At 46.4% G+C, this 144,179-nt stretch overlaps 1 non-coding gene across 1 annotated transcript; it reads right to left on the reverse strand.

The window, feature by feature from the left end:
- Positions 1-90,926: 90,926 nt before the first annotated feature.
- Trnak-uuu (transfer RNA lysine (anticodon UUU)) lies at positions 90,927-90,998 on the reverse strand. The gene has a single exon. It is a non-coding gene; the product is annotated as a tRNA-Lys (tRNA).
- Positions 90,999-144,179: the final 53,181 nt, after the last annotated feature.

Below are 144,179 nucleotides of genomic sequence, written 5' to 3' on the forward strand. Positions count from 1 at the left end.
TGCAAGAAAATGGCGTGCCACAGGGTGGCGTGTTGAGCTGCACTCTCTTCATAGTAAAAATGAACTCTCTTGGAAAGGCACTGCCACCCACAATCTCTTATTCCATGTATGTAGATGACGTCCAGATATCCTATAAATCATGTAATATGTCAATCTGCGAACGTCAAGTCCAGCTTGGTGTCAAGAAACTTGCCGGCTGGGCAGACAACAATGGGTTTAAATTGAATCCTGCAAAAAGCTCCTGCGTTGTGTTCACCAGGAGGCATGGGGTCCATCCGGACCCAGACATTACTCTTAATGGCGTGTCGCTTCCTGTGAACAAGGAGCACAAGTTCTTTGGTGTGGTGTTTGATCACAAACTCACATTCATTCCCCACATCAAGGAACTTAAACATTAATGTCTCAAAACAATGAATATACTTAAGGTTCTCTCCCACCAATCCTATGGTTCCGACAAAGAACTCTTGCTTCGCTTGTATACTGCTTTGGTTGGGTCTCGTTTGGACTATGGCAGTGTGGTATATGGGTCGGCGACTAAGACAGCCTTGCGAATTCTTGACCCAGTGCTACACTTGGGCCTTCGTCTTTCGTCGGGTGCTTTTCGCACTAGCCCTGCTGAGAGTCTTTATGTCGAGTGTAATAAGTGGAGCCTTGAGAACCAACGAACATACATGGACTTGCTTTATGCTTTTAAAATTTCATCGCTGAATAATCATCCTTTTTATCCTGTCTTTAATGATAAATCAACATCTCTGCTCTTTGTAAATCGCCCATCCGTTCCTCTGCCCTTTTCACTTAGGGTGAGAGAGCGAGCCTCGGATCTCAGTGCTTCGTTTTTAGACGTGTACAGGTCATCCTTTTGTAACAGTTTACCGCCTTGGCAAGTTCGCCCTGTGTCGTGCGACCTTTCTTTTATGAGACTTGATAAAAATTGTGTACCACGAGCTGCAATACTGCAGCACTTTCTGTCTTTGCAGTTTAAATACACATGTGCGGAATTTTATAGCGACGCTTCTAAAACCTCCACTATGGTGTCGTGCGCTGCTCATGGTCCAAATTTTAATGCAGCCAGAACCATGAGCGTGCACACAACAGTTTTTTCAGCAGAAGCGTATGGAATTTTACTGATTGTACGACACATTCTTGAAAATCAAATTCCCAATTCCATCATCTATACAGATTCTTTGAGTGTTGTTCGCGCACTGTCATCGCATACACCCCCCAAAAACCACATAGTTAATCTTGTATTTAACACTATCATGTCCGTGTATGCACAAATGCATAAGCTGATCCTCTGCTGGGTCCCAGGACACGCAGGGATCGCTGGGAATGAGTTGGCAGACGAGAGGTCCGCTGCTGCTGCACTCAGGAACACTGTAGACATTACAGCGATACCCTACACAGACCTCAAGCCACACATAAGACAACACCCTCTCAGAACATGGCAAACACACTGGGACGAACAGACAGACAACAAACTACATGTAATAAAGCCACACTTGGGACGGTACACATCTGACTCACACAACAGACACACGGAAGTCGCCTTGGGTAGGCTGCGGATAGGGCACACCCATGCGACGCACTCGTATCTGCTGACGGGATCTCCTAGACCCCAGTGCAGCAGGTTCGGAGAGGCCCTATCCGTAGTGCACATACTAATCACATGCAAGGCACTTCACACAACACGACACAAACACTTCAGAGAACTCTACAGACAACATATTCCCCTACATCCATCGGTTTTTCTAGGTGACGATGCCATTGTTTCTGTGAAACGTGTGTTTGAGTATTTGTTAGACGTCAAATTTTTAAACCTCATTTCCTATCACGCATCATGAAAACTGGCCCTATACACCAGCCATGCTCATTGTCGTTTTGTAATTTCACTTTTGTTTTTGCTGACTTTACTTAGTTTTTAAGGTTTCACCCCTCATATATGACTATTGTTTTGGCGCTCTTTGCCCCAGTTGGCCTTGCGCCATAAACATCCAACCATCATCATCACTACGCATAACCACAACGTACCTGCCCCTTCGTCTGCCTCGCCGCCATCCTGCTGAAACTCCTCTTCGTCTACGTGCCGCGGACAGCAACGACACTATACCAGCTTTCTACGCGTCATCTCGGCTAAAACCCCGACACAACCAGAACGAAACCGTGCAGGTACATACTCAGCTTCGGCTGTGCTCCGCTGTCTCTGCCATTTCGCAGTCCTTCACTGTAGAAACACGCTGTTGTCGGAGCACCAGGAAAGCACGTCCGACAGGTCGACTGCGCACTGCGCACTGCGATATCATAGTGAATCATAGTGCCAAGTCTCGGTGCATCACAGAATTATTTAAAATTTATTGGTATGTCGCTAGTGTGTCCCCCCGCACCCAATTGAATATCTCAGTTCGGGAATTCACGTGGGACAAAAAATGCTTCCTGGTTTTAATCGTGACACAGTCATGGTGAGTCATATATATGGTTAACATTGAAAGTGATGTACCGTAGTGCGTGTGGGGTGTCAAATTGAAGGTCTCAATGAGACAAATCACGTGTGACACAATTTCTTCCTCTTGATAATCATGACATAGTCGTGGTATCAATTGGGTATCGAATTGAAAATCTTGATGAGGGGAATCACTTAGAACAAATAAGGAATGTTTCTTCATTATCCTCTTGCGGTAGTCATGGCACGTAATAAATTAAGTTAAAATCAAAGAACTTTCAGCAGAGTGTGAGGGGAGCAAAGTAAAGGTTTCCATGAATAAAATCATTTGAGGCAGATAAAAACGGGATCCCACTGATCAATACTAGTTGGGAGTAAACTGCGCTAATTCATCACAGATGCTGGGTCAGTAGCACAAAAGGAACTGCGGTGTCAAAGGGAAGGGATTGAGGGAGAAAATATAAACCGGGAAATGACCCCATCGTAAGACCACTATGTGCACTCACTTCATAAGTAAAAAGTTGGAGTTGCTTCATAAGCTAATCAGGGCTGCACATTTGTTGGTTTACGTGTCGGGAAACACGTGTTGCTAAAGTGAACACATGCTACTTAGTCAAGGCAAATTCTGTTTCGAAGGACGGAAATATTGAAAGCACGAAGCTACGAAGGGTAGAAACCCATTCATTTCACATCCACATTATCCCAATCATCAAACAATTTGACAAACACTTCGTCTTCTTCTGGACTGACGATCGGCATCGTTGGTTCAAGAGCGGTCTTCGGAGATGGCAGTGTCGTAGAGTAAGCGTCCTACTTTACCAAATACCCAAGGCCCTTGATAAAAAAAAACCCTCATCTGATGCTTCAGAGGGATCAATCGTGCTTCCGGCATTTGACCAGGCCATCTTTAAAACTTGGCTTGGTCAACACAATGCGGCTCACAATGTCTGAAAAAAGCCCGCGTAGGCAACTAAAAATGCTGGTGAACAGCCAGAGGGGCAACATGGAAATGAAACTCGGGGAACCTATTCTTATGGCTGGATGAGTCAACATCTGCATCCAAACACTGCTCACTGCGCCACGCTTCGACAATATGTATACACTACAGTTTTGCTGGGTCGGCCATTTCCTAACGACCTAGGCACCACCCGGCCCAACTTTCTTAGGGACTGCGGGGCGAGCAAACGACGTCACAGTCCCACACTATGGCTCTGTGGTGCGCGTGAATATCAGACGGCCAAACGGCATCGAAAATCGGTAAGTGTCATTTATTCGGTACGTCAGCAGCGACAAGTTCAACAGGGCAATAAAGAGAACGCGCAAAGGATCAGACAGCTGTAAGATTTGCCCACACATTCTGTCCCCTGCCCGTTAGGCGGCGGGATACCCCACAAGAGCTTTGTCCTGACGGGGGTTACCTGCCAGGCTACGTTTACCCGTGCAAGCAGGACGCCCAACTTGTAATCCCCTATTGATGCTTATGCTCTTATTTGAGAGCAGGTTGCCGTCATTGACTTTACTTGGCAATGTGCAGGAGCTACTCGTCTGGGCATGACTACGTCATTGTTGGCTGAACCAAAAATCAGCGTTAGGGCAAAGGGCTCGTGCAACAAACGTGTAAAGTTCTCACCACGGCAACAGAAGTGTCTGCCTGTGCGGAATCTGTTCGCTGCACAAATTTCCTGCTTCTCTTCAGTCCCGACGCGAATTGGTCACCGTGCTGAATCGGAAAGACTTGAACCAAGCAAATTTGCCAGAATACGTACGGTCGAACGCTGCTTCCGCAAGCACTGTTTATTCACCCTCATGTTCAATCTCTATCGCACGTTTTTGTTCGCTGGAGGTGTCTTCCTTTCATCTCTTCGATGGGAAGCTGACAAAAATCACCATCCGGACACCTAAGCTTCAGCTCGGGTAGGCAAAAACGTTGAGCCGAAGGAGAAATAAAAGCTTCGCAGTGGCGGAGAACGCCCGGTCGTGTCAGGAAATAGCTGTTCGTGGTTCCCACCTATTGCTGAACCGCTAAAATTCTTCAAAGCAAGCAAACGGCAATGAAATCTTGATTTATCAAATAGGTTGCTCATGTCTAGCAGCAGAAAATAGTGTTATGAGGCGCAAAATATTTTACTTTGATGAGCATATGCGTCTACGACCTCAGACATAAAGGAGTATTTCATAGTCTTGTTTAACAACCAACTCAATATGAGGTATGGAAGCGCGTAATAAATGTCAACACGCTCGCGCACCGACCTCAGCAAGCCATGGTTGGAATTTTCACAATCGCGCGAGCGATTGAAGGCATTCGGTGATTGCGCCACGCCAGTTACTTCTTACCGTATACGTTGGAGGCATATCAGCCCAAAAGTTCCTGAGCTCTTTCATGGGAACGCAGGCTTGTTGACGAATGTTAAGTGCGGCAATGTGTCGAACCAACCACGCTTTCAAGATGGCTTGCCAACAATTACGAGTACAAATATATCTAACAGGGAATGAATAAGAATTTTTTACTTAACTGGTAATTATTCATTATTCAGTGCCATGTATTCCAATGAATGCATCCGATCCACCTTCATTCATCGAGACAATATTTTGATAGAGTTTCATTTTTTATAATGTGATGATTTTAACCGAATTATTGAGTAGCCATAACTATATCATGATTATGAGGAGGACGCATTTCTTTATATATTCCACGCGATTCCCCTCATCGAGACCTTTAACTTGATACCCAACAATCCCTATTGCCTCACTCTCAATGTTCACTTAATCTAAGACTCACCACGACTATCTCATAAATATAACCACTAGGCATTTTTATATTTGTGCCACTTGATTCTCCTCAACGTACCATTTTATTTGATACCCCAAAAATTCTAGCAGGAGTATCTAAAATTTTATTCAATCCTAAATAATCATGACCCTCGTGACTGTAAGAATGACGCGATATTTACATGCCCTAAGTGATTATTCTAACGGAAACCTTCAGTTTGAAAACCCATTTGCTTTACGAGCCTCACCTTGAATTTCAACGCAGTTTATGACGAACTATGACTATATCTTGATTAGAACCACGAAGCCTTGTTTTATTAGTCCCACGTGATTAATAAAACAAGCAAGACAATGCACCACAGAACACAAGTTAGTAATCTTACGCGACAGTAACGCGCAGGATACGGCATGGGGATATTCTCGCAAAAACCGCAAATGCAGTCAACTGTATGAAGCCATCCAACAAAATCATCTCCATCTCTGCAACGTTTGACACACCCCTACCCGCGTCAGAAATAGCGTATCACGTGATACCTCGCCCGACCTAACACTGACGAACAACATCAAGAACGCCATTTGGACGTGCCTGGAAGAAGCGCTGGGGAGTGATCACTACATAATTAAGGTACAAATTCCATTGAATAAAAGTACTCATCAACGCATTTGAACCGCCCGCCTCATCCAATGGAAGCAGTTCAGAGACACTCTCCCCAAGGCTCCAATCCACAATCTGGAAAATTGGACCGCCACACTACTACAGAAATGAGACAGCAAACCACGGAATTCGCATTCACACTGGAAAACCGTGTCGTGGACAACCACCTTCGCCACCTGTGGGATTCCCGTGAGGAGCTGCTCAAACACTGAAAAAAACGGAAAACTGATCGAAAACTCCGACCCGCATAGCACAGATAACGCTAGATGCAGAAACATACGCTCAGCAACTGAGCCGCCCAAACTGGACGCAGTTTTGCGACAGACTTCAAAGAACGCTCGAAACCCGCCGCACCTGGCATTTACTTCGGTCTCTTATCGGTACGAATGAATTGAGAGCGTCTGCAGAGCACCAACTACGACGGCTCATCCAGAACCACCCAGAATTGAACAAGACCTGCTAAGAGAACTAAAACAGCCCCTTCAAGCACCACCGTCACAGCCTCCTATGATACACACAGCATATACCGGCCACTCCAATGCGGAACTCGATGCACCCTTCACCATAACTGAAATGGAAGCTGCAATGCACAATCTCACGAGGATCACTACACCCGGCAAAGACAAAATTCCTAATTAACTCCTCTATAATGTAGATACCGTAGCCCTTGACAGTTTAATAAACTACATTACCGAACACTGGAATGCGGGCACCTTGTCTTAACAATGGAAGCACGCAGACATAACACTAATCCCCAAACCTGGAAAGCCCCTTACCCCAAGTACCTCCGACCTATTTCTTTCGCATCTTGCGTAAGAAAACTCATTGAACATATGGTCCACAATCGCCTCTCATCCCACATCGAAGACAATTACTTTTCTCACACAATGTTCGGTTTTCGGCCGCACATCTCCACTCAGAATATTTTACTCGAGCTGAAAGAAGATCAACTGAGCAAGTTGTCAGACCTGCACAAATATTCCAACCCTGCATTAGACATCAAAGGTGCTTTTGAAAACGTAACACATCAGGCAATCCTGCGAGGACTCAGCTCGATCACTTGTGGACAACGTCTTTACAACTATGTCAATGCATTCTTCACCAACCTTACCGTCAATGTGGGCATTGGGCACTTCCGCTCGGACACCTTCAAAACCATAGCGCAGGCGACCACACAAGGCTCTGTTATTTTACCACTACTCTTCAATATCGCGATTAGGTACCTACCAACGCTTCTAGAAACGATCCCCAACCTCCGACATGGTATGTAGGCCGATGATGTGACACTATGGACCCCTACAGGATCCAGCGGTGCCCAAGAAGAGGCCCTCCAAACTGCAATACGTGTGTGACAGAACAATACCTCCAAGCCCACGGTCTTGAATGGGCTCCAAAGAAATCGGCCCTTTTAACAGTCAGAAAAAGCACAACCAGGAAAAACGCGCAAGATATACCCGACTCAGAAATGAAGGTAAACAACCAGCCAGTCCCTACCTGCGTATATTAGGACGAACCATTGAAAAGGATGGCTCAGGTTCCCAAACAATCCTCCCCCTTCAGCGGGCCCTCGCACAGCTCATGCACCTCGTACATCGCAACTTCCGCCGTCGCTTCGGCATCAAAGAAACCGACACGCTTCACCTTATACAAGCTGTCCTAATCAGCTGGATAGCATAAGGGGGCTCAATATCTAACCCTCAAACCAGCCGACCGAGATCCTTAAACTTAACTCAGCGATCCACCAAGCATACAATACAGCCGTGGGTCTCCCTCCCAAGAACGCAACTATGAAACTCCTGCAGCGAGGCGTCCACAATACATGGGAAGAAATTTAGGAGGCACACCACACCTTTCAAATTCAGCGGCGCAAACACATTCCAAGGGGTAGGGCAACGCTCTTGAAACTTCAGTACTTTATACCACCAAACCACGACCAAAATATTTCGATCCCCTGGCAATACGATAAAACATTCGCGTAGTTCCGATACCACGAAATATGGACCCCACCTACAACAAAGCACGCCGAGCAGGTAGATCCTGCAACATTCATAACCAATAGAACCACCTTCCATGCACCCGATAAAGAATGCGTCGCCATGCCTCCAAAAATCTGCCGAAGCCGACAGCGTGGTTAATGCCCGAAAATTGCGCCCACCTCCCCGCGAGGGGAACCCTGTGTAGATGCGACGCTTCGTGTGGTTCATTTGGTGTTTTTGTTGGATTGATTCTGAAATCGCGTGAAACGTGTCGGGAACGCGTATGATTATTATGTTTTATGATTAATATTATGTTAGTTTGCAAATCTTGGTCAATATCTCCAAGAGGTATGCTTTGGGCTTCACTGTCGCAACGATCTTTGCTCCGTCATTGTTGCTGTAAGTTGGAGCTTCCTTTCTTTTATTGCAAGTGTTAATTATTGCCCCATCATGCGTTGTATCAGTATTATATTGACGTAGTTTGAATGAGTCAAGGATATAAGACGCGTTCGTAGCATTTGATTCTGTCTCGGTTTTGTGGCGCAGTGGGAAGAGTAGCATGTACCTCGCGTTCCGCCCACAGCGTCGTGGGATCGAAATAGGGCGCCGCTAACTATTATTTTTTTATAGTGTAGGGGGAGGGGTGTGGACGAACAACAACGCCGTATGGAGGGACAAGACAAGTGAATGAGATGCAGTCGCATCTAAAAGCTGAGCTCGCTGAGGTGACGTTTTCACCAATTCCACAGAAACAGCTGAAGAGGATGTCATTGCCCCTGCCGCCACAACAGGCGAAGCCTCTTTACCCATTCTTACTGACTGCCAAGCCGCTTGCAAGAACTACCTAAGAGGACGCATATCACAATCCACTTTAAAAATTCTACAACAAGCGAAACCACTCGCTGAAATGCAAATAATTTGGACTCCAGGTCACAGATCCCTCGGGGGTAATGATGCGGCACACGCCACTGCCCGCTCACATTCACACCGGGCCGTTTCCCACGAGGGCCACGAACCCCCATCGGAAGCAACAGTTAAACCCACCCCGCTGCAAACAAACGCCGAAATACTCGCCCACTACAGCAACGAGCGTCGCAATTACCCATTCTCCCACCTGAACCTCTCTAGTGATGAAGCTACTACCTTCCAGCGACTACAGACTAACTCCTACCCACATACCACCCTGCTACATGCCAAGTATCTCACTCTACACCCGCCACATGCAAATCCTGCTCCCAACCAGGCACCCTGCACCACATTGTATGGGAGTGCTCGCAATACCCTTCCCTTACACCTAACCCCAACCATACCTATGAGCAGTGGATGCAGCTCCTGACCAGCCCGACCTTCCACACCAGTGATTGGTGGAGAGGGCACAGATGGCCCTAGCCCAAGCCATCCCGGAATAAGGAAGCCTCCCACCGGGCTGTTGCCCTAAGATGGGCACCTGTTTTCCAATAAAGTTTATTCACCATCATCCCACGTGATTCCCCTCATCCATATTGCAAATTTGATACACTACACGCCCGAGCGCGGTAACATCGAATTTTAACCCAATATAGCACTCGTCATAACCATATCATGACTATAACCTCGAAGCATTTTCCTATTTGTCCTACTAAATTTCTTTCCCCAAGACCATTAATTTGATACCCAACACATCCTAGCGGCATCAATTTTAATGTTAACCCCACAGTGACTAACCATGACTATCTCATAAAATACCATACCTAATTTTTGTCTCATGTGATTTCCCCCATCGCATCCTTAAACTTGACGCCCCGGGTACGCTGGTGTCATCATTTTGAATTTGAACCCAATTTATTACCTAACGTGACTACGTCATATGATAATAATCACGGAGCTTTTCTCCATTTGTGCGACGTGATTCCCCTCATCGAGACCTTTTTTTCATATGCTGCACGCCCTAGCGCTATGAATTTAAATTGTCTTCCAATCTATTATTAGCGATGACTTGGTCATAATATAATCATCACGCATTTTGACCCACATGATCCTCGTCATCTAGACCTTGAATATGATTCCCCACACCCCCTCCTGGCAATATATTGCATTTAGGCCCACTCTATTACCAATTATGACTCTCAGATGACTATGTAAAGGGAGCATTTTTAATTTACCGCACGTGATTCCGTAATCGGCACCATTACCTCAATACCTCACACGCCTTACGATATCTTTTTGAAATTTTACATAATCTATTTCATAATGCGGCCATTATTGTATCAAAACGGGCGTCGTGCAGTCCTTTCAGTTGGAAACTCATTTCGAACTGCGGAGGAGACAGACGGCGCCGCTGCCGTACAGTGCTCACAAATCTTTTTTGACCCTAGCAAATAAAACCGTTAAAAAACGCAGGCGAACAACCAACAAGAAAGTGCCGCCGTGTGCTTTCCCACCACCGTCTCCCACCTTCTTAGAGGATCCATCAAGAGGAAAAGGTGCCCCCCGCACGGGGCACCTTGAATAATCTTGGTTACAGTGTTGGCGACAACGCGGATACCGAGCACCCAAACATAACCTGAATCCAACCATGGCGATGAGTTTTAAAATGAAGAGTAGAAACCCTTCGGTTGAAACATACGGTGGGTGTCGGAGCCCAGGTCAAGCTACGGTGGATAGACTCTCTGTCTGTTTACCAGGCCATGAGCTCCTAGACCTCTTAAGCTATCGGGGTAAGGATGACAAGAAAGTAGCCCCGTCTCCCTGCTTTTATACTATGCCGTATGGTATTTTCACACCTCCCCCAAACGTGATCGTTGCCTGAAAAGAGGCCGCACCGAAGTATTATTTCTGTCCTGACCAACAATCTCAATCCCAACGCCAGAAAACTATCTCCGCTTCCTGATAATTGAATCGGATGAAAAATAAAAGCATGTTGCCTCTCTGCTTGTCTTCTTGGTCACAAAGATCAAAGAACGTATAATAGGGAAATTATATAAAGAAAAGAAACAGAAAACCAGAGAACTGTTGGTCGAAGTCAATACCCAGCAGCAGGCAACAAATCTCCTGAGCCAGGCACGCATCGCAGATCTTGGCATCACGGTCACGCCCCACCGAACCCTTAACAGCTCACAGGGCGGGATCTCAGATACTGACCTCATGAATGAAACCGAAACCGATCTGCAGGAGGCCTTGAAAGGTCATGGCGTAACAGCAGTGAGACACAGAACAATACGCGGATAAGACAAAAAAATCCCAACCAAACACGTGATTTTAATCCTTGATCGGTGAACACTTCCAGAATTCATTAACACAGGATGCATTCGATGCTCAGTTCGGCCATACATCCCTAACGCCCGGCGCCGTTTTAAGTGCCAGTAGTTTGAGCACGGATCGAACGCCTGCCGTGGCCGTCTGACCTGCGCAAAGTCCTTCCAAGCATGATCATTCATCTGACAATTGTACATCATCAAACCTCCCCTGCGCTAACTGCCAGGGACCACATGCCGCCTACTCTCTAAAATGTGAGAAGTTCAAAGAGGAGAAGGGGATTATCAAGGTTAAGCCATAGAGAACCTTACGTTCCCAGAGGCCCGAAACAGGTTCGCCTATTACCCCCGGGTGGGTGGGGGGCTGGCTGGGGCTGCGCGGACGCACCTCGCCGGGGGGCGGTGCCGCGTCTAGTTTCATGGGAACCAGTTCAGCGTGTGTGACCTGGTTGCAACCGAACCCGTCACCACGCCGCTTGCTGAGGCAGCAGCGGTTACGGCGGAACCACGTTGATTGAGGATGCCGCTGCATCCACTGCTTTTACTCTGCCGGCCTAAAGCACACGCAAAGGCACAGAGGAGATGGGGGTGGAGGCACCCGCGGCAGTTCCCACTCCCGCTGCACCACCTGTGCCGCCCGGGGCGCTCGTCACGCCCTCGGCAGTCGCGGCTCAAACAAGGGCACCGGAAAGGGTGCCACATCCGGGGGGTCTTGTCAACTGGGCTCCCGTTGCCATCATATGACGACATGGACATCGACCCCTACCGGCTTTCATTGCAGCGAAAAGAACGGGCTGCGACGTCTTGTTCCGTAGAGAAGGCGAAGAAACCCTTCACAAGTGTTCAAGCCCCGAAAGACCTTACATAAATGTAATTATTCGAGGCTGTTCACTCGAAAGCCATCAATTTATTCTGTTCCTCAACCTTCTCGTCTTCCCCTGCCCCCTACTCCTTCCTTCGTCGTCTTCGGCTCTCAACACTCTCCAGGGGCCCGTTTTTGTGCTCCCTTTCTGTGTAGGGAACCAGGTTGGTGATGGCCGCGACTTCACCAGTACCGTTATCCGTCATGTACCACACGGGTTTCAGAACGCCAATGGTCTTTAGACTTCAAAGGGACCGATAGGTCTGCTTATTAAGTAGGGATATCCTTTTCGCACCAAGACCAAATCACCTGGAGAAACAGTAGGAAAAGTCGTGTTGCGACGCCTGCTGAAGAAGCGTTTCATCGTCTCCCTATACTGCATTTAACCCTGAACTGTCCTTTTCGTTTCTTTAAGTTTAAGCCTCCTCGACAGACCATAGATGTCGTCAGCTGACAGGTATGATGGATTACCAAAGGCTGCATACTGAGATTCTGCACCCCAGCGCACTTGTGTGCAACCAGTTTTGATGCGTGACCGCCGCCTACAGACAGAACCTAAAACCCCCGGGAACGCTATGCTAGAAGTAGATGTACTGTTTAATATCTCTTATAGCCCGTCCTGAAACAGCATTAGTTGCCGGGTGATATGGGGCTGCAAACTTTAGGGTGATGGCTCTGCTTTCCTCCCAGCGTGCCATTTCTCGGTTCCAGAAAGCAAGTTTTTTGTCAGACACAACGTATTTTACACCATTAAACATCGCGCTGTTCAAAAGCGCTATTACAGAATTTGCGTCCTCCTTTCCTGCTTTTCCAGCCACTATCCTGTAGCGTTCATCGATACACAATACGAAAGACTGCACCCTTCTTACCCCTAATACAATGTAATGATCCGAGGCTGTTCATTTGGGAACCATCATGTTCTTCTCTTCCTCAAACTTTTCTTCTTCCCCTGAACCCTGGTCCTGCCTTTGTCGTCTTCGGGTCTCCACATAAATAGTCACACTCCAGTAGTTTAGAACACTTAATAATGGGAAGAGAAAATATTGTTCAATGGAACTTCCGAGGTCTTCTGAATTATCTTGAAGACACCTACGAGATTCTGCATGCTAACCAGCCAGGTGTAATTTGTGTACAAAAACACATTTAAATTCCAATCATACAACTTTCTGAAAGAGCTATATGGTATTCATAAAGGTCAGGGCTGGCTGCACACACTCTTAGGGCGGTGTAGCCACAATCGCCTGGAAATTCTTAGCATGCCCCCGTATAACATGGAACACCGGCCTTGAGGCTGGAGCAATAGGCACAATAATATAATTAGGTTGGTAGCAGTATGCTCCATTTAAATTCGTCCTGATGTGGCACTTTCGAGCTCTCAATTTGCGGTGCTGGTCGACCAGCTGCCGGAATCATACATCCTAACCGGCTACCTTAATGAGGACAATTTTCTCTGAAGCTCTTCTCGTACGAATGCACGAGGTCGCCAGATAGAGAAATTTCTTACATATGCAGGATCACGCCGATTGAACAGAAATGAGCCCACCTACTTTAACATAGGACACAACACACACTCACATCTTGACTTGGCTATTGGTTCTGCAGGTCTCTTTTCATGTCTTCACTGGGGTGTGGGTACAAACCCTTACGGAAGTGTCAATTTGCCTAACTCACTAACATATATAGGTAAAGGGACCAGCAGTCCATCTTCTCATGACAGGTTCAGTGAAGCAAGAGCTAACTGAAATACATTTAAAGAACACCCAAACTACACCATACATCCATGGTACACCTACAAGTTTAGGAAACTACCCAAATCCTCACTGCGCACATCCTCGACGCAACCGTAAAGTCCCTTCCCCACACCTCTGGTGCCCCGCGCAACGAGAGGATGCCGTGGTGCAATGAGGACTGCAGGCGGGCGCGAGAGGTCCAGAACAAGGCGCACGGTATCCTCCGTAGGTACTCCTCGTCGGGTAATCTCATTCTGTTAAACGGATCAAGGCGTTGGGAAAACGTGTGCCCTGAGGCAAAACGAGAGAGTTGGCACAACGCCTTCATGTCCAATAATATATACGCGGACACACGCAAAGTCTGGACACATATACGTAAGCTCAGAGGACAACAGACACACAGCCTGCCCCTGGTCAGCACAATAGAGGACACACTTGAAGACCACGCCAACACACTTCACACCACTTCGAACATGTGTACAGTTCAGTATACTACACAAACACTTTCGTGAAACACAAAACATCTCTAGAAAAAAAAGCCCCAAGAAGACAAAGGCAAATCAAAAACTTCCTACAACTCTGCATTCACTCTTTATGAGTTGAGAGCTCCCCTGAACACGTGCAAACCTTCAGCTGCCGGCGCAGATAAGATTACACACACCATATTACAATTACATTCAGACACTCTTGAAACAATCTTACACCTATGCAATAAAATGTGGCTTTCGAGGTGAATTCCACGCCCTTGGAGGGAGGCCATAGTTGTGGCATTCCTAAAGGAAAGGAAGGACCCTTCCTCTTCCGCAAGTTATCGTCCCATTTCCCTGACAAGCTGCCTGTGTAAGCTCTTCGAGAAGATGATAAACAGGAGACCCGTGTAATTCATAGTGTACAATGGCCTTCTCGAGAGCGGCCAGACAGGCTTCAGGGCGAGGTGATCTTCCAATGATCAACTCGTTGCATTAGAGACGTATTTAAAAAATGCTGTCCTCCCCCAGCAGTATTGTATGACAGTATTCTTCGATCTCGAAAAGGCGCATGATACTGCTTTGAGTTATTGCATCCTCAGCGATTAGAAGTCCTTTGGCATGTCGGGTAACATGATGAACACGCTTGCAAGTTACCTGTCTGAATGAACGTTTCGCTTGATAGTTGGAACTGCACTCCGTTGGGTTCATGTGCAGGAAAATGGAGCGCCGGATGGGTGAGTTTGAAGTTGCACCGTTTTATTGTGAAAATGAATTTCCTTAGGAAGGCGTTGCCACCGTCGATTTCCTATGCCATCTATGTAGACGACGTGAAACTCTATTATAAATCCTGTAACTTGTCTGTCTGTGTGCGCCAAGTCCAGCTTGGTGTTTACAAGCTAGACGGCTCGGCAAATAAAAAGGGTTTTAAACTAAGTGCAAGAAAGTTCGAGTGTGTTTTGTTTTCCAAAAGGCGTGGCATGCGGCTGGATCTCAAAGTTCATTTCAATGGTGTCTCAATAACCTGTGAAAAAGGAATACAGGTATTTAGTATAATCTTTGACAAAAAGTTCACATTCACCCGACACATAAAACAACTAGAGCATAAATGATTAAAAACAATGGGTAATATGAAGGTTCTCAGGCTTATTTTTTTGGTTCTAACAAACAACTCCTTTTGCGTGTTTTTACAAGCCTAATAGGTTCACGATTCAACTATGCAAGCGCTGTCTGTACGTCAGCCAATAAAAACATCCCTCAGAATGCGGCGACCCTGTGCTTCACCTAGTGCTCCGCTTGCCTCGTTATGCTTTCCGGACTGGTTCACTTGAAAGTCAGTATGTCGAGTTCAACAAATGGAGCCAAGAACGTTAGCGAGCATACGCACATCTTCTTTTTGCTTTTAGAATTTCATCCGTGCCTCAACATGCTTTTAAATAAGTTTTTATGATACATTCATGACTGAAATTCTCCTAATTCGACAGTCGTTCTCCGCCCCCGTCTCTTCCTGAGTAGAGAGGAAGCGTCAGAGCTTGCTGGCGCCTTTTTAAACACCATCCAAACTTCTCTAACAGAGTTTATAGCACCATGGCATCTCTGCCCTGTATCATGCGATACATCTTTCACACATGTAGATAAAAACCGAGCCACCACATGTGCAATTGTGCAGCCCTTCGTGTATTCAGCAAGATTATCAGTATTTTTTAATTTTGTACGGGCGCCTCTAAAACTGCGACCTCTGTGTCCTGCGGGGCGCATGAGCGCGGCCTTAGTTTCACTAGAACTCTGAACAGTACTACAAGTATCTATACGGCAGAGGCTTATACTGTACTTCTTGTTGTTATGCATATACTTCAAAGCCACATCCCACAATCCATTATCTATACAGATTCCCTCCGTGTTGTACGGGCATTGCCGTCAACAAAGTCTTCGAAAAATCACGTTGGAAATCTGATCGTCAAGGGTATTATATCTCCGTATGTCCACAAATTTGAAATGAACCTTCGCTGGGTATCTGGCCACTGTGGTATAGCCGGGAACGAAGCAGCGGATCGAATGGCTGCTGCAGCTACACTCTCGAATGCAGGAGACATAACCTCATTACCCTACACCGACGTGAAGCCACACATCGGAGAATAACTTCTCAAAACATTGCAAAAACACTAGAGTGGACAAACCGACAACACGTTGCACGTAATAAAACCAAACTTGGGACCATACACCACCGGAATACGCTATAGATACACAGAAGGCCCCTTGGCTATATTACGGATAGGGTACACACATGCAACGCACTCGCACCTGCTCGCTGGATCTGCAAGACCTCTGTGCAGCAGGTGCGGAGAGGCCATATCCATGATACACATCCTCACAGAATGGAACACTCTAGAAACACGAAACCGACACTTCTCACAACTATACAGACAACAGAATCTACTACACCCATCGTATTTTTTAAAGGGGCGACCCGATAATCACCCACATGAGTACTTTCCAGTTTCTTAGCAATGTTACGTTTTTACACCTCATTACTTGCCATACATATTTACAACCTGCCCTCTACACCAGTCGTCAAAATAGTGTTTTATATCCTTTCACGAATAGTTTCAGTTTAATGTGTTACGCTTACCTAAATCTCGTCATCATAAAATAACTTTTCCTTGGCGCTCTTTGCCCATAGTCGGCCTGGCGCCACAAAAACCCAACTATCATCATTATCAAGAGGAAAAGCTGTGGCAACCCTTTTTTATCACCTCACCATTCCATTATTACTCGCAAGCACAGCCACGAAATCAGACCCCTTCGACCTCCCACCCACAGACCATGCGCATCGCGAATGCTGCCGTGCCCGCAGCTAACCTGAAATGCGAGCTAAACTTAACCGCCAGCCATATCTCATTTTAGGCTACCCATATATACTCATCACTCAGAATATACCCAAAACTAAAAATGTACTCAAACTTAAAATCTACTCGAACTCAAATCGAAATGAGCAGTCAAAATGTACTCTAACTGAAATGTAGTCACAACTCAGAATGTGCTCAAATTCAAAATGTACTCAGTAATCAAAATGTACTCAAAATCAACATGTACTCAAAACTCAAAATGTACTCAGAACTCACTCTGTCTCAGGCGTACTCAGTCCGTCGGGGTCAAACAGTCAAGCTCAAACTCGCCACGCTGCACTAGCCTCGCCCTCACTAAAACTCAAACTCACGCCTGAGTTTGAGTCCAAACGAGTCTGATTGAGTGGACACATGAGTGAGTCAGCTGACCTCTGGAGTACACACGTGGAATAATAGCGGTGGGGTTACATATGAGCAAAGAGATGAAAAATTGTGCTTACCTTGTGTAAAGGGCATACCCAAGACAAGCGCCGGTGCCACGCGGCGTCCAAGCGTAGCATACATTTGAACGGCGACCAACCTTTGAAGAGTTCGAAAAGTTGTGACACAGCGAGACAGGCCAAATAAACACAGCAAGGGCAGACAAGTAGTGTAGTGGGGTGCGCAGCGCCGCCACTTTTGGCGGCACATGCACTGGGCACTGAGGTGGAGTAGTGAGCCGCAGTGAGCAGCGGGAAGCTGCTCGCGCTGGCAAGCATCAGCAGTGATCCATAAGGTCATTATTTTGAGTAAAAAGGCAATTTTCCACCATTCTTTGGAGATATTGTCATGACAACTCTGGCGATTTGTACGTTTCTTCATACACATATGATTTATTACGTTTGTTTTAAAGAATAAACTCAAACACCGTCGTTCACATTTTTCAACGCTGAGTATGGTAATGTGATTAGTACTGTCTTTGTATACAAGCCGTAGATTAAGTAAGCGTCAGTCTCAGTCTTTCCGATTATCTGTAGCAAAATTCACTACAAAACTTTCTTAGTGCGTTTAATCATCTGCAATGCATTTTACCTGGCACGTAAGGTCGTGACTAACGTGTATTCAGTTCATGAATCAGCAGCTTTAGTGTATTCCAAATGTATTTTGTCAAACATCTGTAATGCTTTCAACATTTATTTTCAATAATTTTTTGTTGCATTTATGTCGTATTTCTGCAGTGTTCTTTTAACAAACACTGCAGTTATAATATATTTCAAAAATATTTTGATTGTACTTATATACTTCAGCATAATCCTATACTATCTCACAGCGCTGACCTAAATGTATTTTGGTAAGTGTATTTGTTTTATATTTTCACCGCAATTACACCCTGATCAAATTGTAGGAACAAAATGCTTTTCCATGATATTCTTAATGCATTCATAATACATTAATGGAGTTCTGTCCACTTGGAATGTTTTTGGAGAATATTTATAGGTGCTGCTTTTGTCCACATATTAAAACATTTAAAATGTATTTTGTAAACTTCGTAAAAACGGTAAACACATTTTTGCTTCATTGTTTGATATCTGCAAAATAGAAATTATATTGAAGTGAAATTGAAATAAACTCGCACGTATTTGAAAATGTAATACTTTTTGCTAAGGGTACTATGCTTGATCATACAGCGCAACAAAGCCACCTTTCGAGTAATCTCTTAACTTACCTCTCATGTCAATCAAACTATGGGCCTTATTCGTAGTATAAAAGCCCGAAAAAAGGAATGACCGAGTTTGAGCGCCTTCGAATAATTCCCGCCTTTCTGATGAGTGCCATCACATACTACATTCTAACACCATACTTTAACCTAAACAAACTGTAAACGATAAACTGCCCCAAACTGAAGTAACACCGAAAGTTGGGCGAGTTGGTAAATCATCTTGAATCAAACACACACAGCGCGCAAAAGAACGGTACGAAAGACGGAGGGATGTACAACACAAGCGCTGACTCTCAACTAGTTTTAATAAAAACCCAAAGAATATCTGTTTCTCTTATTAGAAACCCAAAGCACTGTGTGTGCTTCTTTAAGACTGCCTCATTCAGAATTCCTCAAGCGAATCTTATAAATAACCTCCACTGTCTAGCTTCAATGACTAGTGTCATGCGAAGAAGTCGCAACGACATAAAAAGCGCAATTAAAAGATGACGAAAGAGACGGAAAGAAAGAAGTGAAAAAGAACCGTTCCCGCTACGGCTTCAGCGCACGGAGATTGAGGAAACGGAAAGGCCTGCATAGAGAAATGATAAAAAAATCTATGAAAAAGTACCAGCTTTCTCTCCACTACACTCTAGTGCAGGCAAGCTTTTGCCCCTAGTTTGAGAGGCACTAAATGCCAATGAACCCTGAAAGCCTTATCTACCAGCGAAATATCCGACGGTTCATCAATAAGACCACATCAGCAAAAACATACTTTGAAACTAAGGCACCAACAAGAAACTTGGTTGTTTGCAGTTCCCTCCAACGTAAGTGGGATGATGAAGGTAATACGGATACGCCAGGATTCCGCCTCCTGGGCAATGCTCTGTAATAGAAAAAGAGTTCTGAGTTCTATTACACACGGGGAGGCCTTAGACCTCCGAATTGCTTCACAGAGCGAAAAGGTGTTTACTGAGACAAGGGACCCAAAAGGTAGCTAACCTAAAAAATGTCCTGGTCATCCCAAAGGTCGATCCGCAAAAACTACGGGTAAAGGATCAGTGTAGCATTAGCCCGCATAGCCACTGGCGTACTGGGTGACACTAATCCGTACTCGGCTAGACGTTTGTACATAAGATCCAGAGAGTTAAAACAGCCACTGTATGAAACAGAAATTTATGGCCAATTGCCTGTTTGGACGACTCTGGATTGTCTATTACACTCGAGATTGCGTACATAGTAGCCAAAAAGTGGGTGCCTTGATTTCTTGTGCACTGTGGGCAGCTTTTTGTGTAGTAGTGTTTTTGCCCTGGCACGTTTTAAGTGAAAATAGGAGGAGTAAATTTTGTGTGACTATGTGTCTCAAGAGCTGTGTTCTTTGTGGGGTAGACTAGTAAGATATTTTTTCGTGTAAAAATGCGGAAGCGGGGGTACATATGATGCGAAGAAATAGCAAGGACAAAAACAGGTACTGATAAAAATAAGACGACGACGATAACCCCGACATCGCGGAAGGGTGAGTTCCAAACACCCTGATTGCACCATCATCATCATTGTCTTGCGGGGTCACTCACCCCGCGCTCACTAGCCGGCCAATTAATCAGAAGCAGCCAGCGACAGGGGCCGGCTTCTCAGAAGCGGTACCGGGGGGAACACCGAGGGACACGTATGGTGAAGCGTGACGGTAATGCACGGTGATTGGGCGACCGAACTCGTGCTGTGTTCTGAGAGGTCATCTACCTCTGCAACCTCCCGGAGGTCTGCTCCGCAAACAATTCGGGTCGTCGGACATTGGAAGAGGACCACGACCCCCAAGAGAGATGTGCCTGCTACTACGCGACAGGAGCTCGGAGTCGGACTGCCAGTTTCCAGTATTCTACTGAGAATCAAGAAAAAATTCCGCACGGGGACTATACAACCCGTTGGCGATCTGTTGGAGTCCAAGTATTTGTACTTTAATAACTCTCAGCGGCGTTCGTTGGTTTTGCACACTTTTAACTGGAACCGATGCAGCGGAGGGTATTACACATGTCCCGGTGCTGAGGGTAGCTTTGAATTAGGTACCTGACGTATGCCACTTTTGGCACCTAAAAATTTGTCACCATTGTTGCCAAAATAAATCGAAAGCATTTATAGCACGTCAAGTTTTACGTCTTCAAAACAGCCCTTATACAAATACGTACAATGGTTCAAGATATTTGTTCACACACCTAAATATTTTGCCACGTTTGTTTTCCTATTTGATCTTTCAAAACGTGGAACAGAGTTGGTAGAACATTTGTTAGCAAACCTTACTCACCAGGGCTAATTATTCCGGCTTCGCCACCCATATCTCAAGCAAACGTTATGACCACGTCTTCGGATGTCTTCAAATCCAACAGCGGGAGGGGCGTGCCCAAGTGTGCGCACCTGGTTACAGGTTACCCACTACGTCCGGAGCTGCTGTGACTGCCAGGGACAAAACATGCCACCAAGGAGACCAGCCGGATTTCAGCAGCCGATCGCCGCACCCTCCAGGCCCATTCAACAAATTGGAATGGACCGTGAGGCCTGTTTTCCACGTCACGAGCTGAGAAGTGCAAATGCAATTCGACGGTTCGAGGAGCGTTCGAGCCTAAAGATAATGGCCCGCAGAGCCGACGCTGCGGTATTTGGTTCGTCCATACTCGCCTGTGTACGTCACTTTGTGAACTGCTTCGCCGCATGAGCATTTTCCAGTTGTTACAGGAGCACAAGGTAGCTCCAATTATTTTGCTCTTAAAGACATCCGCGTCATCTCTGGCTTCATGACAATATGTACACAATAATCATATTCACTTATATTTACCCTTACACCGAGTCAGAACATTAAAATATTTCAAAAAACTTTATTCGAAGCCAGAAAAGATTTCCGCCTCTCTCTTGACCGTGATGAAGGAAATTCAATAAAATAAAAATGAAAGCCGGTCGTTCGAGCCAAGTTATATTGCGGAAACCATAAAAAGGAAACTTGAGTAGAAACTGGAGATCCCGGTGATTTACAGTAATTGTGTTTTTTTATTCTTTACTATGTTTTTTGTTTTTGATGTATCACAATTTGCACCTCTTAAGCGAAGATCTGACACTGACTAACACCTTGTACTTTACTTACACAGTATCCTATTTAGCAGACGAATCCCCTTTTTCCTGAGCTGTAAAAAACTTGTTACGAGTTTGTGCCCGTGTACAATTTTTATTACCACCCGGCAATACCAAAACTTTTCTTTCCTTTCTTCAATTTAAAATTCCATAATAGGGGTGCTAAATGTGCTGAAGCCCTCCAAAAAGAGCTGAGAAATTTTTATGTGTACCCAAAGTGTGTTTTTTGATTTCGTTCGCAGTACTTACTGTGCGATTGTGCTGAAAATGAATAGCAAAAAGTTTTTGGTGGCTGAAGAAGTAACATGTCTCATTGTGGAAAGCCAAAATTCCGGTAACTTTACGGTGCCGTAGAATAAAAGTTAAATATCAAAAATACATTGACTAATACTACACTTTCTACTGTGAAATGTGCGTGCACCCCGAATTACAGTTTCCTCGGCCACTGAATTTGTCTGTGGTGTCTCAGAAAGTCATTCCGTGATCAGCGAACGCGCAGCGGGGCGCGCTACTCATCTTTTCTCTCACGCCGCGGGTCAACCACAGGGAAGCTTGTTATTAAAAATTGTGTTTGAACCGCGATCGCTAATGTGACGCGGTTCCAATGAGGCAAGCAAGGTAGAGCAGCGCGCATGGTGTTGGAAACGGCGTTTATGTCTCCTGCGCAAATGTTAAATGTTATGATCTTTGGATGGGCAGTGAGGGGAGCAGCGTCTGGGGAAAGTGCGAGAGGAAGGACGCTCTTTGGCGGCAGCGAAAGATGAAAGTGTGAAGGGACGGCAGCTAGAGAGACGACGCCATCGCCTCGCATGCCGCCCTCCCCAATAAAATTTCGCCAGAAGATCCTGTTCGTTTTATTTCCGACGTCGCTGCTGCGTTCATTCAGTCGGTTAGGCCGATGTCGATGAACCCCGCCGTCGCCTACGGGAAACCTAGGTACCCGGTGCCAAAGAGCTGCTCCTAAAATGTGTCGCATCATACCGCAATGCGGCTACAGTGTAAACACAAATAAAAGAGCCCACAGTTCTACAGCCATGACCCGCGTCTCCATGGTGACGTTAACGTGTTCGCTAGGAAAAATAGTCAAAGAATGACGTTTGTCACGAGTCGATAATTATGCATGTGTTACATGCATTTGCATTGAATCCATAACTTCTCTGACAAATTGTAAGCATTGAAAAGTAAGTGCACTTCCATTGCTTTGAAAAAATGTATAAATGAGCCTAACCTTACAGAACTACCCAAGAAATCCAACAGGCGCTACTAATGTTATGCAATAGGAGCGCCGGTCACAGGAAAAAATCACGTCTTGAATGTTATACAGAGCATCCCGCGAATATCATTTGAGGGGTTCTGATGTCGAGGGAAGATATGTGCTGGTAGCCTTTTTGTGTAGTACATTGTCAAAATTTCCTGCCATTTTCCAACCGGACTGCCTTGGTTGCCAGATCAGGAATGCCCTCCTCACTAAAATATTGGCGGCAGGTTACTGCCAGTTTATGTAACATTCGCCTAGTGAACACGAGCCTATTTTCCTTTTTTTCTCTGTTCGTTCGCTTCCCCTTGACTCAATATCTCCCTCTCCCTTTCTTTGTGTCCGTTCGCCGACGTTTTCTGGCCACCCGACTTGCCGCGAAGAATACGCGGGCATTTAAAGCCTGCGTGCATGCGGCATTCGCTGTATTTATTGCGTGTTTTTTTTCACCATATTAAGAATACGAAAGAGGCATGCGCTCCGGCTCCAGCAGAAGCTGTGTTGATTTCTTCGCATTATACATTTGTGGGTACTACAAACGTGTTCGGGCCCGTAAAGGCAGGGATCTGTTTGTACAGTCTAGTTACAGACACCTCTGCGCTCGCGCCGGGGCTCGGGCTCGGACGCGGGTTGGTTAATTTTTTTTTCCGCTTCCTCCCCAGGGAAGTTGGCGCGCATGTTGAAGATAAGGTCGCATGCAATTCATACCTATTGATTACAGATTGTCGTGTTCTCAATTATTCGTTCCGTTTAATCGTATGAGCACAAACTATAGCATAGAAAGCGCTTTCAGGGTGTTTTACTGCCTATAAACGCATATTTAGCGTTTGTGCCTAAATGACTATGAATGGCCACAAATGCTTATTTGTAATACCTAATGCAATATCGGCGCCTATGTGAACACTATTTCGTATCAAGTTTCTTTTTCTGGGGCCGTTTGAGATTTTTATGCTACATTTCTTATGCTACCTTTACGATTCAGAGCTTCACTGACTAATTTATTAACCAATAACTAACTATATTAACTTATTTGAACTTTATTAGGTCAAGTAACTAATCACTAAGTTCATTTCATTGTAATCATTCTTTATATTATTATTTTACCAATAATACTGTCAGCTCACAACGAAATGTTGTTTGCGGACAGTATTACTGCCAAGAGCATATCGGAAGGGCTTTGCGCACAGCGAGCGCTAGTCAGTCATTCAGCATTTTGGTAGCCCTAAAAAGGGATGTTTCTATTCTTTGTGAACGGGCGTTTTACTACTGAGGGAAATGCCGGGCGTTGGCCTGAACGAGATTCAGGAATGGGTCTATGTAGTGGTAGCGGTGGCAGCCACAATAGGAGGGTGGAATTTCGGTTCCCGCCTTCGAACAGGAAGCCCTTTTTCTGGCGCCACTGCAGCTGAATCAGTAGAGTGTTCGCGCCAGTTACCAGGTCGACGAGGTTCACCTCATTGTTCGCAGAATTGTGGATCAGCATCATGGATAATTAGTGGCAATACTATATCGAGTTGCTTACTCACTAATGAGCTCATATTTCTTGCGAACTTTATCACATGACGAAGAAGAGAAAGCCGGAACACATGATAGACTTCAACTTCGTTTATGAAAAAGGAAACAAAAAAACACGCCGATGTGTATACAGCCTCTAAACTTTTTAATATAGGAGCGGGAGCGACGACTGATCGGCATGTCAGCGCCTTATCACTGTGTTCTACATCGAAATAGGGGAGATTACACGCACGGGCATAGCGCTATCTATTGTACGATTGTCGTCTGCTACGCTATTTCCTGCCACTGCATCTAAATGACTTTTTTCACGAGAGGCCGTGGTTATTTGAAGCGCATGCACATGTCAAATGCACGTTTGATTTTATTTCAGGTCACTTGGGCCGCACTGCGTGAGTAATACCACTGAAGATATAAATAAAAGTCGAAAAGCACCGGTTTTATGGCCAGAATGGCATCAGGCCAGAGCGTGAAATAATGCGATAAATAACGCATTAAGAAAAATAAATCCTTGTACCCCAAGATGCTTCGCTACCTTTGGCGGTAGCGAAACGGCCTTTTAAGATACAAAACACATGGGGTGTGTTGCGCTGAGGAGATCAGCGGAGCAGAGGACGCTCCACACAACAGATAGTTCTATGCGCGTGCCCGTACACTCGCCTATTTTTCCACTGAACGGCATGATAAGGCGCTGACATGCCGATCGGTCGCTGCTCCCTGTATATATTAAACATTTGGGAGGCTGTACATAATTACAAAAACAAACAAACAACCCCATTAGTCCGTGGAAATGAGATACCGCAATCTTACCACTGGTTCTTATCACTGCATTCAAGCACAAACAACGCCTGGTGAGATTGCAGGACATGAGCTTTACCGTCACATGTGTACACCTTTACACGATTACGCATGGTCAAGGGACACCCCTTCTCTCACCAAAAAGTGGGTTTCTGAGGTAGAAAGTGCCAAAATTGGCGCACTGACGAAGATCTCACCCTCCCTGCCATTCGAGGCTTTTGCTACTACCAGGGTTAGCGAGTTCTGCGTTAGTGCAGCATCTGCGGCACTTTCTACCTCAGAAATCCCATTTTTGGTGAGCCACGTAGTGTCCCTTGACCATGCGTAATCGGCGACCGCTGTGCACACGTGTCGCTCCATGTCTTGCCCTATAATCTGACCAGGACCTGTTTGTGCTTGAATATTGTGATCAGAAGCAGTCCAAACATTGCGGGCGGCGTTTTATTTCCACAGAATAATGGGTTTGTTGGTTTTTCGAATCTTGTACGTATATGCGTGCTTTCTTGTCCCATTTTGCATAAACCAAGCTGAAGTCTGGCGTGTGTTTCGGCTTTGTCTTCTTCTACCAGTGTTAAAGTTCGCTAAAAGTATGGGTCCATCAGCTTCATGAGCCCAGTGCCGTCGCTTAGCAGTGCACGCTCAGGTAGCCGGCCCACCGCTCCGCCCACACTGTGGTTTGTGGGTGCACGTTCTGTTCGCTGAGCCTGGCCAGGGACTCACTGTCCCTCTTCTTGACATCAACAGGTGGAATGCCGCGGTGCCCATCCAGACGAGGCCGACCACCCAAAATTACCGCGGTCTCCCAATCGGTCGATGGTGTCACCGGTCAGCTGGCGATCCTTGTTCGCACGCCTGCACCCCCGGTACATGGTTTCACCCACCTGTACAACATCACCGGGGCAACTCATTTCATGTCGAAGCTTGAGCCACCTCACGGCTGCCACCTCACGGATGAGGCTTCGCCAATGCACCATCGCCTCCAATCAGGGCTCGTATTACTCGTGCGTCGTTCGTACCATCACCCCGCAGGGAAAGCATTGGATCATGCAGTCCATCGCACAAACTATTTGCCCACGTGGCAGATTCACGTTAAGGTGGTCGCACTTGTACGGACAAGCGTAGGCGCTGGGCGTGGCATTCGGGCTGCAGTCACTGCTGCTTCGTTTTAATGGGGAAGTCCATTCCATAGAAACCGCTGTGAAAGGTTGACCGAGGACTCTTTAGCTGCATCAGCATCCGGACGACCACGCGCTCAGTGAACACAGGCTTCGCCATGTTAAACCCAGGACGCCGTTGATGCCCCCCCCCCACCAGTGAGAGACGTTTTGACCGCAATCGCCAGGCGTCCGGAGGGGAAGAAGTGCTGACTCTGGTTGTAGAAGGCCATGGTTACGGCAAAACTTGTCTCTGAACTTGCCTTCCTGGAACGATATCAAGTCGGGTCCCTTCCTAGACGCTGCTGTCACCTCACAGTAACACTGACGGAGTCGCTGCACGCAGCCAACCTTTTCACGTCAAGTCTCCTTCCTGCCTATTAAGCTCTTAATCCTTCTCATCTAATCGTGCAACACATTTCCTCTTTTCAGTGCCTTTAAATACATTGCTACGAAGAGAGGCAAGGAAGCAAGCAAGATGAGCACCTGTCTACCAGCCCACCGAAGGGGTTTCACGACCAGTCATGTTAGTGTTTCATGCATGCCCGTGCGTCCCACCGCTCTCGCCAGGGATTTGTACGCGAAAAGAAACAGTCAAGCAAAACAGCGTAATGCTGCCAACAGCGGGTATTGCACATTTTTGCCGCCAACAAATTACCTAACAAGACTATACATTTATGGGGTCATATCGGGGCTCGGCTATAGAGAAACTCTGGTCACCTTCAAAGCTAGGCGCCAGGTGCTGTTTTCTGTTCTCAATAAATATGTGCAGTGGCCCATGCAGGGGTGCGGGGGGTTGCTTCACCGCATAGCCAGTAATCATGGAATCCAAGGCAATCATTTGTAACCCCCACAAAAAGCCTGCATTATGGAGCGACGGTAATTCTCCCAACAAACCTCAACTGACTGAGCTGATAGAGTCAGATTTATTGCAGTACTTATGGCTTGCATTCTATAAGGCGTCGATGGAGACGAGCCCAGAAGTCATCCTACAGCTTCTCAAACGAAAATTATTATTGTTTTCGCACTTCTTAAAAACCAATTCATATAAATTTTGACGCCACCTGAACTATTAAACCAAACTGAAGACTTCAGTGAACTCACATGGTCGAAAAAGGTGTTATTATTAACTTGAAAATGGCCAATGAATTTACCCAGGACAATTTGTCATGGAAATTGCTATTATTATTATTCCCTTTTGGTTAGCTACAGCCCGCGGTGGGACGGGAAATGAAACCGAAGTAGCAACTCAGTAAGTCGCGCACGGACCGGGTTTGTTATATACAGCAGATGGAGTGGAGAGGAGGAGATGAGAGGAGACGCGCATGCGCGTTTATCGCACAGCTGGTGGGTTGATGGGGAGAGGTGCCACCGACGCAGGACATAGCCCCGAGCAAAAGATGCTATGCATCTAAAATTACACTATCTCCTCGTGGGGAACCATGAGGAGGATGCAAAGCGTCATAGGGGTTCCGTGTAGGTTCCATTGTGTTGCCGTTACGTTGTTTCACTTATCGGAGCACGAATGCGAGCGTAGTGTGAACCCCATGTATTGACAAAGAAATGTAGAGACAGTGAACAGACCGACACCGGCGTTACCTGATCGAACACCTCCTGGTTCTCGTATTTTTTTTTACGTGCTCACGCTTCTACCCCGCTGCCCACACTCTTGGTCCTCTTCTCTGGTTGTGCTGCGAGGCGCGTGGCGCTTCCGCCCCAGCTTTCCCAAGGGAAATTGCACATCCTCCTCTAAAGTTTTCAGTTGGTCGTTTCCGTTGACGTTCAGATTCGCGTGCCATCGTTGTATCAGTAGCTTCTTAACGTAGTTTGAATGAGCCATGGACATAAGGCGCGTTCGTAGCAGTCTCCTGTTCCGGTTTTGTAGCGCACTGGGAAGAGCGCCGCGTACATCCCGTTGCGGCCAGGGAGTCGTGGGATCGAAACCGTGCGCCGCTATTTATTTTTTATTGTGTAGCGGGAGAGGTGCGGACAACCGACGGACGCCAAACATAGCCCCAAGCAAGAGATGCTTTGCATCTAACAAAGCAAGACATGCAGGGAAATAATTAAAGAGAAGGAAGTTTCCATGAAGAATTCTGTAGCAGGTCTAGCCTAAGGACGAAGAAAAGTGTGTGGCAAGCTGCTGCGATCGATATCTCTTGCTTATGAGATTGTGTAAAGGATTTCAAAACGATCAACCTTAATTGCACTCCATATCATTATAGCTGTTGCCCCTTTGCAATATATATTATGTGTTAATCTTGGGCGTGAAGTAAAAGGCAGCCGTCACCCAGAGCAGACGTCGCAGTCAGTCGAAATGGGGCGTTTATTCCGAGAGGCACCCGAGAATAAGTGCCCGAGGAAGGATGATGTGGAGCGGTATGAGAAACTGATGATGGACGACATGATGATGATAATGGTTGTGAGAAGCAGATGGAGTAAAAGATGAACTGGACACAAAAGTACCAGGCACTTGTGTCCTTGTAGCGAGCACTATCCCAGCCCGCCCACAAATGCTCACACTTTTTCCCCCATCCGTGGAAGCGACCGCCTAGGAGCAGTCTTTCACGAAATGTGAGGCATCAACGGTATCAGGATAGACATGTGAACGATCTTTGTGCCCCTGTATCGACGCTAGGTAGGAAGAGAACGCGGCGCGAAGTGATAATTAAACGTGCGAAGTTTCTACCAGGGTGATGAAGGGGCAAGAAATCGATGCAGGGCTTTTTCACAGAGTCCGGGCTTGCGAATGGGCGTCCAAAGGAGGACCTTACGAGCAAGGGTGGAACTGTACGGCATAATGCGTGTCCTCATAGTGAAGTTTCCAGTCAAGCTGGCAGGCGACCGTGTTCAAAGGAACAAGGCGACGGCAGTGATCGAGAGGAGATATAAACTGTGCGGATAACGGATTTGATGTAGGTACGGGAGCAGGAAAGAAGGCGGTGTGAAGAAGAAAAGAAGGTTGGCGGCGAAAAAGGAGGAAAAGGGGCGAATATCCAGTGATCGTTTTTACAGCGCTGTTGTAAGCGAATGCAACATATAGAATAATTGCTTCCCAGTTTGTGTGGTCGGACCGAATATACATGGAAATCATAACAGATGGGGTACGGTGAAAGCGTTCCGTTAGTCGATTTGTTTGCGGATGGTATGCGGACGTGGTTCTTCTGTGCACTGTGTTGGAGGAGCGAAGAACCTCTTTAAAAATGTTAGACAGGAATGTCCTTCCGCGATCACTCAAGATGACTCTAGGGGCGCTATAGCGCAAGGTGAAGTCGGCTACCTAAGCAGCACAACCGGACCCAACGGAAGCTGTCTCCGCGTACTTTGTCAGGTGGCCAACGACGGTCACCACCCAGCGATATCCCACAGTCATCGTTAGTCAAAGGCCGTAAAGGTCTATTCTCACAGTTTCGTTCGGTGCCGACAGGCAAGGCAGCCGCTGTAGAAGTCCGGGAAGAACGGACGTCGGGTACTTGTGCACGCGTAGGAAAAAAGGACTGAAAGTTCGTCCTTTGGGGGAATAACGGCCCTTGCCACATTCATTACTACATTTCGGTAATAAATCTGAGGATACGAACGGTTATTCCACCTACCGGTTGGTCCTTTCCGATAGTCCCCAAAGACCAACTGCCGAAAGTCGCAGAAAAAAAATAGACGTCCACCTGCTCGGATCGAACCGCCGACGCCCGCAATTACTCGGAAGCAGCCCGACGCGCCACAACTACACCACGCCGCTGGACGGATGGTCGGGTAGATACTTCTAGTATACGGCGTGTAGTGCTGTGCCAGGTGATGGATTCATTACAACTGGTGCCGGAATTTCTATCCGTGCAAGGGGCCGCCACCGCGATTTCCGCTTTCCGCTTAGCGCTTTCCTAACTTGAGGGACCATTGCTGATTTCGATTCTAAGTACAGCCTCACATTCAGTTTTTTCTGGTAAAGAGCAATCAACTCGTCGCGTGTTGAGTTAGATGGCTGGGTGATCATTTGACTCATTTATTTCCACACAAATTATGGTAAACTAAGTGCTTTTTTAGTGTTCGATACATGCGTTAAGTGCTATAGGTATCGTGTGTGAAAGCGGTCGTCTGTGTGAGTGTGAGAATAGAGAAAGAGACCATTATTTTCTGCATCTGTCAAATGAAATTTGGTGTTGCTTAGCCTGGAACAGTCAAGTTCGCGGCGCTAGACGATCGGGACTGGGATGTGCAACTCGGTTTACAGCACTTGCAGCATTTTCCTCGCTTTGGTGCACAAGGCAATTATGTACTGAGTGTAAAAGATAACTTCAAGACACTTACCTGTAGCGATCATTTTTATTTTGTAGTTGTCATCAGCAACAAATACGTTTTTTCTCGTCTGTGAAACATACATATTCATTACTGTTGTGATAGACGTTTGCTATTGTCACTACAATTTTTGTTATTGTTGACGGGCTTGAAATCTTTTATTGGCAGTTATTACTTCGCCCGTATTGTATGTAGCACCGCCAAACAACATAACCTTGCTGAGAAGCGTCTGTCGATCACGCATCGCCACTCCTTGCCACTACCCACCACTCGATTGACACTAGGTGCTTTTCTTAAACGTACATCGATATTTTTTCCAGTGGCACCAAGTAAAGAACCCACTGACTGCAACGACTTGTGTTTTGGAAATCTGAAACTGCCCACACACATATGCGCAGAATGGTAACGACGATGCCATTAGGGGATTAACGACTCAGCACATTCCTAGCTTTCTCGCTCAAATTTTCGACCTCTCAGGAAGCTAGCAAAACCACTGCAGGAAAGTAATATTTGGCAGTAAGCAAGAAGTCGACGTGAAGATGGAAACACTGGAAGAGCTTTCCAACAGTTTGAAAATTTTGTGTTTAAATGGCTGTCAAATCTTACTCCCCATGCCTTTCTGTGGGATAGTTTCCATTAGTGAGGAACCTAGTCGCCCAATGTGCGAGACTTAAAACTTTGAACAAAGCAAGTTTTCACCCCCCATATTAGCTGCGCAAACGAATTTTACTACTCGCTAAATAACGACAGAGTAATCACTGTTGGAAGGACTGCCTTGAGCAGGAAAGCTGCACATGAGGAGAATAAATGCATGCGTTTCATTTTCCCGTTACTCCTTATAGATCGGCGGGGACGAATAGTTAGTAGTCCGCATTTGTGCACATGGCACACACTCTGCTACAGATATTCCCATTGAAGATAAACTGTTGCCTGCGAAGACTAATAGCTGTGTTTTAGTCCCTGCTTTAGTCCTTTTTACCTAAGAGAGTTCTACTGGCTCGAGACGCACGAAGCAATGTAGCTGGCGACGCAAGTGGCAAGACCAGGCCAAATAAATAGTCTGCGAACACGATCGCATGTTCTATGGAAACCTTATGGCCTGCTGTTGCATCATAGTGCAAGGCTTTAAGTATCTTTGGGCGGTGGGAGCGCGGCTCAACAGAAACCCATCGGTAACCTGAGGCGTGCTAAATGGCATGGTAAAGCACTCCGCCCAAAAGCCGAAATTGTTGGAGTTGACGGTGATAGCGGCTGTTAACGGGTATTTTGGAGCCGATGAGATGCTATATTCTTCCACGGCAGTGACAATATAATTTTCGAATGGTCGCCAAATCTGACATCTCGTCTGTTGGGATATCACGGGCAGAAGCGATGTTACGTGGTGCGCTACGTTTGGTAGTCGAAGAAAGAACTTCAGGAAAATCTACTGGACATCGGGAAAAGGCACCTGCCTCAAGGTGCTTCTTACCGGATTTTTAAACTAACGTAAAGTCGTATTCTTGAAGTTTCTTATTCATGTGTGAGGTGGCCGCTGAGATTTTTCTGCGACTGACCAGCAGAGAGAATGGTGGTCTGTTATCACTGTAAAGTGATGGCTGTAGAAGTATTCGCGAAATTTGTCAACCGCCCAAACAACAGCAAGACACTCCTGCGCAGTAATGGGGTTGTGTTTCTCGGCGTGACTGACAGAGTGCCTGACGTAGGAAACAACGCTTTCTCTGTTTTGGTCATCAGTGTCCAAGAGACCAGCACCTAAGACATGTCCACTGGTGTCCGTATGAAAAAGGACCTGTCGGGGCTGGTCAACTAGCACAGTACTGGACGGGAAGTATTGGTTTTTTTTACATTTAAAATTAGTGTTCACATTCTTCAGACCACGGAAAGACTGTTCCTAAGTGGATGAGCTTGTTTAGGCGGGAAGCCAGCGTAGCGAAATGTCCGACCAAGCGTCGGAAGAATTAGGCCAGACCTATTGAGCTACGCCGAATCGTTTCTTTTAATGGCCGTGAAAAGTCGAACACTGCGGCAATCTTTTCAGGGTCTCGGTGGGTTTCGTCATTGCTCATGACGTGCCCCAAACCTTGTGTGCTTTGACTGGCAAGGCGGCACATCTTAGAATTAGGTTGAAGGCCCACTTTAGCAAGAAAGGAACGATATGGTCGAGATAACAATAGCACAATTTCCATTTGAGAACGCGAAGAACTGTAGTGATCATCTGCTTGAATGTTGCAGGGGTGTTGAACACCCCCAATGCCAATACATTAAACTTATACAGCCCGTCGGGGTTAGCGAACACGCCCTTCTCTTTATCGGCCTGATGCATGGGATTTTGCCAATACCGCGAGCGCAGACGGAGACTTAAAAAGTATTTGGCTTCTTGTAAACAAAACGGGCACCTTGAGTCCGTGGCATCGGATAGATATCATTTCCTGTAATCATGTTTAGTGCGCGATAATCAACAATAAATCGCACTGATCCGTCTTTTTTCTGCAGGAGAACAACCGGACATGACCACGGACTGGTTCATGGCTAAATCATGTTCTGCTGAAGCGTATCGGTGACGCTGTTGCTGATAACTTTCCTGTTTGAGGAAGACACGCGGTAAGGACGGCGGTGAATAATGTGAGACCCTTCGGTTACGATGCGATCCTTTGCCAGCGACGCCTCACCGAGTGTGGTTCAGTTCGCATAACCAAGCTAAATTTTACCTAGGGTAGTTTAAGACATTATTCGGGACAACAACACAAAATATTCCACTCTATCAAAAGCGTTTGCTACGTGCAGGGTCACTAGAGTCACAAACTGGTTAGTGCGACGGGCTAGTTTTATCTGGCTTTCGACGTTGATATGAACATTTTAAATCAAACAACCATGGTGGAAACCTCTTGGGCTATAGATTCTCGAAGTAAAGAGTCTCGGGCTAAATATTCTTGAACTCGACACCAATTTTATAATGCACTACTGCAAGATTAGTTTGAAATATTTACCCTTTTCGATGTCGTTGGGATAGGCCTTACATTTTCAATCACGAGGCCTTGAAAAGCCTTCTGAAGTACACGAAGTGTTTTGTCGAGGCGCCCTGCATCCGGGATCCATGCATTCCAAAAAGATTAACAACATATTAGGCAAATGATTGGGTGCCTCATAAGATAGTAGTTTCAGTATTTTAGTTGTGATGCCTTCTGGGCCAGGTGCTGCAGCATGCAATTTTGTGATGACTTCCGCGTGCTCTGAGAGTGTTACTTCTACGAATTCCTCTACCACTTATGGCGCAGCAATAGGCATCTCCAAATCAGAATAAAACGATCTTGAAACCCATCAGCAAACGACCGAAATAACGTGGAGAGTTCACCTGGAGATTGCACCACAGAGAGTGTTTTGTCTGCTCAAGGTACTGCTTTCCACGATCGAAGAAATCTAAAAAGCACAAGCTCATTGTTTGGCTTGGAGAGACACAAACATCAATCAGTGTTATAAGTCTGTTTAGCACTGGAAACAGCGCTCTTGAAAACCACTGAAAAACATTCGTAGTGGCACCAGTCAAGTCGGGGTAGGTTCTGGCAAAGTTCCTTCCAGCACGAATTTGTACGTCTAAAGCAGCGCGAACATTCTTCGTCATACCAGGGTCTAGGTGATACGGACTTCTTCGACATGACTTCAAATAATCAGGACTGAGATGAAGCGGGAATTTCGGAGCAAAGACATGTTTCACATTAGGCTTCATTTTAGGTGACCATTGAGGATTGGGACGCCTTAAGAAAAATTTCAAATCTGCTAGAGTTAACAAAAGATCGCCTCTGGCGATTGAGTAAACAGATGAGACAGAAAATGTCAAAAAAGTTTGTGATATCACTAGTACACCCGCCATCAACCGTCGACGACGAAGACACTAAAACACCGCGAGAAGATACAGTAAATGTAAAACAGATCGCGTTTTCTTTAAGGGAGACTGGAGAACCCGAAGTTATGTAGGCTCAGTGGCAATCTGTTCTCCAATCCAACAAGCGATTACCGCGAGAATACGTCCGGAAGCACCCAGTAACGTGGCGGGAATTAGCCTGCCGCACAGATAATGGGAGGTACAGCCAAACCAATAGCCAAATCAAACGGTTCGCAGTCAACCACACAACTTGGAAAATAACCGTTGGCCAATGAGAAGGGGAGGCAACCAGGTAGCTTTACCTCCAGCATTAATATATCACGGTCTGGGCACCTACGTTGGAAGGACACTTCTTTGTTGTGTGCAAATTTGTTGAAATCAACCTAACAGACCGCCACCTCGGGTAGGTCTGTCTAGTTTAGGTTGGGGTAATTAAAATACCGAATTCTCGGTTGCAATGACACCAGCGTTCCTGCAGCATAATTACGTCTGAGGGAAATCAGAGCACACAAAGGAAATCCAGAAAGCCAGCTCAAACACAGCGGCGATTCCACTGAAAAAATTTTCGAACCCCTATTATTCGGAGATAGCCGCTGCAGCATGTGCAGCCTGTAGTGTCGGATCCTTGGGCTTTGAAACAGATTTACGATTATAGATTTTGCTTTTGGCTACACTTTCAGGGCTCCAGCCCTAGGTGATTCTGAACGTTTACTGGGCTGAGGAACAGACTCCATGTCCGAATCTGAATAGGGCGAAAGGTACCGTAGGACCAGGAACAGACGAGGTACTAGCCTCGGCGTAAGTAAGGCGTTCCGATCCACCGCAGAAGTAGTGAGATTAGGCGAGACTACCAGAACCCGAGGCAATATTTGCTGCTCAGAGGAGCGGCCTGTCAGCGACGGTAAAAACTTGTGGAATCACTTGGGGTGAATACGTACACAGAAGCGGAGCGGGCTGCAAGTATGGCGCCAGCTGAGTCCCCCCTGTACGAGACACACACTTGAATATGCCAGGCGTTAACTGAGTGCTTACTGTTGGACACATTTTTCAAAAGCCGCTGCAACAGTGCAAGGAAAAGCTGGGTCAGGAGGGAAAACTGTTGGTGCTTGGCTACCGCTTTTTCAACCACCGCAACAATGGTAGTCACTAGGGCTACATCCGCGATTGGCGAGCGTTTGGCCGCATCTCCAGCATAACCATGTGTCCTTTGTTGGACAATGGCAACAGAACGCCCGCGAGAGCAGCGACTCTTACACTTGTTCTTAACAACTTAGACTTCTTCAGCTCAGGCAGAGCAATTTTAATATTGGGCTGGGTAGCACGCTTTATATAAAGTGCATTGGGAAATTTGGCCAAACATAGGTCGCAGAATGACTCTCAACGAATGCGCGACACCGGGGAGACGATTACCATCTCTTGGATGTGTGGCCGAAACGCCAACAGCTGTGGCTCTGACGGGGCCAGGGACAGAGAGGTTCCACGCGTAAATGAGTGGCCATACTTTAATGAGAGGTGGACATGTGATCCCAACAAATGAGGTGGCAGATTCTGTTGGCATTGTTTTTTCTCTGCAACACGGTTGCAATGGTAAACTGAGGTGACTCCTGCTACTGAAAACTGCGTAAGTGCCTCCAGATGTGTGAACTGGACATCAACACCTTGAACGATGCCTTCGATGAAACCAAGGTAAGGGGGATACATGCATTCACCTGAAGAGTGGCAACGATCCCGCATTTGAAGAGGTCAGAGACACAGGTCTCGTATGTAGACCGGCTCAAGACTCCACCTTTGACAAACTGGGGAACATCCGTGATGTCCTCGTACCTCTCAGTACCCGCCCGAAGTGCCACCAGTACAGCCTGCGTGCTCTTCAGCCGGATAAATTCTCCACTTATTGGCACCAGAAATACGAGGATTCGTATAATCATAATCACACCATTGTCAAAGACACTTAATTTCCAGGTGCCGTGACAAAAAACCAATAAATAAGACACGTTTTTTAACGGGCACCAGTGTGATCGCTATAATCTTACGGAAAGCAGAAAATGAATACTGGAACATTGCTCTTGGGTAACCATGCTGACGGCAAGGAAGCACTGTGTGGTACTGCGTTAGCTAGAGCCATCTTTGCAGCTTGTACATAGTTCTTCTATGTATATACATCGTCGTTCTATCCTCCAATATTTGTTTTATCTTTATTTTATCGCCGCCTACTATTTTGGGGATCGTCTCAAAGCTCTCGGATCGCGTCGGCCACCCCAGCCCTGATGAACCACGTACGCGCCCATTCGCCGCCCCATATCCCCAGTGACCCGCCGACACAAGACGAGATCTGATCAGCCGTGAACGCATAAATGATGACACCGTTCCCGTGCCCCGTTTCCTGGCGTGTCGCCAAGGGCTCCAGACGTTTCTTCGTTGCGTTCCGGGCACAGCTACTCCGGGAGCAATGTTCCTCGAGCTCACCGTCATCCGTGGCGGCAAGGACTTCACTGTATATTCTCATCTTACCTCATCATTGTTAAACCTATCAAAACTCTGTGACCTCGACTGGGACCGTCGCTTGTGATGATGGGGAAATGTTACGGGAAGCAGAAAAGGCACACTGGCACATATCTCCAGGTTATTCACACTGACGACGATGGAGTGGTGTGTGGCCCAAGCTCAGCTTGAAAATCATTGTCGCATCTACATACTTTATCCATGCAAATACATCGACACTTTATACTCGAATATTATTCTCATCTTTGCCTTTTTCGCAATGTTACGATATGATAATAATCTGTCATTTTCCCTGTTCTTTGTTCTCTCACAAAAATATAGGAATTGCAGTACGTAACTTTGCTTCGGGTATATGTCATATTCTGAAGTGGCGTACCCGTCGTTTTAGGACATGCCACATCACAACCACATTTTAGAAGCGTGGGGCAAAGCTCTTATTAAACAGCTCAACTTGCCACCACTGTGTTTGCGGCTTCATTCTTGTATGAATCACCTGTGTTTTTTACCTATTTGTGCCTCAAGAAGAGATAAAAAATCCCTATAGCCAACTTCCTGTATTTTTGTTCCTATCTCTCGACAGTTCCATTGCTGATATTTTCGAGATGTGCAGAAGTATATCCTTTTTCTGAGAGCACCTGACGTAAGGCTAAGGAACCAGCTCGTTCTTCTGTCACTACAGGGGCCAGCGCTCGGTTTTCCAACCAATCAATGCCCCTTTTAGTCTGCCTTTTGGGCCCATCGACGTGTAAAGAATACATACGGCCTACGTCGTGCACCGTATTCCTTGGATAGCAATAGAGCTCCTTTTACAACAATGAAGGTCCTCCTAATATTGAGAGGTGTAACTATACTTTTGGGGATCAGTTGTAAGGTAAATAAACAAAACGCGTTCTCGGGGTGCCAAAATGGCCAGTTCTTCATTCTTTCACAGATCCGTGCCGTTCTTCCTCTCGTATATTTTCGTCATAAGAGACAAGCCATTCTAACAAGTAACTTTTATTTTGTATTAGTGACTTTCTAGTTTAGCTGCTAATACAATAAACCTAACGCTGTTCTTTAGACCTGTCGCAAATTGTAAAATAGATTTCGTTCTCGTGCCCCGTTGTGCGGCGGGCTTGATTATTCTCGTAATGGCTCGTGCTACTCCTCGCTCTTGCTTTTTAACTACGAATAATCGTGGCCTCAGAGGTAACTTTGTAATTTGATTTATCACTTTCTGCGTTCGCTTTGCGCAATTTTTGAAAATAGGCGCAACCGTTTTCTCATAGGATTGTAGAGTAAGCCTTTTAATGTTGGAGGGTTACCCGTGCAATGTTACCCGTGCTTTCTTTTTCCTGGTTCCTCTGCATTAAGTCGCTTTTTCCTGCCTGTGAAGGAAACATAACTTGGTTTACTTTATTTGTTATCTCTGTCTGATCACCAATTTAGATATTTTAATATGTTTGAAAGCCTAATATGTTTGAACCACTTTGTCGTACCACCACCATGGCCACTCTTTCATTCTTCTACTTATTTGTGCCGCAATTTATTTCTCTTTCTGTTTCTTCACACGGGATAACAACATTCTCTCAGGTTTTCTCTCTACTGTATTTCTCATCGTTCTCTGCATTCGCAATGCGCACAATCTTATCTGTGTGCGAGCCCAACCACTTGCAAAAAAACCTTGGGAAAGGCATTTAGGCAAACATTTTTAGTGCGAATGCACTTCTTAAGCGAGCCTGAAGCGTCCGCCGCCGTCCGCATTCCGCCGCCGTCCGCATAGCAACAGCTGCGGGTGCGCGCGCTCCTCGTCTTCCTTGGCAACGGGGGGAGATGGGCGCGCGCTGCCTGGCCGCTGACATGGCACATACCCACGTGGGGGATTGGCCAGGAATCTCCTCGTCTTCCTTGGCAACGGGGGGAGATGGGCGCGCGCTGCCTGGCCGCTTACATGGTATATAACCACGTGGGGCATTGGCCAGGAATCGGGCGTGAGAAGGGCTAATGCACCCGCTTAAAGGAGTGCTGACACGAAATTTCAAAGCTGAGATCCGTTCTAGCAATCAAGTACAACGACAACACAAATAGGTGTCTGTGCATGGCACATACCCACGTGGGGGATTGGCCAGGAATCGGGCGTGATAAGGGCTAATGCACCCGCTTATTAAAGGAGTACTGACACGAAATTTCAAAGCTGAGATCCGCTCTAGCAATCAAGTACAACGACAACACAAATAGGTGTCTGTGAATAAATGCATCTTTCTTTCTTTGTAGTTGTGTGTGTGTGTGTGATCTCTCTTTCGCGAACATTACAGTTGTGTGCGTGTGTGTAATATCTCGACTACTTATTAAGATCACGATATCCACCGTAATCGCGCAACCAACAACCGTGCATTCGCACTTACACACTCTCCCCCTCGGGGAAGTGCGAGGGAATTTTTTTTTACACCTCCACCTAGTTTCTGCTTCATACTTCACCAATTGTGCCCCTTTTTGTCGCTGTGCCTTTCGCCTCACGAGAATATAAAATTCACTCAAGCAATTTGTTTTACTGTAGTTTTTGTTTTTGTGGTGTCCTTCCTTGAAGCCTATGTGTGTGGTCTTAAAAATATTTCTATATGAACGTGTGTTAAGGCCACCACGTAAAACACATTCCAATGCTGCAAGAGTGGCCAGTGCTTTGTTCGTCCAATTTTCACAGTCCTAGTTTCCCGATATTCCTGCGCTCATGAAAGCTAAACGATTCCTCTTGGTAGCATCGTTTACTGTATTTTTGCTTTAACTGTACTCGTGTGGCCAACATTTTTAAGATGTGTGGAAGCGAAGCACTGTTCTTATGAATGTTGTAGTGAAAGGCAATAAATAAAGCGTTGTCTTGGCCCCACGGTAGACGGTGTTTGTTATATCGCCCACAACTACCGCTCTTTCGTTGCTCTTCTTGCAGCGTTAGAATATTATAAAATTTCCAAGAAAAGCTTGTTTAATATAATTTTTTATGTGCTCAGTGTCAGCGTTGCAAATATTGCCGAGACCCTTCGAAGCTCAACCCGGTTCCTAAGCAAAGTGAATAAAGCCTCCCACCAAAACACGCAATGGTGCGCCACCGTGGCCAAAAAATTGTTATTCCACTGATCACTGCTGGTTTTTCGCGATCTTCCTTCCTTCTTAAAAGAAAGTGGAATTCGCAAGGGTTAAGGCTTGGGCGAGTTGGTGCATGATTATGAAAGGGGAAACAGCGCAAACTCAGACAAGACACAAGAAGAAGGAGGTGACAAAACACGAGCGCTGACTTACAACTGAGCTCAGTTGTAAGTCAGCGCTCGTGTTTTGTCACTTTCTTCTTCTTGTGTCTTGTCTGAGTTGGCGCTGTTTCTCCTTTTATAAAGTGGAATTCCCTTAGCGAACTTTTTTACCGTTGTTATCAATATCTCGTATTGCGTTGCGAACATTCTTAAGACTCAAATATATTCTCACATGAGTTGCTGCTAAGGCTACTGAATATTGTCATGAGAGGCACAGATGGTTGCCAAACAGAAGACTAGTTTTAATTACAGTTGCGCCCACACAAGGTAGCGAGCAAACAGGCAAATCGTCTTTTTCCTCTAGCCAGGTCACTGGCTCCACATAGTGGTCATGGCGGTTTCCGAGCAGTAAGCGCATACCCTTGCGGGGATATTTCCCATTCGATGTGTTTTGGGCACTGTCCCTCCCCTTCAAAAAGCATCGACCCGGTTCGAACGAAAAGTGGAAACATTACAAAAGAAGGCTGTAAACACAACACAATTGTTACTATAGTTCTGACAGTCTTCACAGTCTTGGAGGCGTCTTTGGCACTCCTTCAGGAATGAGATTGTAAATTCAGCAGCCGGAAATCCATCAAGTTCATTGAACGGGCGTCAGCACTGCCGTGAGTGGTACAGCTTCATCCTGGCCACATGAAAAACTTCTGGAAAAGCCCTCCGTCGAGATCGAACAGTTCTTAAGGGAAATACCTGGTACGTAACCTCACTGAGTTGACGCACCACTTTGTAGGGGCGCAAATAGCGGCGCAACAGATTTTCAGATCCCCCTCGAAGGCAGACAGGTCTCCACACCAAAACCTGGTCTCCAGACTGGTAAACCACCTCTCTGTGGCTGTTGTTATATCGACGGGTGTCGATTTCTAGATGGTTCCGTATGGTAAATGGCACGAAGTTGCGAACTGCTTCTGCATGCCTAGTGAATTCTTCAGCGCCTGAAGTGCGTGCTTCATTTCCACTCGGAAGAAGCATCAAATCAAGCATTTTGGTGACCTCCTGACCATGAATGAGACGAAAAGGAGTGAAGCCGGTTGTTTCCTGTGGAGCGGTGTTGTATGCGAATACAACGTAGGGTAGTACCTCATCCAAGTTCTTGTGGTCGTCGTTAACATACAAATCATATCAGCGATGGTCTTATCGAGCAGCTCGGTCAGACCGTTGCTTTGCGGATGGTATGCAGTTGTGCGGCGATGGTCGGTTTCATTATATTCCTCAGTAAGCGCTGATGTAAACACAGTTACTCGGTTGGTAATGACGACTGCTCGGGCACCATGGCGGAGCAGGATACTGTGGTGAAAAAATATTGCTATTTACGCTGATGTTCCTGGTGGTATTGCCTTTGCTTCGCAGTACCGCGTAAGATAGTCGGTAGCGACCATAATTCACTTGTTCCCAACTTAAGACAAAGAAAATGGGCCTACAAATCTATGCCAATTTGTTTAAATGGTGGGTTCGGGGGATAGGTATACTGCAAGAAGCCGGCTGACCGAGTATATGGAGATTTACGGCGCTGGCAATCCCGACACTTTGTGACGTAGCGTTTGATTATCGCGGATAACTTTGGCCAGTAGTACTTCTGGTGGATGCTCGACATTGTGCGAGCGAAGCCTAAGTGTCCCGACGAGGGCTCGTCCTGGAAAGTGTGTAGAACGTCGCCATGCAGGCATGTCGGTACAACCAGAAGGTATGCGGATCCTGTAGGCTGAAACGTTTTTTTAAAGAGCACGCCATCCCGCAGAACGAACGATGAAAGTGAGCGCCTAAAAAGTCATGCGGCAAGCGCGCTACGTCACTTGGGGAACTCAATGAGTGGCTGGAGCCTAGTCGTCTCTATGTTCCTCGGCAATGTCTGTAGCTTCCAAGGCTCCGAGTAACGCATTGCCCTCTTCCGAGTCACCAGGATTACGCTCAAGGGCAGCTCGCGACAAGCAGTCGGCGTGGGTGTGCCGCTTTACGGATTTATACAAGATGGTGACATCGAGCTCCTGAAGCTTCAGGCTCCGCCGCGCAAGGCGTCCCGACGGGTCCTTGAGACTTGCCAGCCAGCAGAAGCCGTGATTTTCACTAACGACGCCAAATGGCCGGCCGTACAAGTAGGGCTTCAACTTTGTAATCGCCCATATGCCAGAGTAGCCTAGCACTCTTTTTCTGTCGTCGAGTAGTTTCTCTCCGCCCGTGGCAGAGTGCGATTTGCGTAGGCAATCACTTGATCAACTCCCTCTTGTCACTTTACTAAAACGGCACCGAGACAAATGTTGCTTGCATCTGTGTACAGATCAGTCTTGGCGTCTTCGTCAAAATGACCAAGTATAGGGGTCGTTTTCAAGCGCCTCCTGAGCTCCTCGAAAGCTATGGAGTGCTGTTCTCTCCAAACAAAAGGTACGTCGTCCCTTGTAATGCGAGTCAGGGGCCCCACCGTTTATGATAGGTCGGCCACAACTCGTCTATAAAAGCACAAATACCCAGGAATCGGCGAATTGCACGTCTGTCAGTTGGCGTTGGGGACGAGCTCATCGCAGACGTCCTCTCGGGGTGTGGGCTCACTCGCTCGGAGATCGCCACATGTGGAAGAAACCTAAGTGTTTCGAAGGCGAAATGGCAATTTTTTATCATGAGGGAGAGACCGGCCGCAGGGATCGCATTAAAATAGTGGGCGGAGGCGTTCGAGATTTTCATCAAACGTGGCCGAAAAGATCAATACAACATCCAAGAAACCAAGAAAAGAGTGCCATTTGAGATCCCAGAGAACGCTGTCCATCATTCTCTAGAATGTTGCACGTGCAGAGCAAAGTCCAAATGGCAGCACTTTAAACTCGAACAATCCGTAAGAGGTAATTAAGGCAGTCTCTTCATGGTCTCGTTCATCCACTTCAATCTGCCAGTATCCGGTACAAGGTCTACGGAAGAAAAATATCTGGCATGGCGGAGTCGATCGAGGGAGCCATCGATACGTGGCCAGGGATAAACATCCTTATTGGTAATTTTGTTAAGTGTTCGGTAGTCGACGCAGAAGTGGAGGGTACCATCTTTCTTAGCAAAGAGAACGACAGGTGATGCCAACAGACGTTTCTACGGCTGTATCACGTCATCCCGCAGTATCTCCTTGAACTGGCATTGAATGGCCTCTCGTTCTTTTGACAAAACCCTGTACGGTTGTTGCCGAACAGGTCTCTCCCCGTCTCCGGTTATAATGCGGTGTTTAACTAGGCCAGTGAGCTTTAGCTTGGTCGAGGAAGCCAAGCAATCACTGAACGAGCTGATGAGAGCCTGGAGTAGGTGCGTTTGCGATTGGCTCGCACTGGGGCTTATTCAACAAGACTGTTAGGCTCACCAGTCGCTGTGACTGCAGAAATGTTCACGGTTTCTTGTGGATCTTGAGCCAATGTACTCTGTACGGCAGCTATTTCGTCGATGCCCGCTATTTCTGCGAGATAGGCCACACTCTTGGCCTGGTTAAGATGCTTGGGTGCGGAACTGAGATTCGTTCGGAGAATGTCCGTGCGATAGTTCCAGATTTCAACCAATCCCCGAACAACGCTAATCTGTCGTTCCAACAGAAGGGCACGCTAGCATCGGCTATTCTGCACGTAAAGCCATTGTCGCAATTGATAGAAGCAAACACACTTGCTCGGGCATACCCCGGCAAAGCTGGCGCGGGTCACTCAAACACACTCACAATTTTTTTTTCGAATCACCACTCTTTCAAACTCAGGCTCAATGCTGAGCAGCTAATCTGAGCCCATTTAAACTCAAACTCACATTGAGCGCAAAACCCAGAACTCACTCGGACTGGAAACTCAAAATGTACTCAGAACTCAAAATGTACTGAAACTCAAAAAGTACTCAAAAGTCAAAATGTACTCAGAACTCAAAATGTACTCAAACTCAAAAAGTACTCATAACTCAAAATGTACTCAAACTCAAAATGGACTTAAAATTCAAAATGTACCCAAAACTGGCAATGTACTTAGAACTCAAAATGTACTCAGAACTAAAAATATACTCAAACTGAAAATGGGCTCGAAACTCATATTATCAAACTCAAAATGTACTCGAACTCACAATGGACTCAAAACCCGAAATGTATTTAAAACTCAAAATAAACTCAGAACTCAAAATTAGCTTACAACTCAAAAAGATTTCAGAAATCAAAAAGCCTTACAACTCTCTCTTCATAGGAATTTACTCGGGCCCATAAGGACTCTGACTATATTAGCTTTCAGCGTTTTCAAATTCACGCGTGGTAAAAATATTATCGATGCAACTTATTGAGCTCAAACTCTTGCATTCGGCACGACATGACACCATAGCTTCGGTTAGGAAAGTAACAATTTTCATTGCAGAATAATTATAGCTACACCTGCTGCCCCTGATGACTTGCGCTGGTTGCAAGCGATTGTACTTATATACTGGATACCAAACTCTTGAAGTAGGCTCCGTGTTCGTGTTCATGACAGAGGCGGTCCACACTCGATTGTGTGCTGGGTCCCTGGGTCGAAAAAAGCAAGATTGGGCGAGGCGTCGTGCGCTCACTACTCCTTTTATTTACGTCGAAGGTGTTTAGGGTTACGCGTTTCATGCATTCTTGCTCTGCGTCCGGAAAAAACGCCTGTGCCAAACCGAACTGTCCCCGCGAATCTCTCAAGCACGAGGCGTTCATAGATATGCATTTGCTTTTTTAATGCGTAGCATTCTTTGCCGAGTACCCAACTCACCTTGCGCCCACCAGGATTGTCTAATGCCCTGCAGTTACAAAAAATGCAGATATCACGGAAGTTCAACCGGTAATCATTTTAAAAACATCAGTGAAGTGAAGTGCTCAAAAAAATTGTTAAAAAATAGAAAAAAATATTTAGAAAAAATATCAAAAATGGCTAACCGTCTAACACGGGAGTTATGGATAGTCTCAGATTGGGGTAAAATTCAGAAAGGTGTTGCGCTAAAGAATTTGGGGTATCAAATTGAGGGTCTCGAGGAGGGAAATCACGTAGGACAAACAAAAAAGTGCCTCGTTGTTTGCTGAGGCACTTGTATTAGTTTTTATTAGCATTTGCTATGTGGGATGAGCCATCGTAGCTCGGAAAAGCACCACGCTATCGTTGTAAGCAATTACCGCCATCGTACTCAGCTGTTAACTTCCAGCAAGCCCGCGTTCGCGCGCGCTTGTGTGTGTGTGTGTGTGTGTGTTGCTTCAGTCATCAGTTCTTTCATTGTGTTTGTCATGTAGTTGTTGGTGAATTGCAGAACCCGAGTTAATTCTTTTCCTTTAAATTGTTATCATTTGCTAGTTTTGATATCTTGCGCTGATTTCTTATTGTAATACAATCAGTTTGAGCGCACACACAAAGTGCGCTTTCTCATTTTTCAGAAGTGTTTTCCTTCTGTCGCAATATCTGTTTATGTCTTGGTGGCTCTGTGGTCTCTATCTCCTACACTCTAGCAAGAAGTTAATGTCTCACATGTAATTGGCCAATTCTTGATTAAAGTGCGCGTTGGTACATTGTGGGAAGGAATTTACGGACACAAAACGCGGCCGCAAGGCTCATTCATAAACAAATGTGAAATTCGCCATTCTGATAAGATCTGATGCCCCCTGTTACCTATGGTCGTCCACAATTTTCACCACACCATATGTATCGAAGGATTTGCATGTTTGTTTGTACACGGGTAAATGAAGGAAGTAACGTTTGAATGGTAGTTATTGTCATAGAGTTTTTGAGTCTAGTGATTTAGGTTCGAGAGCTTGGCATGGCTTTAGTTTTTATCCCATGCCATCCTGCCTCGATGAATCAGCAATTATACGCCAATATTTTCATTTCTATATACCGCATTGATCAACATCTCTGGACAAACCTTTGTATGTATATAGCGCAACTGCCTTACGGGTTGGCAAGAAATTTTGGTTAAACCCAACCCAGCAATTAAAGGAAGATACATGTTGCTATATCCTCATAACTATACCCAGACAACAGTTTTATATTTGTCCACGTGATCGCCCTCCGCGAAACCTTTAATTTGATACCCACACACAGTAGCAGAATCATAAAGAATCCATACCAGTTGGACTAACCATGACTCTCATGACTGTAACCAGGACGCATTATTTAAATATCTGACGTGATTCCCCTTACTGAAACCTTCAATTTGGCACCCCACATGCTTCAGCGACCTCACCTAGAATTTAACCCAAACTGACTATCTTATAATTGGAACCATGAGGCCTTTTTTATTTGTACCACGTGATTGCCGTCGTCAAAAACGTAAATTTTATACCCTACACGCCCTAGCTGGGTCATTGAATTTTAACCCAATATAAGACTCGTCATGACGATAACAAGACTATATCCACGAAGCATTTTTGTATTTTTCCTACAGGATTCATTTCATTGATGCCATTAATTTGATACCCGTCACACCCTAGCGAAATCGATTTCAATGTTAAACCAATAAATGTATAACCATTACTATCTTACGATATAGCCGCACCACATTTTTGTCCTGTGTCATTTCCCTCATCAGAACCTTCAATCTGATGCCCAGCACACCCAGTTGCCTCATTGTGAATTTTAACCTAACTTATGTCCCACCTTGACTATGTCCTGATTATAATCAGGAAGCACGTAATTACCCTCATAGAGAACTTTAATTTTATACGCCACACGCCCTATCGTCATGATCTTGAATTTTAACAGAATATATGACTAACCATGACTCCGTGATGATGAAACCATAACGCAATTTTGTACCAAATAATTCCCCGCATCGAGACTTTAAATTTGATTCCCCACATGCCCTCGCAGAGTCATTTGGAATTTTAAACAATCAATGACTCATTATGACTGCCTGATGACTACAATCAGGAAGCAATTTTTATTTACACCGCGTGATTACGGTAATCGGGAGCTTTCATTTGACACCTTGCACGCCTTAGCGTCATCAGTTTGACTTTTCACCCAATCTAATACGGTCAATATTCTCTCTAAAGGGGCGTTGCCCAGTCAATTGAGGTAATTCATTTGAAACAGCCGAAGGGACAGCCGCCCCCCGTTTTTCCCGGCTCTCACCTCATCCTTTGTCACCCCTAGTATATCAAGCCGTTAACAGTAGCTGGCGAACAACCAGCTAACAGGAGCCGCCGTGTGCTTTACCACCACCCTTTCCCACCTTGTTAGTGGACCCATCAGGAGGAAAAGTTAAGACACCCCTTTTTTTATGACCTCAACAGTCAATTATCACTCACGCGTCCAGACGCGAAAACTTGGTATACAGCAAGTGCTTAGGGTCAAGAAAATTTAACAAGAAACAAAAAACATCAGACAACCCCTTACCTCCTAACCGATCCGCGGATCGCGAATGCTGCCGTATCCGCAGGTAATGCAAATTCTGAGCCCACAGCGTCGTATGAAACCTAATAGCCACCCGTTGCTGCCTGCTAGGCTACTCGTTTGTGCTCAAACTTAAAATGTACTCAAAACTCATATCTACTCAAACTCAAAATGTACTCAAATTCAAAATGCACTCAAACTCAAAATGTACTCCAATTCAAATTTACTCAGAACTCAAAATGGACTCAAATTCAAAATGAACTAAGAACACAAAATAGATTTAAACTCCATATGTACTCAGTACCTAAAATGTACTCAGAACTCAAAATGGACTCAGAATTCACAAGGTCTCAAGCGTACTCAAACTCAACCAGACCCAAACTCAGTCGGGCGCACTCGGCTCAAACTCACTCAAGCCCAACCTCACCATGCCACGCTAGTCTCGCGCTCACTTAAACTCAAACTCACGCGTGAGTTTGAGTTCAAATGAGTCTGATTGAGTTTACTCATGAGTAAATTCGACTACCTCTGCTCGGGGGGTAGCGTCACTTGACCATCGTAAAGGCGTAATGCCATGCAACGAGGCTCGGCTTCGTTTTGTCAGCTCGGTTGGTACAGATCGTGACCAGTAGCTCCCGCACGTCAATGATGGCCCCATACTTGTAAAGAAAGTCTAGTCTACGGATGAGCGGATTTGAAAACTCTCACAGGACAAGGAACAGACCGGGAAATACGCGTCTCGTATCTTAATTCTGGCGGTTCAAACTCCAAGGGGTGTAAGGAGGTATCCACCGGCCGAGCGAATCGCGGGGTCGCTCTATGGTGTTAACACCTGTATTAGCCGGCCAGCAAGCTTTCTGCTTATTACAGAAACGTCCGCTCTAATGACAGCAGTCGGGCCACAATGGCTTATGAAAATCTTTTTCCCGTTCTGCAGATCCTGCTGTCGATTTTGAGATATTGCACGTGATGTTCAAGCCTCTTAGAGGATGACGTCGTTGCCTTCAACGTGACGCTACAGTTCGCCCCGCCCCCAGATCAGCTGCTGCGTGACGCTTTTAAACGAACGCATTTGGTGACGGACAACTCTCGCCTGAAGATGCAAACCCCATCGGCATCGACTACATCTACGGAGACAGCTATAAATGGACAGCACCTTATTGAATTCACCAGTGGGCCCGGTGGCAGCAATCGGGCCACAATGGCTGATGAACATCGTTTTCTCCTTCTGCAGGTTGGTAACTGAATTTCCCTGTACGCTAAGAGAAATGATAACCGATGTATTTTGCTGGTGCCGTGCCAACAAGTGTTCTTGGTCTGCTTTCGGATTGCTTAGACAGTGCTCTTTTGTTGCTCATGTCAGGCGATGTTGAGTCCAATCCTGGTCCCTCCAAACCAACGCAGTCACAAACTAATTCTAGTGCCGCAAATAAAACACCCAGTCTTACTTCTGAAGGCGCTCAAGCTGATCCGCAACAGAAGAAGATCCTCACCATCCTAAAGGATTTGCAGTCCCAATCAGCAACAATATCTGCGAGCCATAAAGAACAAAGTGAACTATTGCGGAGATTCGGAATAGCCAGCTCAAGGTAGAATCGGCGCTGGAAATTTTTGACAGCAGACTTACCGTGGTAGAACAAAAATGGCCAAATTAGAAGATATTTATTAAAAAGTGGGGTCTGCTACTGGCGAATGCGATCACAACCAAAACCAGAATAATCTTTTGCAATCTCGTCTTCACGAACTCGAAGACAGAGCAAGGCGTGAGAACTTGTTGTTTCATGGCATTGTTGATGCTAAAGAATTCTGGGATGAATAAAAAAAATCTTGAGCCTCTTCGAACTCTATTTTGATGGCGAACTGACAGGTAAAAATATTGCGCGCGCTCATCGCCTGGGCCAGTTCTAACCGCCGCGGTGCCGGCCAATATTTGTAAGGTTTGCCAACTTCAAAACCCGAGAAACTATTTTTTCAGGAAGACGTGAGCTAAGCGAGAATGATATCAGAGTGTCAGAAGATTTATCTCTCGGTACGCGTCAAGCTCATAAAACCTTGATTCAATTTGCCAAATCCCAACCTAACCATACTTCCTTTACACTTCAAAAAAAATCTTTCTAAACGGCAAATACTACTCCTGCGTCCCTGTTTCAGGCAAAGTAACTGAGTCGGGACATTTCCCTGGGGCTGAAGCCTCTAACCACGCCCCTCGGAATGATAACTCACACCATTCTTCGGTCTCTCCAGCAGCTTCTAAACTTGTCTCAGTACCAAGCACTTCGTCCTAGAAGGCCGCATCTTCTGACTAACAAATACTTAGGGGCAGTGGCAACCAGTTCAATTTGACACGTGCATCGATTCTTTTCACAAACATCAGAAGCGTAATCAAAAAGCGCACCAAAATTTAAGCGGCAATTCACTCCTGCGCAGCTGACATTATCATTCTAACCAAAACATGGCTCCATAGAAACATCCGTGATAGTAAAATCTTTGACTGTCCCCAAGCATATATTATTTTCTGTGGCGATAGGGAGGCAAGGCAAGGTGGTGGCGTTTGAGTTGCCGTTCAAACCCAGCTTGAATCATTCGCTCGTAACATATTTTAATCGTTCGAACGATATGGGTTTCGGTAAAACTGTCTCATCGTAGAATTATATTAAAGCCTGCTATCGCCCCGCCCTAACGCCCCAGCCACATTTGTCACTAAGCTTCATGACGCCATCAATACTGTATTCACCCGCTATCCTTCATTTCCTGTTTTGCTGTTGGGAGACTTTAATTATCCAGGAATAAATTGGTTGCCACCAATGCCTTCCCAAGCCAAGCCTTATCAATTAACCAACTATTTCTCGACTTATCTGTCCACTTCAATCTAACTCACATGGTTTTAAATCCCGCTAGAATAACAGCTACAACTGCTACAAGATAAGATTTAGTTCTTACAACTTGCCCTGACATCTGTTCTGAGATTACACATATCTCAAAATTAAGCGACCGTGGCTTAATATATTTTACGATAAATTTACCAGTGCAGAAGGATACTAGACGAACCAAAGTACTAAGTAATTACAGCAGCACCGATTACTCGAGAATAAACCAGCAACTAGACGCATTTTTAAGTAATTTTTAAACGGCTTTGATGAGCGTACTGTTGAGTCTAATAAGGCCCTATTCAAAAATCAAATTAAACACCTCAGCTACAACTGCATACCCGTTCGAGAGATTTCTTATAACCCTAAGGCCCCTTGGTATGACCACAATATCACGCGTTTGGCGAACAGAAAAAAAAAAACGCTTTACCACATAGCCAAGAAGTCTGAAAATCAATACAGTTTGTCACAATACCATACACAGCTAAAGAATATGTGTCAGCAATTAAAAACGCGAAAACGAACACCCTTACTAACACATTACCAGACATGCTTCGTAATAACCCTAGAAAATATTGGAGCGTAATAAACCAACATGAGAAAACAACAATAGCCCTGACTGATTGAAACAGTGACCTGATACTGGAACGTGAGTGTTCAACTGTAATAAAGAATGCCTTTTCCAGTTATTTTTCACGCACATTAACCTGTGATACGCCATCCGCTCCTATGATTATATCACGATGTACCCTGTGCTCACAGATCCAAATAATTTGTAAAATCATTACAGCATCAAAACATCATCCGCATTTAGTATTGACTGTATTATTCCAAACTTCCTCAAAACTACTAAACAGGGTTGTTATATTATGTTATCTAAAATTTTTCAACAATCATTAGACGTCGGGGAAGTGCCGTCGGACTGGAAAATAGGGAAGGTGGTTGCAGCATTTAAATCAGAATGCAGACATTCCCTTTCAACTATCTACTCATTTCAATCATCAGCGTTTCGTGTAAGATCCCTGAGCACATCCTTTTTTCTAACATATCCAACTTTTTAGAATCTAATTCATTTTTTTCATCCAGCACAACATGGTTTTCGGAAGACATTTTCACGCGAGACTCTGCTACTACTATTCACTAACAATGTGCGTAGTATTCTTGACCGTGGTTGTTTTGCCGATTGCATCTTTTTGGATTCCGCGAAAGCATTTGATAAAGTTTCACACCGATTACTTATAGTACAATTAAGAAATTCCGGTCTTAATACTAGTACACTAAAATAAATTGAAAGTTTCCTCACTAACCGCCTAAAATTTGTATTTGCTAACGAGACAATCTCTTCATTTCAGCCGGTGCCATCGGGTGTCCCCCAAGGCACTGTATTAGGGCCATTACTTTTTTCTAATCTATAAGAATGATTTGCGTAACTGTAATAGTTGGCCAGTCCATTTATTCGCAGACGACTGTCGTTTTCCGTGAAATAACCACAATTAATGATGGGCATGCGCTACCGGGTGACATTAACACTAACTCTTCCTGGTGTCATAAGTGGCAGATGACCTTAAACATTAGCAAGTGTTAATTCATGCGAATCTGCCGTGCCGCTGCTTACATGTTTTGGTACCACTTAAACGGCACCCCTCTGGAATCTGTTTCAACTTACAAATATTAATCCCCACAAATTACATCTGACCTATCATGGAAAATTCACATCGAATTCAGCACTAATAAAGCTAAGCGCATTCTTGATTATTTAAAACGCAACTTTCATTCTGCCCCGTCGTACATTAAACTTCATTTTTACAAAAGCATCATACGCTCACAACTTGAATATGCATCATCAATGTGGGATGCTTCACGAAAACTCTTACTCATTTACTAGAAATGGTCCAGAACAAATCGGCACGTTTTATTAACTCAAACTACACCGGGCAGCGAGCGTAACTACAAGGAAAATAACTTGGGACTTTCATTACTAAGTTCACGTCACAAAATTGCACGTCTCGGCAATTCCATAATTTTTTTTTTCCCACAGCACTTTACAAGATTGTTTAATTACTTCGCCAACATATATATCATCACGTCTGGAACACACGGGTAAAGGCGGCGTCATTAGTTGCACTACAAAGGCTTTCTTTATTTAATTCATCCCTCGTACATCCAATGACTGGAACCACCTTCCACGAGGCATTGTTGAAATTAACGATGTCAATTTGTTTCGCTCTGCATTCTCTAGTGTTCCGTGATTAGGTCTTGTTTTCTACACACACAATTTTTTAACCGTGATATCTATTTTGATTAGCGTATTAGTCCCGAAATGTATACGTGTACAAATTTGTGTCTGTAGAAATGTGTGAAGTATTTTCTTCTACATTGTTCGAGCCAGCTTGGTAACTTTTTAAAATATCTGCTTCTTTGCATACTTTTTCCATTTAAACCCACTCCCCTCTGTAATGCATTACCCTGAGGGTACCAATAAATAAAATAAATAGCCTTCAAAGCGTAGTCGTCGGCTGAAATCGGAATTTCAGCAGATACTATGCCAACGCTTCTATGGCGCGTTTCTGGTCTAGGCGTCAAGTCGGCTGTTCGAGTCACTGCAAAAGCGTGATCGGGGTCCGCTCGTCGCGATGGTGAGGCCGGGGCGTCGGGTTCTGCTTCGCGTCGTCGAGCCAGTGGAGGATGTTGCGAAGTGTCAGCGGCGCAAGCACTACCCGTGGAGGACGCCACGGGTAGTGCTTGCGCTACGGGGCTACGGGACCTTCCACCAGCCTCGGCGGTCGTCGTTGTCGAGATTCGTCGTCAAGGGTACATGAAGCGTTGCGGCGAAGGCACTCTGGACGGGCGTTGCTGCTGCGGCGGAGGGATCAGATGGGTACTCCTGAATTTCAGGAGGTCGTTCGCCGTAGCGGGGTTCAGCGGCATCAGGCGAACTCCATCGCATGCCCATCCTACGGTAGGGGCAGTAGCGCGGATGGGGCCCGCTTCCCCGCAATGATAACAGAGAGGTCTGTTGTCCGGCGTGCGCAATAGCACCGCTTTTCTAGCAGGCTTGCCTGGATCAAGCCCCGAAGCGCTGCTGGTGAACCGCTGCTGCCTGGGCGCAGTTAAAGGCTGATGATGTGAGGTTCAAAGGGAGAAGGTCGGCGCAGAGCATCTGCGTACGCCGTGACATGGGGTGCAGGCAAGTCGTACGTTGTAGCACAGGTACTCTCCGGGGGTGGTGTGGGCTGCAATGCCTGCCGTATCTCCTCGCAGACTACGTCGGAAAGGGAGGCCACGCATGGCTGATGACCAAAAAGGTTTGCTTTCTGGAGCTCAAATTCCTCGCGAACAATGGCACTTATAAGCTGTAGCAGAGAAACGTCATCCGTGTTCCCCGGCGCAAGAGCATGACAGCTTGTTTTCTGGGGATGAGATTGACGGCCTTCTGCATCCCACGTTGATACCGAAAGCGTTCCATTGATGCTGGTTCTTTAAGGAAGTCAGCAACGCTACCCGGTGAATTCCGAACAAGTCCTGTTAACAGCTGCTCCTTTACTCCCATCATTATTGCGGCACCTTTTTCTCCTCGGGCATGTCGGGATCAGCCCGTCTAACCAGTCGGCACATGTCTTCTACAAACATGGCCACAGCCTCGTTTGGACCCTGGACATGTGCTGAAGGGCGATCTAAGCCCGCTCTTTTTGTTCGCCGCTGCGGTATGTGGCCAAGAGCTCTCGCCGTAATTCTTGCCAAGTGTTCATGGTGGGTTGATGGTTTTTGAACCAAGTCTGAGCGGAATTCTCCAGAGTGGAATAAATCATCCTGAGTTTTCGACAGTCATACCATTCATTGAATGAGGCCACCCGTTCAAAGCTATCAAGCCAATCTTCGACGTCCTCAAAGCTATCCCCGTGAAATGCTTTCAGGGCGCCAGACGTATGCAGGAGAAGCGGTTTTGCCATTCCTGCAATCTGGCTAGTTTAGCTTATAGTACAAGTCATGGCTGAATTCATGGCTGACCTGACAGGTGTGCGGAGACGCCCAAACTCCGGTTCCAAGCCTCGCAGGCGTCGGCTCGCCTTGTGAACTGGTGTTGTGTCCACTGCACTGGGGCTTGAAGTAGGCGCGTCTTCGGCGGTGAAGTATATGGGTTGGATGCCCAGAACCTTACCAAACTGTCACAAGAGGGACCGATGGTTGCCAAGCCGAAGAGAAGTTGTAATTAGAATAGAGCCCACGAAAGGTAGCGAGCAAGCAGGCAAAGCGTCTTCTTCCTCTAGCCAGGTCACTGGCTCCGCGTAGTGGTGATGGCGGTTTCCGAGTAGCCTGCGCATACCCTTGCTGGGATAATTACCGTTCATAGTGTAGGTGGCAATATGAAGTGTTGTTAATACGCCAAAGTTACTTTGTTCGTTTTTTTCTAAGCCAGCCCCTTTCCCCCGCTCACCAGTCCCTGCTCACACTTTAAGCACGGCGCGGGTTTGGTATGGATATTCGGACTGTACATCTCAGGGAGCCTGCATCGACCGACTCGGGAAGTGTTGAGCCGTCAAATGTCAAGATTATGTGTTTGTTCGTTATTGGTCATTTGACCGTATGGCGATCCGCCTCGAGGCCATCACACCCTGGTGATGAAGGCCCTCGAACAGATCTGTTTATGTCTGAATTATTATATTATAGTTCAGATATTACACCCTCGCAACTATTAGGAGTGAGATGGGGCGTAATCTTGATGCCATCATCGACCATGCGGGCCTGCGCGAGAAATTTCGGGACTGTATTTGTTGTGTACATTACTCTGGACTTCTGCCGTTTTCAGTTTCGTAGCCTTGTACGACTTCCCGACAAGGCTTTCAAGATAAATAAAATTAGAAACACGGACTGAAAAGCGATAGGCTTTGTTTTATCAAGAGATTGTATGATCGAAAAGAGCGAGCAGGTATGGGTCTTTGGAGCAAAATTAATAGAAAGAGGAAAAGATACTTTGGTACGCCCCCTTTTCGGAAACCGAACACGTTTGAGGACGGTGTAAAAATACCATAATGTATAGTGTAACGCAGGGGACACGGGTACTTTGTTCGTTAGGATTCCCACCCTGAAACTGAGAGAGGTCTTGGAGCTCCCTGCCTGGTAGACACTCACGGAGCCCATCCACCGGAGCTTGACCTGAGCTCTGACGGACAGTGTTTGAGGTTTCTACCCCATCCCTTGACAAAACATAGTCACGGTTGATTCTAACCCCCGTATTCTGAGTCCCTCCTCCACTCGAGCCTGCGCTCGAGACGACCCTTGATTCGAGTTCCGGTTTCATAAACTAACCTCCACTCGAGTGTTTCCGCCAACGGAGGAGCCGCTCGGTGATTTGGAGGAGTCGCTCACGATTTGGACGAGCCACTCCAAGGTGTCGTCTGTGCTACCTTGAAGCAGCCCTCCAGTACTATTTTTAAGATGGCCACCTACTCTCCTCGCGGTTCGAGCCGGCTGTACTCGCTCACCTTTTTCGCGGGGCAGGTTTAGCGGATTTTCGCACCGTGAATTTGCCATGTCAGCGCATAAGGTACTGGCTCAATACGCTTGAGCACTTCAGCAATTGCGAATTCGTGTCGCGGTGTGACTTAACAAAATCGGTCACTGCTGGAGCTGCCGAGGTGGCTAACCTTGAAGCCAAACGCCAGCAACCGCAGCTACTCACTGCTCCCTGCGTTCCGGGTGCTGGTTACGTTGCAATGTTATGGCGCCAGGACATTTCAACTTGCGATTGGTGCCTTCGTCAACGTTTCGCCGCCCACAAGCCGCGTCGTCAGGCGTTAGTTGGAGCTCCGAGATATCTGTGCAGACTTGTCTTTATGCTTGTAATGACAAGGTTTTTGTTGTCATGTACCTAAAGTCATCGCTCTCTATTGAAGGTGTCACACTAACCTATGACACGGCTACCGTAAGCTGCTTACAGTGTGTATGAAGCAGACGATCACCGTAGGGAAGCGAGCGAGCGTGTCGTCTGCTCCAAAGCCCAGTTTTCTTTTTTTGTTTTTTCTTCGAGCCGCCTGCGCTGGGAGGCTCCGCCCCTCTCCAAGTGCGCGTCGCCTTGTGCTCGCCTGCTACCTCGCGCTTGCGTGGTGTCGAAGGGGGACATTTCTACCTGGTTCACCGTGGTGCCTGTAAAATTAGGCACGCGCTAATTTGTAATTTGAATATTATGTCGGCTTTGAGCTGCCCATAGTGGCGTGAACAGAAAAAACAAATAATTAGGCGCTCACTGTGTCGGCCATTCCGGCCGATGATATGCGTTCGTCACGCATGGAAGGAAACCGCCATACACCTCCAGCCGTTCCGCTGACATATCGTTATCCTGGCTGTCATCCAGAGGGGCCCCCCTGAAACATATAGTAATCGATAGGATCAGAAAGACCAGGTGACACAACGGGATACGTGGAGACATGGAGCAGCATGCACAAAAACAAAACAGATTGATCGTCTTCTACCGAAGTGTGTGTGCAGTGTGTCCAGACCAGAAAAAAGTTATTTCTAGTTGTGTCCACCTGCTTCATGTTATTTTCGTGCTCCTCTCAACCATGCGAACTAATATTTCTTAAAATAGCTGCATAATTGCTTTATAAAAAAATAAAAGCATTAAAAAGGTAAATTTCTAAGGCGTACTTTTATGTCTTGAATAAAAAATTGGCAATAACCTCACCCCCAGATGCCTTTCGGTGCTCCGCCGAAAGTGCGATCTCTAAGGGTCACTCCAAACAAAGAATTTCTTCAGAAGGTCGGCGTCACCATGTTTATGAAATGCCTGGAGACCTCGAGTGGAGATGTTGCCCTATCCTCCACTCAACGGAGTGGAGGAAGCACTTTGAGTGGAGGAGGGATTCCGAATACGGGGGTAGGTTATGTTTGGGAAATCCGGGTCTGCGGTGTCGCCAATACCCTCAGCATGATTATTAGTTGGCCCTTGCGCTGGGGTGATTGTATTCCCAGGGCTAAGTCTGTTTCTGATCAAGATCTGCATTCGCTTTGGAGATACTCTAAAACTGTGCAGAAGCCATATAACCTTTTAGAAGTTGGGACAACGATAACTAAATAAAACACATTGTCAATGAGACACAGCCATGAGGGTTGTGTTCTTCCTCCGACCACTGCGGATTTTGTCTCTTGTTTCCTATAAGAGAAAACAATTTTCGCAGCAAACTTCGTTTGCTGTATTTTCTATATTTTTCTGTGTTTGATTTACGCATAGGCATAATACGTGGGAAAGTGAAAGCACACGCTTTATTGTTGATTTTTATGGCACTTTGTAAAACGAGTGAATGCATCTCTGCAGTGATAAATGCTTTGTTTTGAAGTGATCGCCGGTGGTTCTCTTGCTGTTTCTTCCCCTACGAGAGCTAAGCATTTCCTCACGTGACGTGTTTTACGGCGTTTAACTTTTTGTGAATTCACAAGGTGCATATTTTTAGTACGAGTGAAAGGGCAACCTTCATTAAAGAGGATTTCCCCGAAGAGGGGGGAAGGGGGGCCGAGGTCTGTGTTGCAACGAGGGATACTTCATTGTTTGGCCGTCCATCGCCAACACATTTTTGTAAATCTCCCGCCATGACACGTTACTTAACAATTACCTGTAGCTTTCTTTGTCTTCTCGTTATATCTTGCTTCATTCGCCTTGTGCTTTTCGTAAGTGGAGTGAAAACGTAACCACCTTAGAGAAGAGTTGTCTGAAAGGCTTATAAAGAGACCATCGTGTGAGGCCACGACAATAGCCATATTTTTTTTTCTGATGGTGTTAGATTCCGCCTTTTTGTCATTACTTTTTCCTTACAAAGATAATCTGTAAGAGAGAAAGCTTTTTTTGCGATATGTGTTGCTTGTATGGGTTAGCGTTGCGGTTGTGTTCAGATTAAGCTGAAGACTACCATGAGAAATACACTTTGCAGTCTAACACTTCTTTCCGGTGCTAGAAATGTTCAACAAACTGGACGAGCAGCTAGCGATGTTGTCCCGGTGGGGAGTAGCATTTTCCTTTTGCGTTTTATGCTCACTGGGAAAAAGAGTCGGCACACAAAGAACAATGGCAGACTATTGCTTTCAATGCGTTACGTGGCTGCATTGCGGAGACAATCATTCCAGTTAAAAGCGGTTGTTTTTTTTAGATGGGGCTATTGATGAATAGTTCGTAAACGTTTTCACATTCGGTGACGTACATTTCAAGATAACAGTGAAGTGAAAGGTGTGCTACGGATCAAAGATTACCGAAACTGGAAAGAGTGGTAGATGGTTTATTTCCTTCTCCAAAAAAGAGTGATTTACAGAAAAGACGAAATGTTTTCGTAGGGGGAAATTTTTACCAAACTTGGTTTCAAATTTATTGCTGGCGCACGTTCAGAGAACATGCGTGTTGTTTGTAAACGTAGATACCGTAAACCATTGTTTTATATCGCAGTGCATTTGGCTTAAAACAGTTTCATAGCGTGAAAGAATCAAATGTGAGCATCGCGATATCAAGTAAACTGCATAGTGCATTTCTCAGAAAAACTATACACCAACTCTACTACTAGCATTAGAGTTGAAATAACTACACCAAAACCACAGTTATGTCAGCAAATTCTTATGTTCGTGCACCACTCCCCACAAAAAAGTGTTAAAATGTCTTACAGCTTCTGCAGTCTGAAAAAACATCACCAAACCAAGTTGTTGGTTTTTGCAATCTTTGCATAAGAAGAAACTAGGTCTTGCTAGACAGAAAAGGTCTTAGTGCAATGACTAAATTTTATTGCAGTTGCCGAAATCGTTTTGTTACACACACTCATATATTAGAGGTTGAAAATAATAAAAAAAAAGATTTGATCAATTAGAAGCTGAATTTTTACATACTAACAAGATAATCTGATCAGAAAGAGGTATACTACAAGTAATACTGTCACCAAATTTTGGGCTGCAAAGTGTTTCCCAATGGAACTCTGTGCTGTACATTTTTACACACGTAATACTGGCCTTAGTGCTAGAGATAAATTAGAAGTTTCGGATATAGCAAGCCATAAATGCGATTTTAATGCACAAGAGATTTCAGATGGTTGTCTACACGTTTGTAATTGCACAAGAGCTGTGTCAATATATTGCAATGAAAAACATGCTGATATATTACGAGAAGCTGGGTAACGATGATCTTTTTGCAAAATGAGATAAGAAAGAAGGGAGGGAGGCTAATTTTTGGAAAAACGAACAGACAAAAACGTAATGATTGTTTTAAAAACCAGCCTGAAGATAAAAGCAAACGTTATCTAAGGCACATTATGCCAGGCGCATAGTTGGCGTGGCGGGAAGTACTTTTTAAAAAGCGTTGTGTGACAATGACTATTCAAATGTTTGTTCAACGACACAAACATTGTGAGCCTTGATGCATACTTTTTATGGAGTTCTGGCTTGCCAAATTTATATATACATATATAATATAAACTATCTTTGTTTGTTTTGCCATCGTTTCACCATCAGTCTACCATTGTTGTGAGGTTCCAGAGAATGCAAGACTTGGCGGGTCAGTGGGCGAATTGTCAGAACCTAAGTTTAACCTTGCGGATTTCCGCTGAATATTTTGGGGTAACAAATTGCTGTGTGCGCGTGGATTTTAATACCGTGGCTGAATATTCCAAAACTGCTCTCACATACTTTTAGGGCGACCAGAAATACTGATTTCTTTGCTATAAATGGACTTGTAAGATAACGACGTTTTTTCCCGCTGTTCTGCACGCACAATTTGTATTATGTCCACGTTCAATTGGAACGGAGATGTTGCAAGTTGCCTTTATCTGCCTGTAGGCAGCAGTATATTCACGTGCAGACCGGAATGCACGGTAAACAGATACTGCTTATTATGGTGTCGTGAACCAAGCATATAACAGAGCCTGCGACATACACGAAGACCGCGAGAGGTGAGTGATATGAAGCAGAAGCTTCTGCCACATATATGAAGACGATTCTGATGATCACACTGTTTAAGGCTGACGTGACGGTATAGAAATGCAATAAAATGAGCCTACTAGTTTCTATGGAAAAGGACCGGCCATCCTTATCGCAGTTGACAGGGATACACAAAGCTGGACAATCACCTTTACACGCACAACCTGCAGGTTCAACGCCACGGCACAAGTGGTTGGTTACACCACTTGTCATATTAAGAAAGCAGACTACTAGAGCGCTTCACTGAAGAAGGTTAGTAGACGGGGCACAAAGTGCTCACACATTATGTAGCAGTTTGAGGCATCGAACAAATCACTTCTTGTTCAAAAGGTACTTATCGCTAGTCTTGCTCTAGCAAAACTTCCGATCGTCTCCACGCCTCGGCGTCCAACTGGGCTACGTTTTAAGACTGAACAATCTGATAGTGAACTCGGTCTGACAAGAAATAAGTGTGTATGACTGTGAAAAAACTTTCCCTGGAGAGGAATTTGTACCCAGAGCGAAAAATTGATTGCGGCCATAAAACAAAACCTGTATATGCGGTGATATTTCAAAGGACGTATTTATAGACGCCTGTTACGATGGTGAGCATGTTAACCCTGTTTCTGTGACTGGGTATATTGTATAATCAACGCATTTCTACAAGACATTTGTTTGTGCTTGATATTGCAACGTGATTTATTGGGTGGTACCAGGCACCAGCAAGAAGAAAAAAAAGGTATCAACAACTGCTCAGAGAAATGTACGTCCGGGGTGGCTAAAAGCAAGGTGTGGTGGTACTTCCGTATAATGGCATAGCGCAGAAAATATCTGGGAATTAGGCAGAACCGCCTAGATTCAGAAGAGCGCTTCTTATAAAAAGAGTCGAATGATAAAACCAGTTCCAGTCCCCGAGAACCACTCTAAGACGAAGAAAGGTCCGTTTACGTCGGGGCCAAACAATTTGAATGGAGGGTAATGGGAAACGCTGAAGCCACCCTCCGGGAGGCGAGGCCGGGGTGTACGACGCTGGCACATGGAATATCACACCATGTCTTTAGCATCATTGGTTCGAATTCCCGGCCAGTGGGAATCGACTAGTGTGTTTTATGTTTTGTTGAAAGCAAGCTAGGCAGCCTTAGTTTAATCATACATATATAAAAGATTAGTGCTGAAGCAGCAAGATGACTGCATTCCATGTTACTCGTACGGTGGTAGTTCGCAGATTAAAAAGCAGTTCTTTGGAAGAATTAAGCGTATAATGCGCCACTGACGGGTTAAACAGGCTATTGAAAGTGTGCCGTGGACAATCCATTAGATAAACTCAAGGTATGATATAATCTCGTGTTCCGCGGTGTACAAAGGCGCCATTGTCATAAGTAGTGAGGACACCTACAGAGACGAGCTATCCGAATGGGACGGTTTGGGTCAGCGATATAGAGCTTCTGTGTCATTGGGACTTCTGGCCAAAATATAGGACACAGTAAGTTCTTCTTCGAGTAAATGTAGAACCCCTTAGAAAATGCAGGAAATAGGTTTTTGAAAGGGGATAACCAAAAGGGCATAATTAATAGATTATAAATGAAAGAATAAAAATAAAAAAATAAATACCCAGTGCCGCCCATATTTTAAAAGGGCTGACATTTTTGCATAGCCTAGAAAATTAAGAGAAAAAGTTTCTTGACGTTCGTGTTCTTTGCTCAGCCGGTGCCAAAGTGCAGCTTGCGAAGGTGAAGGCTCCCTTCATATAGGAATGGTGGCACTGACGAACCAGATCAAGACTATGCCAGTACGAAGAATGGTCCATGCACACTTCTCTACACAGGAGGACCGAGGTTGTTTTAAAATATTGCGTCCGGGTTTCTAAAGCTGTTTCAGAGTCTTTGAACAAGAACAAACGGTTTCAATGCCGAAATGTTTTGATAAGACACAAATGGTTTTTTGGGAAAACACCAACGAAGTTGTGAAAATTAGAAGCCTGGATGAAGAAAGCCGGAACTCTTTATAACAGGCGTGCCTAAGAAAAGCAAAGAACAGCAGTTATCTTGCCTGAATTGCGGCATATTTTATTTTTACGACAACGCGGCCAAACACATAGATCAGCTACAAGAGGATCATCAACTTCTTGTATTGAGTTGAAACTAATCGTGGCGAAGTCATGGTACCCCTTCATAAACCTGTTGAAGCTGTTTAACAAAAGTGGACAAAGATATTGTAGCTTCGAAGTACAGAAAATGTTCTATTTGAAACATCAAAGGAAGGTGTAAGTGATGCGCGCCAATGCTATTGGAGAATTCTACACTTCCTAATGTTTTACCCTGAAGTCGTATGACTCATACGATATAACGAAACTTGTGGTTTGTTTGTAGGCTTCTTTAATAGAGATAGGCAATATCTTGAAACCTGTTGAAACTTAACCGTGATATCTAAATCCGTGAAAGTTGAAACCTGTGCGAGATGGTAATACATTTGGTATTAAGCGCGAAAAATGACTACATGTAAAAAGAACATAGGAAAGCGCGCCGTCCTGTGTTTTTCTTGCGTATACTTGCCTTTCTCTTGTATTCCCAAAAAGCGATATTTTCACAGACGATTACGGTTCTGTGCGTATTCTGAAAAGTTCAAAGTGTCTCGACCAATACAAATTTCGGGCATTGGGTAAACGCATTTTCTATTTATTTTGTATTGCTTCATAGTACCTACAAAAAAGATGATGTGTCTTTTTTTGGACCAACATCACAGGTAATGACCATATACTTTTGGGAGGATTAAAGATATACCATAAATTACGAAGTCCGCAAGAATAAATCAGTTAGGGGCGACGCCTTATTATATGCCTGAAATCCGTTTGTATACAGTAAATCGCCACGGATCTTCTTCTAAGTATGTATTGAAGGCGTAGCAAACTAGATGCTTTGGATGGAGTAGCAAAAAGGAGCACTGCAGTCTTTTCCAGGCTAGGTAGAGTATTAAGGCCTCATGATTATCATGAATACTTAAGCTCCCGCCCAAAGGCTGACTAGACTCACCCAGCACACGAAGGGCAGGTTATACAGCTTCATCCTTGAAAATATTGCAAACAGTAAAGTTTTGATCAATACAATTTGCTCTAAGGATTGTTACTGCAGAGATCGTTACTGCAGAGATTAGCGCTGACAGCCGTGACGGCTAACGAAATATTGTAGCAATATATCTCATTTTCAGCTACTGTGCTATCTTGTTTGCAAGGACATCCTTGTCGGCAGTATTTTCTCAGGACACGGGTAATTCTTTTGCGTTACCGGGACGCAAAACGCAATCATTGGTAGTGGCAGCAGGTGCACTGGCGCATCGCGTACAATGCCAATGTATGATCTGGTGAGGTCAATATCTGGTTTATAGCATGCCATTTGCGATGACGTTGCTGACAGTACTACCAGACCAAAATAATTTTGTAAATGAGTAGTGCCTGCAACGCACGGTGAATATTTTGTAAACTAACTGACACACTGGCTCCCATTATGCGTGTGCAAATGAGTCCACACAGCTTGAGCTTGTACTTATTGAATGAGAAATGGACGGTAAGTGGGGTTTTTGTTTTTCCGAGTAATGCACTTTTGTTTTTCAGAGTAATGCTCACTGTCGCCAGTACCAATAGGTGACAGTGAGTGACCACACCACCACGGTAATTGACGTAGTTCCGGGTGGCAGTGAGCGACCACACCACGACGGTAATTGACGTAGGACCTCGCGATGGGTCCAGTAGCGACGTAGTAAAGCATGACAACAGACGGAAACACTCCGGTTACTCAGAACACCCTAGGTCGAGTTAATGTTTATCCCATTCATCAGTAGCCTACGTTAACGGCTCATCCTGTTTGCGTAGTACTCAAAAGCAAGACATATGGCCCCAAAAACCTCTATAAAAAAAGCATGGATCGTCTTGGCGACGAAGACTACCGGGCGCCAAACGCGCGTAGTACGTCTGTGTCACCGGATGAGTTAGTATGTTGGCAAGAGGTCCGTGTCAGGGCGCTAGTTATGCAGTTCCCACAAGGATAGGAGGTTTTATGCAGCCTCCGAGCATGAAATCGCGCAGATTGTAGGATGACGGAGGGCACATGTGCAATAAATGTAATAAAAGCAAACTCCTCTGGGAATGAATTCCGCTTTTAGGGCGTGTTAAGAACGGTGTAACCTTGCGCATATTGCGAGGTAAAGTATTCGAGATGCTAGCCCATAATGTTTTGTGGCAGAATACATGAATCCATGTTTTTATCAAGGCGACTTGACAAAGGCTGTCGTTACAGCAAAAAAAGACTGCAACAATTGGAAACGTAAGAGTGCCGAAGGGTTTGCACGAAGGCGAGTTGCTGGATTGTACGGCAACAAAACCAGTGCGAAGACTAGAGAAACCAACCACACAATGCAAGTGTGGAGCAGGAACACATATATGAAACAAATATAGAACGAGAAAAGGGAAGGAAAAAGATGCCACATCAAAAACGATGAGCCGGTGTCAAAGCCTGGTCACCCACGTACGATACAGCGTCAAATATTTATTATAAGTATACTATTTCTGTTTCCACTAGAGAAACCGACTAATTTTTATCTCACGCATTTAATTTCTTTCTGTGTTAAAACACTCAAAAAATTTGCGTTCAATCTATCCTGCAATAAAGCGCTTCGTTGTTCGCCTTTACCTGTGTTTTGTAGTTGATGATGATGGTTTGATTTTATTGGCGCAAGGCCGACACGGGCAAAGAGCGCCAAACAGAAAGTTATTTGATGAGGAGACAACACGAAATAAAATCAGTTAAAAACTATGAGTACGACTGGTGTAAAGGGCCAGGGTGAAGAACAAGAGTGGTTAAAAAATAAATAAGGTGGCTGGTGTATAGGACCAGGGGTAAAGCTATGGGTGGTATGAGATGAGTTATAAAAAGTGAACTTCTGATAGGAGCTTAAACGTGCGCTGAACAGAAAACATGGCATCATCTCCTAAGAAGTATGATGGGTGTGGTGGAATATGTCGTGTGTGTAGTTGAGGGAAGTGTTTGCGTCGTGTACTGTCGAGTGCCTTACATTCTATGAGGATGAGGATCACGGATAGGGCCTCTCCGCACCTGCTGCACAGAGGTCTTGGAGATCCAGTGAGCAGGTGCGAGTGCGTTGCGTGAGTGTGCCCTATCCGTAATCTAGCCACGGCGACTTCAGTGTATCTATTGCGTGTGTCGGTGGTGTATGTTCCCAAGTGTGGTTTTATTACGTGTAACTTGTTGTCGGTTTGTTCGCTCCAGTGTGTTTGCCATGTTTTGCGAAGTTGTTGTCTGATGTGTGGTTTCACGTCGGTGTAGGGTAATGTGGTTATGTCTACTGTATTCGAGGGTGTAGCAGCAGCGGCCATTCGATCCGCTGCTTCGTTCCCGGCTATACCACAATGGCCAGGGACCCAGCAAAGGACTAGTTTAAATTTGTGGACATACACAGACATGTCCACAGACATGTCCCTTGACTATTATATTAACAACGTGATTTTTCGAAGACTTTGTTGACGACAACGCCCGCACGACACTGATGGAGTCTGTATATATAATGGATTGTGGGATGTGACTTTGAAGGATATGATTAACAACAAGAAGTACACCATAAGCCTCTGCCGTAAAGATACTGGTATTACTGTTAAGAGTTCTAGTGACATTAAGGCCGGGCCCATGCGCCGCGCAGGACACAGAGGTGGCAGTTTTAGAGGCGTCCGTATAAAATTCAGAAAATTGATACTTCTGCTGCAAATACAGGAAGTGCTGCAGAATTGCACATGTGGGAGCTCGGTTTTTATCTACATGTGTGAAGGATGTGTCGCATGATACAGGGCGGAGATGCCATGGTGCTATAAAATCTGTTTGAGAGCTTTGTATGGTGTCTAAAAAGGAGACAGAAAGCTCTGGCGCTTCCTCTCTAACTCTGTAAGAGAAGGGCGCAGAGAACGATGGTCGGTTTAGGAGTAGTGCAGTCATAGACGTATCATAAAAAGCCGATTTAAAAGGATGGTGTGGCATAGATGACATTTTAAAAGCAAAAAGGAGATCTGTGTATGCTCGCTGACGTTGTAGGTTCCACTTATTACACTCCACATAGAGGCTTTCGACTGGGCTAGTCCGGAAGGCACCACATGCCAACCGGAGCCCCAGATGAAGCACTGGGTCCAGCATTTTGAGGGATGTCTTACTTGCTGACCCATAAACAACGCTACCATAGTCTAATCGTGAACCTATCAGGCTGGTAAAAACACGTAAAAGAAGTTGTTTGTCAGCCCCATATGAAGAGTGGGAGAGAACCTTGAGTATATTCATGGCCTTTAAGCATTTATGTTTAAGTTGTTTTATGTGTGGAATGAACGAGAGCTTTTCGTCAAGGACTACACCTAAAAACTTGTGTTCATTTCTGACTGGAATTGAGACACCATTAAGTTTGATGTCTGGATCCGGCCGAATGCCGCGCCTTTTCGAAAACAGAACACAAGTACACTTCACTGGATTAAATTTAAAACCGTTGCTATCTGCCCAGCCAGCTAGCTTGTTAACACCAAGCTGGACTTGGCGCTCGCAGATAGACAGGTTACAAGACAAAGGATAATTGCACGTCGTCTACATAGATTGAGCAGGAAATGGTTGGTGGCAGAGCCTTCCGAAGAGAGTTCATTTTTACAATAAACAACGTGCAACTCAAAACTCCACCTTGCGGAACACCGTTTTCCTGCACATGAACTCTAGAGAGTGCAGTTCCAACTCGCACGCGAAACGTTCTTTCAGAGAGGTAACTGGCAAGCGTGTTCCACATGTTACCCGACATACCAAAGGACTTCAAATCGCTGAGGATGCCGTACCGCCAAGCAGTGTCGTACGCCTTTTCAAGATCAAAGAATACTGTCATACAGTACTGCTTATGGAGGTAAGCATCTTTAATATATGACTCTAACGCAACGAGTTGATCGTTCGTAGATCGCCCCGCCCTAAAGCCCGCCTGGCAGCTCTCGAGAAGACCGTTGTACTCTAAGAAGTACACGAGTCTCCTGTTTATCATCTTCTCGAGGAGCTTGCACAGGCAGCTTGTGAGGGCGATGGGCCGGTAGCTAGCGGGAGAGGAAGGGTCCTTTCCTTCCTTCAGGAAAGCCACTATTATGGCCTCCCTCCAAGAGCGAGGAATGTGCCCCGACAGCCATATGTTGTTGTATAGATGTAGGAGTGTTTCAAGAGTGTCTGGGTGTAGGTGTTGTATCATGGTGTATGTGATTTTGTCTGCACCTGGAGCTGAAGGCTTACATGTGCTCAGAGCAACCTTCAGCTCATGAATTGAAAAAGGAGAATTGTAAGAAGTGTGCGACTTGCTGTTATCACGCAGGGACTTCTTTTCTACAGATGTTTTGTGTTTCATGAAACTGTTTGTGTAGTGTGCTGAACTGGACACGTGTTCGAAGTGTTGTGCAAGTGTGTTAGCCTGGTCTTCAAGTGTGTCCCCTGTTGTACTAACCAGGGGCAGGCTGTGTGTCTGTTGTCCTCTTAGTTTTCGTATTCGTGACCAGACTTTGTGTGTGTCAGTGTATGAGTTGATGGAAGTGAGGAAGGTGCGCCAACTCTCCCTTTTCGCCTCACGACGCACTCGCTTTCCAAAAGCCTTTGCCCGTTTAAAAGAAATGAGGTTATCTGAAGTGGGGTACCGCCGAAGGACACCCCACGCCTTGTTCTGGGCCTCTCGCGCCCGCCTGCAGTCCTCGTTCCACCAGGGCCTCCTTGGGGTGCGGTACCCACTGGAGGCCTGGGGAATGGACTTTTCGGCGGCGTCGAGGATGTGCGCCGTGACGAGTTGGGCGGCTTCCTCCACGTGTAGGTGTTTTATGGATGTGTGGTGTAGTTGAGATGTTTGTGTGAATGTGCTCCAGTTTGCTTTTGATTCATTAAACCTTTTATGGGAAGATGGACTGCTCGGGCCTACACCTATATACGTTAATGAAGTGGGGAAATGGTCACTACCATATGGGTCCGTGCCCACACCCCACTCAAGACATGGAAAGAGAACTGCGGAACCAATCGCCAAGTCAAGATGAGAGTATGTATTGTGTCCTAAGTTATGGTATGTAGGCTGTTTTTTGTTGAAAAGGCATGCTCCGGATGATGTAAGAAACTTCTCTAACAGGCGACCTCGGGCATCCGTTCTGGAGGAGCCCCAAAGAGAGTTGTGCGCATTAAGGTCGCCTGTTAGTATGTATGGTTCGGGCAGCTGGTCAACCAGTGCCTCGAAATCAGAGCTCAGAAGAGCAAAATCAGGAGAGATGTAAATAGAGCATACCGTTATCAACCTATTAAATATTATGGTACGGATCGCTACAGCCTCGAGGACAGTGTTTAAAGTGACAGGGTGGCATGCTAATGATTTCCGGGCGATAATGGCCACACCTCCTGAAGAGTGGGTGCAGCCAACCCTGTCCTTTCTCAATACCGTGTACCTATTTAAGAAATTTTTTTGTTTAGAGTTGAGGTGGGTTTCCTGGAGACACATAATACTTGGCTGACTGGCATGCAGAATCTCATACACATCGTCAATATTTTTAAGGAGGCCTCTGCAGTTCCATTGGATAATATTTTCTGTTCCCATTATTTAAATTTAAGAATGACTGGAATGTGTGTGTTTGTGTGTGTTCATGTGTCGTCTTTCGGGGCTGTTACTCTTGGATTGGGCTTTTTGGGCCTTTCTGTAGGCTTGGAAGTCGGTGGCCGCTCCTTGCGCTGCGTTGCAGGCAGGAACGGCCGACGTCCATCTCGTCGTCGGATGTCCGAGGGGTGCCCGACGGACCGGGCCCCCCGGACTTGGCCCCCCTTCGGGAGCCCTTCGTTTGAGCCGCCACCATCGGGGGCGCCAGAGGTGGCACAAGCGGTGCGGTGGCGGTGGAAGCCGGTGCGGGGCCCGTGGTGTCCATCACCTCGGTACCCTCCAACGCACTGGAGGACGGGGAGACAGAGGCGGGAGCGGCACCGGTCCCGACAGGAGTGGTTTGCGCCACAACCGCTGCTACCTCAGCAAGCGGCGTGGTGCCGGGTTGGGCTGCGTGAGGCAACCCAGCGGGTGGCGGGGGCGGGACCAGGTCAGACTTGCTGAACTGGGTCCTTGTGGACACCAGACGCCGCTCCGCCCCCCGGCGAGCCGCGTCAGCGTACCTGCCCAGAGGGAAAGAGGCGAACCTCTTTCTCGCCTCCGGGAAGGTGATGTTCTCGGTTACCTTGATGTTGATGATCTTTTTTTCGAGTGTGAACTTTTCGCACTTGCGGGAGTACGCTGCATGCGGTCCCCCGCAGTTTACCCAAGTGAGGGTATCGGATTGGCAGTTGTCACTAGGATGATCGTGCGCCGCGCATTTCGCACACGTCGTTCGGCCACGGCAAGAGTTCGTACCATGCCCGAACCGCTGGCACTTAAAACAGCGCCGCGGGTTCGGGATGTACGGACGTATTGAGCACCGGATAAAACCTAAATATATATGTTGTGGGAGAACTGCGCGGTCAAAGGTCAAGATGATGTGCTTGGTGGGAATCTCCTTGTCGTCTCTACGGATAGTGATGCGTCTCACGGCAGTGACGCCCTGATCCTTCAAGCCGGCAAGGAGATCCGCATCGGTTTCGTTCAGGAGGTCTGTCTCGGATATCACACCCTGCGAGCTGTTGAGGCTCCGATGCGGTGTGACCCGGATGTCAAGATCAGCCAGTCTAGTCTGAGCTAGAAGCTTTGCAGACTGCTGCTTGTCATTTATTTCAATTAAGAGTTCACCAGACCTTTGTTTTTTGCATTTATACGATTTTCCTACTATGGCTTCAAGATACTTGGCGATCAAGAAGACTGACTGAGATGCAAGAGGGTGGGTTGGATTGAGCGATTCCATCACAAGAAATCGAGAAAAATTATCTGGTTCAGGAAATGTCAAAGATGGCAATGGGAGAAACGATACTTCGGTGCGGCCCCTTTTAGGGGGCCGATCACGGTTGGAGGGGATTTTAGACAATACCATAAAGCATAGTATAAAAGCAGGGAGACGGGGGTACTTTCTCCTTTGACCTTACCCTGGTAGTCAAAGAGGTCCCGGAGCTCCCTGCCTGGTAGACAGGCAGGGAGCCCATCGGCCGGAGCTTGACCAAGGCTCCGACGGCCACCGTTTACGGCTTCTACCCTTCACCTTTAAACACGTCGCCACGGTTGGACACGGCTTATGTTGGGAGCTCGGGGTCCGCGGTGTCGCTGCTCACCGTCACCATGAATACTCAAGGTGCCCCGTGCGGGGTGTTTTGTAGTTTCTTACTTTGTCCAATGTTTTGCTATATTCTTATTTGTGGTAGGAAGACCGTTTGAACTTAGATGAAGTCCGTGGTTTTCTGAATAGCATGATCATTAAATCGGAATGAGGCCATCCCTTTAGTTGGGAGGTACATCTTTTCAGTCTAGAGGTTTTGTTCTAACCTGAAGAAGAAAACCATACCCTCCTTGAAGTAAGAGGTAAATGATTTTTTTGACAAGTGCTTCCACCTATGCCCTATTTGGTACATACTACATATTGCACCGCGGCAGAACAGCGAAAACAGACGCAAACATAGTAAAGAAAAGACAACACACAGCGTGTGGGTTGCCACAAATCTGGCGCAGGAGATACCTAAAGGCGGCCAAAGCATTCATGTTTTCTTATTGGATGAGGAACCAGGTCTTACGGACGTGTGCTATCGAGAATATTTTAAAGATTGGAAGCGCCCTCCACCCTGTTGATCATGAGTTTTCTGTTGTACTGCCAAAACTACTCTTCGCAATCATCCACGCGACGGCATTGGAACGGCCACATTCACAGTGGCTGCTTGACAGAACTTATTTCGAAATTGTCGAGGCACCAGATGGTCACCTACTTCTTTCCTGCATCAAAGCAATTTTGTATAAGAATACGGAGTCTGGAACCGAGCATGAGGGGTCTAGTGCGAGCGTCAGAGAACAGGACTAAGAGGCAAGGGTACCACTTCATAAACAAACGCGCTAAAAACCAGACGCATTTTATTCCACCCTTGTGCACCGAGCAACGTGCAGACATAACGACGGTAATGAAGGTAGCAAGAAGACACAGGATGTAAGAGGTAGTCGGTTGAACGTTGAAGAAGACGATGCCAATGGCTTGCGTAATTCTGGGCGATGGGAATAAACAAAATGGTCAGTGCAGCGTTCGGTACGAAGGCGGTGCTCATAAATATATTTTTTTAAATATTGTGATAATAACAGCACGTTTTTGTTCACACTGATTTATAAAATTATTTTTAAGTTTTTTTTTTCAGTGGTGCAGTGGGGAAATAATATGTTCTGTAATAATAAATTTATATTGGGGGGCGCCAAGGGTGGAATTAGAGTTCTTGTGGCCTGTGTGAACTATCTTCGTTGCGTTCGGTATACTTTGTAAAATTCGGTGATTTTGTGTGCGCACTATGCCATTTACGTTGCACCGCACTGTTAAAAAATGTATGACATGCAAAGCGACTTGTGTTTTAACATCTGTGGCTTCGCTGCGGCGCAGTTGCAGCGAAGGAAAGGCAAAGTGGTTTATATCACCGGCAAGTGTCTGAAAATATATTTTCTTTGGTAATCCTTGCACTCTGCTCGTGCTACTATCAGCAATAAATCAAGGCTACATTTGTTTGCTGTCACAAAGACAGAAATGGTAGTGCTCTCATTTACATAAAGGGTACAGCTCACATATGCTATAGAGTTGATGAGAAATAACGGTAGAACACATTACTTCAATTAACGGCAATGTAAAAAGACGAATGATTCAACCATGTCGCATTAGCCGGCGCGGTTCTAGTTTGGCTTAAGCGTGCTCAATTGTTACGGTGCGAATTGAAACTCAGTTAAAAAAAATATCACGAAGGTTCACACAGGTTGTTCCTACCATTTCTTAAAGAGTGCCGAATAAACAATATACTTTGCCGCCAGTAAAAATACAGTGCAAATCACGTATAAAAAGTTTTATCGGTGCAAAAACACTCACCAGGTTTAAAAGCTAAAAGATGTAAAAAATAACATATTTGGTCTTCACTGTCTAAGAGGAAAATGCTTGGTCATCACACAATTATTATTGCAAAACGAGTTTTATTATATACTGGTTGGTACGCGCATTCCAAGAGAAACCGAATATTTAAAGCCAGTAAATTTTGCGGAGTAGTTGTATGGGCAGAGATGAGCTTCTTTCTATAGACAAGAAGACGGCGCCCTTCAAGGACCACAGGCGGCTTACTTGAGCGTCTCGGTGACCACCCTCACTCTGAGTTTATGACAGAGCATGAACAGGTGAAAACGAAGTGCAGGAGCCGTGCCCGTACCCAAGCATGCAGCGAACGCCCAGCGCAGCAATTAAATTTCACTTTTTACCCCTTCAACAACCAACTTCCAACAACTATACACAAACTATGTTCCCTGCACTTCATGAGAGCGAGCCAAAACAATGTCTCGCGTAAACGACTAAGAATTGGCATACTTCCGACATATTTATAAACAGTTGTGAGCTAGAAATAAAATGAGTAAAATAAAACCACAATTCCTTCTTTTTCTTTGCTTGCGAATTTTTACATCTCCTAGAAAGACTCCCAAGAGAGATTTCTTTACGGGTATTTATGGAAACCGCTCTTTCAATCAGGCTTGCCAGGGAAATGCAGGTTGGTTTCTAACAATGAAATGCATATTTCCTAGACCAACACGCATTAGGATGGTTAACCACACGTTTTGTTTCTTTGTTTTTCGAAAAAAATTTCTGGTTTTGATGAAAGCAGCGTAGGCGATATTGCACATTTCGACAAATATATACCGGGCAATGAGCTCCATAGCGAAAAGCAGTTGATAGCTTAAGCGAGCGTCCTCCTTTATCATTATTGTCTTTTCAGGCTACATAAACACAAATTGTTTACCCTGTTGCATGTCCGTTCTTCCATTCAGCCACACGGACAAAAGTAATGAGATTTCTTCTGGAGGACGTAATTGTGGCAAAACATTTGGGAACAAAATTTTTTACGCACTTTAATGGATAGAAAACACTTTGATAAAATGCCGGCATCGTGACAAGGGCCAAGAATTGACCCGGGATACCTATTCTACACAAACCCACTTCCGCTCATTTGCGGAGCGTCGTGAGACTTGTGCTTTTCGAGCGTGCCCTGGGTCTGCAGTACCTCTCGTAGTTGAGTGTCCTGGTCTGTAGAATGCACCGAGCTTGGAATTTCTTGCGGGTATGTTCTGTAGGTATCTTCGGTCACGAGCCGGGCAAAGTACCACATGATGTGCCATTGGTCCGCCGGATCCACTGCACAAACACTGAACACACCACTCGAATGGTGTACTAGGATTTCCATTTGCAGCACTGCTAGGGGGGCGAGTGACGCGGTCCGCATCTGCCTTAGGATGAGGCATTCTGCAAACTGGGCGCCGTCTGGGCAGGCGGAATTTTCCGGTTGTATTATCACGCATGCCCACCCGTCTTGTCGAGTCTCATGTATAAATGGATGGCGTGTACTGCCTTCGTGACAGAGTTGTTGATGCTCTCTTTATGTCAGGCACTTTTGTTGAGCAACGGGCCGAAAACCCTGATCTTGGGAATTTCTAGGGTGCGTATCCCAGACGCAGTCACGATTTTGAAGTGATCGCACTCACTCGGTGTTGCCCTTTCTTTCCCACTCGTTACGGTATGAGAATGAACAGCTCGAATTTTCAGGGCAGGTATACTAGGGTGGTTCCGTCCAGGGGATACTAAATGGTGGCGACCGCCGCTTCTATCTGGCTGTCGACGCTGGCGTCGAGACCACCGTTCGGCCATCGAGTAATGTCCGCATAGAACGTGTACCGGACGCTCATCCCCGCCACTGCCCTGACTACTCCGATGATGAATATGTTGAAGGAAAGCAGCGAGTTGTTCAAACGCTGCGGGGTACGCATGTTGCCGAGCGTGCATTCGGGGAGTGTAGATTTTTCAGGTGCAGTTCTATTTTGCGGTTGGTCAAGAAGTCCTGGATATCACAGTAGCTCATTACGCCATGTTGAGTCTTGGTGGTCGTGCTTATATGGTTCAGTGTCTGACTCCATAGAACGATCTTAGTAAATAGAACGCCATACATACCTTGCTGTATTGTGTCTGCGGTCATTAATTTATTGTTTGAGTTGTGACAAGACCTCTTGTGTACTCAGTCTGTGCCAGAAGCCGATCATCGCGTTCGGATAGACGCCTTCCTTCTCCAAATATTCCTCCCACCGTCTGGCTACCACGTGCTCCAGCACATTGCCCACATAGAACGTGAACAAGATAGGACTCATGTAGGCGATGTCCAGCGGTCACGTGGATTCGGTATCAGGATCATTCTGGGCGTTTTTTTATTGTCTTCAGAGCATGCCCAACTCCAGCATTTGCTTGAGCACCGGTTACGGCCTCGATCGATGAATCGTAGAGGATATGGTGGCTGCCCACTGCCAAGCGGGTTTTAAGCACGTGCAGGGCTACGCGTACCTCTGACGGGGCAATGTATCTGTCAAGCACCGCGTTGTGCAGCCACCTGCACGGCGGGTATGTTTCTCTTGGCGTGTCCGGCAGATACTACCACTCCAGGTTGTTTTTAATGGCGTCTTTTTTTGATGTGTAGACGCGTCCTAGAGGCGTGCCAGAAGGCCCGGCTGTGTGAGTTTGTCTTGATTCCGTGTAAAAGGTGCGGAAATAGGTTTCAGGTGTCACCGCGATGCGGTTACCCCTAAGCTCGGTTGCAGACTTCGTTCCACTGCAGGTGACACACGACCTCGCAGTGGTGTTCAATGTTCCTGTTTAGGTCGGCCACGTGCTTTTTAATTGGCGACTGAGCCTGTGCAGCTTTCCACATGCGTGTATCGAACGTTTGGCCTCCATCAGATGGGCTAGCGGCTGTCCATGGCCTCGATGGCCTTGATGGCCAACTGCAATGCATCACGGAGCTCAAGCCGTCTAGGCTTCGATGATTGGAATCCTTGGGGCGTCTATTACGAAAACTGTCCCCTTCCGTCCACTTGAGTGCAATGGTGTTGAATCGGAATTGGTTGGGTATCGTAATTTCGAGAACGTGGTGGTCGCCCACCAGTTGTAATGCAGTTATGTGCCGTTTTTCTTTGCCGGCGTGGTCATTGCTAATAAAAGTAAGGTCTGGTGTGGCGTCATTGGCTGCAGAGATGCCGATGAGGATAGGATGAGCAGGGTCTATGATCAGGGCACAGTGGTGGTCGAGAAAATGCTGGGCTATGTCCTTCACGTCACGGACTTCTCCCTGACCCCTGTTGGTCTCCTACAATGGGCAAGGTGTTGGCTTTCTCTAGGGACTTGTGGTGTATAGTAGTGTCCTAAATTTCATTTTGTGCTTCGTGTAATTGTAGATGTTGGCGAGTACCTGGTAGCCTTTGTGTTGTTTGCTTTCGAGGATTCCCTTCAAGGTGTATTACATCCTGCTGCGGCCGTGTTTGTACTGGAGCTTCAGTTTTGTGAGCCCTTTGTGGACGAACGCGCCAACGCCCTTCCACTCTGCAGGACTAACTTGAGGGTGATCTAAAGAGAGCATAGGGGTTGCCATCACCGTTTTTTGCGCCAGATTGCTGGCGAGTTTCTCGGAACTGTGGTGATGTGTTTATCTCGCGCATCTCTGTTGTTGCAGCTGTGGCATTTCGAATGCAGCTGTGGCATTTCGAATACTATACCGTAAGGCCCGGCAGCCACCCTATTGGTGCTTGGAGTTGGGACATGTTTTAGTGAAGTTAGTGGTTCCATCTCTTTTCCGAGGTGTGGGTGGTTGGTGAATTGCGCGTCAAAGATTGGGCACGTCAAAGATTGTTGCGGGCAACGATTGCGCGTCAAAGATTGTTGCACGTCAAAGATTATTACCTTGAGGGTCGGTTCAATAAAGTGGAAACTCTCTTGTATAGTGGGGATGGAAGTGGTCATGAGCTGCTCCTGCCGCGCCAGTCGTTGGGCGGTAACGGCAACCCTTCGGGCGTGGGCGTTGGCATGCGCCTACTTTTCGGTTCGGGCTGAGTTTCAAAAAGGGCCAGTTCCGTATGGTTTGTAATGATGGGCGTGCTCGTTGCTTGGAGATTGGGGGAGAGGTCTTCGCCTCCTGGGGCTTGTCTTGTATTTTGTTTATCGATTGTGTGCGTTGATATGATGGAGTGTCTGTGTTCTGTTCATGGGTAACAACTGGTATAGGTTTCCTAGGTGTCGCGCATGGGCCAGTGCCATTTTGCACTTTAGAGCTCTCAACATTCCCAAGAAAAACACAAAACAAAAATTCCGGCAAAGCAGTACGGAGTATAGCAGGGCGATTATTTAGGATTGCAATTACCCTATTTGTATGCAATAAAAACATTCATAGAAATAACGTAACAAGGGTGTCTATTGCCTAAATCTGCGAAGAAGGTCCGGTATAGCATTGAAAACACTCAAGACACGTTTCGACACTGCTTGCAAGCATAGGTGCTATCAATTGTGCTGTGAAGGAACTGAACGTGAGATTAGTACTCTCTAAAGTCATTTGTTTGGGCAGGCAACAGATAAAGATATAAAGCTTTGGACGCCGTGGTTTCTGCCGCGATGTATAAACAATCTCTGATAAGCATGACGTTGTCGCTGACATTCGTTTGCCCAAAAAAAGTGTAACAGTACCTAAGCAATCTGTTAACAAAAATAGACCAACGTTGACAATAGAGAAAATCGTACATCCAAACAACGATCTCAATATTCACAAGTAATAGGATAAAAAACCTCCTTTGGACATCACACGAATATAAAAGGAGCATTGGAGGCTTAGATCAAGGAAGACAGGGATAGTAGCAGACGAGACGGGCACTATAAAGACTCAGTTTTTTCGAAAAGGCTAGGTATATATATTGTCATGTAGTCGAAAACGACGCAGTAGTCTTCAAGGAAACAAAGTTTATTAAAGCGAACCTGTGTTCCCCTGACAACTCAAGGAATGCACAAGCGGCGAGGGAGCGGTCAACAAAGAGACTTGCGCAGCGATCGGTGGTGAGTCGAATGCCGCGGCGTCTGCTTAGCGGTCGTTTACCTCTTGGCGCGAAGGCAACAAGAAACAATGGAATCGCCTGCAGATTACTCTAAATCACAGACGATTATTCCAGGATGTTCACGCTAGTTCGGAAGGTTCTCCCTTTCAGAAGATATAACGCGTGCGGCCCAGAAAGAAAGAATGGAATAGGCGCCTCCCTTGACACACAGGCAACACCGATAACACAGACCGGCGCAGCCGGGCGGCAAAAGCAAAACACAAATAAATGCATGATTCGCGGCATCACCCCCCCCCCCCTGTGTTTGTGCATCGAACCGATGCTAACATAAGCGACAGTCCGAACAAATACAAAAAAAAATTCCATTATCGTTCATAGAGATGTTTTAGTGAACGACGTAGACTACTCCGGGCCGCCTGCGTCGTCGTGATATTCCGGAATCACAATCAGGGATCACCTGGTAGGTTAGGTTTCTAATACGTTGTAGAATGCTGTAGGGACCGAAATACCGTCGTAGAAGATTCTCACTGAGTCCGCGTCTTAGGATGGGAGTCCAAACTCACACACAATCCCCCGGGCGGTATTCGTCGTTTCGGCGTCGGAGATTGTAGCATCCGGCATCCACTAGCTCCTAGTCGGTTGTGCAAACTCGAGCGAGCTGGCGGGCACCCTCCGCACGCTGAAAGTATTCTCGGACGTCGTCCTTCATGGCGTCATTTTCCACGTGGGGAAGCATGGCGTCGAGCATCGTAGTCACCTGCCTTCCGTAGACAAGCTCAAACGGTGTCATCTGCGTAGTTTCCTGGATAGCCTTGTTGTATGGGAATGTGACATATAGAAGGACTTCCTCCTAAGTCTTATGTTCAACGTCGACGCACATAGACAGCATATCCACGATAGCCTTCTTCAGACGTTCCTTTAGTTCGTTCGTTTGGGAGTGGTACGCCGTCGTTCTTCGGTGTTCCTTGTTGCTGTAGCGCAAGATTCCTTGCATAAGCTCCGCAGTGACGGCCGTTCCACGGTTCGTGATTATGACTTCAGGGGTTTCATGTCGCAGCACAATTAGGTTTATGAAGAGCTTGGCGACCTCATTTGCAGGCGCATTCGCAACAGCGGCGGTGTCTTCGTAGCGCTTCATGTAGTCTGTCGCTATGACAAACTACTTTTTCTGTGATCATGAAGTAGAGAACGGGCCTAGGTGGTTAATTCCAATCTGTTGAAATGGCTTTGACGGGACGGCGATCGGTTGCAGTAGTCCGGCCGGTGTTGTCGGTGGCGTTTTTCGTCGCTAGCAGTCACAGCAACTCCGAATGTAGTGGGTGACGTCGGATGTGGCGGGGCCAGAATTACTTTGCCTTGATTTTTTTAAATAGTGCAAGCTTATCTGGGGTGTCCGAATGACGGGTTGCCGTGGGACGCTTCCAAAATTTCATCACGAATGTATGCGGGGATGACAAGTAAATATTTCGTTCTCATTCGGGGCTGAAATTGTTCATGGGGACGGAGTTTTTGAGGCTCAATGCTGGTAATTTCCGCATAGACGTCCTAGGTACGGCGACGTTGCTTCCTTCGAGGTATTCAGTCATAACGCGCAAGTCGGGGTCGGCATTCTGCTGGGCGGTTTGATCGCTCTCGGTCACGATTCCAAAAAAACGCGTTGTCTTCATCGGTGTTTTGTGGTGGTGGGTCGACGGGGGCGCGGGACAGGGAGTCGGAATGAATTGTTTTCTGCCGGATTTGTAGACTATGGTAACGTCTAAGTATTGCAGGCGCAAACTCAATGGCCCAAGACGGCTAGAGAGGTACTTCAAATTGGCGAGCCTACACAGTTCATGGTGGCTGTCACAACCTTGAACGGCCGCCCACAAACGTATGGGCGAAGTTGAAATGGCCCATATGATAGCCAGGCACAATTTTTCGGAGGCAGAGTAGTTTCTGTCCTCCTTCGACCGACGACGGCTTGCATAGGCGATTACCCTTTCGCAACCGCTTTGCTTTTGGACGAGGACAGCACCCAAACCTACATCGCTGGCGCCCGTGAGCATTTATGTTTCGGCGTTTTTTTCGAAATGAGCGAGCACGGGCTGGTTTTGCAGGTGTTGTTGCAGCTCGTAGAATGCCTTTTCCAAGGCGTTTTTCCAGGCGAAAGGGGTGCGATCTTTTGTCAGGCGCGTGAGTGTCTCTGCAATGCGTGCGAAGCTTGCGAAGAAGCGGCGGTAGTATCCGCACAGTCCGAGAAATCTTTGCGCGCTCTTTTCGTATTTCGGTCTTGGGAAGCTCGGTATGGCTGATGTTTGCACCGGGTAAGGCAGGACTTCCGCAGCGTTGACGCCGTGTCCCAGAAACATCCTTTTCTAAATAGACAAGCGGCACTTTTCGGGCTACAGCCTTATCCCCGACGAGCGAACGGCCTCGAACACAGACTCCAACCCTGCGAGGTGTTCATACAAATTCAGGGCGAATGCCACAAACGTCGTGGTATACGAAGCAGGTGTGGCACATCAGGCCGGCAAGCACAGTGTCCATGACTCTTTGAAACGTTGCTGGTGCAGTACACTGCCCAAGCGACTTCACCTCGAACTCGGATAGACCTTCCGGGGTAATAAATGCAGTCTTCTCTCGGTCTCTCTCGTCCACTTCGATTTTCCAGAAGACGGACTTCAGATCTATCGATGTGAAGTACTTCGCGTGGCAGAGGTGGATGATGGTGTTGTCGATTCGTGGCAGGGGGTGCGCGTACTTTTTGGTGATTTTGTTCACTCTCCGGCAGTCAGCACAGAACCTTAAAGTGCCGTCTTTTTTCTTCATGATTACGACCAGCGCAGCCCTCGGACGTTTGCATGGCTGTATTATGTCGTCATGCAGCAAGTCGCCTACTTGAGTCCACATGGCTTCGCACTCGTGTGAAGGGACATGGTACGGTTACTGTCGGGTAGGTAGGGCTCCATCTTCGGTTATTATCTGGTGCATCGCCAGAGGTGTCTACGTCACTTTGAGTTCGACTAAAAACACTCGCTGTAGGAATGCAGCAAAGCCATTAACTTGTTCCTTTCTTATTCGGTAGCGCCGGATTCACGTCGAAGGGACGCGGAATCTTCAAGGTATCTTCGGGTGCGTGTTCAAAGTAAGCTACTGCGATCACGTCACTTGCTTGTTCGTTTCTTCGAGGAACACATTTGCAGCGCCCTTGTTTAAATGGTGGTACTCCTCGGTAACATTGGTGATCAAAATTTGTTATTTGCGTTGCTTAAAGCGCGCTATGCCTCTTGCAACAGACACACCGTGGTCGAGAACCAACCTTTGCTTACTCTCCACGATAGCGTCTAGGTCAGGACCAGCACCTTCGCAGTAGACAGTGATCATCAATCTTACACGGGGTAGCAGGGTGACATGATCATTTGCAATCCTTACAGCTCCACGGTGTTCGGGGTGTGGTTCCGGCATCACAGAGAGATCGGAGGAAAATGTATAGACTTGGCGTGCAGATTAAACATTGCACAGTTGTCCTTCAAAAAGTGAATTCCGAGAATTACGTCGTGGGAGCAGTTAGGCAAGATAACGAAAGCGGCAGGGTACGTCGTGACGTCTATGGTGACGCGGGATGTGCACATTCTACTTGGCGTCACGAGATGGCTTCCTGCTGTGCGTATGTGCGGCCTGTCCCATCTAGTCATAACGTTCTTCAGCTTAGACGCAAATGGTCCGCTCATTATTGAGTAGTCGGCTCCCGTGTCTACGATGGCGACTACATCAAATCCGTCGATGGACACGTTGACGTCGGATGCCCTCTTTCTGGTGTTCCTGGTGGATCGGGGCGTCGCCTCTCGGCTTGTGCGTGTTGACGGTCGGGCACTGTGCGTCGTCATTGTCGTCGTCTTCTCAGTGGCAGTCTCTGTCATGTCGAGTACGCGTCGCGCCGTGTAACTGTCGTCGTGTTCGGGAGTATCGCCAGAGTTAGGTCAGGTAGTCAGGATGAGGGCATGTTGTGAAGCACGGTCTTCGGCGTTACCTTGCGTCGTTGGAGGGCTTCTGGTTTTTCGTGGTAGAGGAACTAGGGCTCCAGAAGTTGCTGCTTTTAGTTTCAACCGCGTGGGCTTGGGGACCTTCCACGGGCGAAGTCAGCATTGGTACTGCGGTTCGGTGATTGTTACGGGTAGGGCGACGGCGAATGGCTGAAATGAACTGGATAAGGGCTCGTGTTGGACAGGTATACTTCAATCTCATATGGGCGCTGGCCGGGTTGGGGGTGATGTGCGTCGACAGAGAACCATCGCAAACCGAGCCTCTGGAATAGTAAGCGGCAGTAGACGTGGTCGGCTTCTCAGCAGTGGTAGGACAACGGACATTTTTTGGGGGTTCGCCATACTTGCGTCTGGCTAGGCGTGTAGTTTTGGACCACCGGGGGTCGTGCGGGAGACAGTGGGTGGCGGTACGGTGGGCCTCTTGACGACGAGTCAGAGCACAGCGCGGTCGACGAACAGCTTCGGCGAAGGCCATAGCTTTCGCTCAAGGGGCGCATCCCACGGCGTACTGTCCCCAGTGCGTGATGAACTTCTCGAATTACGTCGGTCAGCGAGGCGACTTGGGGTGCGGTGTTGTTGGGAAAAGTTTCCTTAGTTCTTCGCGAACGACAGCGCGGATTGTTTTCCGTACGTCTTCTGTCACGAATCTAGGGGCGTTGAAGGGGTTCGCAAAAACGCGTTGTGTGGTCGACCGTACTGCCTCGAACGCATGTCCAGGGTTCTCTCGATCTTTAAAGCATCGGTCACGAGCTCAGCGACCGTTCCTCGGGGTTTGTTAATTAGTCCAGTGAAGAGTTCTTTCTTTACGCCCCGCATGAGAAAGCGCAGCTTCTTCTGTTCTTCCGTTTCGGAGTCAGCACTTCGGAACGGAATCTTCATCTACTCCACGAACAGTTCAACCCCCTCGTTGAGGTGCTGAATTCGCGTCTGCAACAATAGCTCAGCTCGTTCTTTACGCAGTACAGTTGTGAACGTTTTCAAAAATTCTGTTTTGAAGATGCTTTTTGATGTTGGCGTGCTCTCATGATTTTCAAACCAGACTCGAGAGGAGTCTCCGGGGTAGAAAAAACACTCGACATAGGGTTTATTTGTCATCTAATCGGTTGGAATTTTGGACGCACTCAAGCTTCTCCAGCCACTCTTCGGGGTCTTCCCCAGGAGATCCTCGGGATGATAGGGGCTCACGAGGTTGCTGTAGAATGACGGGAGGATTCGCTTGGTTGACCATGTTGTTGGTAGCGACGTGTTCCTTCTTAACTTTCTCCGGTAGTAGACTGAGCTCGGGTGGTAAACCTTGCAGGCGGCGACTGGCTCTGGTTGGATTGGCTGTAGGGCTTCCAGAGGTTCTAAAGACCATAAGTGGTGCGTTCCCCGCACCACCACCTGATGTCACATTCAAAGACGACGCAGTGGTCTTCAAAGAAAACAGGTTCATTTGAGCGAGCTTGTGTTCCCCTAAGAATTCAAAGAATGTACAGGCGACGAAGCAGCAGTCAACAAACTGACTTACGCAGCAATCGGTGGTCATTCAAAAGCCGCGGCGCCTGCTTTGCAGTCATTTATCTCTCGACGCGAGGGCTTCTCGAACAGTCGAATCGCATCCAGAACACTCTAGAATATTGAAGATTATTCTACGCTGTTCAGGCTACTTCGGAACGCTACACCTATCGGAAGAGATAACACATGCGGCGCAGAAAAAAAGAATCGAGCACGTGCCGCCCTTGCCACATAGACACCACCGCTAACACAGACGGAAGCAGCCGGGCTTTCAAAGAAAACACAAATCATCACCATCATCATCATCATCAGCCTATCTACGCCCACTGCAAGGCACAGGCCTGTCCCATTATTCCTCCCAAAGGCCTCTCCCAACACAAATAAACAAACCCAATGCTCGTTTTGCGCCAAGATATATATATATATATATATATATATATATATATATATATATATATATATATATAGCGAATCACAATAGGAAATGAGGGGCTCGTAGAAATAACACAGAAATAAGGGTTGGCAGTTGAGAAATCCTCGGAAAGCAAAGGGGAGGTTGTGGTAGGTCATTGAAACAGATAAAGAATTTGGAAAGAAAGAAAGAAAGCGGAGAAAAAATGCCCGCCAGGTGGGATCCGAACCCACGACCTCCAGATTACTGGTCTGGTGCGATAAGAGAAAATGTAGCGAGGACGAAAGCAATGCAAGGGAAGGGGGAGTTTGTACTACTACTACTACTAGGTGATTCCGGTGACAAGGAAAGGAAGTGCACTGGGGATATTATTGAGCGCAACTGGGGGCTAACTTGCATCCAACGGAATGCGGTGGGGAGAAGGGGGATGGGATATAAAGATTAGAGAGGAGAAATGTGGTGAAAAAGAGATACTTTGTACGATGTGATCATGGTTGGTTGGGAGCAAAAGAATGATAGAAGTGGAAGAGGGAGGAGCCAAAATAAAAATTAAACAAATATAAAAATGACAACAAGAACACACAGTCACGCGGGAGGAACACGGGAAAAAAGAGCCAAACAAGAAAAGAAACAAGAAAAAATTAACACGGTGACTCCCCGCCTCCCTTGCTGCAACAGGGCTGAAAGAGGTGCCAAAACAAGATATGCCCATGCACGTGTTGGACATCGGCAAAAAAATCAGTAACGCGGAACGAAGAAGGTCCAAAAAAGATATGCCAATGCACACAAAGGGTGAACATCTGCCCATACACATCCATTCTATGAATCAGGGTCACGTGATTGAAACATGGCACACTTGGCTTCAGTTAGTGTGAGGCAAGAGTCGCGCCCAAAAGCGGTAGGAAAGGCAGATTTTAGAGGAAATGAGTGTACAATGGTAACTGAAAAGCAAAAAAAGAGGGGGCAAGGTCAAACAAGATATGAAAAGAAAGAAAACAGAAGGCAGGTGCACGCGTATGACGCTCCACTCGGGGATATGCATCTGGACGGTGCATTGTACCCCTTCAGGGAACGCCAAGGCGGTCAGGAAAAAATATTAGAAAACAGCAATACCAAAATGAAATGGGAGGTGAAAGCAATCACACACTCTCACGTGCAAAAATTGATTAGAAAGTGAGCGTGTCAAAGCTAACAATGGTACCGCAGTCTTCTACCCAGAACATAATGTCGAGACTTGCTTGTTTAATTTGGTTTAGTGAGCCATTCTGCTAAAAAACCCGGTGTTAGCACAAAACTATAACCATCTACTCCGGTCGCCAACTGATGGGAAAATATTATCGAGGGAGAAAATGAACAGGCAAAACACTAGCCTGAAAAATGCAGCCGAAATGTTAATCGGAGGTAAGACACGTAAATTTACTATAACATTCATTTGTGCCAAACGACGCTGACTTAAACTTATAGATGAGGCGATCGGGATGCGTTTTGAAACTAGATTCAAGAATTGTGGCGTGCAGTTTCAAGAGAGGGACAGGAGTGTTAACATGCTCTTTTAGAGGTAAAGAGGCAGGTTTTTGCATGAGAGCGGTGATTGCTACACTTTACACGAAGGGATATTTCAGTCTCGCCGATGTATTGTTTGCACAGAGGGTGCATTGAAGCAGATATACGACATCGGCAGAATCACCACAGATGACCACCACACAGCGCTGCCAGCACAGCTTCAAACAAGTATGTTAATTTAGAAGGGAACTTTAACTGTTATTCCGCCAACGTCGTATACCTGCTGGAATGCACCCTTTGTGGTCAACAATACATCGGCCACACGAAAACACCCTTTCGTTTAAAGTTTAACAATCACCGCTCTCATGCAAAACCTGCCCTTCTTTGCATCTATACAAGCATGTTAACACTTGCGTTCATTCTTTTGAACAACTGAAGGCCACAACTCTTCAATCTCGATTTAGCACGCATCATGATCGCGAGGTACGTGAGTCCTACCTCATTTATATGTTTAAGTCTGAGTCGTTTGGAATCATTGAACGATATGGTAAATTGACGTGTCTTTCCTGCGATTAAAACTTGGGCTACATTTCTTAAGCTAGTGTTGTGGCTGTTCATTTCTTTCTCTCGATAATATTCTGCCAGCAGTTTGCGACCCCCGTACATGGTTAGTTTCCTGATATTACCGCGTTTTTTAGCACAATGGCTTCACTGAACCAAATTTTACAAGCAAGTATGGACATTATGTTCTGGTTAGAAGGTTGCCTTACCATTATACCATTATTAGCTTTGACACTCCTTGTAATCAATTTGAGCAAATGACCGTGTGTGATTGCTTTCCTCTCCCCTTTCTTTTTGTATTGCTGTTTTCTAATATTTTTGCTGACCGCCTCGGCGTTCCCTGAACTGCTACCATGTGCTGGCCAGATGCATACCACTCAGCGCCGCGTCATACGCGTGCACCTGCCTTTTGTTTTTTTGTTTTTTCATGACTGTTTGACCATGCCCCTTTTTTGCTTTTTGTAGACCAATTTACAGTCATTTAATGTCAATATTTGCCTCTCTTACTGTTTCTGGGCGCGACGCTTGCCTCCCACCAAAAGAAGCCAAGTGTCTCATGTTTCAATCACTTGACCCTTATTCTTAGAACGGGTGTGTATGAGCAGATGTTCGCCCTTTGTGTGCAAGGGCATATCTTGTTTAGACCTTCTTCGTTCCACGTGACCGATTGTTTGGCCGATGTTAAACACGTGCAAGGGCATATCTGGTTTTGACCCCTCTTTCGACTCTGTTCACTCGAAGGAGGGGGAATTACCTTGGTAATTTTTTTTCTTGTTTCTTTTCTTGTTTGCTCACATTTCTCGGGTTCTTGCCGCGTAACAGTGGGTTCTCGTTATCCTTTTTATATTTTTTATATTTATTTTTTCTTCCCCCTATTCTACTTCTCTCATTCTTTTGCTCCCAACCAACCATAATCTCATTGTACAACGTTTCCCTTCCCTACCCTGTCTTCGCCCTTGCTACATTTTCTGTATATTTATAACCCTGAAACCAACTTATTCTGCAGTCTCAAGAAAGGAAGTCCTCTTCCTGAAACGTCGGTAAACGTTTCTTTTTATTGTCAATATATTTCTCGTGTGTCTTTGTGTGTATTTACCTTATTTTTTGCGCTGTTTGTGAGTTTTCATGTTTCCACACACTATATATATATATATATATATATATATAATATTATATATATATAAATATATACATATATATATATATATATATTAATATATATATATATATATATATATATATATATATATATATATATATTTTGACGATCTGGGATCCGCCAGGCAGGGGACTTTATTCCTGCGGTCGCAGCGCTAGAAAGACCCAGCAAGAAAAGCGATGTCGATGACACTGTCGGCGCCTAGATGAAGATGATGCTATGATGGTAGGGTGCACACCCAGAAGATGGCGATTGTTCTCATGCTTAAACATAGCCTGTACCGCTTCTCACACTTGACCTCCCCCTTCAGAAAAAGCGGTCACCTGTCCGCTGCATAGGGCGTGGCGGAACGATGAACGTATGGCTTCAGCCCAGAAGCGCGAACAATGTTAATCTCGCGGGAGCGACGATCGGTGACGCCGTTGTTTGGAGGTACGTGATAATTGACCGGGGACGTTTTCTGAAGCATGGTATCAGGACCGATGAATCGCGAAAGCAGCGTTGCTGCCACACCAGGTTGGCGGACGTGTGTCCAGAGCAAACATTCGTCCCCTGGCTGAAAAGAGACACTGTGGTGAGTCGCATCGTAGTGAGACTTGCGGAGATGCAGAGTGGCTTCAGTATTCGCCCGGGCCAATTGGCGACAGTCAGCAACGTTGGGAACGAATTGTGCGGGAACATTCACAGGTCAGTCAACAGGTGCAAAAAAGAAGGTTGAATTGAAATCAGAAGGTGGTGGGCGAGCATAGACAAGATAATACGGCGAAAAACCAGTGGTGCGTTTAACTCCATAATTATACGCGTATGTCACAAAAGGCAGAATGGTGTCCCAATTGCTCTCATCTGGTCGAATGTAGGCACAAAGCATATCAGAAAGTGTCCGATGAAAGCGGTTAGTCCACACGTTTGTTTTAGGGTGATAACTCTAGGTCGTTTTATGGATGGTTTTAGCAGCATGGACAACTTCCTCAAGGACTGCTGACAGAAACGTCTTTCCACGGTCGCTTAGAATTGGGCGTGTTGGAACGTGGCGCAAAAATAGGGGGTGCGCAAAAAACTCGCCTACCTCTACAGCGGAACCAGTTCGTAGAAGGCGGTTAGGTGGTCAACCACAGTTATTACCCACTGATGACGACCTTGAGTAACGGGCAACGGGCCATATAAGTCGATACCCACAACATTGAACATTGCTGAAGGACAAGGTAGTGCTTCCATCAGTCCGGCAGGTGCTGTGGTTGGCCGTTTACGGTGCTGTTAGGGCGGGCAGTAAGCGACGTATTAAAAACACTCCTAGAAAGCCCAGGCGAGAAGAAAATCCTTTTGATGCGGTAGTAGGTCTTGTTAAAGGCTAAATGACCGGCCGTAGGGAAGTCGTGAAAAACCCGCAGTATATACTGCTGAAGAGCCCGCGGAACGACGGCAACCCACTTGTAGCCGAAAATATTAGGTGGTAGTACCTGAAATTGCAAGAAATTTGGCCTGTTTTTGCAGCAAGGATAGGGGTTGATCAAAATGAATCAGGTATTAGTAATAGATTATTTGTCACCAACAAAGTAGTTCTATAGTGGTAAACTTTTGAAAGAAAAAATTATTTTTACGGCTGTGTTAAAAAAACAGTTACGCATTTTAATAAATTTGTTATTTTAACGATATTGCTTAAAGAATGCAACCTGCATAGGTCGTTTATATTATCAAAAGTATATAAAATATTCCGTAGTCTCACAACAGTCAGGTAACCCTTGTCCAAGGTAATTGTTTTGGCTGATTCGGTAAATATTATTCTCCCTTTAGAACGGTGATTTATGTCAAATACGTTATATAGAGAGAGCTGAGATACCTTTTTCGAGAATAACGTTGCTGATAGCAATAAAAAAATTAAAACAAAAAAATGTCTCTTAAGAAGATGTTAATGAATATTCAGGGAGAGAACGTTACATTTTTGGTTATATTTTTGGTTTTGTTTGGCTTCTGGTTAAAATAACGGCATGCATCACGCAGCAAGCTTAGCTAAACCATTCGATGCCTTTTGTATAGTGCCGCAAGCATTTGCATTCAATGACACGCCAAATTATCAACCACCACTTTCATCTGTTCTAAAGCTGAGCTCTCGTGATCACTATCAGGCCACCCTCAAAATAATCATAGACTGACGGTTAGAGCAGGACGACGGCGTTCACACTCGGCAAACGCGCGGACGCTGTTTATAGACCCATCGAGTCCGAGGCAATAAAGCCAATTATATTATTGTTACCAGGGCAGTGTGTACACCATCACTGCGCCTTGCAAAAACATTGCAATGACTTATATTGACGAAGGAAATGTTCTTACTTGCACGCATAGCTCTGCAGTCTACAATCAGCTCTTGTGTCTTTTGTCACAATACGTGTAGGTGCTTTTCGGATCTCTCCATCCTAGGTTTGTTCGACGCCTGCAGCACAACATTTCGAACAGTTTGCCTGATGACGTGGAAGGTAATAGTGGGCGTTTTACACAGCTTCGAGGGCGTGTGGTGCAAAACGGTCACACAAGCGTAAAGTAACTAGGCGACCTGCTGTTACTGAAGGAATTTTTCACCTTTGATTAAACATGCTTACGGCAAAGTTCATAGATACCTATTGGGAAGAATAGCACAAAGACGATTAGGGTGGTGGCCAACAAGACAAGCCCTACTAAAGACTGAGTTTATTTTAAAAAGGACAAGCATATATGTGGCTGGCATTGAATAAAGGAAACATAGAATGAAGGGGAAAAGATACAATGCGAGTGTCTGGCAGAGCCAAAACACCACAACAAAGATTTCAGAAATGCACTTTCCCAATCTTAGATAGAAAGCCTTGGCACAATCACGCACAAGTCCCGTTATTTAAAAAAACACCTCGGGAACCTCCCGTGCAGTCACATCTCTGCGTCTTCCGATTATTTTTGTTTTGTGCAAAGCCGCGTTTACAATTCTTACAATGGTGTGGCAAGTGTGAACCAGTTCCATTTGTTATCTCTACGACAATTTCCTTTATTCACCGTATCTCAGAGAATAACGAAATTTTTATGGACGACCACGTTCGCTCATAATTCTCACATTGAACGTCCAAACAACTGTTTCCGTTCCATTCCTCGCATTCTAAAATAGAAAAACGCGATATTGCCTCATATGTGCCCTAATTCTGCTATACACAAGTTTTGTGAGCATGGCTTTAGCCATCTTTGATGGCCAGCTTTGATGGCCGTCTTTGGCCATGAAATGGACAGGCTTTGAGCTTTAGGCTGCTGGCTTTTTGAGGTCGATCCCTACAGTCACCGTAGAATGTCCGTTATGAAAAACGAAAGCTGCTCCAGAAAGTGTTCCTACTGCCAAATGAGCTTGCCAAATGAGCCAGGGCCAGCGGGCATAGCTGCTCGCACCGTGTTGTGCACAACCATCACAAGGTCGCTTCCCGGCACTACGTACCGGTTGTGTTTTCAGCGCCCTTACACCTTTCTGTGCCCACAAATAGCCATTTAAATGAAGCGCTAAAATTGAAAGAAGAAACATGTCACGCCTTTCAGCAAGTGTGCAAATAATGCTTCGATTTGTGTTGAAGTGTATTTAGGCCAAAACAAGTCATCCATCTACGACCACAAAGAGAACATGCCCCATCTATAAAAATGAAACTGGTTCACGCTTGGTGCAGCCTTGCAAGAAAAGCGATGGTGATTGTTAACTCGTCCTTCATAAAACAAAAATAATCGACACCAGGAGAGATGTTCCTGCAGATCAGGTTGCTGAGGTGCTTTTTTACCAAAAGTATGGGACCATGGGCATAAGTATGCCGTCCCTTTCTGTCTATGATAAGGAAAGTGTATTTCTAACAACATTTTTGGCATGTTCACGCTCCATGAGATGCCCATGGTGCATCTTTTCTTTCTTTCTTCTTTTTTTCTTTAGTGCATGCCTGTCACATATATATATATATATATATATATATATATATATATATATATATATATATATATATATATATATATATATATATATATATATATACAGAAACATAGGTCGGCAGTCTACAACGCCAAAGGAGGCACAAAGGTGTTGTTAGGCTCTATTTTTTACTACGGTTAATGAAGTTAAGATTTTTTTTAATATAAGAAGAAAGAAAGAAAGAAAAACACGCGCCCAGAGTGGGGACCGAACCCACGCCTTTCGAGTAAATCTCGAATGCTTTACCAATTCGGCTATCTGGGCGACTGGGTTCTCCTTCACTTTCTGGGCTATTTATATTTACTAGAAGTGTATCTGACGCTTGAGGGTGGTAGCCAGCGCCATATTGACTACACGGGGAGAAGGGGACCTTCTTTTCAACCCCCGGGGCGTGACTCAAACGTCTACAGCCTGTCATAAGTGGGTAACTGGCGGGAAACCCTCTTATGCTACCTAGGCATCAAGGCTGCCAGAACCGAGACCCTCGCTAGGCTTTCGCAGAATAATATAGTAAGGAAATGAGGGGCTCATTGAGGAAATACAGAAACAAAGGTCGGCAGTCTACAACGCCAAAGGAGGCATAGGGGTGTTATTAGGCTCTATTTTTTACTACAGTAATGAAGTTAGGATTTATATATATATATATATATATATATATATATATATAGTGGGGGAAGTGGTACAGCCTGTGTTTTAGCGGGTGGACAATCACCCTCTTGTTGTGGTGCACCCAATCATTATCACATCATCTTCATCTCGATGGCGAGAATGTGTCATGGCCATCACATTTCTTCGTGGGTCTTCCTACCGCTGTGACCGCGGCAATAAAGTCCCCTCCCTGGCGGCTTCCAGTGCCTCTCAATTGGTGGAGGGTGCTTGGATCCCGCAGTGTACCGCTCGCTTCCGCACCACTGGAGGTACGATCAGGTCGAGGATTACTATTGCCCACCAGCACCATGCAGCACTAGAGAAGCAGCTCGGACAGCAATACTGCAGCCGAGATCCAGCCTACCTTTACCATCACCAGCCCCTAATGCCGATCTTCCATCTTTCGCTGGCCTCCGCTGTGACGACGTCGTAGAGGGGCTCGACTTCTACAACCGAGTGAGTTCCTTCAATCGATGGGATGACTTTTACAAGCTGCTAGAGGTGTCCTTCCACCTTACCAAGGTGGCTAAAACTTGTTTTTTTATACATCGCGAATATTTCACTGATTGGGGCAAATTTACCACTGACTTGCGTGGAATGCTCGGACCTTCCTGCACGCTCACTGAACCTGCAAAAAATAACTCAATGATCGCGTGCAACATCCCATGGAAACGTATCCGAACTAAATTGATGATGTCTTGGCCCTGTGTCGACGAGTGAATGGCATCATGTTGGAAGAAGACCGGGTTCGCCATACTCTGAAGGGAATTGCCCTGTTTGGTTTTTATGTACTTGCTCTGCAGAACCATTCACACTTTCAGGATGTCATTGCCACAAGCAAACGGCTCAAAGACCTCCAATCTTCGAAGACCTACAAGCCAGCGATATGGGGCGACGGCTCCTTCAAGGACATCGAGTTGCGCACCATAATTCCCCTGATGCTTTGCGAGGAGCTTGAAGGACACGTCTCGCGCAATCTCCCAGATAACCTCCACCAGCCTCCGAGTAGTAGAGTGCAGGCAGTGCCCCAAGAAAGCTTGGTTCCCGGCCCGCGTGATCTTATCAAGGATAAGCTGGGCGCTACTAAATCTGATCATCCGTAGAAGGCTGGCCACTCCTGCACTGCGGTTTATGCTTCCACACTGCCACAGGTCATTCAAACGTCGACACTGCTAACGCACGTGGGGCCATCTTGCGCGCAGGCGGCTAAAATTTCTGCGGTGTCAACTCCGCAGTCTTATTCCGTCTGGCGCCCTTCATGGCCAGATTGTTACTCCTGTGGCATCCGGTGCCATATTTCACGTTTTTGTCGATGGCGCCAGCAGGACATGCTATACAGTTACACTGTGAACGCACGCCGTGATAACATCCCACGCCGTTATAGACAACAGAAGATTCTACCAGCTATCCCTCGCTGTTTGCCCCCTCCCGACTGCCATGACCCACCCACACACAACACTCTCCCCGACGTCGGTCACCTTCGCTTTACCGCGGGTCATCGTCTCCTCTTCACCCTGCTTCTCACGTTGCCGATCGGCTCTCGGAACACCGAAATGAGAAATTTTCTGGGAGGAACCTGCATCAGCGGAAGAGTGTTCAAGTCTCCATAAGTCCCCATCAAAAACATTGACTGTTTTCATAGGAGTTTGGGTAGCAGCTTTAATCGATACAGGTGCCAGTGTTTTGATCATTCATTGCAGATTTATGCTTAGGGTTAGGAAAGGTTATAACACCCTATGGCGGTCCGACTCTTCGTTTAGACAACGGTGTTATGATTCGACCCTCCGGATTCGGCACAGCTCGTGTGTTCATCGATTTTATACGTCGTCACATAAAGTTCGCAGTGTTGTCCTCATGTGCACATCAACTCTTTTTGGTTTGGGATTTTCAGTTGTCGGCCTCAGCGGTCATCACCTGTCGCCAAACCACCATTCATATCACCGATACCTCTAATGCCAGTGTTTCCGAAAGACCTAAGCAATGCCTCTTAGTGGCGAGGACCGACACTATTTTGTCCCCAGGAGAAGAAACAGTTTTGTCCGTCTCCTCGACCACAGTCATTGATTGTGATGTTTTGATTGAACCAGCTGGGAATTTTATTTTCAAGGCATAGTGATAGCTGCCTGCATCATCTGTTACCGATTATTTTTGTTTGAGTGTAAGTCAGTTTGTTGCTTCCTGGTAAACAGTGCCCCTTTCCGGGATTTTAACAACTTGGCCACGTCTTCACTCTTCTGCATCGATAGTCTCATATAGGTCGATGTAATGCTTCCGAGGAAGAGCATGCTCGTATTGTCCGTCTTCTGAGACCTGATCACTCGTTGGAGCATGTACTTTATATTTTGTAACACGGGCGTCGAGTTGCCAAACCTGTTCTGCGAGAAAAGTGACGTCAGACGAGCTCGCTTGCGAAACAAAGGCGTTCATACAGAGGCCTACCTTTCTTACAGTGGACTACCAGGATCTTGAACCGTCCAGCCCATTAGAGTTTTGATGGCTTTTCTTCTGGGTCCAATTGTGTCAAAGTTCTCCGTAAAAATATCCCAGTAGAAGCAGGAGCCTCCCAGAATCGAAATGCCCTTGTCACATTCTAAGCCGCACAATACGGATGCCGGCTCTGTAGAGTGGTACATCAAGGCTTTTATTATATTCTTCCTTAAAACAGTAATGTTCTGGTTGCAAATGGACTTCACCTCTATTGCTGCGACAGAGGGTGCCTTTTCACCTGTACGTTAAACAGTTGAACTCGAACTCTTCTTCGATTTTCGTTCCTTTCTTTCCCTCCGAGGACTCCTACAATCGGTATCTTGTCTCCAATAAATTTTCGTACTAGCTTCCTAGAGGCTGCGGCAGTGATAAAGTTCCGCTGGCTTTCACCATATAGCAGAATTCTGCACCCTTCGGGTGTGAGAGCTCCAGAAACCTGGATGTTCAGCGTCTCGAGGAGGATCACGCAACCGATTTTTCTTTAGAGGCGCTGTAAGGGGACCGATATTACTTGTCCCTTTTTATGAACCCCAGATCAGCATTGCAAATCGAGGAGACATGTCGTCGTGTACAGCGCAGAGAAGAAATTTTCTTTGTGCACATTTTGGGGTGTGTTCTTGGGCGAAACAACACCAATCTCGTCCGCAATTGGTAAGAAGTATGGTCTTCTATCCATGGTAACGTTTTTAGCCGCGCAAGAGGCTGGGTAATGTAAAAGGACACAAAATAAGCTCTTTTGTAGCTCGGTAGCTGTGACATGCAAAAAGGCTGCGGCATGTTGACGTTCCGAAATTCCGGTGCGCAGTTGTTCTGCTGGCTTGTCACCCTTCTTAAAATTTGTTATCTCCGACCTGTTCTGAATAACTACTTCCAGGCACTCAACTAAGTTTTCAAATTCCATAAGTTCGTCAAAGTATTTCTTGTGGTCGATCAACTGTTACTCACGCTGTATGCCAGTTGACCTCGAAGCAGTGCAGGACGTTCTTGACCACCGGTGGTAGCTCAGGGCATGTCTCGAGGGAGTGCTCATAGAAGCAGCTCACATACCATTGATCAATATGTGTCTAAGCTTCTTGTAATGGCATTCAAGCTCCCTAAATGCACGTGAACCTCGTCGTAAAGTTTTAGAAGGGTTGTGACATCACTTGAAGGCAATACTGTTTTGATGTCAATCAGTGCATGTAGCTGGTCTTGTGCAATCTGACTGTGACCGCCGAAACGCTTCTGAAGTATTTTTATTGCGCCGGTATAGCACTGTTGTGCTATGAATATCCATCCCAGTTACAGCTTATACAGCTGAGCTCGTCAGTAGGTTAGTCAAAGAATAAAACTTTTCTGTCGTTCAGAGTTCCGAATTGTTCGGTATTGCTTGCCTAAATTGACTCCATAATCTGGTCCAGCAGTGACGGCCTCCATCAAATTTCGCCAATTGTATTGTCTGTAGCCTCGTTCAACTTTTTTGCGAGCTCGCTACGAGGCGACTGTCTTACAGAAGGCTAAACGAAAGACTCAGCAGCGTGCTGGTCTTGAGATTTGTAATGAAGCTATGCCATGATCTTTACCCGCTTGTCACATAAGAAATTCCCGCCAGACGCCTTTTCTGTGAATATTTCCTCCGTCGCTTCCAGAAAATGTCGTCGTCAAGTTTCTCGATCTGTCGATGCATAACCGCGATCCTCTCGAAGGATATCGCTGCGTTTATGGCGGCAGTCAGGGCGCCAATTCGAGGCATTCTTCTCTATCGGTCAAGATGGTGGAAAGCTCATGCCGAAGGGAAGTTTGTCGCTGTAGCTTTCGCTCGAACAAAGACATCCTTGCTCCTTGGAGCAAGGTCCGCCTGTGTCTCAAGCTGACGCTGTCGAAGAAAGGCTATCCGTCATAATTGTCGGTGTTGGCCTCGCCGACAGGAGTCTCGGGTGATTTCGGGAACAGGTTGTGAAATAAGTCGACCCCGAACAACAAGACTCGAACGTCACGGGGGAGAGAAGGAACCATCGAGGCCTGCCTTCATTAGAACATCAATGAGAAACAAGTGAAGAAGAAGAAAACAGTGCGTGCGCTTTTGCGGCGTGAGACAATAACCTGATGCCAGCAAAGGGAGATTGACCACTGTTCTTTAGAGGCAATGGCTGGCCTCACCAGGACTCTGGCGGTGAATGGCAATGAAGCTTTGACGTCTTCGAAGGGATTTTACAAGGCGCACCCGGAGGCAACGGCTCGGCTGCATGCCTTTGCTGCCAAGTGGTAAAAGATAAACAGAGTGGTCCATTATACGAGAAACAAATAAAAAGGCGTACGTGGCTCTGGAAACAAGGGATGCAGCTGATGATTTCTAGTCAATAGGCAGAAAAATGTGTTACGGCTGAATTTGATACTATTTCCAGAGCACACGTCAAATTCTTCAAAAGACAATACCCTCAGTTGAAGACTCTTTTTGCTTCTTTAGCTGATAATCGATGCGATGACAAACCGCGAGTTCGGTTCAGTCTCCAACTGCATACAAGAGGCGCATGCGATCCAGGTAACAGGTATATGACGAGGCAATGCATCAGATGGTTAAGGTGCGCCCAATGTGTCAAGCAGAAAGCTTCCCACCAACGAATTGTAGACAATTTTTCCAGCAGCCCTCAAACCTTACCCCTAAAAGCACTCTGAGGCCAGTGCTTTTTTGTGGGTTTCGCTGCAAAGACACGCAAGCAAGAACAGATTGTTTTGGTATAGGAGATACTTGAATAATAAGGGTCAACTGTGTACCTAGTAAACTGGCTTTAGCCACACAATGGTGCAGTAAATCTTGAGTCGGAAACTAGGGTACGTACCGTCGCTGAAATGTACACAATTGTCTTGGCAGCCCTCAAATGTTTCCTGTAAAAATCTGAGCAGAGATTGCTGCATTTGATGCCTTCGCTTTCATCCGATGCAAAGTGGAATAGAATGTTGTGTTATTGTTGCCGCCTGAAATAAAAAATCACACATCCCCACGCCGTAGACGACGCCGAGGGTGGGAAGCACTGGGACGCCCCGTGTGTATTGCCTCTGTGATAAGCCTCATCGTCGGAGCGTGCTCATGCACTATGTACTGTAAATGATGGCGCCACACGAAAAACAATTCGCGTCCCAGTACTTCGCACCCTCAGCATCGTTCACGGCGCCTTTTCCCGCGAATTATTGTTGGATGTTTTACGGTTTTTACTTTATTTTTGCGTTTTGAAGCCTTTGAAACTCGCGCTTTTTGCTACTGCAGCTACCGGCGCTCTCCCAAGGTGGCGCGCGGATGGTACTACAGTGTCCGCCGGATTAGGTGGATGGCGTACAGTGCTGTGTGCAAGTAAACCCTATTGCGCAAAGGCAACTTCAGACATCGGCCCGCACATTCCGAGGAACTAAAGGATTCGCCCTTAAAAGCATACCTCTCTTGAAAACGTGTGATATGGCGAACCAGTGCTTTAGATGGGGCAGTTTAAACCGGAGTCGGTAAGGGAAAAGCGTACCAATGCTGAAATAAAGACAATTTTTACGGCAGCCCCTTAACGTTTAAAATAATGATACTGTAAGGCTACTGCTGTCCTTTCTGCTTCCGCTATTAGGTAACAAAAGAACGGGGTAAGTGTTCTGTATAGGATAACCTGAATAAAAATGCCACCGTTGTTTTGGAAACAGTGGGCAGCCAAGGCAATGCAAGAGATGGTGCAGATGCACCCCTTCGGCGAGCAGAAAACTAACCACCGCTCAATTGTGCACAAATCCCAGGCCAGCGCTAAAACCAGTCACTGAAGAAGACTGAGAGCCGACTCCTTCGTTCACGTTCTTTACTGTCAAGTGAGGCATAGTAGGATTTAGTGTTCTGGTATAAGAGCCACTTGAGAAAAGAATTAACTCGTCGTCCTGGTAAAAGGGCGTACGGTGAGGCGTTGCATAAGGTTGTTATGAGACACATAGGTCCGGAAGCAGGAATCTCACCACCACTGAATCGTACACAGTGTTAAGGGCAGCCATTCAAAGCTTTTGACTAAGAGCGGGAGGGGACTGCTGTATGCCCTCCCTTCGCTGCCAATTGTTAAGGCACACGTGGCTTACGCAAGGGGGGTATCGCGAGGCGCTATATCAGATGTTGAGATTCCGCAGAGTCGGAAACGGGTAAACCTACCGTTGCTTAATTGTAGCCATTTGACAGGCCAGTCTATAAACCTTCCTTATAAGTGGACTTTGATGTCACCGCTCTGTTGGCTGCGTTCACTGCCAAATATTGGAATATGGCTAGGAGTGCTGCGTTATAGGAGTTACTATATTAAAGAGGGCGCCCCAGGTAGAGGTATCCCCGTATAGGCAAGACAATACATGAGATAGTAGAGGTACACCTGTGTCGGCAAGCAGAAATGTAGCTCCACAGATTTGTCGACACATGATACAGAAGCCATCGTATATTTCAATAAGAAGGCTGTAACGCGACCGCTCGGTTTTCTGCCTTCACGGCCACTTGAAAAAAAGGTGAACAGATGCTCCATTACAGAGCTACGCAAAAAAAGGCACACTTTGTATCTGTAACAAAGCAATAGCGAAGTGACCCATCAGATCGTACACATGCAACCGAGTAGCAAGCAGGGAAGTTAACACTGCCCAATTACAGACAATTTTGCTCAGCAACCCTCAACCATTTCAAGTAATAATATACTGCCGTCACTGCTCTATTTGCTGCATTTGCACCCAAACTGACGCAAATAGGAACAAGGTGTTTCGGTGTATGAGGTACATTATTCAAAAATTCCAATATGGCTCTGGGAACCGATGGTTGGCAGTGCGATGGATCAGATGATTCAGTTGCCCCTGTTTTCACAAGCCAGATACATACAACAGCTGAATATCAGAAATATTCATGGGTGGCTCTAGAGAGTTTCAAGTAAAACTCCAAGATTTCGGATGTGATCGCTTGCTCCGCTGCCAAGTGACAAGGGCTGAACTGATGTGGGCGTTATAAAAGCCATTTAAAAAGGCAGGTGTTGTCATAGTAGCCGGGGTTATGTCATGCCAGGAGATGCGCCAGATGCACCCGAATAAGCAAAAGGAAGGTAGTCATCTTCTTTATGTCATCGTTTTCTCGCTCACATCAGCTAGTGCGTTCAAAATAAATTACGGATACCATTGACCACTCTCGCGCGTAAAGAACGACAAGAGCTGCTGTTGCTGACGGCAATACAACACCCCAACGATAGTGTTGTAGTGTTCGTTGAACAGACGAGGAAGCTGTTCCGACGAGCTGACCCCAAAATAGCAGAAGAGAATGTGCGCTGTCTATCCGGGGTGTTGTACAAAAGCTCTTGCTGGGCTCATTCGAAACCCCACAAATACATCGCTGAGTATGTGAGCGAGGCTTCCACAATCCACAGGACCCAAGAAATGCATTCGAGGCAGTACGATCGACCACTCAACGCATTTTTGACGAACCCCGTCAACGCACCTGGATTCTCGAACGAAGACTTTGAACAATCCAAACCATCGTTAGTTAGCAACTGAGGAAACTTTCCCCAATAACACTGTAACCCCAAGTCACCTACCTCACTGATGTGATTGAGAAGAAGGTCAACAAGCAATGGGTGAGCCGCAAGGTATCACCTATGCTGACCTTACTCGCCCCGCCCCCCCTCTTCCGGCTCTAACCCGCCGTCAAGAAACCCCGCCGTACAACGGGCCGCGCGCCGAGGAAGACGGACACATGGTAAACCACAGATCCTCTTTGCGACCACTGCGGAAAGCCCTGCCACATCTATCATCGCTACCCCTACAGTAAGCTTAAGCTTGGGCTGCGTGGTTTCTCTGTCGACGCGCCTTTCGATTTCCCTGGCAATCGACCTTATGGCCACGACAGTACCAATCTCAAACCAGCCGTGGCTCATCACAATTCAACCGTTCACAGTCGCCCTACCAATAGCAGTCACCGAACCGCCGCAGCACTGCTGACTTCTCAAGTGGAAGGTCCACCCACCCATGCGGCGGAAACTAAAAGCAGCACTTCTGTAGGTGATGTTACACAACAGCGAAAAAACTACAACTCTCCAACGACGCAAGGACGAAGCGAACACCGTGCCCTCAGCCGGACGCTCCCATCTAACCCTGATGTCACTCCCGAATTCGACGACCACGAAATTGTGCGACGGGTACCCGACATACCCAGACCTACTGGTGACAAGCCGAAGACAACAACGACGCATAGATCCCGACCGTGAAGGCCAGATAAGACGCCCTGACGCACCGAGAACTCCAGGAAGGCGTTTTTTCGACGCCAAGGTATCCAACAACAGCTGTGATGTAGTTGTTTTAACATACACCGGAGGCGGCTACTCAGGAATGAGGGCAAGGTTTGAGTCTAAGCTGAAGAACTTTAGCACCAGATGCGACGGTCGGAAATTACGCATAACAGGAGGCCTTTTCGAATCTCCAAGTGGGACGCGCACATAAGGTTTCACCATAGACGGCACCTTGTACACTGTCATCGTCCTTAATCTGCCTAGTGTTCCCGGGAGATAATGTTTAGATCGACGTTTTCATGGACTCCGGTGCAATATTTGATCTGTTTCCTCCGATCACTCAATGATGCCGCAACCCAACCCTGAAAACCCTACTGCTGTGAGGATCGCCGATGATCATGTCACCCAACAACCCCGCTCAAGCTTGATGATCACCATCTAGTGCGAAGATGCTGCTCCTGACGTCGACGCAATCATAGAGATTGACGAAAGGTTGCTTCTCAATCGCGGTGCCTGTCGCAAGAGGCATTGCGCGCTTTCAGCAACGCCAATCCCACGTTTGGCTCACTAATTTTGTGGTGGAGTGCAACATTTAAACAAGGGCTGTGCAATTCCGTTCTTCGAAGTAATGCAAGATGCAAGTGACGTTATCGCGATCGCCGACTTTGAGGGCGCTGCCGAAGGTACATTGCAGCTTCTGCACATTTTCGACGTGAATCTGGTACTACCGCAACAAGAACGAAACAAATTATTCCCTTTGCTGCGTGGTTATAGCGAGTGTTTTTCGTCGAACTCAAAATAAAGTAAGCCCACTCTAGCGCAGTACCGAGTGATAACCGAAGACAAAGCCGAACCTCTCCTACACTCAGAGTAGCACGTCTCTTCACATGAGGGAGACGCCATCAGTGCACACATGAAGAACTTGATCAGCGATGACATCATAAAGGCCATCGAAAATTCCTTGGGCTGCCCCGTTCGTACTCATGAAGAAAAAAGACTACAGATTAATTGTTGTATTGACTACCAGCAACTGAAGAAACGCACCAAAACAAACTGTACCCCGTGCCACGAATCGACAACGCCCTCGACCACCTGTACCATGCGAAGTACGTCTCATCGATGGATCTAAAGACAGCCTAGTCACAAATTAATGTGGGCAAGAGAGACCAAGAGAAGACATCATTCATAAACCCGGACGGGCTTTACTAGTTCTAGGTGATACCGTTTGGGCTGTGCGCCGCACCAGAATTGTTCAATGAGTCATGGGCTCCATGCTAGCTGGCTTGAAGTGGCACACCTGCACACCTTGACGACGTTGTGGTGTTCGCCGGAAGTTGCGACGAACACCTAGCAAGGTTGGAGTCTGTATTCTAGATTATTCGCTCGTCCGGGCTTGCCTTGCAGCATGAAAAATGCCACTTCACTTACAAGGAACTCAAGTATCTTTGCCAGGTCATCAACGCCACGGGTGTACTGCCTTACGCAGCAAAAACTACACCCGTAGCGAATTTCCCAAGACCAAAAGACACGAAGGCCGGGTGAAGATTTCTCGGTATGTGTGCCTACAACCGGCGCCTCGTCGCAAACTGAAAAGGCACTTTCGCGCTTGAACAAACAGAGCACCCCTTTCAGCTGGGAAAACGCCTAAGAAAACGCATCCTGCGAGCTGCAACAGCCCTTGCAAAGCGCGACCGCACTCGCTATTTTCGACGAAAATGCCGAAGCGTAAATGCACACAGACGCCAGTCTTATAGGCTTCGGGGTGTCCTCGTCCAAAAGCAAAGTGGTTGCGAAAACGTAATCGTCTATGTCAGCCCTCGTCTGTCCAAGGAGGACAAAAACTACTGAGCCGCAGAGAACAAGTTCCTCGCTATTATATGGGCCTTTTCAAAATTTCCCCCTTACGTGTATTTCGTTTCATTTATTATACTCGCAAGGGCCCGGAAGAATTACTTAAGAGGGGGGATAACAGGGTTTGCAGGAGTACTATTGAACAAACAGAAAAAAACCAAGAAGGTGAACATGAAAGCAGGAAAATACAAAACAAATAATACATTAAAATTTACAAAGAAATGTAAAAAGGCAACAGTGCAGTCAGCGAACAGAATTCAAAATGAAAAAAAAAAACAGTTGAAGCATCAATAGGACCATCAACCCAGTACAGTAGCATTACATCATTAATGCATCATGCGAACGTTTTTTCAAGCTTATTTCTAAATTGAGAATCAGAATCAGAATGTTTTTTTTTATTTTCCTCAGTGGAGAAACGGACCTCAGACAAAAAGCTGCTCGTTCAGCAGCTTGACGAGGCCTGAGGCTTCGTCAAGCTTGTTATTGGTTCATGTGGCGATGTCGGCGAGTAAAGCCTTCCATAGAATATTAGCGTTAGGAAAAAATGAAAGAAATGCTGATGTTCCGCCGGTTATCGGAGCTAATGGACAAGTGTGATTTAGGCGGGGTGATATTCTTTGAAGTGGCCTTAGTAGCGTGTCTCTTGATTCTGGCAGATAAAATAAATTATGCGTGAGGCATAGGCGAGAAATAACGCGGCGTGAATCCACGGTCGCAAGGGAGGGAGATATTTTAAGGGCAGTGACGCTGACATGACTTGAATATTGCGAGGTGATAATGCATGCAGCGCGGTTTTCAATGAAATCAAGTTTTACCGTTAGGTGTGATTGTGATGGATGCCAGATGGCCGATGTATATTCCCGTTTCGGCCTTACGAATGTTAGATAAGCTAGTCTTTTTATTTCTTCAGAAACAAGTTTAAGGTTACGGCGAAGATATCCGAGAATACGTGAGGCTGCCGAGCAAATGGTGGCGATACGAGTTGAGCAAGAAAGTGGTGACGTCATGTGAACCCCGAGGTATTAATATGATACGACTGCGCCGATCGGTATATTGTTGACGTGATAGGTGTACTGAGACATGGCACGTTTCCGACAAAATGAGAATGATTTGCATTTTGTTAGGTTTATTGGCGTGTGCCATTTTGCACACCATAATGAAATGGTGCCTAAGATTTACTGCAGGTTAGAATGATTATCGGCGGAATGAATGCTTCTGTACAATTCCTATTCATCTGCAAAGAGCCTTAGGTTTGTTGTGATGTTAGTAAGGAGGTCATTTAGGCATATTAAAAAGAGCAGAGGCGATATGATTGCACTCTGCGGGACACCGGACGATACGCTGGTTAGACAAGGCTTGTGCTTATTAGCCCAAGTGAATTGCGTGCGTCCTTTTAGGAAGTATTCACTCCCTTATATAAGGTTAGAAGGGATGTTTAGTGATGATAGCTGAGCAGGTAGGCGGTTGTGGCTGACACGATCGAATGCTTTAGAAAAATAAAAAAACACTGCGTGTACTTGGTGGTTATTGTCCATTTCCTGTAGTATATATGAGTTCGGCGAGCTAGCTATGACATGAGATTCGTTTACGTAAGCCATGTTGGTGCGGACAAAAAAAAATGTAATTATTTCTAATTAGTTTAATATTCTAGATGTGATTAGGTGTTAGAGTTGTTTGGAAGGTACACTGGTTAGAAAAATTGGGCGGTAGTTTGCAATTAGTGATCGAATACCGGACTAAAATAATGGTACTATCTGCCCAAACTTCCTATCGTCCGGAACGAAACCTGAGTGCAATGACTTGGTGAATTGGTATTGTGGTCGCAGCCTGATGATGAAGAGGGCTTACGGTTACAGATTAAGTTGGATATTCTCTCCGGGTTGGTCTGGATATTGAGAAACATGGTAGAAGAAAAGGAGCTTGGTAAAGTGATGGTGTCAGAAATTCGTGTAAAAACGGAGGCAAAATAGTTGTTAATTACTGTTGCGCATTGATTTCTTTCTATCGGCTACCCATTAGGAGTAGTGAGTTCAAGTTGCTCACTCCGGGATTTGGGAAGGAGTATTAGCTGATTAGCTTTTAGCTGATTAGCGATTAGCTGATCTGTAAAGACGCTTTTTTCGGTTAAGAATTTATGTGACGTGTCGGCTAAACCACTGGCTCTTTGAATGTGATGTCACGGTTAGCGTTGGGAGATATTTGTTTTTTAATCTAAGAAGTTCAATTTTTTACAATTCCCAGTTTGTGTTTACGGTGCGGGTTAAATGTGAGTTTTTCCTTGTTCGTAGAAACTGCCTAGTTCATCATTTATAGCTTCATAGTTTCCTCTTTTTTTATCAGTTACATGTTTTGTTGTTGGTAGTTTCTTTCTCAGTGGAAGGGATACGGAAATATGTAAAATGCTATGATCAATTAAGCCCGACAGCGATGTCACGCTTAAAACGTCATTCGGGTGCGATGTTACGAGCAGGTCGAGTATGTTGAGACCTCTAGTGGGACAGGTTGTGACCTAATGAAGGCTGCAGTCGAGTGATAAATGGACGAATTGGTTAGCTTCGTTGGATGAAAATCTGTTGAGAACTTAGAGCTGAGGACAATTGATATGCGCGAAATTGAAGTCACCAGATAAGAAGATAGAAGCGTCGGGTAAAGTGTTTTGTAATTCGAGTTAGGCTTTTGCTGAGTAGATAGCAGAAAGACTGGTCGCTGTCGGGTTGTGTGTAACATACGCCGATAAGGGTTTTTACGGCCTGGGAATGAATTAGTACCGATGTTAGTTCAAGTAAGTCGTCGTGGCATATGAGCTACGAAACAAGTGTGTATTTGATAGCAATGAGAATGACTCCTCCGCTGCAGCCGATTTGGTCACGGCGAAACAGGGTCAAGTTGTGTTTTGACAGAAAGATTTTGTTGTCGAGAATGTCAGCATGTAGCCGCGTTTCGGTTAGAAGAATTATGGCAGCATTGATGTCATCTATGAAACTGAGAAGATGGTCACGCTTAGGTATTAGGCTTGGTATGTTGTAAATGCAATGTTGAAGTTGATGTTGGGCAAATGCCGAGAAGGTGAGCGTTGTTTGGGGCGTCGAGAATGGCGTGAGTTGAGGAAATTAGTCAATGATTCGGTGGTTTCTGTGACTCGGTGCTTTCTAGTATGGAGTCAGAGATGGCGTCGTAATAGTAGCACTTTTTCCCAACATCTAACCTGTTAAGCCTAAGTTTGAATGCGCATTTGGCCGGGTGGATAAACTTTAGAAGTTTAGAACGAGCAAGGGGAGTGGTGGCAGCAAAATCTTCCCTTATTGCAAAATTAGTGTTTTTTAGTTTAGGACAGCAGGACAGTACTTCTTTTGTTTTAAAGTTCATGAATTTGACGAATATGGGCCGTTTTTTTCTGGGGAAGATGATCGCATGCGGTGCGCTCGTTCAATAGTATTTGGCAAAATTTCGAAGGATAGCTTATTCTTGCAAAACGCCAAAACCTTAACTTTAGAATCCTTCCATGTTTATTTGTACGTATTGTCAATGCCAAAAAGTAGTTTATTTCTACGCAGCCGGTTGCTCACTTAGACGCTTGCAGCTTTGAAGGCTGCAATGTCGTGTTTTAGAGTGCCTGATTGAATGGAGACTGGTTGAGCGACAGGATGATCGTGGAAAGGTTTTATCTTAGTTAGCCTGTCAGTCAAGCTAGCTAATAAGCCTTTATGAGCATCATGGGCTTCTTTAGGATCATTTAGTTCCCCAAGAATAGCAGCCTGACCACCCGGCAGTTCTTTTAATGTGGTTAAAATGGTGGCTCAAGCGGCAGATTTCGTTGGACCAGGGTTAAGCTTGACATCACCGCTAAGTAGCACGAACAGTTGACGTAACCGATGTTGCGCGAGCATGTCACTGCAGGTACGGCACACAAAAAAGATCAAGTCGATGGGCACGCCACCGCTACAACATACCGACAAGTACAGCGAAATTATTTGGCACATTTGAGGTAACTAACCTGGAAAGTTAGCAGCGTAAGCGTGGTGCGGCGGACGATGTCGTTCCACCGCGCTCCGGCCACGTGACTGGTGACGTAGCCGATGACGGTCGTTGCCAGCTGAGGCTGGCGGAGCGATCCAGATTTGGAAGTTCGAGCTGCAGCAGCTTCATGGTTGAAGGGCTGGCGACTGGAAATTGTCCAGTCCACGGCTGTGGAACCAGGGCGTATTCCCAAACCATATCCCGTAAGGGCCCAAGCCGACCACACCCCCTAAGCAGGGGCGCAGCCAATGAGTTTAAAAAAATTGCAATTTTTAACCTCCTTGGACGCAGCACCGTGACGTCTCTACGTATATGTGCGCGACTTCATGCGAGGTGGAATTTTTCTCTTTTCCCCCTCCCCTCGTTTCGGCCCTTGGCAGGCGGCCAAAGGTTTCGCTCCGTGGGCGGGGCTGGGGAAGCTGATGCACATGTGACAGAAGCTAACCTTTTGTACCTGAGCCCCTGATCTCTCCGCGCTCTTCTTGCGCACCTGCAAGTTGACGCTGACCTCCGATCGTGTTCCTAGATAAGCGCTCGACTTGGTGCTCGAAGTGCGCGCGCGCGGATGGACGCTTCCACGCTCATGTGGCAATTATACACGTTCCGGAAAGCAAACACCCTGATTGAAATCTCATCCTACAGCACACAGAAGGGTATACAATTGAGTTGGGTGCTCTTTCACTATATACACACCTCAAAACAGGATTCGGTGCTGCAGGTAAGGATTATAGGAAAGGCAGCCAATTACCCATGACTACATTTACAAACTCTCCTACTCTTGCGAAATATTACAGCTGCATGAGCTGCTACATTTTGGCACTTTCATAAGCACTATTACATGGAATTTCGTTAACATTAACTTCATTGCCTTATTCTTTATCAGGAACAGTGCTACTAAGGAAAACAGCAATTTTGTTAACAGCAACGGAAGGTGTGAATCGTTCTTGCAAGGGTGATACGTTGATAGGAAGACACCAGCTCAAACGTACACGTTTTACACTCGGTCATAAATTCTGCATAATTTGCACTGCTGGTCATAACAATTTAGGGAAACAATATCGAAAATATATACCAACCAAGTGCTAAGTAGTAGTTGGATTGTGCTGCTACTGATAGTACGGCTACTGAACCATCGGCAGCTCGCAAAGCAGCCGAAACGAGGGGAGGGGGAAAAAATGCACATCGCATGAAGTCGCGCGAATTTAGGTAGAGACGTCACGTTGCTACGTCCAAGGAGGTTAAAAAACTGCCATTTTTTTAACCCCATTGGCTACGCCCCTGTTTAAGGGGTGTGGTCGGCCTGGGCCCGTACGGGATATAGTTTGGGAATACGCGGGCGAGCGCTCGCTAGTGGAAGACCAGCACAAGAGCGCCTGGAAAGTTAGCAGCGTAAGCATGGTGCGGTGGACGATGTCGTGGCCCCAAATGGTAGACCATTTAAGGTTGTGACAGACCACCACGTGGGCGAGCCAATTTGGAGTAACCATCTGGCCTTCTTGGGCGGTGCAGCTTGCGCTTGCAAGAGTTAGATGTTACATCGTCTATAAATTCGGTAGAGAACACTCCGACGCTGATTGCCTGTCCGGCACCCCCGGCGACCCGCCACAGCAAGAGCCTGATGAAGACAGCGCGTTCTTCGGAGTCTTGAACGAGGGCGATCTAGCTGCGCAGAAGGGGGCCGACACCGTGTTAGGCCTCGTGATCGACTACGTTGAAGAAAGCAACGTCTCCGTTTCTAGGGCGTTCAAAAAAAAACTTACCAGTATTCAGCCTGCAGAAATCCGTTCTCGTGAAGAATTTCAGCCCTAGAACGAGAACGAATTACCTACAGCAAAAATATTAAGCGCAGCAAAAGACCATTGTGGTGAAAAGAACGGGATAGCTGAAAATATTTAAAGCAGCGAAATACAGGGAGAGGGAAATTGACGGGGCGTGGGCTATCCCGTCTTGTTCACCGTCCGTGTCTTCCTGTGCACTGTATGTTTGCCGTAATTTTTAAAAAAGTCGCCCAGCAACACGTATTACTGAACGAATTACCTTCTTGAGATACCAGCAGACGTTCATGAGAAAATTTTGATAGCATCCCACGACGATCTGTCTTGCAGTAATCTCGGCACCGCTCACAGTATTGAAAAAAAATCAAAACGAAGTACTTCTGGCCCCGCCTTACAACGGATGGCGCACACCGTGTACGGAGCAGCCCTGACTGACAGCGACAAAAAACGCCACTGACGGCCGCCGCCAGGCTTGCAGCAAGTCGCCGCCACATCGAAGCCCTTCCAGCAGATTGGATGGAACATTCTGGACTTGTTTCCAATGTCACCATCCGAGAACCAGTGGATTGTCGTAGCAACAGACAACAAGACGCCCTACTCTGAGTACGCCGCTGTTCCGAGGAGCACTGCACAGAAAGTCGCCAATTCCTCACAAACCGAGTTGTGCAGCGACATGTACCCTTTACGTCCTAATCACAGACTGCGGAATGGCCTTCACCGCGGGGCCAATGCAGGGAATCTAACGCCCCAGCAAAACAGATCACCGAAGAACGTTGGTGTAGTAACCCCAAACGAACACACTAACTAAACGTCTAAACGAGACTATCGCGAATATGCGGTCAATGTACATCAGCGTTAAACATAGGGCTTGGGAAGAAGTTCTGTTTGTCACGTTTGCGTACAACACGGCTATCCAGGAAACAACGACGGTATTTGGGACCCTATCGCATTCTACAATCTGACTGCCAACTTAACTGCGAGGTCATTCCTGATGGCGATTACGGAACATAGACGGTGGCGATTCCGGAACGTGGACGCCATCGGCACGCGGCCTGAAGTTGTCCACGTGATTCGCGTGAAAATATACTACGCAAGAAGACGGCATTTTGTGTTGTTTGTTCTGACTGTCTTTTGTTATAGTATCGGCTGGATACCCTCTCAGAGAAGGGGGAGGGTAATGCCAAAAAGATTGTTTTGGGTTTTTATGCCTTGTTTTTCCGACCGGCTCCGCTGTGCTGTGTTATCTGCGTTATTGGTGGGACAAGGGAAGCACGTGTTATGTTCTCGATGCCGCATGCGTCATTCACTTTGATAAGGAGGATGTTTAGTATAAACGTCACTGCATACAATATTCTTCTTTGATCTCCCGTGTTGTGGATGCAATGTGACTGTTCGAGAAACTCTCGCGCGGAGAGATAAATGCCTACAGAGCAGACGCCCTGACATTTGATTCGCCTACACACACCTGTGCACGTCACTTCGTTGACTGCTGCTTTGCCGTATGTGTATTTCTTGAGTTAGGGGTGCACAAGTTCGCTCCAAAAAAACTGTTTTTCTTTGAATACTACTGCATCATCTTTGACTATTGGCAATATGCAGCTTGGGGTATGGCTCGTTTGAGATTTTCTTCAGCTCAAGTTACGTCACGCAAATCGCACAAAACCGGCCTTCTAACAGTAAAGCTTTGAGAGCTCTTGGACTCGCCGTCCATAAACAAAAGAAATACTAAAAAATTCAAACACACTTTAAGGTGCATCTCATAGGGAGCGCCAACGGTCGCCCACTCCTGTGCGTATGCTGGCGCCACTTGATGGGCTCGCAAAATCTAAAAAAATACCCAATGAGCGTGCCAGTCAGTGTTTTACCCAACGAATCCGTGACCAAACAACTGTTCTTTGCCCCCGACTTCAATAGCTCCGTAATGAAGGGTGCAACCACCTGCACTCATAAAACTTGAAAACGGCGCAGTGGCGGAGGCAGAACCATTTCTGAAAAACGCAACCCCCTTGGGGTAGGGTGATGAAAATGATCCGGAAGCTGGAAGAAACGCCGCGTACAGGAAGAGCCGGGCTGTCATAGCATAATGCCATGTCCTACAAAAAACAAAAACCAGAGAAGGAATACCGCAGGAATTTATATCGTGCAGCAGCAGTGCAGCGAAAGGTGCACGTACTGACAGCATTCGGTTTTGCAGGCTGGTCAGGTTCTTTGCGCTAGTTTTGTTATTTTAAAGCCGCAGCTGCTGCCCAACGTAATTTCTTTGATTGTCTCGTTCTCTGTTTGCGATGCCTACTTGCGCAGCACTTGCCAAGCGAATCGAATCTTTTGAGGCATTTCTCAAGGACAACATCTATTCTCTGGTGAAAGACCTTGCCACGACCCCACATGGGCACCTTGAGTAGTCTTGGTGATGGTACTGGCGATACCGCGGACCGCGAGCCCATATACATAAGCTTGAGCAAACCGTGGCGATGTGTTATATTACCGCGAACCATGTACGGGTTTGTTTATTTATTGTTTGTTGTTAATGCCAGGCCGCGCCCGGCTCTGTTATCTGTGTCCCATGCGAAGCGCGTGTTCCATCCTTTATTTTTATGCCGCACGGGCTATCTCATTCAGATAAGCAGAGTGTTTCGCGCTAACGCTGCTAGCCCAGAATAATCTTCTGTGATCTACAATGTTCTGGATGTGAATCGACGGTTCCAGAAACTCTCGGGCCGAAAAATAAAAGCCTGCACAGCAGACACCGCGGCATTCTATTCTGCGATGCTCGCCGACGCAAGTCACTTTGTTGACCGCTGCTTCGCCACCTCTCTATTCTTTTGAGTTGTTAGGGGAGCACGAGTTCGCTCCAATCAACTTGTTTCTCCTTCGTGACATCTGGTGGAGGTGCGGGGTACTCACCCTTTATGCTCCCTACGACATCTGGAAACCGCCAAACCAGTCCAACCAGAGAAAGCCTCCGACTGCAAGGATTGCTACCCGAGTTCGGTCTTATGCCAGAAGGGCCCAAGAGAAGAAACGCTGCAACCAACACCATGGTGCAAGAAACAACGTCGCCAATCGTGCTGCAGCAGCCCCGGGAACCGCCATCGTTCCGGGAAGCCCGCGCTGAAGACCCCGATTAATGGTTGGAGAATCTGGAGCGCGTGCGGACCTTCAAGAGGGGGGACGATGAAGAAACCTTCCGGCATGTTTTCTTTTACTTGGAGGATGCAGCTCAAACTTGGTTCGAGAACCACAAGAGCGCGTTGACCGACACGCCGCAATTCAAAAGCGAGTTCCTTAGGACCTTCACGACCGTGATGAGAAAAGAACGAGCTGCGCTTTTACTGGAAACTCGAACGCAGCACCCGAACGAAGGAGTGGTAATCTTCGTTGAGGAAATGAAGCGACTATTTCGTCGCGCGGACCCGGATATGATAGAAGATAAGAAACTGAGGTTTCTGATGCGAGGAGTAAAGCAATAACTTTTTGCTTGCCTTGTCCGTAGCCCCCCCAAATCGGTGGCCCAATTCGCATCCGAGGCGGCCGCCATAGAGAAGACGTTGGAAATGCGCACGAGGCAGTACGACCATCCCATCAATGCGCTAGTTGCGAACACGATCGATGCCGGGGCTCTTAGCTCTGACACACTACGTGATACAATCCGCGCTATCGTCAGGCAAGAACTGCGGAAAGTCTTCCCAACAACGACGCATCCCCAAGTCACCTCTATGAGCGACGTGATTCGGGAAGAAATTCAACTCGCTTTGGGGACTTCTACGCCTCCCGAAGTACCCTCAAGCTATGACCTACTCCACGGCTGTTCGACGACCCCGCCCTGCTCCAACCCGTCTTCAAGAAGTCCCGCCGTACCACCGTCCACTGTCGCCTGCCCGACCCCCAGCACGCCAAAACCAGGCGCCGAGGAAGACGGACGTATGGCGAACCGCGGATAATCGTCCGCTGTGCTGCGGAGAGGTCGATCACACCGCGGAGAGGTCGATCACACCTACCGTAGCTGCCCGTAAAGGAGACTCGGACTGCGTGGTTTCTACGTCCACGCCCCACGCTCCCGACCCGGCACGCTCTACTGAGATCGACGAATACCTGTCCAACACAAACCGAGGCCCAGCCCGCTTCAACCGATCGCCGTCGCCCTACCCATACCAGTCGCCCAACCGTCGTAGCAGTGCTGATTCCGCACGTGGAAGGTCCCCAAGCCCACGCGGGGGAAACTAAAAGCAGCAACTTCTGGAGTAAAGTTGCACGATCGCGGAAAAATGAAAACCCTCCAGCGACCCAACGACTCACGGAAGACAGTGATTCACGACATGCCACCATCACGACGACCCTACCTAACCCTGAGGAGACTCCCGAATACGACGACAGGTACACGGCGCGACGCGTGCCCGACCTGACCGAGACGTCCTCTGAGAAGACGACGACCACGACGACGCACAGTTCCCGACCGTCAACACACACAAGCCGAGATGCGACGCGGCGACGAACCCGGAACTCGAGGAAGGCGGCATCCGACGTCACGGTGTCCATCGACGGCTTTGACGTAGTCGCCCTCGTAGACATGGGAGCCGACTACTTAGTAATGAGCGGACCATTTGCATCTAAGCTGAAGAAAGTTATGACCAGATGGGACGGTCCGCACATACGCACAGCAGGAGGACACCTCGTGACGCCAAGTGGAACGTGCACATCCCGCGTCACCATAGACGGCAGGACATACCCTGCCGCGTTCATCATCTTGCCTAACTGCTCCCGCGACGTAATTCTCCGCATGGACTTTTTGACGGACAACGGCGCAATAATTGATCTGCAGACCAAGTCTATAACATTTGCCTCCGATCACTTCATGACGCCGAAACCCGAACACCGTGCAGCTGTAAGGATCGCCGATGATCATGTCACCCTGCCACCCCGCGCAAGTTTGATGATCACCGTCTACTGTGAAGGTCCTGCTCCTCACGTTGACGCTATCGTGGAGAATGACGAAAGGTTGCTTCTCGACCGCGGTGTGTCTGTCGCAAGAGGCATTGCGCGGTTTAGGCAGCGCAAATCCCACGTTTTGGTCACCAATTTCACTGAGGAGTACCAGCATTTAAACAAGGGCGCTTCAATAGCGTTCCTCGAAGAAACGCAACAAGCAAGTGACGTGATCGCGGTTGCCGAATTTGAACGCGCACCCGAAGATACCTTCAAGCTTCCGAATCCCTTCGACGTGAATCCGACGTTACCGCAAGCGGAACGAAACAAATTATTGACTTTGCTGCGTCGCTACAGGGAGTGTTTTTCGTCCAACTCAAAACTTCGTCAGACACCTCTAGCGAAGAACCGAATATTAACCGAAGATGGAGCCCGACCTACCCGACAGTCACCGTACCGCGTCTCTTCCCACGAGCGGGAAGCCATCCGGACTCAAGTCGACGACATGCTCAGCGACGACATTATACAGCCATCGAAAAGCCCCTGGGCTGCGCCGGTTTTACTGGTGAAGAAAAAAACGGCACATTAAGATTTGGCGTTGACTACCGGTGAATGAACAAAGTCACGAAAAAGGACGTATACCCCCTGCCACGAATCGACGACGCCCTCGACCTCCTGTACCATACGAAGTACTTCTCATCGAAGGATCTGAAGACCGGCTACTAGCAAATTGATGTGGACGAGAGAGACCGAGAGAAGACCGCATTTATAACCCCGGACTGCCAATAAGAGTTCAAGGTGATGCCGTTTGGGCTGTGCACCGCGCCAGCAACGTTTCAAAGAGTCATTGACACTGTGGTAGCCGGCCTGAAGTGGCACACCTGCCTCGTATACCTCGACGACGTTGTGGTATTCACCCGGACTTTCGACGAACACCTTGCAAGGTGGGAATCTGTACTCGAGGCCATCCGTACGTCGGGGTTAACGCTGAAGCCCGAAAAGTGCCGCTTTGCTTAAGAGGAACTCAAGTTTTTGGGACACGTCGTCAACGCCGCGGGAGTCCTGCCTGACCCGGCGAAAACATCAGCCATGGCGAACTTCCCAAGACTGAAAGATAAAAAGAGCGTGCGAAGATTTCTCGGACTGTGCGCATACTACCGGCGCTTCGTCGCGAGCTTCGCACCCATCGCAGAGCCACTCACGCGCCTGACAAAAGATAGCACCCCTTTCGCCTGGAAAAACGCACATGAAAAAGCCTTCGGTGAGCTGAAACAACGCCTGCAAAACCCGCCCGTGCTCGCTCATTTCGACGAAAACGCCGAAACAGAAATGCACACGGACGCCAGCGAGATAGGTTTGGGGGCCGTCCTCGTAGAAAAGCAAAGCGGGTGCGAAAAGGTAATCGCCTAGGCAAGCCGTGGTCTGTCGAAGGAGAAGAAAACCTACTCTGCCTCCGAAAAAGTGTGCCTGGCAATCATATGGGCAATTTCAACATTTTTCCCATACGTGTATGGTAGACCATTCAAGGTTGTGACAGACCAAAATACGCTGTGTTTGCTCGCAAGTTTGAAGGACCCCTCTGGCCGTCTTGGGCGGTGGAGTTTGCGCCTGCAAGAGTTCGACGTTACAATCGTCTACAAATCCGGCAGGAAACAGTCCGACGCCGACTGCTTGTCGCGCGCCCCTGTCGACCCACCACCACAAGACTCCGATGAAGACAGCGCGTTCTTCGGAGCTGTTACGGAGAGCGACCTTGCCGCCCAGCAGCGTGCCGAACCCGACTTGCGCGTAATGATCGACTACCTCGAAGGACGAAACGTCGCGTTGACTAGAGCGTTCAAGCGGAACTTACCAGCATTCAGCCTCAAAAACTCCGTCCTCGTGAAGAAGAATTTCAGCCCCGGAACGAGAACGAATTACCTACTTGTCATCCCTGTAGACATTCGTGACGAAAATTTGGAAGCATCCCACGACGACCCGTTTTCCGTACATGTCGCCACAGCTCGCACTATTGCAAAAATTAAGGCGAAGTACTTCTGGCCCCGCCTTACATCTGACGTCACCCATTACGTTCGGAGTTGCCGTGACTGCCAGCGACGAAAAACGCCGCCGGCAATACCCGCCGGACTTCTGAAACCGATCGCCGTCCCGTCGAGGCCCTTTCATCAGATTGGAATGGACCTTCTAGACCCATTCCCTACGTCACGATCACAGAACAAATGGATTGTCGTAGCGACAGACTACATGTCGCGCTACGCAGAGACCGCTGCTCTTCCGAAAGGGACAGCAGAAGAAGTCGCCAAGTTCTTTATAAACCACGTTGTGCTGCGACATGGAGCCCCTGAAGACCTAATCACGGACCGCGGAACGGCCTTTACCGCGTAGCTGATGCAAGGAATCTTACGCTACAGCAACACGGATCACCGAAGAACGACGGTGTACCACCCCCAAACGAACGGACTAATGGAACGTCTGAACAAGACGATTGCGGATATGCTGTCCATGTACGTCGACGTTGAACATAAAACTTGGGACGAAGTCCTCCCGTATGTCACGTTTGCGTACAATACAGCGACGCAGGAAACTACGCAGATGACACCGTTCGAGCTTGTCTACAGAAGACGGCCGACTACGATGCTCGACGCCATGCTTCCACATGTAGAAGATGACGACCTCAACGCCGACGTCCACGGATACCTTCAACGTGCGGAGGAGGCCCGCCAGCTCGCTCGAGTTCGTATAACGGACCAGCAGCTGGTGGATTCCGGCCGCTACAACCTCCGACGCTGAGACGCCGAGTACCAACCAGGGGATCGTGTGTGGGTTTGGACTCCCTTTCGACGGCGCGGACTCAGTGAGAAGCTTCTGCGACGGTATTTCGGACCCTACCTGATTCTACGACGTGTTGGCCAATTAACCTACGAAGTGATCCCCAGTGGTGATTCCGGCACATCACGACGACGCACGCGACCCGAAGTCGTCCACGTGGTTCGCCTCAAACCGTACTTCGAAAGTTGACGAACTCTTTTTGTTGTTGTTTTGTTGTGGCTGTTTGTTCGGACTGTCGTTTTATTTTTGCATCGAGTCGATGCACTCTTAGAGGGGGGGTAATGCCGCGAACCATGTACGGGTTTGATTAATAATTGTTTGTTGTTAATGCCAGGGCGCGCCCGGCTCTGTTATCTGTGTCCCATGCGAAGCGCGTGTTCCATTCTTTATTTTTATGCCGCACGGGCTATCTCATTCAGATAAGCAGAGTGTTTCGCCATAACGCTGCTAGCCAAGCCTGCACAGCAGACGCCGCCGCATTCTATTCTGCGACGCTCGCCGACGCAAGTCACTTTGTTGACCGCTGCTTTGCCGCCTCTGTATTCTTTTGAGTTGTTAGGGGAGCACAACTTCGCTCCAATAAACTTGTTTCTCCTTCGTGACAATATGGCGGAAGGTCAGAAACCACGAACGGTGGCCGTCGGAGCTCAATTCAAGCTCCGGCGGAGGGCTGCCTGTCTGTTTTTCTGGCAGGTAGCTCCAGGACCTCTTAAGCTATCAGGATAAGACTGACGAAGAAAGTACCCCCGTCTCCCTGCTTTTCCTAAACCCTATGGATAATTCCTCTGCAATATGGATTGCCCCCGAAAAGGGGTCGCTTTGAAGTTTCCTTTCCTGCCTTGCCGTAGTTGACATTTATAAAACCTCACAATTTCACTCGCTTTATAATTATGTTCTCTTGCCTAGTCAAAGTCCGTCATTGCACAGTCTGTTTTTCTCATCTCCAAGTTCCTTCAGGGCACTGTCGGGAAATCCTACTGAGCCAACAAACTCAGAACAGGGGAAATACTGATCGAAATTAACAACAGGCAGCAATCTATCAACCTTCTCAAACAAACCCGCATGGTTGATACAGATATAAAGATCACCACGGCACGCTGAACAGCTCCAAGCACGTCATTTCCGATCCGGACCTGATAAAGGAAACAGAGACAGATCTGCTCGAGGGCCTTCGAGATCAAGGTGTGACGGCAGTGCGAAAGATAACCATGCATCCAAATGACAGCGAAATACGTAAAAAACACTTGATCATGACATTTCACTGCTCAACGCTCCCCGAGTCGGTCAATGCAGGCTTCATACGATGTCCACTTATATCGTACATACAAAACCCGCGCGGCTGCTTCACATCATAGCGGTTCGGACACGGTACCAACTCTTGCCGTGGAAAAGCGACCTGTGCCAAATGCGCCACACAGGACCAGCCGACAGATAATTGCAACTCCACCACCTTCACTTGTGTTAACTGCGGGGGACAACAAGCGGCGTATTCCCGCAAATGTGAGAAATTCCAACATAAACAGAAAATAATCAATGTGAAAGTAACAGCAAACGTAACCTTCCCAGAGGTGCGGAAGAGGTTCGCCTGTTTCCCTGTGGTCAAGTACGACGACGCAGCACGCCGGGGGGTGGGGCGGCGTCTGGTTTCAGCGGGGACCCAGTACCACGAGTTCAACTAGGTTCCGCCCACTATCCCCCCCCCCCAGGTTGGCTCTGGTAGCCAAACCCGCCTCAGGACCACTCGCTGAGTCAACAGCGGCTCTGGTGGCAACCACGTCCGGCGGGGATGCTGCTGCACCCACTGTTGCCTCCTCTCCACCGGCCCGAAGCACACGCGAAGGCGCGGAGGAGATGCAGACCGAAGAACTTGCGGCCGTTCCCACCACCGCCGCACCGCCTCTGCCACCCGGGGTGCTCCTGACGCCTTCAGCGGTCGCGGCTCCAGCAAAGGGCAACGGGAAGGGTGCGAAGTCCAAGGGGTCGGGTCTGCCAGGTACCCCTTCCAAATATGATGACGACATGGATATGGGACCTTTCCTTTCTGTTTTAGCGGAAGGATCGGGTACCTTCATCTAAACCTCCAGAGAAGGTTAAAAAAACTCTTCCAAAACTCCAAGCCGTGAAAGACACTACATAAATAGTCCCACTCCAGTAGCTCGGAACACTTAATAATGTGAAGAGAAAATATTGTTCACTGGAACTGCAGAGGTCTTCTAAATAATCTTGGCGACATGTACGAGAATCTGCAAGCTAATAAGCCAAGTGTAATGTGTGTCCAAGAAACACATTTGAATTGCAAACACACAAATTTCTTGAATACTTACCTGGTATACAGAAAGGATGGGGATGGGTGCACACACTATCCATGCGGTGTAGCCATAGTGAAGTATCTTTAACAGGTATGCGTTCTGCATTAAAAAACCGCCTCTTTCACTGTCCGGACAAACATAAACCTCCCGTACATCGCAACTAAAAAAACCCGGAATTTTTTTATGTAACAAACTACTTGCCAAAGAATAGTGTGACCTTTTGTGAAAGTATTTATAGGACCTACAGGAGACGGAGTTTTGTTATGTTTTGGGCATCAAGGTATAAAAAATAGTGACTCTATTACTGTCGATAAATGGTTTTGCAATGAAGTTGGGTGAACCTTACTTACAGAAAATACAAGCTAAAATTTGACAACAAAAGAATAATATAAGGAGATTCGCGTAAAAGAGACTAATATATACCACGTCCTTTTTATTTTGTAAGCATCAGTAGACATTCCTAAGCATTTTTACTGTATTCCTTCGAGCTGGTAATTGAAGCCTTACAAGTTAATCATTTCAATTTCTACAACCTTATGTAAGTATAATGGAGAAGTAAAAACAGCAATTATCCCAACAGACCATCTACGCTAAAATATGTATTACTGAAGCATACTCGTTCTCTATGAGGGATTCTAGAAGCAAGGGCGTGATCTTTAACTGACAAACCGTAATACGTTAATAAAACTTTACAATAAAATGGTACGGATCAACTGATGGGAATCCGATAACTGAAATATTTTTAACTGTGAACGGGCATCAAACGGAAGAGTAAACGAACCGTTGCCCAGTAAAAACAATTACTCTCATTTGAGTTTAAAGCATATGTGTATGCTACCCCTAATACAAACAGTAGTAGCAAGAATTTCAAAATTACCAGAAGGTTATTAATACATAAAAACACACCTAGGTATTCCAGGGTTGATGGCTGCTCTTCAATTCTGTATGCAGCAATGTAAATTGAAATACACGAAAAGTTCATCATTTTACAGAACACAGTTTATCTTTGACCATCGTTTTGAAGTTTGCTGATCATGTAGGGGTAAAAGAATTCGGGTCAAGGTTAATCCACTTGTGTTGATTTCAATGCAAAATATCACACGTCACGGAGTTTGCACTGAATCAGTATTTGTGAAGTGCTATTGTAGGTTTTAAGCATGTTGTTGTAGTTTCAATATCCTGGATGTAGAAAATATCAACAAAAGCTAAATGTCCACAATATACCTAATTGATTGATTGATTGATTGATTGTAGGGTTTAACGCGCCGACGCAACGCAGGCGATAAGGCGCGCTGTAGTGGAGGGCTCCGGATTAATTTTGACCACCTGGGGATCTTTGACGTGCGCCGAAATCTCGGACACACGGACGTTTTAAGTGCGAATGCACTTCTTAAGCGAGCCTGAAGCGTCCGCCGCCGTCCGGATAGCAACAGCTGCGGGTGCGCGCGCTCCTCATCTTCCTTGGCAACGGGGGGAGATGGGCGCGCGCTGCCTGGCCGCTGACATGGCACATACCCACGTGGGGGATTGGCCAGGAATCGGGAGTGAGAAGGGCTAATGCACCCGCCTAAAGGAGTACTGACACGAAATTTCAAAGCTGAGATCCGCTCTAGCAATCAAGTACAACGACAACACAAATAGGTGTCTGTGAATAAATGCATCTTTCTTTCTTTGTAGTTGTGTGTGTGTGTGATCTCACTTTCGCGAACATTACCGAACCGCGCAAATTCAACTCGTGCATTCGCACTTTCACATTCTTCCCCTCGGGGAAATGCGGGGAATTTTTTTGCTTTTCGCCTCCATCAGAAAAGCGGCCGCCGCGGCCGGGAATCGAACCCGTGACCTAGTGCTCAGCAGCGCAACGCCTTAGCCACTGAGAAACCGTGGCGGGTCAATATATACCTAATGTCAAACTTTTGCAAGTGCTTACTTTGTCTACGAGATTGTATATTTAAGCAGGCTTTTTATTAATTCTGTCTGGCGATATGTAGATCGTTACAAGTGGTGATTGAAGCTTAGGCCTTTCTTTTGTCTTTTTTCAGATTTTTATTTGCATTTTTATGAACAATGACAAATTGATAATACCGTTCTAGTCCTGATAACCCAAACCAAGTGTATTGCAAAAAGAGAACTGGAGCACAGCCATGGCCGGGAAGGAATCTATATGTACCATACGGCGTAAGGAAGCTTCAGATTTTTAATTAAATCCCATGTTATACTCTTACCTATAATTTCAAGTTATGCATGCTGAAGTACTCTCGGTATGGAACATTCTCAGCAGTAAAAAATATAATCCTTGGTACAAAACACGATGAAGGTGCTTGTGTTACAGGTTTCACAAGTTCTACAGTTTTCTGAAAATTCAAAATAAATTTCTTATTCTTATTAACACCAATTACTTTGGGCGTTTACTGGACCTCAGAGACTGTTCGTCCATCAGAGCTTTTTTCCGTGAAGTGCATACGAGGCTCAATTGTTTCGGTACCGAGGAAAATATGACCTTCTAGTGTAATTTGGCGGTGTTTGTTTTTCTTGTGGTACAGGTAAAGTACTATAGGTAGCTGTTTTTATTGGGGCAATGTTGCAAGTTCGGTAAATAGCCTATTTGGAAGATAAAAACAAGGCGGTCAATTTTCGCATGGAGTTCTTTGTTGTTTTCTTTTCATTTTCTGTTTTTTCGGCTCCGCCGCCCCCCGCTCCCCGAGACTACGGCCTTCTTTCTAATAAAGTTTACAACAACAACCTCTTCGCCCATCTGGCTGACCTCCTGTTTTGGAAAAATAATGGAGCACATGGTCTTGACCCGTCTCTATGGTTACATATAATCTTCCCAGCTATTTCCACCGTCTATGTTTGGTTTTCTTCCTCGACTATCCGCACAAGATGTCACACTCCAACAACAAAATCAGATCATAAACCCCGAGTCATTCCAAAAAGGGGACACCACAGTCATCGCTGCACACGACCTAACTAAAGCTTTTGATCACATCCGCCACGATGAGATCTTGAACAATCTGTTAGAACTTCACGTGGGCTTCATAACGTATGCCTACACGAAGGCCTTTCAAGGCGAAACTTGTGGTTGAAGGCATGAAGTCGGGTACCATCTCCCTTTGTGATCGTGCCCTCCCCCCAGGGATCGGTTCTATCACCATTTTTGTTGAATGTAGCGATGTTACAACTCAATCATCTTCTCTCTACTATCACGCATGTGCGGCGCACATTATATGCCAATGACATCACGATATGTACAGCTGTAGGCAGCGACGCGCTCATCGAAGACCGCCTACAACAAGCTGTCGATGTAGTGGAAGCTTATGCCGGACCACGCGATCTCTGCAGATGTCAGAAATTTTTCTCTTTATTCCTCCCAGCAAGCGACCTCGTCAATGTACTCAAGACAATCAGCTCTCAATACAAGATTGTGTTATCGCCATTGTCCCGTGCACACTCGTTCTGGCTCCAATACGGACCCCAAATAGCTCTCTATGCAAGCTCACTACAGACAGGCCATCTTATTTTATAAATCGCTTACCGTCATCATGGACGTAAGGAGCGCAACCTCATCCGGTCAGTGTAAGCCTTTATTAGTTGCCGCATCACGTATGTCACTCCATACATGCACCTCATAAAAGCTGAACTATGTAAAATTGTCTGCATAATACGGAAAGCCTTAAAAACAGGCCACGGGCATTCCCATTACGGCATCCACCGAACGCGTCATTGCTATGGGTACTCATAATACTGTAATTCAACTTGTAGAAGCACAGCCCACAGCCAAATACCAGCGATTATCTAGTAGTCACACAGGACGCATTCTACTCCAAAATCCAGGCATTTCGTACTCCAGCCAACATAGAACCAAGACTTCGTTACCTTCTCACTTTCAAAAGGCCATCCACGTTTCTCCCATACCGAGAAATATGCACGCGGTACACCACAAATGTCACCGTCATTCCCGAGAATCTGCTCTGCACCAACGTTTCAGAGATGACTCGGATTCATGCTGTATTGACGCCGCTGATTACCATTCTACGCGCGCCATGGCCGTCCTGGCAATAGATGTCAAAGGCAACTCTCTGGCATGAGCCTTTATTTACTCTAATTACGATGAGCAAGGAGAACAGGCCACTATTGCGAATGACGTCCCCTGCACGACTGCTAAAACCAAAGTGAGCGACTCTAAAACACCTCTTCGTAATTATGAAATTGGCGAATTTCTAATACCGCCCTACACAATTTACGCTCAATCCAAGCCACTCCTATGCGTAACGCACAACAAATGAGGACACCGGCCCATCCACCTTTCCCAGGAACCGACCGAGCACAAGAGGTGGCCCGAGTTTTCACCTCTCAGGACTGCTCTGACGACGCCGCTGTCTCGGATCCTGGGACCAGGGACAAGCTGTTGACCTACCGGGACATCGCTCAGCTTTATGGCATGGGGTGCCAGAAATATCCTGCAGTGAATCCCTCGATCAATAGACGTCAATCTGTAGTCCACCATCAGCTGCAGGCTAATGCCTTTCGGAATCCTGCAATATTGAGCCACATTTACCCGAGTCTTTATAATGACCAATTTAAGTCGTGCATTCAGCGAGCCACAATTCATTCCATCACTTCAGCTTGTGACGCTCAGGGACGAACTATGCGAGCGTGCATACTAATCACCAGTGCGGAGCAGCGGTAGACCTGTTCGCTTAGTTCCAACCCCCAATTACAGGTCAAGGCCGCCCAACTGGCCCAAGATGCCGCTAGCGCACAAAGGCTGCAGGCTGCCATCTGAGCGAGAGGAAATCAGGAAGGCTCCCACTTATCTCTTACTTCTTTCGCCCAGTTTAGGTCAAAATAAAGTTATCATCACCTAACGTTTATGGGAACCCAACTTAAAAATTTTATGAAAATCATCATTATCGACCACAGCAACTTTATTTCCGCTGCCTGAAAAAGGCCTCCACGACTTGCCTCCATCCGGTTTGATGCCGCACTGCTCGAATTCACAAGTTTCCTAAAAACTTTATTGTGTCGTCTCTCGATCAAGTAATGCCTTTACTATTGGTCTAGTCCCGACCCTCAATGTCTATTCTGATGCCTTTGTAGTCCACCTGTCGTGAATTCGTCGTACTACATGGCCACCCCCAGTTCTTTTCATTATCTTAACTGGAACAATTATATCTCCTATTCGAGCTTTCTTTCTAATTGGAGTTACTGATATGCTGTTCGTAAGCGTCACTCCTAACTTATTCACTCCATGGTACGTTGGGGGAGTACGTTTCCTCTCTATTTCAGTAAGGCGCCACATGTAGGCTTCGTGTGTGACTACCGCCAGGATTTATTGATTGAACACCGTTTCTAAGGAAAGATAAAACTTACTTTTTATTAGTTGCTTATTCTAGCCAAATGCAACAAAGCGCGTTGGTATTCTCGCTGTATTTCTTTTTCCTGATAGGTGTTATCACTTCCGCTCTCCGAGGTCGTAGTATTATTCTACCTGCTCCAGTATATTGTTGCAAATTCTGAAAAAAAGCACGCGTTACATTTGTTTATTATTCATTGCTTTATTTTATTTTAATTATTATCTCCAAACCAAACGCGCGTGATTGTAGGTCTTCAATCATTTTTAGGAGTTCTGCTGGAGATTCACTGAACCAGACTATGGTGACTGCAATCTCCAATGACCCAAGAACTCCGTGTTTATTAGTCAACCTAAGTTTTGTCAGTAACGTCTTGGAAATGGACTCTTCAGACTTGCTGTGAACAATTTTAGTCGGATGGTATAAATCAAAATAGCACTTATAAAAAAAATGGTAGGAGCGCGTTTTTCCACATGATAACAATAACGTGGACAGCAGTACCTCAATATGGGTAGGCCGCAGGTGCGCGAGAAACATGGTTATCTCCGTCTCATTTGCGAAAACATTGCGCTGGCGTGCAATTTTACCTGGCTTCGCAACCGCTCTTGTGCTCCATTTATTTTTTGGATAGCCTGTAACTTTGGCGAATGCAATGCAAATATCAAATCAGCGTACCTATAATACAATTCCTTACTTTAAACTGAGCTGTTGATTTATCTTGAAATAAGTTTGACAAGAAATAGTATTGTTGAGTTCTCAGTCAAATTTTCTAAACCCTGGTATCTCCAAACCGGTTCCTGAAGTTTATAGTCTGTATTTTTGAAATTCAAATTCAATTTGAGAAAACTTCCTTAACTTGCATGCAGGAAAATGCAGTCTCTGCACCATGGGTAAACATGTGAATTAGAAAAGCTTTTTTGTGATTGGAAGCTACTTGGTTTATGGGGCATCATTTTCCTTGCTAAACTAAGGTCCTCCACTCTATAAAAATCTTCTTTGATTGGGCACAAGGACGTATCGATGAAGAAAAATATTTTGTAGAACAGAAAGGCTGTTAAATGGCTATATAATAGTTGCTGTAAGATATAACCATCGTAACACCCCAGGGAATTTCTTTTAAACTTGAACATGCGAGTTAAAGAACGCACGTCACAAAGATGCACGCTCAAAAAGGAATGTCTCTGTCAAAACATATGGCATTAAAGCTAGTGTATTTTATTTTTATGAATTCTAAATAACAACACACTTTCTCATTTGCTTGATTCAGAACGTAGAAAAAAAACTGCTTTTTTGCTTTATTGCATGCGAATGAACCACACATTTTGGTGAGAAAAAATGATTTTCATTAGAGTTGCCTCAAGTTTGGCAAATTTGAAAGGCGTACATATTTATTTGTTTATTTATATATTTATTTACTTATTCACAATACTCTAAGCCCTGTCGGACTGTTCCAGAGTGGGAACTACATCATACAATGAAAATTCTAATTTTCAAACAAAAGATTCAACTGTGTCTGCGTTTTCAAAGTATTTTGAATAAGTACTTAAAAGAGAGGATATCAAACTGTGAAGGTCAGGTAGTACAAATTACTGACGTTCCCCCTCTCATGTAGTCGTGTAAAACTCCCTAAAGAACCCATCGTAACTTTCCTTCTTGAAATAACACCGGCTCATTCACTGACTTAGATGCATTTGCACAATCGTAATAACGAAGAACTTGTCAAAGCAATGGCGTGTTTTTTCAAGAAAAAGACACAAACACGTAACGAACTGATTTTTAAGTGCTTTCTTGCATTGCTGGTTTGAACAAGTTGAAACGCTCTTGTTACGTCGAGGAAATGGATGTATTTGTCAGGAGCATAAAGTCTTATAACGAGTCATGTGGATACTTGCGCGAAAAAAATCTGATATGGCAGACGAAATTTCTGAAATCAGTGCAATGATCTTCCGAACGTTACAGAAATGTGACAATGAGTTAATTTTTAGGGTGTAATGTTGTGATAAAAAACTACCGAAAAGATTACTCGTTTGGTGCACCTCCTGCAATGTATTCTGCCGTGGGCGCAGCAGGAATGCGCATACGTAATACATATTTTATATGACGTGGCCGGAGGGAGAGGAGGGAACCCCGTTGTTTCACACAACAATACAAAGGACAGCGCCCTGTTGCGTCCCGTGTGTTCTGAAATGCGTATATGCTAATGACGCCAGTCTACCGGGAAGACGAAATCCCACTCAGCCACCATACTCTCTGGCTACAAAAGGAATCTGAATCTCTTATTTACGCGACCACGCCAAATAAGGAGCTAACAACGCGAAATAAGGAGATAACGTGATGGTGCAGCTGAGAATGGATAGGGGCTTGATTAAAATGGAACTGAATGATTTAAAGTTAGGAACTCTGCCCCCCCCCCCCCACATATTGCGGAGATCTGTGGCCACGTCATAGAAAACGTCAGCTTTCACGAATATCGGTCAGGTGGCGGCATTAGCGACAGCAAAAGGTGGCTTCCGTGGAGGAGCTCCGATGCATTGCGACAGGATTCAGATTGCCGAGAAACACATTCGAATTGCAGAGACGTTAGGTATGTGCTAGAGGCAATAGCGGTAAAAAACCCGACAGCCAGTCACTCCCTGGAAAAAAGTTGCCTTCGCCGTTTAAATTTATAAAGGCGGAGAGAACCATGTCCTGTGCCGCGGTGATTTTTAAATTAACGCGACCCTGCGAGAATAAAACGTGAATGTTTGCTGTTATAGGCAAAGTATGTGTAAAAACAATGTTGCAAAGCCTTTTCTTAAGGGAAACACTGGGGGAAACTTTTCAATTCCCAAATTATTGCTTGTTTTTAACTGTTTAGCTATTCTGGTATGTAATTTGCTTTTGCTGCAAATTCTCACCTCGCCTTCCGTAACAGTAATTTCAGGAGTTTGCGATGACAAAGTTTACAGGAACGAGCAAAATTTTAAAATTGCACGATTTTTAAATTGCATGCTGAAGAAAATATCGGGAAGCTATCACTCACGTGCGAGACTTCAATGGCGAAGCTTGGTTTTTTAGCAATTGCTGGACACATAGTCAGGTTTAGTATTAATATTTAGCGGCGGTGATAGTAGTCTTGAAAATAAACATCGAACAGGTCGTCGTATTCTTCACGGCAAGTGGGAGATGCGGAGTGATTTTCAGTATTGTAGGCTTCCGGCAGCTGAACAGGCGTATCTTGCATTTAGTTCGGTCAAGGCGTGAGCAATAGAGAAGCTGCATGGTTTCTGTAGGCGTGAGCATGGAGGGACACATCACCACAAATATCATCACTCAGAAACTGCACAGTTTCTGAAAAAGCTATACAGATTTTCTTTGTAGCCATAAGGCTGCATTGAAGTGGAGGTCGAACTTCCCTTCTCAGAAAGTTTATTCCCCTTGTGGATTTTCCCTAAATCTGGTCGATTAACGACGGCGCATGTTGGGAATGCAGGGCAGTCGCAGTGATGCCACGCTCCCGAGCGCTTCGTTTTTTTTTGTACTTTTTCTGCAACACCGAACTTACACCTTGTTTAAAATACCAACACTTCCGTTTAAGCAAAAGCGGCTTCTCAAACAATGTGTCTTCCAGAACACGTCGATTTGGCCCGCGCTCGACTCTCGCCAACGCGAACAGTCTCTCTACGTCTGTATAAAAGCATTTATGAATACGAGCATTTATTTCTTTATTTATTAGAGCCTTTACGTGAGAACGAGAGCGTTTTCCCCGTTATCTAAGATTCTTATTGTTGCGGTAGTAGTCGTGTTAATTTCTCTCAACTACGATGATTTGCTAACTGAAGGTGCACCCCAAGTGCTTGCATATGGCTTGAGAAAGGATCTTTAGGCGTAAAGAAAGAAGAAATTAGTCATAATTTTTCTCTCAGACCTAAGGGCCGCAATCAGTTGGGCACATACCCTCACAAACTTCCCGGAGCCCGTGTTAATGTCGTGAAGATGTTTCTGTGGGTTTATCATTAAAATCGCATAGGTAACACTTTTATGGGTGAGCAGTCATTTGAGGAAAGTATGGTAGCGGAGTTGCGTTTTAACCACTGCGATGTAAGACATTTGCCAGCCGTTTTTAAAAATGACATAGCTCCGTTAGTACACCTAGTATCAAAATGAACCAGCAGTTCATAAGGGCTAGCCCCTGCAAATGATGTAATATAGGACAAAATGTGTAAAACTACATGTATTAAAACAAAAAAGCTTCATTATATATCTCCGCCCGCGTGTGGGGTGCAACTGCCACTTTATTCAAGTGTATTGCATAGAAGCGAAAGTAACCTTACTTACATATTGTAAGACCTAGAAAATGTCACAATAAAAGTAACTAAACAACGTTTTTTTTAATTAGAGCAGTTCCTAACTTGTATTTTAGTTAAGTTTTATTTCTGCTTTTGAAAGAGGCACCAAGATATGCGTGACATGGGAGTTTTATAACAGTATGGCGTTAGATAAAAAAACGTCCGCCAAGAATGTTGACTAAAGTAAAACTAAAATTACCCGGAAAGAACAAAGCTCCTTTTGGTGAAGATGAGCGATATCTTTGTATCTTTGTTTTTGTGGCGAATTATTTCCAATATGTCACGAGCCACCTTACCTTACGGTAAGGTACATCTTACATTACTTTAGCTTACCTTACCTCACAAGAGTGGCTTTACAGTTATTCCGTGAGGTCACTATAAAAAGAGGAGACGTAGAAAACCAGTCTTTCTAACTTCTCTCCTTATGAAATCAAGGGAAAGTTTTCTAAGGCATTTCAATTTTTCCGCTTACGCCTAGCTTGCCCGACCCCTGCCTGAAACAGGGCCAGCAGAATTTTCTTTTTGAACTTGCTTTTTATTACGCACGTGTGGCGCCTTACGGCGTACTTTGGTGCGGGACATTTTCTTCCTGCAGCGATGGCGTTGGGATGCAGCGATGGCGTAGAGGTAGAACACCCGCCTCTCGTGCAGAAGGACCGTGGTTTGAATCCCGGTGCCAGACAATTCCCACCGGACCAAAAAAAATCCGCGTATTCATGGAATTGCGCAAAGGGGCTTGGGGTGCGGCCTGACCCCGGTGACCATTGCTGGTAATACACTCCCTCACCAGAGCAGGATTGGCCACCCTGGTGTAGTAACAGCCACAACCTCCCATGAATACGCCAATTAACCCACGGCCCTCAGTCCCCAGCGGCTGCGAAGAACTAACCACGGCGGCGGTCAGACCTGTGACGTAGCAGAGGGTGCTAATAATCTCTGGATCCGGACAGGCCACCAATGGAATCTGAACCTAGCAACGTTTAACGCGCGAACCTTATCTAGCGAAGCAAGTCTCGAGGTGTTGTTCGAGGAATTAGAGGGCATTAAATGGGATGCAACAGGGCTTAGCGAGGTTAGGAGGGCAGGCGAAGCCTTTACGGTGCTGAAAAATGGACACGTCCTATGTTACCATTTTCTGAGGGACAGAAGAGAACTGGGAGTGGGATTTCTTAGTCAATAAAAGCATAGCTGGTCACATAAAAGAATACTATAAGCATTACCGAAAGGGCAGCAGGCCTTGTAATTAGGCTCAATAAGATTTACAAGCTCAAGGTGGTGCAGGGATACGCGCCCACATCCAGCCACGACGACCAAGTAGTGGAACACTCTATGAAGGTGTAGAATCGGCGATGGCTAAAGTAAAAACACAGTATACCGTAGTTATGGGGGACTTCAGTGCTAAAGTAGACAAGAATTAGGCTGGAGACAAGGCAGTTGGTAACTATGGTCTGGGCTGTAGAAATAGAAGTGGGGACCTTCTAGTTGAGTTTGCAGAACGGAATAACAACGCATAATGAATACCTTCTTCTGTAAACGGGAGAGTCGGAAATGGTCCTGGAGGAGCCCGAATGGGGAGCACAAAAATAAAATAGACTTCATAATATGCGATAACATTGGCGTCGTGCAGAATGTGGAAGTGCTCGGAAGGGTAAGGTGTAGTGACCACCGTATGGTAAGATCTCGATTTAGGCCAGATTTGAGGAGGGACCGCAACAAGCTAGCACAAAAGAAGCAGACAAATGAGCTAACAGTAAGACGTAAAGTAGAAGAATTCAGGATCGCGCTGCAGAACCAATATTGCACTCTTAACGAGGAAGCCGAGCTTACGACACAGGAAGCCAGCGACAACTTTACAAGCATTACCACGGAGTGTGCAGTAGAAGTCGGGGGCACTATGGCTAGACTGGATAGTTGTAAACTTTCAAAGGAGACGAAAGATCTAATCAGGAAACGGCAAACCATGACAATCTCTACTGCAGCTGACAGAAGAGAACTAGCGGAGCTCTCGAAGTTAATCAATAAGCGTAAGACAGCTGACATACGGAAGTATAATATAAAGAGGATCGAATACGCTGTAAAGAACGGAGGTAGCCTGATAGCAGTGAAGAGAAGTCTTGGCGTGGGGAAAAATCAGATGTATGCACTTAAGGATAAGCAAGGCAATGTCATCAAAAATAGGGATAAAATAGTCACAGTGGCCGAGTAGTTCTATATGCATCTGTACAGTAGCCGGGACATCCAGGAGAATGCCGAACGAGACAGTAGTTCAGAGAAGATAGCCATCCCACGATTAACGACCGAAGAAGTAAGGAAGGCTTTGAAAGAAATGAAAGGGGGCAAAGCAGCTGGTGAGGATCAGATAACAGCAGACCTCTTGAATGATGGCGGAGAAATTGTGCTTGAAAAACTGCCAAACCTGTATACGCAATGCGTAATGAACGCAATGGTACCGGAATCTTGAAGAACACGAACATCACCCTAATCCTTAGGAAAGGCCACATGAAGCACTTGAAAAATTACAGACCGATCAGCTTACTGTCAGTTGACTACAAGGTAGTTACCAAGGTAATCGCTAACCGAATTTCTGCAACCTTAGATTTCAGTCAACCTAAAGAACAAGCACGGTTTCGTAAAGGTTATTCAACAATGGAATATATTCATACGCTCAATCAGGTGATAGAGACGTGCGCTGACTATACTGAACCCCTATATGTAGCCTTCATAGATTATGCAAAAGCATTTGACTCGGTCGAAACCCTAGCAGTCATTCAGGCATTACGGAACCCGGGGATAGATGACCATTGTGTAAGAATACTAGAGGATATCTACAATGGCTCTACAGCTACCATCACCCTCCATAGGGAGAGCAGTACACTACCTATAACGAAGGGTGTCAGACAAGGAGACACAATCTCTCCAATGTTATTCACAGCATGTTCACAAGAAGTATTAAGAACATTGGATTGGGAACAGGTGGTAGTAAGGGTTAATGGAGGATACCCCACTAACCTCAGATTTGGTGATGACGTTGCTTGCTCAGTAACTCGGGGGACGAATTGCAAAGCATGCTTTCCGCACTGGGCGAACAGAGTAGAACCGTGGGCCTGAAAATTAATATGCAGAAAACTAAAGTAATGATCAATAACCTCGGAACAGCACAGCGGTTTGAGATAGGTGGCGAGACTGTGGAAGTGGTAAGCGAATATATCTGCTTAGGCCAAGTTGTGACCCCAGATCCCAACCATGAGGCAGAGGTAATTAGAAGGATCAGAATGGAGTGGGGTGCATATGGCAGACATTCTCAGATAATGAATAGTAGCCTACCATTGTCGCTGAAGAAGAAAGTGTATGACAGCTGCATCTTACCAGTACTCACCTACGGGGCAGAAACTTGGAGGCCCACTAAGAGGGTTCAACTTAAATTGAGAACGACTCAGCGGGCAATGGAGAGGAAAATGATTGGTGTACTATAAGGGACAAGAAGAGAGCGGAGTGGGTCAGGGAGCAAAACTGGTGTTAAACACAAATTAGCAGAAGTTAATAAGAAGCAATGGACGTGGGCCGGGCATGTAATGCTAAGGCAAAATAAACGCTGGTCATTAGGGTTAACTGAGTGGATCCCTAGAGAAGGCAAGCGTTGCAGGGGGCGGCAGAAAGTTAGATGGGCTGATGAGATCAAGAAGTTTGGGGAGATAAATTGGTCACAGTTGGCACAGGACCGAGGCAATTGGAGAATAATGGGAGAGGCCTTTGCCCTACAGTGGGCGTATATAGGCTGGTGATGATGATGATGATGATTATGATGATTTTCTTCCTGCAGTGCCACCTTTTCTTCCTACGATCGTAAACCACCAACACAACGAGTGTTTCTAACTCAATAAGCGTGGTGTGAAAAGGCGCTTGTGGCAGCTCCTAGAAGGGAGAAAGAAGAAGCGCTCGGCTTTGGTAGACGAGGATCACCCGGATTAGAAACAGGAAGAGAAGCGGATGAGAGGAGACATGTCTGAGGCTGGAAGAACGGTGTAATCACTCAGAAAGTTCTCTGCTGTTCGCGCACATCCAGGAGACCTCATGAAACGAGCCACGCCCTCCTCCTGTCTTGTCCTTCCTTCTGGAAGCAGGAAGCAGCGTCAGCAAGCCGCTCGGTTGTCACAAGGACAAGATGTTCACGAGTTACCGGCTCGACGCCAAGAGCCAGGGTATCTCCGCTTTGAGCCAACCTCCTTCATGACCTTCGAAAATGGCAAGGCCTCGGTCGTGCGTCTGCAACAGAGAACTCTCTGGAGAGCTACGAGCGAACGGGCCACAGCGCTGCGTCATCAAATGATGGGGCAGCGTACACGGCAAGGGCACCGGTTAGCGTACCTTTAAAATGCTCCGAAGCCACCGACTTCGCAAGTACGGAGAAATATTGTGAGTGGGACTTTCTTATAGGACGTTTTTTCTGTTAAATATATATTGTATGTGCGATATTTGTGTATTTGTTTATGTACTTGTGTCGAATATACACTCTATTTCCGACGTCACCTGCAGCGCTTCCTCTCCACTACCTCGAAATAACCTTCTCATCACATAAAACAACCTGCTGCCAAAAATGGCGTCTGCGAGAGGACTCTGCGTAATATCTCAAAAGTCGAGGGGGACGTTTTTGCGGTGGGGATGCCAAGACCTGGCGCCAGACATAGACTTTAATTTAGAAATATTTCTGGCTGTCGGAAAAAAACGTAGGGTTGTTGGGCACGGAGCCAAAAAACTGGTTATAAGGGGAGTCAAAAGCCGCCCGACAAAAACGAGTTCTCGCGAAAGACGCCGAAATTCGCCGGCTTGAGTTTAAACGCGACAAGCTTGACCACGAGATAAGCTCTAAGACAACAGGCGCATGACTTCAGATTTGGACCTCAACATCGCAGACAGAGCGGCGCGTCGCAGATATATCGCGCAGCTACAGCATCGAAGCAGACTCACGTGACAGGAAAGGCCCGCGTATTACAGACATCAATCAGACCGCGTGAAAAAGAACAGACAAAGTTGTCCGGCCGTCGCTTACCGGGGCTGAAGGCGCGTGCGAAGCGCAAGCCGATCCCCTACTCAAACATGGCACGGTTACAGACGCACCATGTGCAGATGAGCGGAATGCGCCAGGAGATAGCCGCCGTGCACAGCCGTGCACCCAGCTGGATAACCAGTCCGAAACGCACCCCCAAGCAGAGCTATTCTACGGCGGCCAAGACACTAAAAAAAAAGACACGGTGTTAGCACAGGGGCCAGTAGGTTGCGGCAAAAACATGCGAAAGCGCATGAAAGACCGAAAGCAATGCCCCAGCAATACGGTTTCAACCGTTTCTTTGCACGCAAAACTCAGCGAGGCAGAAATTACACTATCCTCCCGGAAGGGAACCCTGAATTATATGCTATGCAGCCATGCGGTCGACTGAAGTCACCATTAGTTTTCAGTTCGCCGTTTTCGTTGATGTTCAGCTTCACGTGCCTTCGTTGTATACGTAGCTTCTTGACGTAGTTTGAATGAGTGCAGAACCTAAGGCGCGCTTGTAGCACATGCTCCCGCCTCGGTTTGTAGCACAGTGGGATGAGCGCCATGTACCTCTAGTTGCGGCCATAAAGTCGTGGGATTGAAACCGGCGCCGCCTAACTATTTTTTTATAGTGGACTGTGCTCAAACGCTGAAGTGGCTGAATATACCCGCATACGGATTAGAGTGCGGACGGCGGGCAAGGAATGAGGGACACAGCCACGAGCATGAGATGTTCCGCATCTAAAGATCGAACAGCGTTTCTGTTGATCAGTGTGATAGAGGGAAAATACTCTTTTATGTGAGACCCTCAACAAACATGACAACGAACACAAACATCAGGAGCAGTAAGCGGAAGGAAAGTATAGAGCCCACAACGATTTTACAGTTGAATTTCGGGGGCATCCGTTTCAAGGACATGGAATTCGTGCTATACATGAACACGGTGGAAATTCGACCAGCCATCGTGGCCTTGCAGAAGACAGGAGGAGTTCCGAGGATCCCGGGTTATGTCACATATACCAACACCACTAAAATGGGAACGGCGATTCTCGTAGAGAACCATATAGCAGCCACCCAACAGCTTACAGCGCAAGAGGGATGCGAACATACGCTCGTTAATTTACATTCAAGGGAAATCGGAAGTAAAAGTAACATGTTCATTATGAGCGTCTACTGCAGATCATCGCAAAAACAATACGATTTTGACCGCATCGTGCTGGATGCGACGAAGCTTGCGGGCACCAGACCACTCGTGATCCTTCGGGACTTCCACGCACCGCACACGCTGTTGGGGTACAAGTTTCAATAAAAAAAGGAAATGCTCTAGTCAAGACAATGGACGGCCAAGATATAACATTACTGAACGAACTGGGGTACCAACACGGAAAGGAAACAGTGTATCTGGGGACACAACACCCGACCTGTCGTGGCTCAGCGGATTGCTCGACGTTACATGGAACTGCGAAGTTAGGGATCTGGGCTCCGATCACAGCGTCGTTACAATCACGATGTGGGTCCCAACTATCGAGCCAAGCTGGGCACAGCCCACATCAATAACTTGGGCAAGATACGCAAGCATACTCAAAAAGAAGAAGAAAACACAGACGAAACAGAGTCAACCAGCCAGACGTACAAGGAGTGGGCCGACAAGCAGAAACGGACATTAGACCAGTTCAAACAAACAATCATTACAGCGACACAAGCGCCATTCGTCGACAGCAGACTTGCCAACATGTGGGCGGCCCGACACTCGCTAACAAAATAACAAAACGCTGGAAACGGCAGAGGCGAAACAGAAAGTTAGCCCGCCGCATAGCCCAACTGAACACGGGAATGTCCGACTACGTGGCCAAACTGAGCAGGGAGAATTGGCTAAAGATCAGCAATGGCCTCCAAGGTCAGCTGTCGGTGGGGAAGACATGGAAGCTGCTACGCCATCTTATCGACCCTACAGGCAGTAAAACAGCAAGCTACCGCGCACTGGCGAAAATGCTAAATACATACAACGGCGATGGTGACAAGCTGATCAAGGCCCTCGAAGAACGCTACCTAAAAACAGAACAAGGAGAACATCCAATCCCGCAAGAATATACGGGTCTGAACAATTAGGAGCTCGACAGGCCCTTTTCACTCTCGGAACTCTCGTCTGCAATCGACGAGACTAAGAAGAGGAGTGCCCCTTGGAAGGACGCCATCACGTATAGGCTATTTACAAACATGACCGACAAAGGGGCACAGACTCTCATTGAGCACATCAACGCACCTTGGGAGAGCTTGCAGCTTCCTGCGGAATGGAAAGAAGCAGAAGTTCGCTTCATCCCTAAACCCGGAAGAGCCCAAGCCATTGAAAACATGAGACCAATCTCTCTAACTTCATGCGTTGGGAAGGTCATGGAGAGAATTGTGCTCCGTCGACTCCAAACACACCTGGAGGACACAAATCAAAATCCAAGGACTATGTTCGGTTTCAATAAGCATCTTTTCACCCAAGATGTAATGCACCAGCTCAGGAGATGGTCGTCAAGAAGACCACAAGGAACATCCCCAGGGCGATCCTGGCCCTCGACCTGAAGGGCGCGTTTAATGTCACTCATGCAAGCACTCTAACAAACCTCCACGGAACGAAGTGTGGCGCTGGACATTCGGATACATCAAGAACGTCCTGTCCTCTCGAATGGCACAAATATCGGTGGGCAATGAGAAGTCGGAACCTATTCGTAACTTTCTTTTTATGCGGGAACAGTTCACGGTAGTAAATGATTATACCTCGCCGCTGTACCCAGTCACTTCGGGTGTGCCTCAAGGCAGCGTTCTCGGTCCCCTACTCTTCTTAATATTTATTAATGATTTGCCTTCACGCGTCACATCCTGCATGCGCCTTTTTGCTGACGACTGCATAATTTACCGGAAAATAAATGACTCCACTGACCACGTAACGCTTCAAAAAGACCTAAACCTTATCTGCGATTGGTGTAACACATGGCAAATGTCTTTAAACTTAACTAAATGCCAGAAAATATCCTTTAGCCGAAAACACAATAACTCTAACTTTTCGTATTTCCTGAACAACCATTTAGTTTCTGAGGCACTAACATATAAATACCTAGGCGTGCTCCTAACGGCAAATCTTTCATGGTCCACCCACATTAACGCCATATGTGCTAAAGCCTCACGATCATTAGGATACTTACGCCGAAATTTGCATGCTTCTCCGTCTAACATTCGTCAACTAGCCTATAAAACATTTGTATTACCACAACTAGAATTCACGTCCTCAGTTTGGTCCCCCTATCAAAATTATTTAGTTGACAAACTGGAAGCCGTACAAAATCGCGCAGCCCGGTTTATATCCAAATCATATGACTTCATCTCAAGCATAACAAAAATAAAACATAATCTTTCACTAGAACCATTGCATATCCGATGGCAAATCGCGCTTCTATGCATGTTCCACAAATACATTAATCGTGCCAGACCCTCCCCATTATCCACTGTAACCCCTCTTTCCACATCACGCAGATTATTTATTCAACGCAGCTTCACCAGAATCTACGGCACCACAAACTCTTTCAATTCATCTGCTCTCCCACGTGCTATCCGGTTGTGGAACGATCTGCCTGATAATGTCGTATCGCTGACTAACCCAGAAACATTCCGTCATCAGCTGCGCAAGCATTTTTACATGTGAAACCACGAAACAGGAACGCTGGCATTACGTTCTGTTAGCACCATGATGTTTTCCTTTTTCTTTATATTTTTTTTTTGCGGTTGCGGCTACCACACTAAATGTTATTATTGCTTATTCTTATTGTCTTGCCACTCTTGCTAGCTGTTATCATGTTCTTTTTTTTCTTGTTTCACTGTCGTGTTGCTGTATTATATATCTAGTTTTTGTATAATTTCTCTTGTTATTTTTTTTGTTTATCTGCTGTTTTTGCCCCCCTTACCCAATGCCCCCGGGCCTGTAAGGAATTTTGAATAAATAAATAAATATTGAGCTAGGTGAACGTGGCACCCCTCAAGGGGCTGCCCTGTCACCACTTCTCTTTATTTGGCCCTCTCACCCCTGCCACGCCTCTTAGACCAAATAGAAGCGATCGGGCACGCTGTTTGTGCGGATGACATTACAATATGGACGCAGCGGGCGGGTTCCGACGGCTGTATAGAGGAGACCCTCCAGGCGGCAGCGCTGGCGGTACACGAGTGCGCAAAGACCTGCGGACTTAGCTGCGCGCTGCAAAAGTCGGAGGTCCTCCTGGTCTAACCCGGTCAACCCCGCAACACACCCCCACCAGACATTTTCATCCAAATCGAAGACGCCTAATTCAAACACGACGGACAAATGTCGTATCCTCGGGTTAATTCTACAGCAAAACCGAAAGGCACACGCTGCCGTCGATAAGATCAAGAACAGCGCGGAGAAGATCCTCGCAATGCTGCGAACAGTATCCACCAGGAATAGGGGCCTGAAAGAAGAAGACACCCTACGGCTGGTGCAAGCGTTCATTATATCCCGGATAACATACTATGCCCCATATCTTAACCACAATAAGACCCACAAGTCCACACTCGGCACCACCATCTGAAAGGCCACCAAGCAAGCGCTAGGTATACCAATATACCCGTCGACCCAGCGCTTACAGGCCATGGGCATGCACAACCCGGTTGACGAACTCATCGAGGCCCATCTATCCAGCCAGCGTCTCCGTCTGAGCCAAACAATCCACGGCCACGCGATGCTGGACAAGGTTGGCTGGCGCAAGGAACAAGCCACCATAAAGGTCCCCATACCAACAGAGTGGGCGAGGTCTATAAACACCGAGCCCCTGCCCCGGAATATGGCCCCGGGAAAGGATGACGGAAGGAGACAAGCGATTACTTCAAGACACCGGAGTGCTCTATGTGGATGCCTCACTTGCGAAAGGAAGCAACCGTGCGGCGGTGATGGTCACCGACGAAGAAAGGCTGGTAACCAGCGCTGCCGTGACGACCAAGGTCACAACCGGCCGAGGAGGTGGGTATAGCCCTGCCGCTCGTCCAACCGGGCGTCGAAGTAGTGGTTACGGACTCTAAAAGAGCCTACTGCGGCTTCAGGAAAGGGATGATCACCTCAGATGCAGCAGCAATTATATCCAAGAGTAGGGCACCGGGGCGAGCCATAGAGCTCACGTTGGTGCCTGCCCATATAAAGGTGGCCGCGAACGTTATCGCCGACTACCACGCCCGAGAAATGACCCTCCGAGCAGGGCAGGACACCGGCACCCCAACCCCGATGCTCACATACAAAGAGATAACGCACGAGTACTGATAACAGCGGTTTACCCTCCCTGAGCCGCATCGCGCCCTGAACAGGGACCAGCAAACGATAATCAGGCGAATTCAGGCGGGGTCGCTTGCGCACCCCGTCCTACTCACACATTTTATCGAGAACGAGAGGAGAACAGATGCCTATTCTGCGCAGAGAACTTTGGCACTCTTGCACAAATTATCGCAGAGTGCCCTAAACTCAAAACACCCATTCCTCCCACACCTCTTCCCCCCAACCCCCCTCCACGAGCGATGGGAGACTTTGCGGTCCAACCGCGCCCTGCCAAACCAGCTCGCACTGGCGGCCAGGGGCCAGGAGTTGCTGGTTGCATATGGGTCCCGAGACAAGGGAACCGCCCCGTCCGGCGTCTGAAGACACCGTCGTATCGAGCTCAAAATAAAGTTTCTACTACTACTACTACTCTTTAATGTGAACAGTGAGGTCAGCTCTCCTAAGGACATTGTATGCTAATCCAGATGGGGGGACTACGTTGATGACTGACGAATATCAGACATCAGGGTTACAGCAGGAAGAACACAAACGTGAAACGGTAAACCGAAACGAACCAAAACAAGAAGAGAATGCGTCCAGCAAAGTCCAGACTGAAAAATACAATTGAAACAAAATTCGTTAAAGTAAACCCTGAAAATAAATGAAAAGTAAACCATAGGAAAAATGAGTGACAACACCATCCGGGGAAAAATAAATAGATGAACGCCCAACTGCGAAAGATTAGATATCGTGACACACTTGTTCTTTGTCCGGCATATAGAGATTTGTACAGTTCAGTCTCTCGTATGAACCCGAGCAGATCTTTTGCATCTAAGCTACAGTTAGCCCTATTGGGTAGACCTAAGTGAAACCTATACTAATGAGCATGCATAAGACAAAAAAGGAGACTGAACCGGCATCGGAAGAAAGTCAAATGGCGAGCAGTAAAAATATTGGTCCAGGCTAAGCACCACAAGCCGTGTAGCGCATGCCGCAAACTACCCGGTGCGCCCTTATGTTCGCGAGCTCACAGATTGGCCTGAAAGAAAGCTCGCAAAGGAAAAGTAGCTGATAAACTTAGAAGCCGCTGGTTTGGGGCGGAACGGTTGAGCAAAGATTCTTGTATTGAGCGCGTTATTGATGGGAGCATAGCTGCATGTGGGAACCAAACTGATAGCCTTGCCAAGGGTGTGGAGGTGAAGAGGCACAAAAAGGTAAAGGTGACGCCTGAGATCACTTAGGCGTGTTGAAAACACGGTATCGACTAGCCTTGAAGGGGGTTCTTCAAGCATACAGATTGGGTTAATAATATATTGTTTGTTAGAGAATGGAAATAGAGTTGTCCAACCAAAATTTTGTAGAAAATGTGTCTCTGTTGCTCTGCTGTGTAACGTGTAGGAGTGATTCTTGTACTCTAGCAGAATAGTAATGCATGTTGGTTGGTAATATCTTGCTGAAACAGACGAATCGTATTGTGCATAAGCCAGCGGGTCACTTTTGGAATATTTTGTTAAACGTGTGGTGATTGTAATTGTTTGGTGCAGTTAAAAGGTGTGTTCTTTGGTTTGGTTATAACAATCTGGGTTCTATAATTGCATAGGTGATTCTTTTGTGTAAGATGCGGTTTATAAGTGTAAGAAAGGTTTTGTATTGCTAGGCAGCGGTATTTTTTATTTTGGTTTGTGTGCTTCTTGAGTTGAATATTCTATAGACGGTTGGTGTGTGCTATCTCAGTAGACTCTTAGCAGTGCCATAAGTAATTGACGGCGCAGTAGGTGTGTGCAAGTCAAGTGCAAGACCAACCGTTGTTTCCATCAAGCGAATGCTTCACCGGAAACGCATTTTCCAAAAAAAATCCGCCATCTCCACGAAGTGAATGGTGATGAGAGAGGTGAAGCTAAAATGCTTATCGGTAAAACTTGAAACATTCGCCCACACATCATAAAAAGACTCGACACGTGGTTATAAGTCTTCTTGACAGTGCGCACCATCTGAATGAGCGAAGGACATAGGGCGCATTCGTAGCCATGCTCGCGTCTACGTTTGTAGCGCAGTAGGAAGAGCTCCACATACCTGCCGTCACGGCCAGACAGTCGTGAAATCGAATCCGGGTGCTGCTGCGTCAAGAACACCATTCCTCTTTCGGAAAGCTTGAGACTTCCCACCGCTCCGTTGACAAGGCCGTCGGCAACGTCGATGTTTGTGATGATCATGTAGGGCTTGTTTGGTACGATGAGCATCTCCACGTTTAAGCTGGCAAATTTGGTGTGTGACATCTGAGCCACCTTGGCGGACGCCTTCTGCAGAGCGTCTTGTGTCGCGTACACCTGGTACGTGTCTTGAGCTCGCTGACGACGAAAGACCTCTCCTCCTTCCTCTCCCCCTCGTTCGGTAGCAAGAAACGCGTTGAGCGTTTTGTCCTTTTCCTCCAATCTTTGGTTGGGCGGTCCCTGGGGTCATCCTGGCATAATCATCATCAGCGGTATGTACACGGCGCTACGAGGGACGGGACTGGGCCCGAGCAAGCGAAACTTCGCCCCTGAAATTACTTCTCCAGGTGCGGTCACATGTGAGAAGGCGCTTGTGGCAGCGCCTAGAAGTGAGAAAAAAGAATTGCGCGGCCGTGGAAGACGAGGATCACGCTGAGAAGAAGCAGGAAGAAAAGCGGAAGAGAGGAGGCATGTTTGTGCTGGAAGAACGGTGTAATCGGCGAGTTCTCTGCTGGTCATGGACGTCCAGGAGACCTCAACTAACGAGCCACCTCTCCTCCTGTTTTGTCCCGCCTTCTGAGAGCAGCAATCAGCGTCAGCAAGCCGCTCGGGTGTCACAAAGAACAAGATGTTCACGGGTTACCGTGTCGACGCCAACGCCCAGGGTACCTCCGCTTTCAGCCAACCTTCTTTATGACCTTCGAAAACGGCAAGGCCTCGGTCATGCGTCTGCAACAGAGAGTTCTTCGGAGAGCTACAACCTGACGGCCACCGCTGCGCGTCGTCGGCCCGAGCAAGAGAAGCTTCGCCCCTGAAATTACTTCTCCAGGTGCGGTCACATGTGAGAAGGCGCTTGTGGCAGCGCCTAGAAGTGAGAAAAAAGAATTGCGCGGCCGTGGAAGACGAGGATCACGCGGAGAAGAAGCAGGAAGAAAAGCGGAAGAGAGGAGGCATGTTTGTGCTGGAAGAACGGTGTAATCGGCGAGTTCTCTGCTGGTCACGGACGTCCAGGAGACCTCAACTAACGAGCCACCTCTCCTCCTGTTTTGTCCCGCCTTCTGAGAGCTGGAATCAGCGTCAGCAAGCCGCTCGGGTGTCACAAAGAACAAGATGTTCACGGGTTACCGTGTCGACGCCAACGCCCAGGGTACCTCCGCTTTCAGCCAACCTTCTTCATGACCTTCGAAAACGGCAAGGCCTCGGTCATGCGTCTGCAACAGAGAGCTCTTCGGAGAGCAACAACCTGACGGCCACCGCTGCGCGTCGTCACTTCAAGGGGCAGCGCAAACAGCAAGGGCACCGGTTAGCGCACCGCTAAAATGCTCCGAAGCCGCCGACTTTACAAGTGACGGAGAACTATTTTGAGTGCGGCTTTCTCATGGGATGTTTTTCTGTAATTATAATATTGTGTGTGCAAAATTTGTGTATTTGTTTATGTACAATTGTCGACAATACACTCCATGTCTGATGTCACCTCCTGCACTTCCTCTCCACTACTTCGCAATAACCTCACCTCATGACATATAACAACCACATTCATACCTGGGTAGGTGCCAGTCAATTCCACGTATTTCGCTGCATTGCAGCTGGCGAATTTTTTGAGCTAAATGACGAAGAGTTTCCATTGGTTTTGACTGTAAAGAAGATTAATTTTTCGAACATTGTGTGGGAAGCTTAAACGACGATACTACGTGGGTAAGCCACGATGGCAAGGCTGGAATCTAAGGGGCTAAGAACTTAAATTGCTGCCAACCATGCTCCCCTTCCCACTAAATACATGATGGCGCTGCTTTAAAACACGCTTGAGGTTTACACTCCGGTCCAAAAAAATACATGCTGGCAATCTGCAACCTCAGCCTCGGGTTACTCCGGCTGGCGGTTGTCATACATCTCTCCGTTGTTTTGCTCAAAAAAACCAGGCAGCTAAAAAGGCAAAAAGACAAGGAATTACCGGCACCCCCGCAGTTCACTGTTTAAGACCAATTGGGTCAAAGAGGCTGTTGAAGATAAAAATCCTCGAGAGCAATTTGTTTCTGGGCATTTCATTGTGGTTGTGTAGAAAATGCTAAGCTGTGACCATTGCAATTTCCTATAAAAGTAGCGTGCTACGGGCGGGGGTGTATTTTGGAGTATTCCGCCATGGTATGCTACTGAAAGACGAAAACTTAAAAAAATTGAGAAATGTCCAAATCCGTCTGTGTGATTTGCATCTAAGCGTAAAGTTTTGATATTACCCTTGCTCCTATAAAAAGCTTTGTCTCATGGGACACTCGAAACTCAGGCACACCTTTTATCAGTTTTTATTTCGAAAACAAATTTCATGAGAGAGAGTAGCCACGGATTGCCGTCGGGACCTTCAAAACCACACGTACACATCTAAACAAAAGGATAACAGAAAAACATTGGGAAATATTTATGACCCACATCCGCAATCTTAGTGAAACCTTTTAAACAGAAATGAAATCACGAATGTGCTGCCTGGTACTCTTCTTTCCGCCAACATCAAATGCTTTGGCTGCGGCGTCGCCATAACTTCGTGTGAGTTAAACATGCTGCCTTGCAGCTGATTTCGTTGACTGTGTGGCTGTTTTTTTGCCGCTTTGGCAGCTGCTTGTGGATGGTACCCAGCAAACCGCGTTACGTTCTGTAGATATCCTGGAGATGTCAGCAATCGACGTTGCAGATGTCCAGGAGACGTACCGTTCGGGTCGGACTTACATATACTCAACGTTCCTACAACTGCAAAAAACCCGTCCAAATCACACGAAGGATGACGTACTATAGACGTCTCATGGTACTTTTATACGCTGTTTACGGGACGTTATCTTAGTGGTACGTCTTATGGATATTGTAGTGGTACATATGCAAGACGTATTGGTACATCTACTCTACATTGTTTTGCTGTCTTTGGCACAGACATTGCTTTGTTAAATCCCCATCTAGACTACGTTAGTACGATGTTGTCGAGATGAACCTGTATGCATTAAATTTACATTCTTTATACATTATTTAGGAGCTTGGCCAGCCCTCTTTGCAAGGTTGCCTACGTGTCGTGGGCACTTGTGCTTCAAACACATGCCTTCATTCAGCACTGTTTATTGTTACTTGGTGCCTGGTTACTAGAGTAATGTGATTACACTTTCGAAGTGTTGCATACTACTTGAAGTCTCATGTGAAGAGCTAAGCTGACATAAACTCCTTGCAGAAGCACACAAATCACAGCTCCAAACAAGAAATGTTGCATCGAAAACAAGTGGCACCAAGTAACAGCAAACCAGCCCTGATCAGCACAAGTGCCCTTGACACTAAGGGAACCTAGTGTCATCGCATTCCAGGTACAGACCACACAGCACGGCTGCACTGGCCTTCTGTAAATAAACTATTAGAGAAACAATTAGAAACTAATTAAAATGATGGTCTTGCCAAGCTAGCTGTAAAGCTCGGCCAAAAGAAAGCTTTCAAAGTACACATAAAACAAAACAGTTCAGGTAAAACAGTTTATATTTACTTCAAAATTATGCAATATGGTTCTGCAACACAACCAGTTTTGATGCTATTTATATATATCTGCCTTGGCTTAAAGGGTACAGATTTTATAACAAGAATAACACAAATTTGCATGACATTAAATAAGTCACAGATTGCCAAAAAATAGTAAAGAAAGCAAACATCAACCCAGGTTACAAAAACAAGACAGTTATGTAACTTAAAATATCTCACACTAAGTGAAATGGTTAGAAAACAAAGCAAAAAAAGTATGTGGAACGACACAAATGATTGAATGGCACATGGTCACAAGAGCAAGACAAATTAATGTAACTCTAAATAATTCACAGCTAGTGAAAAAAATGAGAAGCAATAAAGCAATAGCAGGTAGAAAACAAAGTGATTGAGTGGTAATTGTGAGTGCCAGATAATATAAGTGACTTTAAATAAACTCACATCTAGGGAAACGGTTATGAACACTAGCAAAAACTTGTATATACAGAAATGATTGTACGGTGGTTACAAGAGCAGTATAATTTCCGTGACTAAATAATTTACACCTAGTGAACTAGCAGGACAACAAAAAAACTTTGGAAACAAAGAAATTACTGAGTAGTGGTTAGGAATTCAGCACAAGGTTACACTACTTCAATAC

The sequence above is a fragment of the Haemaphysalis longicornis genome, unplaced genomic scaffold, assembly GCF_048455015.1.
Source record: "Haemaphysalis longicornis isolate Haplotype H1 unplaced genomic scaffold, Haemaphysalis longicornis Haplotype H1 scaffold_11, whole genome shotgun sequence".
Lineage (NCBI taxonomy): Eukaryota > Metazoa > Arthropoda > Arachnida > Ixodida > Ixodidae > Haemaphysalis > Haemaphysalis longicornis.